Source organism: Artibeus jamaicensis, unplaced genomic scaffold (assembly GCF_021234435.1).
Source record: "Artibeus jamaicensis isolate MK-2021 breed Jamaican fruit bat unplaced genomic scaffold, CSHL_Jam_final contig_477, whole genome shotgun sequence".
Lineage (NCBI taxonomy): Eukaryota > Metazoa > Chordata > Mammalia > Chiroptera > Phyllostomidae > Artibeus > Artibeus jamaicensis.
Window position 1 is genome coordinate 3863623 of NW_026521854.1, and position 105905 is coordinate 3969527.

Genomic DNA, 105905 nt, shown 5'->3' on the forward strand with positions numbered 1-105905 from the left:
ACGGCCTTTGCACAGCCCGTGTGATGGCCGGGACAGGGTTCTGTTCAGGCTGCTCGGAGTCAACCGCATCTGAACCTCAAAGGCTGTGAAAGAACTTGGCCTCTTGTCTAGTTCACCAGCCTATCTGCAAGGAAGCCTCTGCACTGACGTCCCAGCCCCCGCCGGCCACTCTGTCCTTCCTTCTACAGATGAGCAAACAGGCATAGGCGCCAATGGGGTGTCTTTGAGAACCGAGCTGGATGAACCTCTTTTAGTCCTCAGCAAAGTAAGAGCAAGAGGCTGCCCGCTCTTTAGAAAGCAGATTTTGTGATAAAGGATAAATAAGTGATGACCTCAGAGGGAAAACTCAGCCAAGTTCACTGGGCCGCAGAGGCCACACAGACCCGGAGCCTAGAAACTAGGTCTGCATCCAGCCTCTTTCTCTGCGTGGCCACGTCAGATAAAGAGGATAAGAGGGCTGGGTTGCTGGCCAGCGGACACAGCACGGTGGCACTCTGGCCTCCAGACAAAGAGCAGCCTTGTCTTCCCGCCCCCTTGAGCTCTGCCGCGGCGCGCACCTCCTCCTAACTGCTGCAACGTCCCAGAGACTGCCTAATTTACCGTGAAGCTAGTAACTCGCTGCATCAAAATTAAACAGACTTTCTTTCTGAAACCTGGAAGTTATGATTCAAAAACAAGACCTTGCCGTTACTAGAGCAGGCAAGAAAGTGAGGATTGAATGTACACGGAGAGGTAAATGTGAATTTGCACTTGAGTTCTTCATTTCCAGGCATAAAAAAATTATTTTTCATAATGCTGGAAATTAGGGTCCATAATTAACTCAGCATTTGGCATAATTAACTCAGGTTTAGCTGAGGTATAAGGACATTGCTAAGTGAGGAGGCTATTTATTGGGAAAGATGCCAAAATGTGTTCTGGGCTTAAGAGAAATTAGACATCTGGGCTCATTTTCTGGCTTATAAATTGCAATGTGGCCCCTGATGTCATCAGTAAAATGGCCTGACTCAGGCCAAGCAGGCCCTGGGCTCACCCTTTTGCTTTTCCTGCCAAAGCAACAGAATTCCCTCATGGACACATTTTTCCTCCAAGGGCCCTGGGGGCTTTTCCCACCCCCACCCCACGGGCTCAGTGGAGGTTATTTTTCCCTGTGAATCCTCATGCTTTGCCTGCTTTTCAGAGGAATCAGAAGGGTGGCCTGATACTTCCTTTTCTTAGCGATCCCATTCAACGTTCAACTTGTCTCTGGTTTCTTCCACTTCTCCTGAGATGGAAATCATCCATGTCTGTGATCAGGATCACATGCAGAGATATTAAAGTACTGCAATGATTATTTGTATCTTTTGTAAGGATTTCGTCTTCTGGGATGTCTTCCCTTCCTTGTCTTTAAGCCGTGGCCTCTGCCGCAGAAGCCAGCGAATGGAGTGTTAGTGGGCGGGGCGCCAGGAAGGAGGCGGGGCACAGGAGTGGGTTCCCAGAGGGAGAGGCAGTTAGTTACGCCACGGAAGCCACCAACGACACTGGTTTAATCCTCACCTGAGGTGGCTATTATTATTGTTGTTTTTAGAGAGAGGAAGGGGGAGAGAGAGAAACATCGATCGTTTGGTCGTCACCCATAGGCACAGGACGGGGGTCGAACCCGCCAACTTTTGGTGCACAGGATGACGCTCCAACCAACTGAGCCACTCCACTAGGGCCAAGCTGGTTTAAATCTAAAGGGCTGAAGAGGTGAAGGGAAGAGGTCTTTTGCTGAGAGGGTTCTCTTCCTGGAGAGGCGACTTCCTTGGCAACCTCAGAGACCAGACTGGACACTTGTGGGATTATCGAGCGGTAACAGCCACCTGTGAGTGCCTCCACCAGGAAATAAAGGAAATAGAGACACAGGGAGCCAAGTAAGTTACCACCAGCACTGGCTGGTGTGGCTCAGTGGATTGAGTGCGGGCCTGGGAACCAAGCAACCATGGTTTGATTCCCAGTCAGGGCACATGCCTGGGTTGCAGGCCAGTTCTCTCCCTCTCTCCTTCCTATCCCCTCTAAAGATAAGTGAATAAAATCTTAAAAAAAAAAAGAGTGTTTGCTTTTCTTTTTTCTAAAAATAACTTCCAAATTACAGTAAGAAAGTTATAACACATTTCTTGTTCACAGTAAAGACTTAATAAATGATCTCTGCCAAGAAAGAACATCTCCACCATTTTCTTTAACATTACTGAGAAGCAAGAACAAGCAGGTCCTCTCCAAGCACAAGGAAATAATCCAGCATCCAGAAGAGCCTTAGAGAACGTGCACCCGCGCTAATCTCCTGGGCCTGGCCACCTCACCCAGAGGGCAAGGCCGGGCCCTGCTGGGAGAATGCCCGCTACAGGCCCCAGCGCACTGAGGAGGGGAAGCAGGGCTCCTGACAGCATCTCCCCAGGGGCGCTCCCTGACAGACAAAAAATGTCTTCACTGCCGCAGACCGGGGTCTGGAGTAGGCCTCCCCCTCCTCACGTGCACTTCACTTCAACACGCAAAAAGAAAGTGTCACTTGGAGACAGCCCCGGCAAGGGGTCGGGGAATCTGCGAGAGGACTTACGGGAAGCCGGCATGCATGGCCCAGCTTTAGAGCTGCTCAGAGGGACAGTTGGCGTCCATGTCCTCCCTTCTTGATCTCGAGCCGCCCCGACTAGTCATGTGGATGTAGAAGAGAATATGCATAACCCTGTCGCAGACGACGGTGTTCTTTAAAGTCCTGCCCAGGTTGCTCGGGTGTGAGGCCCAGACCCCCTGGGAGGGACTGTGCTCTCCAGTGTCACCTCCGCCTTTGTGACTGCACAGATGAAGGTGGCTGCCCCTGACCCTGTGCACTCTGGGCCAGGCCGGTCAAGCCTCCGAGTAATGCAGGTCCCCTCGGACACGCTCTGTCAGCGGCACAGAGCTCGATGGTTATCACAGTTCCTGCTCCACTCAAGATGAGAGTGACAACCTTGTTTTTCAACTGCAGGGCTCTCTTCCTCCGTCTGCCCTGTCTCGGGCCTTTCCTCCGAGCACTGGCTCACAGTTGCACCAAGGAGGCCCGTGCCGATCAGCCCTCCCGAGCTGCTGCCCGGGTAAAGCTGGACCCTCCCCCGGCTGCTGCTGGGTCCTCGGCTGCCCTCCTCTCCCTCTCAGAGCAGATCTCGGAAAAGGCGTGGGCCAGGGGCTGGGCGAGCTGGTGTCCATGGTCACAATGGCAAGTAATTCAGAAAACGGAGCCTCCCTCTGAACTCTTTTCTGCCTGGGTGGGAGTGGCTGAGTAATGCTTTGAGAAAAGTGGGTTCCGCTGTTACTGTGACAACTATAACAAACATGGGGGGGTTCTAGAATATTTCAGCAGGTCTTTATGGGTTTGGAAATAAGTTTCAATACCAAAACCAGAAAGAAAAATTGAATAATTAACACACACACACACACACACACACACCCTCTACATCTGTCAGTCTAGAGCAGGCTTTTTCTAAAAACCATTTTAAACGACTGGTTACTCAGATGGGTCTTAATTTTCAAGGCCTTTGAGTTTCCTATTTATAGATAAGGTACAGCCAAAAATTCTGGGTATTGTCTACAATATTTCATAAACCAGTAGGCAAAGGAAACGGATTTCAGCCTTACTCATTCTGGGAGGCTGCGACCATGAGCAGCAAGCCTGGCTGTACCTCACGCAGCCATGGCTGTAACACTCGTCTTGGAGCAGCAGCCTCAAACGTGTGCTTTACAACTACACAGAAGAGAATCCAAGGGGCAGCGCCAAAGCTGAAATGCCCCAAAGGTATCCAACTTGAATAAATCCCACCCTTGCTCCTTAATGTCATTAAATAGCAATATTCTGTCGACAACACAGTAAGTTTTTCTTTACCTATTTTGAACTTATCCTGAATTATGAGGAGAAGCTGTGTAGGGACAGAAAAGGCAATGTGCATACAGACAGACAAAAGGACACGGAAATATGTGGACCCCTGGGGAGTCGGTTCTTCGGTCCCCAGGCCAGGAGCCACATCCAGCCCGTCCGAGTACGAGAAGCAGTGTTTACTCCACTGGTTGGTATCTAGTCACAAAAGCCACGGGATGGCCAGCGTCTGCGCCCATCACCGGGGCTACCTGGAGGTTTGAAAGGAAGTGGAGGCCGCTCTTGTTTTAGCGTCCTATTGAGCACACATGTGCACAAACACATACACGGCTTATTGGTGGGTTTTTTTTTTTTGCTCCAAATATTAAGCACACAGATTTTAAAAGGATATATGTTTTGAACTTAGGTAAGTTTTTAAATATTTACTTTAAAAATAGTCATCTGATCAATTTGAGAGTTTGTATGATGTGGATACAGACGAAACTGGGAAAACTTGTCCTTGAGGAGCATCTTTTCTAAGGTGGTATTTCATTCACTTCACAAGCGTTTACAAAGAAGCCCTCCAACGTGTCTAGGGAGCTGAGGTAAGAGGCTGTGTGGATTTTCTCCCCCAGATTAGACAATAACTTAAAGAAAATAAGGTCACAGTGGACCTTAAAGTGAAGGCGAAGAAGAGTCAAGTATTTTTAGCATCTGCAGCACACGCAGGCGAAGAGTTCAGGGAAGAGGCTCTGACGGCTCCAGCACTCAGGGCTCTGTGTTCATTCGTTGGCAGCGACGGAGCTGGAAAGAAATCGTGGTCCTACCGCAAACCCACACGGTCAACCAGCCATCTTGGGAGCTACCATTTAGATTAAAATGTTAAAAAATATATGCTAAAACCCTCCAACAAAATCTAGGGTGAAGAAGTACTGTTTTTCCAATATAGTCTTAACATCCCTGCCTTCTAAACCGTCTCAGAAGCGAGCCTGGGCAGCCGCACTGGCCGACAACACCGCTTTGGGAGCCTTTGCCTGTGCCACTCAACGGGGTTTTCAAGCCCAACTGCCTTCAAGAGCTGTTGCTGCTCTATTCCAAACTCCGACTTTCTTGAACGACTTCCTACCTCTCTGCTGTGGCCAAGGCTTCTTACAGCTCAGACGGTGCCTGGAAGACACGTCCTTCGGTCACGCCTCTGTCCAGGAGGGCACGAATTCCATTTTTAAAGAAGTGGTAATAATCAGTAAAGGCCTTTTCTCCCTCCTTGTATAGGTTTTGTTGGCAACCCAATAAGAGATTTTTCATCTCTGTCCTCAATAGCCTTCTCTTTTCTTTTAAATAATTTTTATGTATTGATTTTAGAGTAAGAGAAAGAAAAGGAACCTCGATTTGTAGTTCCACTGAGTTATGCATTCAGTGATTGCTTCTTGTATGTGCCCTAAGGCTGAACCTGCAAACTTGGTGTATGGGGACGACACTCTTAACCAAGTTACCCGGCCAGGGCCTTCCTATCTTTTTATTTTTAATTTTTAAAAAGAGTTTACTTATTTATTTTCAGAGAAAGGGAGAAAAACATTGATGTGTGAGAGAAACATCAATTGCACACCCCACAACCGGAAACCTGGCCTCAGCTGAGGCATGTGCCCTGACAGGGAATCGAACCAGGGACTTTTCAGTTCACAGGCCAGCGTTCGATCCACTGAGCCACTCCAGCCAGGGCCTTCCTACCTTTTTCAACAGAGTAATTCATGCCACCAGGTTCCAATCCTCAAAATGCTTTGATCTTTATCATAAATAAATTTGGAACTGCTAGTAAAAGATATAGAAAACAGAGGTAGATGATCTAATTCCTCGTTTTTCTAGTGAAACTATGTTTTGGATAAGGCTTTTGTTGTCCTTGAAATTCTCAACATGAAGTACTGGGTTGGCCAAAAAGTTCGTTTAGTTTCCTCAGTACAATGGCTCTAGTACTGCTTAGCTGCCTTTAACTTCATTCAAAACAATTTTGTTAGATTGTATTGTAACGGCTGTCATGTCAGCATGCATTTAAAAAAACTTATTATCAAAATTGGTGAATTTTTTGTGCAGCTGTTTTGGTATTGAAGCTGGAAGAAAATACGCAACATTTTTGGCATATTATGCATGCCTTATAATTCCAAGAAAGATAAAAATGCATAGTACACTTCACAAAAAAATTTGTGAAGTGTACTATGGAGAAGTACACTTCACAAATTCGGAGAAGGTGCCGTGACTGATCAAATGTGTCAAAGTGTATAGTTTTTTGGTACTACTGACATTTTGGCCAAGTCACTCTCTGCTGCGAGGCTGTCCGATGCACTGGAGGATGTTTGGCAGTGCCCCTGGCCTCTACCCACTAAAAGCCAGCAGTGGGAGAGAGCCGACATACTCAAAAAAGCCAAGTCTATAAAGTTATTGGTGAAAATGAAAAATACGTCTTCTATTTATGGGGAAAACTAAACAGACTTTTTGGCCAACCCAATATAACTGTCTGAGACACATGCTTCTGTGCTGGGTGCCTACACCCCGAGGACACTAGGAGGTTCCACCAATGTGCGCTCTGGTGCGGTGTCGCCCAGCTACGCACGCCCACTGCCAGGCTGGCCAATGGGTATCATGACACAGCCCCTGTCACCAGGCAAAATCAAACATGGGAGCCTAGGGACCGCGAGACTTCCCTCACTAGTTGGCTGTGACTTGAAAAACCAAGGGAGGGTTATTCGAACATTATAGCTGAATGTAGGGAACCGCTTTGCATGGTGTGGAAACATAGCTCAGGACTTGCGTGGAAAACCCGTGGGGAGAGAGTGGCATGCAGGGCCACGCCCATGGATAGGTTCTCCCGTGGGGAATCAGACCTGCATTGTACCTAGGCTGTCGTCAGACTTGCTTTTGCCTACACTCCCTCACCCTGGATTGAGACAGCAAGTGCTTACCATAACTTCCTAAAATCTGAGCTAAACCTCCCAAGTATAGAGTGTGACCAGTTCAACCACTTTTCCCCTTGGTCTGCAACATCCTTCTTTTTGAAGGAATTAGCAATGTTCTTTCCTTTGTTATCTGTAAAAGTTAATCCCCTGCAGTGAACCTGTGCACAGTAAATGAGGACTACCCTCCATGTAATGTACCCAGAAAAGCAATAAAACCCTGTCCAGCAGGGACTGGGGGCCTCTGGCCCTTTGGCTGTCTCTCTCTCAGACAGTGGCCATGCTGTTCCTTTTTCTCTACAGGATTTCTGTTGTCCGTGTGTATTTGTTCACGAGCAGCCACAACATACACGGACCCGGCAGGCCAGGACCCACCACATCTGGACACCTGACTTGTATTCTAAAATATGCTGACAGACACTGCCATACAGTTCAACCTCATGAGTGTTGAAAGGTGAAGAAACACCCTGTAACTGACATAGAAGATATGGAATCCTCACTCATCAGTGCCCTTCAGCAAGACTTCCAATTCATAAAGGGATCGTTCTATCCTAGTCTGTCTTCATTACTCCAATTGGTTAAAAAAAAATACTGACACAGGAAAAGGAGGACAGGGAGAAGAGATGCTGTAATGGCTGATGCGATACACAGAAGGCCAAGTACCTCTGTTTAAGGTTTACAGAGGGCACTTAAAAATGTTTCAACATGGAGCTTTCTTTGCAGATGGGGTAAATCACCTGGGGTTCGAAAATGAAAGCAAAAGGATCTGAAAACAGATAAGGAAACTCCCAAGTTCTAAGGGAAGTTTACACCAATTGTGCCCATAGTTAGAGGAACACACTTTAAGTAATTCTAAGAAAACCTCTCATTACATTTTGTCTTACTAGAATGCATTAAAAGGAACTGAGAGTCCAGTAGAAAGTAGGTTATGGAAAACATTCCCTTTGGCACTTAAAAATCACTGGGTTTGGGTTATTCATTTAGAAATTCTACTATAATCAGGTTTTCCATAAGAAGAGAAGTTTAAGCCACTGAAATCTAAGAGATATTATTCAGTGGTATCCTGTAGAAAGGAAAAAAAAATCATCGTATTGGAAAAGTCATTAGTCTGAAATGAAAGAGATTAGCTTCCAGTGACGAGACAAAAGGCTGGCTAGTTCAAGGCAGAAACCCGGGTGGATTTTCCAAGGCCCTTTTATTAGGGGGCAGTCCCCTTTATAGCACAGGACTTCACGTATGGATCAGATAATCAGATCAGTTTCCAAAAACTAAGAAAAAAGGGGAAAACAAAACAGATGCACAGATATATAAAACATAAAGAGTTTACAAAACGGTCGCCTTTCTCACAGAACAAATGCAGACGGTAGTATAAGTGACCTCCAGGTTTATATTGTTTAAGTTGCTTTGTTTTGTTTTCCAACAATAAATAAATAAAATTTGTTCCTATGTCTTTGATCCACCTGTGCCACCGCGGGGCTCCAAGTCATTAGTGGCTTTTCTGCCCCTGTCGCTCCTGTGTGAGGCGTTTGATTGGACCGAGGTCATCGATTTCCCGGGCCCACCAAGGTCCTGGCTATCTCTTCGGGGTGGCATCCGCTCGTTGATTCGGTCCAGGCCTCGGGCTTCTTCAAAACTCCGGATCCTGTGCTGAAGCGAAAACCCTCTGATGGCTACAGAAAAACAGGAAAGGGAGGAGCTCAGTTGGACAGTAGAGTGGCAGGCTCCAGGTTTCTTAGCACACAGCAGCCTCCTTGGGAAAAACACAGAAGGGTGGCTAGGAGCACATGTCTGGTGAGGGCCACAGGCAACGTTTGATTTGAATTAGCTTTGTCTTGAAGCTACTAATTCCTTAAGGCCCCCAGGGCAGCTGAAAGGTGAAAGTCATTTTCAAAGGAGCTGAAACGACTGATCATACAGAAATATGCCCAACAAAAAGGAAACAAGTTCTTATTTAGCCCCAGTTCGTTTGGGAGAGTTTCTTATGGGCCAGAAACGTGCTCAATATGAGAGAAAAAAATCAAACACTAGAACATAGAACAAGTTAAACAGAGTAGTTACTTTAGCACAAACATCACAGTGACCACAAAGAAAGGTAACAAAAGAACTAGTGTTTTTGTTTACAAGGACAGCTTTTTATCTTGCACAACCAGGAGCTGAACGTTAAGTCAAAGCCATTTTTCTTTGATTGAGCTTTTGTATTGTCAAGGAAAAGGCGTTCCTATTTCGCACCACCTTACCAAGCAAAACAATTAAATTTATAACACAATATCAATTCCAATGATTTTGATGCACAGATTCATAGGTTACTGTTACTTAAAATTTGCTTTCACAGAAACACAGTTTAGCTTGACTGTGTTATGGCGACAGAAATGAATCAAACTAAATTCCGGTCTACTTTTGCCTCTGCTCTCGATATTCTTTAGCATCATTAGATAAAGAGGCTGACCTGTTTGAACTCTAGTAATCACATGGGTGTCTCATATATGGAAGAGCTATAGGATAAAACTACTTGATCCCTCAGGCCAGTTGCATAAGCTGCGGCCATTGTATCAAAACAGAGCCCAGAAAGGACTTCAGTTGTGGAGGGTCGTTTACATGAATACGACTACAGGATACTTTGTGAGCACGCCTATCTATTCCTTTTGTCACTGTTACAGTTCTGGTGATGCAATAATAAAAGACTTCAAATGCTGACAAAGCTTTTTAAAACCAGCAGACAGACACATGATCACATCTATCACAGGAATACGGCCATACCTTCCTGGGCCTCTACCGCTTCTACTGTGGCTGTAAGAGGCAGGAGCAGTGGCATGCAAAAATGAAGACAGAGAAGAGTGAGTAAACCAACAGCAGTGCGGCCAGCAGCCGTCCTGGGGCCCCCTCCAGCCTACTCCCATCCATAACGAAAGTCGGCAAGTCAGAGAAACGAGAGGACTACTGCGGAAAACTGAATGGGGGTGAGGGGAGGTGCAAGGTGGGGCGAGTCTCTAATAACATTTCAGGTAGCATGAGAACCTTTTAGCTAATAGCTTTATTTCTAAGCCAGCTGGGTCAGTCAAGAGTTATATTGTTTTCCTGATTTTAAATAGGCAGGTGCTAATTAATGTCTTGACATTCACATAGAGTCAAATAATTTCAAATAATTTAACATTCTAGCAGTTCTTGGGTTTGTTGTGATAGCTCGGATGGTACTGAGTTGAGCTGCTGCTGGGTCCTATTCAAAAACACTTATTTGAAACTACTTCTGATTGCTCCCAAGCAACTTAGGTGGGACCCAATTGTTGTTTTATACTACTTAACAGAAAAGAATGACCTTTGAATAACACACTGGCATTCAGAAGGAGAGGAAAATGGGTTTTAACTGAAGGGTTATTTTTTTTGTCCAGGAGTGGAGTACTAAGCTAGCAAACGCATAAAACTGTTCAATTCTGGATACAGATTCACGTACCCTCCTGGACTGGAGACCCAGCGGAGGCTGGCCCTCCAGCAGCACGGCCCTACCCACTGCGGAAGAGCCGGCCAGCCATCAGGAAGGCCGTCCTCCCCTTCAGTGGTAGAGAAGGAAGCAGTCAGCACCAAAGGGTTAAATTTCTAGCATCTTCTTTTAAGACAATAAAAGCCCTACTATATGAAAATGTTATAGGCTATAGTAGCAAGAAAGATCCTAGTAGGAGAACCCTGTCAGTTCCTCCAATACCAACTTTTAAAAAGAAGAAAGAATAATGAACAGTAACAGTTTGCTCTTCCAGGGGAGGAGATGGGGAGAATGGAAAGTCAACTTCCTAACACAATGTGAAAATGGAAAGTTGGAATCAACTTATCAAGGGCTTGCATTTGTCAACCACATGTAGGCATGTGTTAAAGCAATGTCTCACCCTCTCTCCTCCTCAAATAGAACAAATAAAGTTCCACAAGAAAACCACAGTGTCTTCAAACAGTGTATCACTGATGCAACTGTCAGGAAGTAGGAGAACAAAGCATGGCCTGAGATCATATCCAGTGTTGGCCTAATTAGAGTTTTAAAGCGATGTGGCAAAAAGTGGACTAGTGTTACATTGTTTGGGGACTCCTGGAATTGCTCTTGGCACTGGTATTTTTTTTTAAGATACTGGCCTGTACTGGAGGACATTTTAAGAAATGGTCATATAAAACTGAGAAACTGCCCTTTTTTCTTTACTGATATATAATTCATATACCATAAAATTCCCTTGCTGAAGTGTACAGTTCAATGCTCTTAACATATTTAGAGTTGTTTGCTCATCACTACAACCCATGGTTAGGACATTTCCATCCCCCAAAGTAAACCCTTTCCCTCCCATGCCCACCCCCATCCTGGGCACTTCACATGCATGGAATCATATACAATATGTCACGTTAGTGACTTCTTTCATTTAGCACAGTGACTTTCAACCTTTTTCATCTCATGGCACACATGAACTGATTACTAAAATTCTGCAGCACACCAAAAAAATTTTTTTTGCCAATCTGACCAAAAAAATAGGTATAATTTTGATTCATTCACACCAGATGGCTATTGCTGTTCTGGCCACTGTCACATTTTTATTTGACAATCTAAGGGAACAGAGGTCAGCGCCTGACTAAACAGTCGGGTGTGGCAGGGTTTAAAAGTCCTTGTGGCGCACTGGCTGAAAACCGCTGAGTAAGGATAATGCTTTCAAGGTTCATTCGTGCTGAAGCATGTGTCAGCATTTCATTTCTTTCTTCTTTTTAAAAAAAGATTTTATTTATTTACTTTTAGAGAGAGGGGGAGTTCTGAGTTCTCACGCCTGCTCGCCAATACGCGCCACCTGCCCTTTGGGCCGCAGCTCTCCTCGTGGGTGTCACATGGTATCTCGCTGGGGTTTAAATTCGTATTTCCTTAATGCCTAATGGTGGTGAACCATTAGACATTCTTTTCATGTGCTTACTGACCATACATGTATCTTCTTTGGAAAAATATCTATTCCAATTTTTTGCCCATTTTTAATTGAGTTATTTGTCCTTTTATTATTCAGTTTTAAGAGTTCTGTACATTTTCTAGGTAGCAGTCCCTTATCAGATGTATGATTTATAAATCTTTTCAACCATTCTGCAGGTTGCCTTTTCGCTTTCTTCATGGTTCCATTTGTAGCATAAAAGCTTTTAACTCTGACGTAGTCCAACCGATAACTCATCTGTTTTTATTTTATGGTCTATGTGAATCTTGTTGTGGTTTTTTTTGCTCTCCTCTTTATTTTGGCTACTGAACAGCTTAGGATCACATCTGTGGCTGACTATTGACTTTTTTGTTTGTTTGTTTTACTTTGTGCTCCAATTTCCAAGCATTTATTTTACTTCACTGTGCTGTATGTATACTGTGACTTACTCCAATTCCTCTTGGAACAAGGTAGGACATAAATAAATACATGTTATAAAGTCTTATGGGCTATTACTGATTGAAAGCTTTCAAGTAAATTTATATGACAATAAAAGGTCTTATTCACCTAACATTCCAGGGTTTGTCAATGAACCTGTGGAACTGAGACTCTGATGGGAAAATGACAAAATAAACTCAGTTCCTGTCAATCGATGAGACAGAATAAGAACCTTTAAAAAGCTGGCTCTAACTTTAGTGTTGTTCTTCTTACACATTCCTGAACATTTTTATCAGTTTCAGAAGTATTAAATACAATCCTACATTGATTAAAACACTCATATTCACATTAGAAACTAAGAAGAACTGAGGATATTAGGGACTGAAAACAAATGGTAGAGCAAGGATTATAAAACAAATTCCAAATAAACTCTCTGTTATTCATCTCAGATTTGCAGATTTGCTCTTTCAAATTCTACCATAAATTGGTTCAGATTAAAAGAAGTAAGTTGTGGCCAGCAGCATACTTTCAGAAGTTTTCAGGTGAGGGTGTGGTAGGACATTCCGTTTTCTTCACACAAGTTACCCCCAACTGAGTCTGAACCTCCTTGTAAGAGCCGCTTTGCAGGCCATCTTACAGGACTGGTGACCAGCAAAGCAATGGTGGGAAAGACTTTTGCTTACAAAGAACCGCATGTTTTACACGAGAGAAAAAAACCGTCAATCTGAAATAGTTTACTGATCCTGTGTATGAAACTACAGAAATTAAGAAAATTAATTATATACTTTCAAGGAGAAAATGTTTATTCTTCCTTCTAAATAGCTAAGCTCTAATATCCTAGTAGTTAATTTGAAAGAGGAAGAATTCAATCCTGTTATGAGGGGGAAGGGGGCTTGTTCAGTAGCATTGGAACTTCTGCTTCCTGTAAGTGGCAGGATGGATGACTAGGAAAAGAGGAAAACTTCAGCAGAAACAATTCAATACACAAGGGAGTGCAAGAAAGCAATGACGCTCTGGTTTAAGTTGTTAAAGATTCCAGAATTAGTCATCCACTGACATGATCTCGCATGTCTTCTTCTGGCTTGACCAGATCTATGTTTAATCTGACAAACATCAATCTTTTCCCTCCAGCGGTCCATAAAGCCCTCTCCTTAGAAGTCAGTGCAAAAAAAAAAAAAAAAAAGAGTCTGTGCCCACATAATTTTAGAAGGGACACTCTGGTAGAAGAGGTGACTGTAGCGCTGGCGTAGGATATAGCTTGCCGGGAAAGAGACAAACTCCCTCTCTGAGAAACTCTAACCCCAAAAATTAAGGTATAAAACATACATATGTGAAGAATAACACATACCCAAATCCCAAGTGCACAGCTCCATAGGTATGAGTGTGTGTGTGTGTGTGTGTGTTGTATGTGTGTGTACACCTATACCTGCATCACCACCAGCCAGTGACACAAAGCATCCCACTACTCCAGAAGTCCCCCGCGCCCCTTCCAGGCCAATATTCTCCTACCAAAGGAAGCACCATTCTGCCTGGTCTTGAACATCATATACATCAGTCGTCAGTGTTCTTTTGGGTCTAGCTTTTTTAGTTCACCGTAAAGTCTGTGAGATTTAACTATGTTTTGGCATGTACTCATGTTATTTTTTACTGCTAAGTACTGTTCTATCATACACTCATAACACATTGATCTATTCCACTATCTATGGGTGGACTCTTAGCTTGTTTCCCATTTGGGGCTATTACGAATAAAGTTACAGTGGACATACTGATGCACATCCTTTGCTGGACACATGCAGGTGTGGAATTGCTGGGTTATGAGGTAGAGATGTTTTGCTTTACTGCCTAGTAAACAGTTCTCCAATGTAGCTGAACCAATTGACAAGCCCACCAGCAATGTGTCTAGTTCTAGTTGCCCACAAACTCGCCAACACAGTATTGTCAGACATTTTCACTGATACCCTCTTTTGTAAAGTGCCAGTTAAAAATCTTTTGACCATTTAAAAAACACTGGTTGTATTTTTTTTTTACTTCTTCCCTGTACCTTTCCTACACTATTCCTCCCTTCCCCCTCTCCACTTGAAATCCCTCCATGTCCATTTCTGATTCTGTTCCTGTTCTGGCTGTTAGCTTAGTTTTTTTTCTTTTCTTTTAGAGTCATTTGTTGATAGTTGTGAGTTTATTGTCATTTTACTGTTCATAGTTTTTATCTTCTTTTTCTTAGATAAGTGCCTTTAACATTTCATTTAATAAGGGCTTGGTGATGATGAACTCCTTTAACTTGACCTTATCTGGGAAGCACTTTATCTGCCCTTCCATTCTAAATGATAGCTTTGCTGGATAGAGCAATCTTGGATGTAGGTCCTTGCCTTTCACGACTTCAAATACTTCCTCCCAGCCCCTTCTTGCCTGTAAGGTTTCTTTTGAGAAATCAGCTGACAATCTGATGGGAAATCCTTTGTCTCCTTATCTCTTGCTGCTTTTAGGAGTTTATCTTTCATCTTGGGTAACTTAATGCTGATGTGCCTTGGTGTGTTCCTCTTTGGGTCCAACTTCCTTGGGACTCTCTGGGCTTCCTGAACTTTCTGGACGCCTATTTCCCAGATTGGGGAGTTTTCCTTCATTATTTGTTTAAGTAAGTTTTCAATTTCTTGCTGTTCTTCTCCTTCTGGCACCCCTATGATTCAGATACTGGAACGCTTCAGCTTGTCCCAGAGGTTTGTAAGACTCTTCAGTTTTTTGAATTCTCATTTCTTCATTCTGTTCCGGCTGGATGTTTATTTCTTCCTTTTGTTCCAAATCGTTGCTTTGAGCCCTGGTTTCCTTCCTGTCACTGCTGGTTCCCTGAATATTTTGCTTTATTTCACTTCGGGTATTCTTCATTGTTTTTTTTCATTTTTCGACCAAGCTCTATCAGTTCTGTGAGCATTTTGATTACCAGGGCTTTAAATTCTCCATCAGTTAGGTGGCAATATCCTCATCACACAGTTCTCTTTCTGAAGTTTTTTGCATTTTTTTAATTGAGTAGTGCAGTCCTTTGTCTATTATATTCTGAGTACAAGTCCTGTATCAGATGTATGTATTGGAAAAATCTCCCAATTTATGGCTTGCCTTTTCCCTTTCTTTAAAAAAATTTTTTTATTTGCTGATTTTTTTGTTTGTTTGTTTGTTTTTAGCAGGGGGAGAAAAGGAAAAACATAAATTTGTTGTTCTACTTATTTGTGCATTCACTGGTTGCTTCCTTAAAATATTTTATTTTTATTGATTTTTAGAGAGATGGGAAGGGAGAGAGAAAGAGGGAGAGAAACATCACTTGGTTTCCTCTCACACGCCCTCGACCCGGGACCTGGCCTGCAACCCAGGCACGTGCCCCAACCCTTCAGTTTGCAGGACGCAGCCCCACCCACGAAGCCACCCACACCGGGCAGGGCCATGGGCTGCTTCTTGTATGTGCCCTGACCAGAGACCGAACTCGTGTGTCGGAGTTCGGATACTCGTGTGTTGGTGTATCAGAACAATGCTCTAACCAACTAAGCAACCTGGCCAGGGCCTGCCTTTTGCCTTTCTTAATTGTGTATTTTTGTGAATAGAAGTTCTTAATTTTAACAAAATTAAATTTCTTTCTTTTAAGGTTAGTACTTTCTATGCTCTATTTAAGGCTCTTGACCCCAGCACATACTCTCCATACTTCCTTTTAGGAGTCTTACTGTTTTATCTTTTACATTTAAGTTATAATTTATTTTGAATTCATTTTCGTAGATGGAGAGAAGGGTCAAGATTCATTTCCCACCCAGATAAATATCCAATTGCTTCAGTAACATTTATTGAAAGAAGTGCCAGTTTTTAAATTTTTTATTTTAGTTTTTAATTAAAATATAGTTGACATATAGCCCTAGCTGGTGTGGCTCAGTGGGTTGGGCAGCAGCCTGCAAAAATGGAAGGTTGTGGGTTCGATTCCCAGTCAGGGCACATGCCTGGGTTGTGGGCCAGGTCCCCATTTGGGGGCGTGTGAGAGGCACTGATCGATGAGTAAACATCAATGTCTCTCTTCCCCTCATTCTCCCTCCTTTCCCTTCTCTCTAAAAAATAAATAAAATTTAAAAAAGTATAGTTGACATACAATATTATATTAGTTTCAGGTGTACAACATAGTGATTTTTAAAAATATTTTATTTATTTTTAGAGAGAGGGGAAGGGAGGAAGAAAGAGAGGAAGAGAAACATCAATGTGTGGTTACCTCTCGCACGACCCCTACCGGGGACCTGGCCTGCAACCCAGGCATGTGCCCTGACTGGGAATCAAACCAGCAACCCTTTGGTTCAGAGGCTGGCACTCAATCCACAGAGCCAAACCAGCCAGAGCAGCGATTTTATATTTATATACCTTATACTGTGGTCACCACAGTAAGTCTAGCAACCATCTGTCACCATTCAAAGTTATTGTGATATTACTATGTTCTCAATGTTGCACCATGACTTATTTATAGCCCCATGACTTATTCATTTCATAATTAGAGGTCTGTACCTCATTTTCCCATCCCTCTTATCCCTGCCTCCCGATAACCATGTTTGTTCTCTGTATCTATGGGTCTGTTTGTTCATTTGTTATTTTTTCATATTTTACACATAAGTGAAATTACATGGTGTTTGTCTTTCTCTGACTTACTTCACTTGGCATAATACCCTCTGGGGTCACCCATGTTACAAACGGCATGATTTCATGCATTTTCACTGAGGAGCCCTAGCTTTCATTTCACGTGGACTGCTGGATAATGAGCACACCTTCCTTCCAAGGCACAGTCCTCATACGCACCTGTCTCAATAGTCTGCTTCCCTCCTGAGAGGACACCCAGCGGGAGTGTGCCTGTAGGAGTCAGGCCCTTGAGGGTCAGCACACTCTCACTTTCCTCCCTGCAAAGGAAGATCAAAGGCCTGGGTTAATGCCTGGGAGTCTACCACTCAGCAGTTCAAAGGCACTTGAAGGAAGGCAAGATGCAAAGAGATGGAGGACTGCTTTCCCTTCTCCCTACCCCTTCCCTCACCCAAAGAATGGATGTTTTCTCTCAGTGCTCCAATTTTAAAGAATCTGACAGGTCTTCCTTTTCAATTGATGACACTTAAGAACTAGGTGCTATTCTAATGATTCCCACATATGATCTCATTTAATCCTCTTACTATCCCTGTAGAGCCAGTCTTTTATCGATCTTTTACAACAAGAAAAAGGAGGCAGAAGATCAGACAGCTGAGAAGAGAATGTGTTCACAGGCAGTCTGGCTCCTGAATCCACACCAAACCCACTACCTTTGAGTGGGTACCAAGTGAACACTTGCCAGAACACTTCTAGTCATCCTATCGTGCAGTCTGATTCTAATCCACAGTCAGCCTACAGTTCTAATACAAAATTCCAATTCTAAAAAAAAAAAAGTTAGGAAATCAAATTCTACTCTCACAATGCTTTTACGCACAGGGCAATGACAGAGCCTTACCGAAGAACTGAGAAGACCCGGGCCATCTTCCCAATGGCTCTGATTTTGTTCTTGATGATCTCCTTCCGCACTGTAGTGCCTGCTTTGAGAATACAAAAAATAAGTGAGTTAAAGGAATGCGTTAAGGTGATTTTTAAAAGTGCAGGATGCAGTATCTTTCTAAGTTAAAGAAACTGTTATCTTAAAAAAAGAAAGAATCAAGACCTAAGTTTGTTTAAACAAACAAAAATCTCAGGAAGTTCTAAGGAGCAAGAAAAAAAATAACCCAGAAAAGAAAAAGATGAAGTAACAGGTGGAGGGGCCACACGGGCACCGCTCTGAGAGGCAGGAACTGATCTGCGGCTCCGAACCGTGGGACACAGAGAAGAGTGCAATACACACACGTAAACAAAGACAGCTGCTGCCAAGGCCAAGATCTCTGAGAATGCTGTGGGCCACCTTAGGATGCAGGGTTTGGCCTGCAAATGGCAAGTAATGATTTGAGCAGTCATCTTCTGCATGTGAACACAATACACAGCTAGCTCCCCAGAACTCAGTGAGGGCTACTTTCATTCTATAACCCTCACCTACAAACTGGGAGTTACTTCCTACCACAGACAACTATGCAGTACAAATTATGATGACAGGTTAAAGCTGTTTTTTTGTTTTGTTTTGTCTTGTTTATAAAGCAACATCACAAAAGTTAATGCAAAACTGTATGGCCTTTTGTCCTCTAGAGTCAAGGAACAGCTCACACACGAGAAGCCCAAGTCCAGCATGCACCAGAGAACCACATTCAAAAGTCAGATAAAGAAACATGGCCCCTCCCCCCACCCCCCAGCTCTCAGTATCCCGCAGGACCGTACAGCAGGCCCAGAGAAAACACATACATCAAAACAGAAAAGGAGGCCTGTTTGAAAATGATTCAGCTACAACTAAAAAAGTCTAACTAACAGACTGCAGTGGGACAGACAGCAAATATTAAGCTCTTAGGACATTTTAGTCGGATACCTTTCTGATAGCTTGAAATGTAGTGATCTTCAGGGAGAAGAGACACCAAGAAACAAGAAGGTGAAGACAGAAATACGAGAAGAGCGATTTAAGTTTACATGGAAGAGAGAAAAAAAATCAAAGTGAAATGCAATGAGAGGAGCGGGCTGTCATCTTTATCAGCTCAGACGAGACATCGTTGGGACATGACAGATGTTAGACTACAGATTTCTTGTCAGTCATTTTCCCACTTCTTAAAACTTCCTAGTTTTACATCAGTTCACTCTATTATTAACCGACATGTTCCATCCCCACAGATCATGAAAATAAAATGAGACCAAAAAAAGATATTATTTGTGGAACAAATGACACTGATAAGGAGCAAAAACGAAGGACAGAACGAACAGTTTACAAATCTCTTAATAAAAGCGTTATGTTTTTACTTAACGGATTTAATATCTTCCCATATCTTTCTAGGGATATTGCAGTCATTCCCTTTTTAAGTTTTATATTTGCTTCAGAATCTCAGATTCGTTCAAGTTGCTTTCTGCTGTTTTTATTGTGGTCTCTCAGAGACTTTCTTGAGCTGTCCGGCGACCATTAACCGTTTGCTCATGATTGAGAGCGAGGAACTAGAAAGCTTCCAGAGCTGGCGGGTGGACTGTGTGGACTTGGAGCTTGACCTACGATCAGAGCAGGCCTGTTTTAGGGAAGCCTCTCTGTCAGTATCAAGTAGACGTGCCGTATTAAGTAGGTTTTGGCAGGGTTCTGATGTCCTCGATTATGTCCCCAGTCTGTAAATTCTTTGGTTTACCTTTTAGAGATCAGTCTCCAGCCTTGGAGAGAGCAGCTAGGACTTTATGGGCCTTTCCAAAAACTCTCATCCGGTCTCCTTATTTGAGCTCAGGGTCCAGCTCCCTCCTCCCTGCCATCCCACAGTCCCCAGTTCTCGCAACTGGTGCTACCAATCCCTTTGCTTTTTGAGGATTCTGTGCAGAACCCAGCACTTCCCAGTAGTAAGATGAACTTTAGTTTTCTTGAATCAGCTAAGTCCGTTAATACAGTATGAATTCATTTGTTTTCCAGCTACCAAAAACTCCTACAAAAATCTCTGCATATTGGTAGGTTTAAAACTTTGCAAAGCTTTTTTTTTTTATTGTGAAGTACGATAAACATACAGAAAAGCACACAAAACAAACACGTAACCTAGTGATTTCTTAAAAAGCAAATGGCCAGCTCATCACCACTCAGGTCAATAAACAGAAACCTGCCAGCACCCCAGATGCCCCCCAACCCCAAGCCCTTCCTAATAATTACTATCTCCCTCTACTCAAAGAAAAGTATTCTCTTGAATTTTATTGACATCACTTTCCTGCTGTTCTTTACAGTTAGACCATGTAAGTGTGCATCCATAAGCACTCCAGTTTTCATCATTTTTGCACTTTGTATAATTGGAACAATCAGATACATGCATCTGCATCTAGCTTCTTTTGTTCAACCTTGTGAGCTTCATCCATGCGTCCCCTGTTGCTGTGGCTCCCGGTCATTATTATATGAAATCCCACTATGTGAATGTGCCACAACGTACTTCTCCTTTTCATGGTCAGTGATCCTTTGGGCTACTTCTAATTTTTGGCTAATTAGGCTGCTTGTGAATATTGCTGTGCATTTCTCTTCACTGCACATATTTCTGTTAGGTATACTCCTAGAATTAAAATGCTCGGTTACAGGGCACATATACGTTCAACTCTGGCTAACAGTTTGACATCATTTACTAAAGTGGACACAGCGACTTACACCTGTGTGTGTGACATTCCTGCAGTTTCACGTTCTGGCCGACACCTGGCGTGACTCATCTTTAATTTTAGACAATGTGGTGAGTGTCTAAAATCATCCATTGTTTTAATTTGCATTTTCATAATTACCAATGTGGTTGAATATCTCTTCATATTTTTGCTGGCCATCTGAATATCCTCTTTTGTGAAGTGCTTATTCACATCTCATCTGACTGATCTCTATGTAGTTCACTATATATTCTGGCAAGTGAGACCTTTGCCAGTTGTGTGGAAATATCCTCTCCCATTCTTAATAAAGTGTTTTGATAAACACAAGTCCTTACTTTTAACATTGTCCAAGTTACTCAGTCTCCTGTATGGTTAGTACTTTTTGCATCCTGTTTAAGAAATTTTCTTCTACTGCAAGGTCATGAAGATATTCTATATTTATTATAAATACTAGAAGCTTTATTGCTTTGTCTCTCATGTTTGAATGTATTAATCCATCTGGGATTTATTTCTGTGCTGGGAATATGATGTTAGGGGTTAGGTTTAATTTTTACTCAAATAAATAGCCCCAAATCATCCACAAAAAATACCATCCTCTTCCTGTGATGTACAGGGCCACCTCCAATGTACATCGTGTCCACATATGTGTGGATCTACGGTACATCTGGGTTGTCTGTTCCACTTGGTGCTTGTCTGTCCCTGCAGTAGTCATTCAATTACTCCAGCTCTGGAGTAAACCTTGATATCTTACAGAACAAGACCTCCTACCTTATTCTTCTTCAAGACTATTTCCATATGAACTTTAGAATTTAACCTTAGTATTCCCATATAAATTTTAGGATCAAATTGTTAATATTTGACTATGATTCCATATCAATTTGGGCATAATTTATATCTTTACAATACTGAATATTCCAATAATCCATGAATACAGTATTTCTCTCCATTTATTTAGATTGCTTTCAATTTCTCTAACAATATTTTATAGTTTGTTGCTTAGAGGTATATCACGCATCATTTGTTAGAGTTATTAAAAATGGCATCTTTTAAAATTTCATTTTGCTTGTTGCTGGTAAATAGAAATATGAATGATTTTTACGTACTGACTTTATATCCAGCAGCTTTACTACCTGCAGTTATTGATTCTAATAATTAATCCATAGACTCTTTTAAATTTCCCTCTATATAATCACATATAAAAAAATAAGTTTTGTTTCTTTCCAATCTTTATATCTTATATTTCTTTTTCTTACCTTATTATATTGGATACAACTTCTAATATGATATAGTATAGAGGTATTGGTAGCTAGCATCCTGGTCCGTCAGATTAAAGACTTCCTCTCTAAACCTAGTTTGAGCAATTGTAAATGAGAGATAAGCCTTGTTTAATGTTGCTTCTACATCTACTGAGAAAATATGCCTTTTCTTCCTTTTTCTGTAAATGCAAGGAATTATTCTGGTTGATTTTTTAAATAGTTTTAATTTTTAGAATAGTTTTAGTTGTATGTAAAAGACAGTATAGGGGGTTCCCTTATACCCATAACCCAGCTCCATTATTAACTATTTTCAATATGTATATTCCAGTATATACCGATTGAATTTTTAAAAATATTTTATTTATTTATTTATTTTTAGAGAGAAGGGAAGGAGAAAGAGAGGGAGGGAAACATCATTGTGTTGTTGCCCCCATGAAATCCCTACTGGCGACCTGGCCCACAACCCAGGCATGTGACTCGTGACTGGGAATCCAACCAGCAACCCTTTGGTTCGCAGGCCGGCACTCAATCCACTGAGCCATTACCAGCCAGGGCCTGATTAAACCTTGAGTGTTAAATCTTCTGAGATTTCTAGAATACATCAACTTGGTTGGGTGGCATAAACCTTTTATGTATATTGTTAGTTTCAATTTGCTGAGGTTTTGTTTAGGATGATTATATCTATGTTAATGTTCCTGTCACATTTCAGTATCATAGTCACACCAGCCTCATTAAATGAGCATACCTCTTTTATTCTTGGGATGATTTGTGTTGTCTCTTTCTTAAATATTTGACAAATGTGCTGAAGTTTTCTCCACCTGGCATTTTATTTGCAGGAAAATTTAAAATTACAGACCTTATTTCTTGGCAGGCATGTGATTATTAATATTTCCTATATTGTATTAGGCTGGATAAGTTAATTATTCTAGGAATCTATCCATTTCATATCAATTTAAAAATTTGCAGGTACATACTTATTCTTGTTATCTTCTTTTCTATAATTCCTGTTGATTGATTTTTAGAGCGAGAGAGAAACAAACACCATTTGTTGCTCCACCTATCCATGTATTCGCTGGTTGATTCTTGTACAAGGGCAGACCCCCCAAAATGGAATTGTATTCTGGAGGGCAGGCCCCTTGTAGTACAGGTTACCCTGCTAGGTGAGTGTTCTAGGAAGCCATCTGTAGCAGTGTACCAGCTGGCGTTGTTGTGAGAGGCTGTGTTCAGCTTCAGTGAAATTTTTTTGTTGTTTTTGAAGGCTCTTTCAGTGGGTTTGCCCATTTCATGCTGGGTGGTTTACAAGGGCATCTGCCCACATTGTGCTGAGTACTCAGCAGTTTTTGATTAAAAGCAACATGACCCCCCTGCCACACCCTCCCTATTCTCCTGAACTTGCCCCAAGCAACTTTTTTTGTTTCCCTGGATGAAAAAAGTCCTCAAAGGGGAATGTTTTGTCAATGTGGAAGAGGTAAAACAAAAAACAGCAGAAGCACTAAAAGATATAAAAAACAAGTTCAAAAACTGTTTTGAACAGTGGAAAAAACATCTTGATAGGTGTGTTGCATCAAATGGGGAGTACTTCGAAGGTGACTAAAGTTTGAACATGTAAGAATAAATGCATACTTTTTCAATAAATTCTGGTTTTTTGGGGTTCCCCCTGGTGTGTGCCCTGATGATGGATTGAACCCACAATGTTGGCATATTAGGATGATGCTCCAACCAACTGAGCTACCCGGCCAGGGCTGTTCTTGTTATTGTCTTAATGTCTGTAGGATCAGAACTGACATTGATTATTTTTGTCTTACCTTTTCCACTTGATAAGTCTTACCAGGAATTTATCAATTTTATTAGTCTCTTGAAAATAGCACATTTTGTTGCACTTCTGGGTTGTATTTTGTTTTCTATTTTGTTAATACTGCTCTGAACTTTTTATTTCATTCCACTTACTTTCTTTAGATTTAATGCTATCCTTCCTTTTGTTAACTTCTTGAGATGAACGCTAATTTTCCACCTTTCTTTTGCATTTATGGCTATAAAATTCCCGTTAATCATGGCTTTAGATGCATCCCTCAAGTTCTCTTCTAAAGTTAAAATCACTTTTTTATTAAGCACTGATTTTATAAAATGTGGTATAAAGGTGAACTACATTACACTTAATTTGTTCATATAAATTGCTTCCCGAATCCCTTGCAGTTAAGATGTGTATAAGATCTTCATGTATAATTGACAGTCAGGTCAAGTTCATTAATTGTGCTGTGTTAATTTCTATAACCATCCTGATTTTGTTTGTCTGCTTATTCACTAATTACTGAGACATACTTGTTAAAATTTCCCACTATCATTTGGATGATATTTCTAATTGCACTTCTTTTAATGTTTCCTTTATCTATTACAAAGCCATGCTATTAATTTCATACAAACCTAAATTGTTACATCTCCTTTTTGTTTTAGAGTCTACTTCATGTAATACTAATCTATCTATAACAGTCTTCCTTTGGTTAGTGTTTGATTATGTATTTACTCTCCTTTTACTTGCAAAAGTATCCTTACGCTTTAGACCTGTCTCTTATAAAACACCATAAGGTTTTCTTTTAAGTCCTGCTTGATAATATTTTATCTGCTTACATTTAATAAAATTATTGATATATCTATCATAATTTATTCTATCTGTCCTACTGCTATATGTACCTTCCTTCCTCTCTTGCCTCCTTCTGGGTTACTTTCCATCATTCTATTTTTCTATAACTTAGACATTCTATACTAAAAAACCCAAACAAATGTCTTTTCTTATAGGTTGCTCTAGAGTTTGGAATATGCATCTCTCATTTATCAACGTGCACACACACTTTTCCCTTCTTCCCAGATAATACATATATTTCACTCACAAACTGTAACTGTATTTATCCCACTGCCAATTATTATTGCCACTTATTTTAATTGTCTTTTAACCCAGTAAAACATTATTATTGTTGTTTAATAAAGTCTACATTCAGTTGACTTACCCACATATTTTCTACTATTTTTCTTTATTCCAGAAACTCAAAGCTTCCATCTTGTATTTTCCTTCGGCTCAAATGATATTCCTTAGAATCGCATTTAGTGTGGGTCTCCTGGTAATTATCAATAGTAAATACTTTAATGGTAGGATATCTGGAAATGCTTATTCCCTCTTCATTCTTGAAGGGTATTTCTGCCAGCTAGAGAATCCTAAATTACCAGTTATTGTCTGTTAGTGCTTTGAATATGTTCTGTTAGTGCTTTGAATATGTTATTACATTGTTTCCTGCTTCTATTGTTTCCATTAAGAATCTCCTGTCAGTTTAATTGTTGTCTTTGGAAAGTAATTTTCATCTGGCTGCCTAAAGAGTCTTTCTTTTTTTTTTCTTTTTTTTAAGATTTTATTTATTTTTCTTTAGAGGGGAGAGAGGGAGAGAAATATCAATGTATAGTTGCCTCTCGTGCGTCCCCTGCTGGGAACTGGCCTGCAACCCAGGTATGTGCCCTGACTGGGAATCGAACCGCGATCCTCTGGTTCACAGGCCCGCGCTCAATCCACTGAGCTACACCAGCCAGGGCTAAAGAGTCTTTCTGTTTTTCATCTGAAGCACTTGCCTATGATGTGCTTCCTAGGTGTTGTGTTCTTTGTGTCCACTTTGCTTTGGTTTACAGGGCTTCTTAATCTGTGGTTTAATGTCCTCACAGTTTTAGGACTTTCTTGTTCATTCTCTCTTCACCTACTGCCTCTGCTGGCTGCTGTCTTTCTGTCCTGCGGCCCCAAACGCACAGGTGAGAGGCCCCTTCACCGTATCACCTGTCTCTTGTGCTGTTCTTGGTACTTTTTCTCTTTGTCATTTATTCTAGATTGTGTCCTCTGATTTAGTTGATTTGTTTTCTGTTTAGTTTTACTAAATATGCTGTTAATTAATCTGTTCAGCTTTTTAATGTTATTTTGCTTTTCATTCCTAGAATTTTCTTTTGATTTTTTATCAACTCTGTTACATCCCCTTTTATAATTTATAGTTCTCTGCTAAAATTTTCAGTGTAGTCTTTCACGTTCTTGAACACAGTAAGCAATTTTTTCTTTTAGCACAGTTATTTTAAAGATTTCATTTATTTATTTTTAGAGAGAGGGGGAGGGAGGGAGAGAAACATCAATGGGTGGATGCTTTTTACGTGGCTCCCACTGGGGACCTGGCTGGCAACCCAGGCACGTGCCCTGACTGGAAATCAAACCAGGGACCTTTTGGTTCACAGGCTGGCACTCAATCCACTGAGCCACGCCAGCCAGGATTTAGCACAGTTGCTTTAAAGTTTGGTCTGATAAGGCTGATGATATCTGGAAAATCTGTAATCTGTTTTTGTTTTTTCCTTTTTCTGCTGGTCATTCACGTCATCATGCCTCCTTGTATGCCTAGTTATTTTTGGTGTGAGCCACATATTACATAGAAAAGTCTCTGTAGTAATTAAGGTCCTACATGATATTATCTTAGTTTAGAGGGGTTTGCTTCTCCAGGTTCCTACTACCACCTTATTTAAATTTCAGGGATTGAAGTGACTTGAAGGTTCATCTCCAGCTAACCCTTATTACTCTTATAGAGCTGTAGCCTTTGTGGGCCTCAAACCAGTGAGTAGAAGCTTACTGGCACTCACGGTACCCTGGGAAGCCATGAACCCCAGCTTTTTAAGTTTCATCAAGAGATCTGCTCCACCTCTGAGTCCCCTCTTGAAATTCATGCATGTCTTCAGGAAAGAAATGATCTCAAATGTTGGCTGTACCTCTCTGGACTTACGTCTTTTTCCAGATCTCAACCTGGTAATTCTTTATTACTTTGTTAGCTTTCTGAATACCTTTAAAGCAAGTTTGAAAACTATTTTGTCTAGCTTTTATAGTTGTCTTAAGAGGGTTGATTTAAACCATCTAGTCTGGCATTATAAAGTAGAAATCTTTAGTTTATACCACTTCAATAAAACTAAAATTGTACTGTGGTTTTAGTGTGGCATCAGGAAGAAATGAAATTAGAAGTATGTTCAATTAACCTTCTTAACCTAAAAAGTTATTATTCATTTCCTCTCAAAAACAAACTTTTGAACCATATATGTCATCTTATATCCATATACTTTATAAAAAATGGAAATGAGAGGATTCTGTCAATTTACTTTTGCATTTAATAGAGTATCTAATAGATTTTCCATATCATCCCCCAATAGAGCTCTACATTTTTTTTAGTAGTTGCACTTTATATCATTCAATCTAACAACAAATATTTACCTACTATGCTCACTGGTGAGCAAAAACCATTTTGTTCCAGCACTCAGGGAGTTTACAGTTAAGTGGGGGTAGAATATGTTAATACTATAATAATCTAAATAGAGGCAAAGTTTCAACTCTATCAAGTGGTAAGGAGAAGAGGAGAAGTTCGCATCATTGATAGGAGAGGTTTTGGATCTAGTGAAAATTAGGTTAAGTTGAACAGGAGCCAACCAGGAGAGAAAGGTAGAAAGGAGACTTGCATAAATATATTTCATGGAGAGTATCTATCCTATGGAGAGATTGTAATTGATTTACCCTTCCCTCCACTGAGGGACGTGTAGAATGTTTTGACTATTTTGCTACTACAGGTGATACTTCAACAAATATTTCTGTATATAATTTTTGGCATAATTTTATAAGCATATCTTCATGATAATCAAAAATCCTTTTTTGATACATATAATAGAGTTCACAATAAACTTATTTCCACTTTGATCTGAATGTAAATTTTATTAAATCTATTTCTTACCTATTTCACCTTCCACGAACTTAAATTTTTTATTTTGTTTTAAGTTTCTCCTGGCTGCACTTTTTGCTCAAGAACTATGTCCCTTGTGGTGCTCATCTATCTCATGAGTAGAGGTGCTCACGGGCCCTGCGCCCCTGCTCTGCACCTCCGACGTGGAATCTGAAGTGGAGGTACGCGCAGGACTCTCCTCTGCCTTCTCTGGGCAGGGTAGGCATTCTCCAGTGTGTAGACGGTTTATCCCAACAGCTGAGTGAACACCTTAGCCCAGAGCTTGGAGAGGACGAGACAGCTAGAGGTTTGTGCTTAAGTGCCATCATCTTTCCTGAGTCTTCTGCATTCTCTGGTAAGTTAGGGCCTACCTTTAAAATCAAACCTCCCACAACACGCTAGGGAAAAAATAGTTGGCTACACATGCAAGAAAATGTTACTGTATTAAGATCCCTCAAAGGGCAACAAGAAGAAAAACAGACAAACAAGTATGCACATAACCCAGTAGAAAAATGGGCAAAAGGTATGAACTGACATTCACAGAAGAGAAATAAACATGGTCAAGAAACACAAGAAAAAAATGTTCATGAATCATCATAAAAATACAAGTTAAAATTAAAAACACACAGACTACAAAATTATAATAAACAGCATGGGAAAAGCACTGTGAACTATGCATCACACACACAATGTAAACTGGTACAACCCTTCTAGAGGTTATGGGTATCAAAAGTTTAAGCACTAATTGACGCAGGTGTTTAATTTAGAAATTTACTCTGTGGCAGTAATCAAAACAGTGTTATTGCTCGTTTCCTAGAATTGCTCTCTTTCCTTTCATATCACAGGTCAATATCTGACATATCTACTATCTGTTCTCCCCACTAGAACATCAGCTTATTGAGAGCAAGGATCAAGCATATGACAAAGGTTGGTTGTTGACAGAATGTGCAAAGATTTATCTGTACGACCTCAAAACTGTGAGCTTAAAACAAAAAGTTGGAAAAAGATCCAATATCCAGAGGCAGGGGGTTGATTAATTGACATGGACAAGTACATAATCATTAAAACTTAGTACACACACAAAAAAGTCATGATAAACGTACACACATAAATGTCATGATACTACTGCATATTTGCTAAAAAGAAAGCAGAGAGCACAAAAATATATGCAAAGATAAAAGCTAACGTAGCATATATACCAAGATGTTATCAGTGGATCTCTGAGATGATAAAATTATGGGTGCCTTTATTTTCTTATTTGTGACTTCCTGTATTTTTCCATTAAACACAATTCTTTTTTTAATAAGAAAAAATTATTCAAAACAAATTCAAACAAAACCAAGACTTCCTCATTTGTAGTTCAAATGCGGGAAAGGCAAGTTTACCTTCAATTTCATCATCAGAAATCAACTCGTCATCAGAGCATATGTTCAGAATGTTGACCAGCATCTCTGTGACTGTAAGATAAAACAAAGTAGCCCCAAATTCACACGATTAATTAATGTACTTTCTCTGAAATGATGTGGATATCTAAATAAACATACTTGTTACACAAATATATTTAAAATGATTCAGAGTACACACACACACGCACACACACGCACACACACACACACATACACACCTTCTAGTTTATATAAAATTTGGGGAGGTTACTTACTCCAGAAACAGCCTGGAATCTTTGAAGATTCCATTGCATAATTACTTGAGTCATTGGACTACTATCCAGAGCCTTTTCTTCACTAATATGCACCTTACTAATGGCTTCCTCCCATTTTGCAAAGAGGTTAAGCCACGAGGCCTATGTCCAGGAGGCTTATTTTATATTTGTACAGGTGCACAAATAAAATTCTAAGGACAACATTTCCTGTTTAAATCTCTCTGTCACTGAAGAAGTCACTGAAGGAACAGCATAGTGACATGTCACTTTAACATCTTCATCAAAGCAGGACAGCTACTCTAAGTTGATATTTAGAACAAGAAAAGCATAATGAACTAAACTTATCATTGAAAAGCTAATTAGTGCCATTTAAAAATCCTCATTAAAAAGGAAAACTAGAAAACACTTCTGACAACTCTGAAAAACATTTTTGAACCACTGAAGGACTCATGCAAATATAAACGTGTGCTCTGGCCACTGGTTAAGACAACTGACGGTCTGTATGCTTTAGCTCTCTTACCTTTTTCTCCAACGAAGGGCAAAGACCACGTGAAAACGTCCATAAAGTTTGGAAGCCAGTAGGGGTGTGGAGAACAGTTAAACTGCCTGATATTCATGACATTGTTTTCATATTTTAACACAGCAGCTAAAAAGGTAAAAAGCAAGAGACTCTGGCACAGAGGAACAAGACATGGCAACTGGAGTGTTTTGCACAGTATGCACTGGCCACACAGAGCTCAGGGACTCCCTTTCCATTGGTAAGTTCAGGACTCAGCATTTAAGGGTGGATGGGAGATCTCAAAGCATTTTACAATTATATACATTTCATTCTTTTAAGAATTATCCCAAGGAACAAAGTTACCTGAAGAGCAAAGGTAACTGCGCTCTGTGACTTCACAGAGTCACTGCACAGTAACTACCAAGGGAAACCTCACATTCTACCTGAGGAAAACCGGTCATAATTTCCCTTTATATGCTAAATAGTTAAAATTGCAGCTCTCCTTTGAGGGCAAACATTTCTCACTCAATGGACACAGTCTGTTTTGCTAGTCATTAGTCAGAGCCAAAGATTTTATAAACTCTTTGGGAGTTATTGACAGATAGTAAATTTAGAGTAATTTATAAAGTTCAAAAGTAGATTAAATAATCTCTACATACAATATAGTAGATATAAAAAAATGTTCATCTCTCCCATACACAGTCAGTATATTGCTAAATTCTATGTTTAATATTAACCAGTTCATAAATTTATACATATATTTTGGTACCAAACTTATTTTTTTATATTTAAAAAGTTTTATTGCTCAATTCCTTTCTCTTCACCATCAGCAATGCAATGTTGTTTGTATTATTCTCTCAATTATTCTCCCTGTGATCATACACAGACCGGGGTACAACAGCTCTCTAGACATGACAGATGGAGGTCATCTCCTGATTACTCTTTCTCTGCTTATCACAGAACAGCCAAGTGCTCTCACGTTTAAGTTACTGAATGTCTAAAATGTACACCATAGATTATAAAGAAAAATACATGAAAACAGAATGTCTAGCTCTTACAAATCTAACACTGACTACAATGTACATGTTCCATTATTTTCGTGGACTGTGTATTTTGTTTAGGTTACATGAATATATAACCATTCAAGAGTTTCCTCGGTCTAGGGAAAAGGGGTGGCAGGTGGGTCTCAACAGTGGGCAATTGAAATTAGACCTTAAAAACTGCTCTGGGGTGTGTTTCTAGTAGACACAAAAAACAGAAATAGAAATCTTGAAAAATCATGACTTAAGGGTCTTTCACATAATCAGTGGAACTAAGAAATACCTCTTGGTACCAATAAGTCTACAGGTTGTTCAAGAAAGGGCTCTTGCAGCCAAAGAAAGAGGAGTTGTCTCTTTCAAGAAAAAAGGTGTGTATATGGGGAATAACTACGTACTACCAGAGATTATTTCAGGGGCCATATTTTCTGCCTCTTCCTACAAAAATGCTTAAGAAACTTCCAAGAGGAAGAAGATTGTTTCAAGATAAAGTTACCAATCATGTCAAAGCCAACAGAAAACTCAGGGGGAAAGGACTGTGACCACAAAGCTCACTGCAGGGATCATCGAGAACAAAACCACGTGCATGAAGGACACGTGGACAGAGCCACAGGGGGGTAGGATCACAGGTGGGAAGTTGGGATGGCTGGGGTTGGTGGGAGTGTTAGGGGGGAAATGGAGACAACTGTATTTCAACAACAATTTTTAAAATGTGAAAAATAAATAAATAAATAAACAAGAACTAAATCAGACTAGAATGGGGCAAAAAGTGACTTGGCAGTCAGACAAGGAGCTGCTGACTCAGGCAACATGGTTCATCTTAGCACGTGATGATCCACCGGGCAGTCAACACGGTTGATTGTAAGTTTAAAAAGGGAGTGAGATGGGTGAGTATTCACAGACATGAAGACGGGAACCACTAATGGTCCCTGAGGAAGTTTAGCAACGTTAGCAGGGCACACCATTCAGACGGGAGGAGACAAGAACAAAACCAAGCCACTAATATAACTGGGCATATTAGGGGGAAAAAATTCCAAGAAAAAATGGAATTAGGGAGAGCCAGAGCACTGTAGGACAGCTAAGACTCAGAAAAGGATGACAAGACGTAAAAAGAAAACATAAAGCTGGGAGAAAACTTAAGTCAAAAACAAAGCTTTTTAAAAATGAACAGCAAGTCACCGAAGGGTGTGCTGAGATGAGAGAGCCACGCTTTAAAGGTGCTGTGCCAAACCACAGCTCGTGTCTACATCGAGTGAACAGCGGGACATCGTGCACCTCTTCTACACTTCCTTCCCCAACTGCGTGTACAAGGTATGACTATAAAGTAACGAGACTTAAGAAACCACCAACTACAAACACACAGACCTTATATATCAGATGAGCATGGTCCTTTGATATAATTGCACCAGGCACAGTAACAATAAAATGTTACCATATTATAACAATTTACAATTTGATGATTTTAATTTCACTTGTATTATTCCAACCTATCTTCAACCCCATATAACAGGCATTTTAAAGATGAACTGAGGCTCAGGGAAATGCTGTTAAACGTGGAATGAACTTAAATGCAAAGGGAAGTAGCTCGTTAACTGAATCTCAGTGAAGCAGGACTGCACCAGGACTTCCAACTGCTAGTTCAGTGCCCTCTTCCACACACCTTGCTGCCTTACCGTGTATTTAACCCAAAGATGCTGCCATTACTCAAAATGTTTTTGGAACTCCTCTTTTGGAATTGCCTCCAGAGCTATTTTCTAAGCAACACAAGGAAAACCAGTCTCATTACCTTATGATCATACCTTGTGTCTGACCCCAAATGATATCAGCTAGCTTGATCACTCACCTTATTTATCAGTCTTCACTCCGAATGACTTTTGGCTGTTCCAAAAATCAAATCCACCCTCAAAGGACGAAGATTTCCCATCTTTGTGGATACTATCAAAAGACTGTGTCGCAGACTCTGAAGGCAATGCCAAAAGAGGAGTTCCACAAACGTTCTGAACAACGGCAGCATTGTTGGAATAAGCATGTAGCCTCCCAAGGTTAACTACTTAAAGGGACAATACTCACTTGGGTATGTATGTTCTGGCATGTTTGTTTAAAAGTTCTATTATTTTATAGTCATACTTTATAAACACAAAATAGTTGCAGAGGCATGAACTTTTCAGGTGAACCACTGTCCTGAAACAAAACTGAGGAACTATGACTCATAAAAGTTAAATTAAAAAAAAAAGATTTCAATTACAGGATAAAATTTTACAAGACGAATTTTGCCCTGAAGGCATCTGTATATCCAGCCTTCTTTTTCTCTATGGAAAAGTGAAGCTTAGGGAGATTATGTGATCTACCTGAAGTCACGCTATTAGTTTCTGGAAGGGCTTGGACTAAAATTAAGATTTTTTTCCCCACTTTTTGTATATTACTCATTTTACCTATACCATTCTTCAGCAAGAGCAAAGATAACTTACTAATTCACAAATATTAAAACACCAAATAGTAATATTTTATTGAGGTACTGTTATAAAATAAACTCACTTAAACCAATAATTTATGCTGATGGTTCTTACTTCAACCTTGAATAATTTATTCTTCTTATATTTTCATTCAGTAGTACAACTCAGACCTAGTAGGGTCACTACTGATCTGTACCAAGAGCCCTCTCAGGATATGAAAACCAAGCAGTAGTCTAAACTCTGAGTTTCCTGGCCTTTATCTCAATTAAAACTTCTTTTTCCCTTGTTCAAAGTTTATATATATATATATACATATATATATATATATATTTAAAATATCCATACACATACATATAGTTAAACGAGAGTTTACATTTACTCACAAATTCAAACTCAAATATCGCTGGACTCCTTTACCTTTATTGTTATAGACATCTAGGTAATTGGGGGCAGAGAAAATTGTAATGAGTGATGGGAAGCCTGTGGTCTGGCTCTTCCTGTACATCCGATACCTGGAAGAGAGGTAATAGCCCATCTGTCTTGATATCAAAGGCAAACCTTGGTAGTGATATTTAGTACCGTTTTAATATAACTTACCCGGCATCTTGGGCTTCATGGGCTCTGATTATTGATAACAAATTATTATTCTGCAAAAATTCACAAACTGCGGGGTAACTGCAAAAGATAATTAGAAAACATAAATCCAGAATGAAAACTGATATCTTTTTAAAGATCTTATTTATTTATTTTTAGAGAGAGGAAAAGGAAGAAAGCGAGAGAGAGAGAAAGAAACATCAATGTATAGTTGCCTCTCATGTGCCCCCTACTGGGGAACCTGGCCCACAACCCAGGCATGTGCCCTGACTGGGAATCGATCCAATGGCCCTTTGGTCCACAGGCCAGCCCTCAATCCACTGAGCCCCACCAGCCAGGGCAAAAACAACTGATTTTTAATAGGAGAAAGGGAATAACTTAGAATGGCATGAGTTGACTTTGTTTTGAAATCATAGCTTTTCTATACCTCTGAACTTTTTTTATCAATAGCTTAGCAATCATCATTTGTTTTTCCATTTCACTAACATCCCTCATTCTAGGTCACATATGCAGATACTAGACAATCCTAGGACAGAAACGGGGCTTCTTCCTTTTAATTTTTTTTGTTCTAATCCGTAACAATAATAGCATAACATCAAAAACTGTTCTTGCTATCTTGTGTCCTGATATTTGAAAAAAAGTAGCATGGCGATTTGTGTGTGTGTATTTATAGGTGCTAGAAACTGAACACGCAGTTTTCAAACTGTCAAACTGTTAGAAAAATTTAAGAACCCACTTAAAGCCTCATAGATATATCAACACCAACATAATATTATGCATTAATATTTTAGGCATAAGTGTAAGTATTACACCAACCTTACTCTAATGAAAGGTATGATACTGGCATCTACTCTTAACATATTCTTTAGTACTATTATCTTTCTGAATAACAAATACCTGATAAGAGGAACTACAGAATACAAATTATCCTGGAATTATCCAACTGTTAATTACTTAGTTTATGTTTAAATCTTTGTTTCTTATTGTGCTCATTAGAAAACACTAGCTTTTAAAAGAGGCTACATGAATGGTCACACGGTATGAAATGGAAAGACACAAAACAGGGTACAGTGAAACGCTTCTCTACTTCCTACTTCTATCCTTCCACTACCCTGGAGGCGGCCAATGCCCCCATTCCCTGGAGTCCACTTTCTGAGACACTATATTCACCTTTAAGCAGTTACCCACACACACGCATGCCCACCCCGACTTTCAGAAATATTATCAGATGGAACACATAGCTCTGCACTCTATCTTTTTTTCAGTTTACATTAGTGAATATTCCATACCAACATACAAAGGGTTTATTTTCTTTTTTCATTTTTAAAAAACAGCCTCACTGCATTTTCTGGTACATTCCATTGTTTGGATACACCATAATTCATTTAATGGTCTTCTACTGAACATTTAGGTAGTTTTAAATCTTTTATCATAAATAACGGAGCAACAAATAACCTTGTAACAGACATTTCACACGTGCAAGCCCAGCGATGCCACCTGCGCGCAGCAGCTCTGCTCTGTGAAGTGGCTGCAGACACCGAGTCAGTGAGCACTGATATACCGCACGGCTCCCAGGGGAGACACAGGGTCAGGGTCCCAGGAGCCTCTCTTGGTCACAACATCTTCATCAACCGATCAATAAATAGCTTTGTTCTATGTGTGTCTGAGTAAAGACACCTTGTTTAATTTGTACTGTTAATACATAATACGTCGTGTTGATTCATGAACATGGAACTCATGGCCAACAGCACCACAGCTCATGCCCGGACCAAGCTTATAGAACACACAGGTATTTTCTATACAAGGCACATCAGAGCCTTCTTGCGCTTGGGAACACAAGACAGCACCTCAGTACTATGCTTGCGGCTGTTTTAAACGGCAAAATAACCAACAAAAAAACGTGGAAAATGTTACACTACACAGGCCTCAGAAAGAAGACCTGCTTACAGCTACGAGGGCTGAAGCAGGAGGCAGAGCGACTCCTGTCCCACCTCTACTGGGAACACACGGGACTGACACAGCTTTGGTCCCTCTGTGCACACCCACGTCTGTGAGTAGCTGTGAAAGTGCTGCGAGCCCTGATTTGGGGTGACAAATAAATCTTAGCAAGCAGGAAAACATGCAAGTTAGAATTTGTGAATAATGAAGATCAAGCACATAGCCACAGGATTATGATTTAGAACTAGAACTTCTGGATCAAAGGCCATGGGCGTCTATAACAGAGAGATATCGCCAAGTGGACCTCCACAGAAGTTGTACCAATTTTTATTGTGCTGAAAATAAAGAAGTATTTTAAGCAGTGTAAAGCAAAGTCAAATTTTGACGATTTTATCACATTAGTCACTGCTAAAGCTGGCAGGAAAAAATAAAAAATAGTTGCTAAAGAACATTAAAACTATGGTAAAAATGAGGCTTCTTACTGTTTGTGTGTGGATTTCATTTAGTGAATGGATTACCCTAGGCAATTAACAGGTTTTTAGAGAACTAAGTTCATGTATTATTTGTCATAATAAAATATTAGGGTTAAAAAATTTAGACTTCAAACCTCCTTATATGCCCCTGCTTTTGAGTGGCCGAGCACACTGAACGCTTACATATGAGATTTAAGACAACAGCCAACTTCCAGGAAATGTCCTGAGTTCACAACGTACTGTTCTTTTTATATCTCTGCCTATACCAGTAGTTCCAAAGGCTGGAGAGCTTTCAAAAAACAATGACCGGATTGCCCCGTGTCAGATGTACTGAGTCAGAATGTCTCAGGGAAGAGCCAAGAAATCTTTTCTAAAAAAAAGTCTCTAGGTGATGTTTGGGAACAAAAAATCTAGATCATTTTGAGTCAGACGACACACTTGAAGCACTGCAAAATGTCCTGCTCAGTCATGTTCAGTATATATATTTATTAGAGCAAAACCCCTAATAAATATAAAAACAAAAGAAACAAACAAGAGTTTTCTGCCTTCTATTAAACATTAAGGGGTGGAGGGGTCAAACAAAAAAGAGAAAGAATTCATGGGTGTGGATAAGAGTGTGGTGACTGTGGAGGGAGAGGAGTGGGTAGGGCTGGAAAAGGTTACAAGGGGGATAAATGGTAAGAGAAAAAATCAATAAAAAACTATTAAAAAGGTAAAAAATTAAAAAGAAATCCATTTTGATGCTGTATCAAAATACAAACTACTTTAATTTGATTAAACATATTGCCATATCCTTTCCCAAATTTATAACTCTTCCTTTAAGAAAGATTTTATTTATTTATTTTTATTGGGAGGGGAAGGGGGAGAGAGAGGGAGAGACACATGGATATGAGAGAAACACTGATCAGTTGCCTCTTGTGCTTACTCTGACTGGGAACCGAACCCACAACCCAGGCATGTGCCCTCACTGGGAATCGAACTGGGCCCAACTTTGTAACTCCGAGGATCTGCTTACCTGTAAAAATAAGAGCACCCTCGGACGGTGTTGTGGGTATAGTGCTCCATGGTCTTTTCATTGCCATAGTCCTCTGAGGGGTCAGACCAAAGCAGGTCACATACTGGCCCGAAGGCTGGAGGTTCCTTAAACCTGTCTAACTAGAAGACAAGCAAAAGCCAAAAGAAGAAAAATCACGAAAGCAAAAGAGCTTCTGAAAACTGGTATGGGCTAAAAAACCCTCCTACCCACAAGAACGTATCAGGAGAGAAGGCTACAAGCCCCTAAAGGATTTTCCTGCAAGAAAATGAACATTTAACAAATTTAGATACATAATTTTTAGCCTTTTTTATAATACAGGGTGGGACATAAGTAGGCTTGTAGTTCATAGGGAAAAATAATACAACAATTAATAAGAAAACAAGAATAAACTTTTATGTACTCATCTGTAAACCTACTTTTTCCCTATGAATGCTTTTCTCTATCCTGCATTTTTTTGAAAAAGTAAACATCCTTGTTATCTAACCATTCTATAGAAAAGGACCCATTACATCCTAATCTTACAGCGGTATATACAGTCATTTAATTCAAAAGGGAAATCAACCATTATACAGACACACTATTATTCAGGAAAACTGGGAGGCACCCATCTCAGCTGCCTGGGTGGGGACCGCTCCCCTGAGAGCAGGAAGGGTTTCACATGAGCTCCGTCAGTTCCCCTCATTCCAATGCAGATCTCTTTATCTTAGAGTGCTGGTCTTATTTTGTAAAGGGCTTTCATCCTTCCATGCAGTGGAGGCATTTCAATCTAAGTTATTAATTTACGCTATGGTTAAAGCATAAAAACAAAACAAAACAAAAAACACTCAAAACAAGCAACAAGAATAGCTGAGTGCCAAGGACCATAGTTCTACTAAGTGGACTCAATTGACATAATCCATTCAGAATTGTAAAATTCAAGACTTAATGCATAAAAGAAACGCTGGCTGTTTAAAAGATAAAGTAGCCATAAAGGCTGTGCACACAGACACACCTCTTACCCTGAGGAGAGTAACCAGGTTTATAAACAGAAAAATCTTTAATGTTAGTCCCTATAGGAGAGGCGAGATCTACCAAGGCAGACGAGTGACGATGGTAATGCGGAACACGGAAAGTGCAGAAAGACAGGTCGTCACTTCTCAGTCATGAAGACACGGAACCCTGGAACTACTAATCACCACTCAGGAAGTGTAGCAGTTAAACTGTACCATCGCAAATGTCAAAGTCAACGGATTCCAGAGCTGGAAGAGTCTTCAGACCGTTCTGACTTCCTCATTGCAGAGAAGCAGCTATGACTCTGAGGTTAAGTGGTTTGGTCGAGCTTACACAATTAATGGCAAGACAGGGATTAGATCCCTTCCTTAGGCACTACTACAAAGTTTCAAGTTTGAGGAATATACTAAAAAATGATATGTTTCTAGTTGATACAAGCACAGATTTCATGAGAAATTACAGAAAACTTCTGGAACATATATAGCACACGTGGTGAACACAAGTCCTGTGGGCCGAATACGGGCCTCCACCTTGTTTTATCAGGCCCAGCACCTTGTTTCTGCCCAGTGGCAGTGCACCGAGCTCCCTGCCCCTAGTTAAGGAGTAGTTACACTCACACGGTCCTAAAAGTACATTCAGCCCTTTGGAGGCAACCGTGAGGCTGATGTGGCTCCAGTGAAAATGAGTTTGACATCCCTGAATATAGCAAATTATTAACAGGAGTTATCTTCAAATACTGAAATCAAAGGCTATTTCCATTTTCTTCTGATTGTGTTTAAATTTTTTCAGCAGTAAAGACATATTAGTTGACTGAAATAAAAAGCAAGAATATATATATATATATATATATATATACATACATACATACACCCGCCATGAAAACAATGAAGGATCACTTACTTTCCTAATGTCATCTAAACAAGTAATTTCAGGTGACATCCCTCCATGCACACACAGAAACTGCTGATTTAATAGGGCAGCTAGAGGAAGACAGTCAAATGTGTCCATACATGCATCATACACCTGTTCTGAATATTTGATCCGACCTGTCAAAAAAGGAAAAACAGGAAGAAAAGCTAAAATTGATCAGAAACGAAAAAGGACACAGGCCAGGTGATTATGAAGTTACTTCGGTGTCATTTACCTCAGGCAAATTTGAAAACACAGTCACCTTTGTAAAGACATTTTTGAAAAGTTGTGGGCAAAGAATAAACAAAATCCCTCTCATACTCTGAAGACAAGAGTGACCTTGGACTAACTTTCTAGCTCTGGTGTCCTGGAAACCTGATAAGGTGAATGTCAGCTGTGTTATTAGGCAATGCTGCTTATGATAAAAGTTACGCAATCGGCTGGCAGGAAGCTATAGCTTTGGACTTCTCTGAGTGCCCTGACTCATAAGGTATGTCCCTTGTGGGGCTCTGGAAGCTATGCCAGAAGTTTTACAAGAGATGTTGTTGCCTGCAGTGCACGGGGCTTCCAGGCCAGGGTGGCTCCCCAGTGCGCCCAGTGTGGACATGTTTCCTTGTCCCTAAACTGTGACTTGGAGGGGATGAGGCAAAGGGCGGTGAAGGCCACAGTCTTCCGGACTGCTTGTGCGCTCCTGTGGGGACAACGCCACTGAAAAGGGATGCCTGGTGCTGCCCTGCCTGGACAGTCTCCTCCAAAGTAGATGGAGGTCAGGTGTGGCCCATGGTGGTCTTACAAATCTGATATTTTGGGGGGTCTAAAAAGACCTCCCGGGAGTGCTGAAGATAACATGAATGGAAACTGGAGTTTTCAAAGTCATTGATAAAATAATCAATGACCTTTTTGTTCATGACTTTTAAGGTGTTTAAGAAAATTATGCTGTCGGTCTATTTTATACAAAAACATTTATCTTAATGAACTGTATTTTGATGTGCCTGTCATGTTGGGGCTACAGAACAAGGAAATGCACCACCAGGCAGAGGTGGGGTCACCACAGTTATAAAGAACAGCTCAAGAAATAATAGGGAAATGGGAAAATGGCTCTAGTTTAAAGAGAAGGAATGTTTTCTTCTTCCTTGGCCTTGGATTTCAAAAAGCCAAGCTGTGACTGGAGGTGCATGTTGGTGGAGACGGCCAGAGCTGCGCACATGGGCAGCCCAGGCAGCTGTGGGCGCCTGTCCTCCCCCACGGCCCTGTGAAGACGAGGCAGGGCCCACGGGGTCTGGACAAGAGCTATGGCTAGTGAGTCAGGTTCCCCAGTTGGTGATTCCTTGTGTTTATTTTCTTCTTTAGTCTCCAAACTTTTAGAAAAGAAATGTTTGAGTAATCACAGCCTGGCGCTGGCAAGGCTTTGGGGAATCAAGTGAAAGGTAATGGGTCCAATTTGGGCCAGAGTGTAGTACATCAGGAATGATGGGAGAGAAACCCTTGAAAGGAATGGGTAAGCCACTGGGCCACACTGAGGTGATAAGGCTTTCCATCCTGAATGAGAATATTCTCCTCACTGTATATTATGGGGTAACTAGGGTTTGAGGCCATTAAGGGGGTCTGTGAGTTCCTTGAGCAGCTTCCATAGCATCCTGTATTACCACGACAATAGTTAGTTTTTCTGACCCATCTCACAATACACGCTGTCTGGATTAGGACATCCAACTTAACACAAGCCACGCCGTATGCATCTCTGTATCTCCTTGCAATTACATCTTGACATTCTGCTTTGCATTTGAACACTATAAATTTTGGTTATTTCAGAAGTATACCCAGAATTGGCCGTAAAGTCTGTTGGAGGAAAAAAAATCAGACAAACAAAAACCCCATTTATTTGTGGCCAGTGATTGACTTTCTCCTGTAAATCCTTGTAGCCAGAGTTTTCTGTTCCCAACATCAATAAGCAACTTCTTTGTAAGAGTCTAAAATTACATACAGGCAGGGGTTTAAATTATTTACTAATTCATGTTCCACAATACCACGTTTACATCAATAAAATGCCTTTCAACTCTAAGGATGACTGAAAAAAAAAATCCTTGGTCTACTTTCAGAAGAAGGCCAAATTTGGACAGTGATGTCAGGTAATACATTTTGTATAAGAAGGAAGTAACAAAGCAAATTAAGCAACAAGAAGTTCATGTTACATTGACACATGACCAGGATAAATGATAAAGTGTTACCTTTTTTATATTCTTTAAGTACATGAATATGTATATACATACCAACATTTTTATTTTCTGACAGGTTAAGTTGAAGATGGTATCTATATTCTTCTTGGACTTAATTTAATTGTATTTTCTAGATGGACACATAATCTTTACATAGTACCGTTTATTATTACATTACAAGCATTACTGAAACCCATTGAAGTCTCACAGTGGGCTGTGCCACCAGCGAGCTAAGTGCTCAGCACTGCGCTGTGGCTGAGAGAAGGGAGTCTGGAAGCTGAGTGCTGGGATTTGAGCTGTGGCTCTGCACACTGACAAGCTATGGTGCTTCGGACAAATTACTTAAGTCTCTGTGCCTTGACTTCCTCAAGTATAAAATGGGTGTAATTATAATACCTATCTACATTATAAGGTTGCTATGAGGATTGAAGGAAATCATAGATGTAAAACACCTTGAAAAATGTTGGCCCCACAGTCAGTACTACGTAAGTTAACCAATACAATTTCCTTACTTAATCCTCATGAAGCCTTGTGAAGTAAGTACAATTACTATGTTCATTAAAGAGCCGAGGAAGTTGGGCTTACTTGCCCAAAGTTGCAAGCTACTAAGTGGCAGAACTGGAACATGAACCTATTCATGCTCTTAAAACCATGCAATGCTCTCCCCAGTCATTATTTTTAAATTAAATATTCAATGGGAGAATCTAAATGGTTAAACATATATTACTCCCAAAGGTTAAACGAGCTGACTCAAGCACTTCATTTTCATGACAGATGTTGAGATCTATGCCATAAAGCAATTATTTCTATAATGAGAAAAAAAATGTGATCATAGGATCACAGTAATATACGCTATAACTAGTATCAGTAACAACATTAACAAAACAAAATTTTCAACAACACTCTTTGAATGTAATTTTGAAGGTCAGCACTATTTGCAAGAAATCACAACCCATTCTAGCCACTGGTTATATGTTTTGATTTTACTTGTCTTTACTAATTAAATGTAATACATTTACATGGTTCGGAATTTAAAAGCTACAAGAGGAAATACAGTACTTCCTACACCCTCCCCTGCAGGGAACTTGATTTAACTAGTTTCCTGGTGTCTTTACCAAAGCTAGTCTACGCACAGACATGCTGATATGTACACATGTTCTCTTCTTACAACATCCTTTTGTTTTTTACATAAATGGCCACATATACACACTGTTTTGCACTTGCTTTCTTTCTTTTAAATTATACTGTTACACTTGTACCAATTTTCCCCCCTTTGCTCCCCCACTCCTTCAGCACCCCCACTCCTTCAGGCAATCCTCACCCCTTTGTTCATGTGCATGGGTTATGCATACGTTAAGTTCTTTGGCTTCCCCCTTTCCTGTACTGTACTTTACATCCCCATGGCTATTCTGTGACTACCAATCTGTACTTCTTAATCCCCTCACCTCTTCACCCATTCCCCACACCCTACTCCCATATGGCAACCATCAAAATGCTCTCAGTATCCATGATTCTGTCTCTCTTCTTGTTCACTTAGTTTGTTGTTTAGATTCAATTGTTAATAAATATTTATTGCCATTTTATTGTTCACAGTTTCAATCTTCTTTTTCTTAAATAAGTCCCTTTAACGTTTCATATAATAATGGTTTGGTGATGATGGAACTCCTTTAGTTTTTTCTTGTCTGGGAAGCTCTTTATCTGTCCTTTAATTCTAATGATTGGTTGGCTGGGTAGAGCAATCTTGGCTGTAGGTCCCTTCTTTTCATAACTTTGAGTACTTCTTGCTAATCTCTTCTTGCCTGCAAAGTTTCTTTTGAGAAATCAGCCAACAGTCTTATGGGAATTCTCCTGCAGGTAACTAACTGCTTTTCTCTTGCTGCTTTTAAGATTCTCTTTATCTTTACCCTTTGGCATTATGATTATAATGTGTTTGGAGTGGGCCTTTTTGCATCCATCTTGTTTGGGACTCTCTGCTCTCTGGTCTAGCATGTCTATTTCTTTCACCGAATTAAGGAAGTTTTCTTTCATGATTTTTTCAAATAGATCTCCAATTTCTTGTTCTTTCTCTTCTGCCAGCAACCCTATGATGCAAATATTGATATGCTTGAATTTGTCTCAGAGGCTCCTTACACTATCCTTGCTTTTTAAAATTTTTTTCTTCTTGATGTTCTGATTGGCTGTTTTTTGTTTCCTTATGTTCCATATCGTTTTGTTTCTCAGCTTTATCCATTCTACTGTGGATTCCCTGTAAATTATCGTTTATTCCCATTAGTATAGCCTTCATTTCTGTCTGGGTCTTTTTTATGCTGTTGGATACTAAGTTCCTTAAGCATCCTGAAAACCAGTGTTTTGAACTCTGCATCTGACAGATTGCTTATCTCCATTTTGCCTAGCTGTTTTTCTGGAGTTTTTACTTGTTCTTTCATTTGGGCCATGTTTCTTTGTCTTCTCATTTTGGAGCCTGTCTGTGTTTGTTTCTAGGTATTTGGTAGAGCTACTTTGACTCCCTGTCTTGGTAGCATGGCCTAATGTAGGTATCCTGTAGGGTCCACTGGCAGAGCCTCTCCTATCACCCAAGCTAGGTACTCAAGGTACACTCTCCATGGAGGCTGAGTACACCCTGCTCTTGTAATTGAGACTTGATTGTTGTTGGTAGGTCAATGGAAGAGATTTACCCAGGTCAGTCAGCTGCGAGGACTGACTATGAGCACTGACTACCAACCTCTGCCCTCTGTGGAGGATCAGCCGTGCAGCAGCAGGGTAGTGGTGCTCTGACGTGGTCTGTAGGTGTCCACTGGGTGTGTAGATTCTGGGGTTACCCAGCGGGGGCAGACCGAAGTCAGCCCTTACCTGTGTTCTGCTCAGGGCCAACCTGCATGAGCTACAAAGCAATCTGAGATGGCTTTGTGCTGGGCTTGGAGATTCCCAGGTGAAGCCAAGCTGTAAATCTAGGCTGGCTGCTGCTAGGGCTGGGCCTGAGGCCACTTAGCCAGAGGTCTGAGTACTGGGGTCTCGATGAGGCTGGCTGTTGCCTGAGAGGATTTAGGAAAATGTGAAACCTGAGCAGAGACCAGTCATTCATATGGAAAAGCCACTGTTGCCAGCTTGGGTAGGCTGTAAATTGGGTGGGGTGGAGACCCAGGGATTCACCAGGGCCAAGCAAACCATGGGAGCCAGGTTGATGGAGTCTCAGATATGGCACCCACCAGCCAGTTCTGTGGCTCTGTCGCTCTGTGGAGAGAGGGCTCAGAAAAGGAACAATGGCCTCTGCTCACCTTTCTCTCTGAAAGAAAGCTGTCCCTCAGCTCTCACCCTGATGTGAGGCACCTCAGTTTCCCCCCATATGCCACTGTTGACTTTCAAGCTGCTGTCCTAGTGCTGGAACTCAGAGGGAGTGAGTCTGAGTAAGTCTCTGTGTGGGCCCTTTAAGAGGAACTGCTTGGGAATCCAGTCCTTTCACTGACTCAAACACCACTGGTTTTTACAGTCAGAAGTTATGGGGGCTGGTATCTCTAGTACCAGAACCCTGGGCTAGGGCACCTGTTGTAGGGCTGGGACCCTTCACTCCCAAGATATTCCTCCTGAATTTTTATCTTCCACACATGAATGTGGGACCAGCCTGCTCTGCATCTCTGCTTCTCCACATCTCCTGCCAGTCTGGATGGATGTGGTTTCTTTAGTTCTGTAGTTGTCAGATTTCCATTCAATTCAATTTCTGACAGTTCTAAGTGATGGCGTTCTGTAGTTCAGTTGTAATTTTTTGATGTGTTTGTGCAAGGATGTAAGCCATGTTTCCCTACATCTCCATCTTGACCAGAAAAGTCCCTGCACTTGCTTCTTGTACTTTGTATGAAGAGCTTTGTAATTTTTTAAAGACTTTATTTATTTATCTTTAGAGGGGAAGGGAAGGGAAAGAAATATCAATGTATGGTTGCTTCTCATGTGTCCCCTACTGGGAACTGGCCTGCAACCCAGGCATGTACTCTGACTGGGAATTGAACCGCGATCCTCTGGTTCACAGGCCCATGCTCAATCCACTGAGCTACACCAGCCAGGGCCTATAATTATTTTTTAATGTCTACATAGTATTTCACTTTACAAGTATACCATAGCTTAACCACACCAATCTTGTGCTACTATAAATAATGCTATAATGAATAATAACAAGTTATTTCTTTTTGAAAATCAACCTAACACAACAATACTATCTCATTACCAAAATCACAGGAGTTTCTGGAACCTATCAGTAAGCTGGTTAACTACACATCAAAAATAGCACATATGAACAAAAAATTAATTTACATTAGAAATTTGGACCCAGGACTAAGGGATGGAATCAGAAAAGCATGAGGTTGCTTGCTTTCCAAGTAAAGAAATGAGCCCTGGCTGGTGCAGCTCAGTGGATTGAGTGGGGGGCCTGCGAACTAAGGGATTGCAGTTAGATTCCCAGTCGGGGCACATGCCTGGGTTGCAGGCCAGTTCCCAGCAGGGGACTCATGAGAGGCAACCATACACTGATATTTCTTTCCCTCTCTCCTTCCCTTCCCCTCTAAAAATAAATAAATGAAATCTTTAAAAAAATAAAAATAAAATAAAGAAATGTTTTTGCAAAGATATAAATACAGGATGGGGTAAAGTAGGTTTACAGTTTTTCATGTGGAAAATAATACAATACTGAATAAAATATAACAATAAACTGTACTTCACACACTCACAACTGTAAACCTACTTTTGCCACACCTTGCTTGTATGCTAAAAAGTTAACTGTTATACATTTCTCTGCTACTCAAATTATCTCTGGATTTGAAAGCATTGCAAAAAAATATGGAGTAATTTAAGAATTGATATAAAAAAGAAAAGCCTCCATCCGCCCCCTCTAGAAATATTAACAGGATTGCAGCTGCACAATTGGAACTAAGCACCACTGATTAGTAATTAGAAGGGGCTGCTTGTGAAAGCCAGTGACAGCTCTTTAAGAGAGATCCACTTGTCAGTAAAAGCACCCATGGGAAACAGCACAAATGCTCTTTCTTTATACAGAAATAAATTTTGAAATTGTACTTGAATTTGTGTGCTTGTTCCAAGACACATTTACATTTAAGATGCAGTATTAGAATAAAACAGATAGAGTATCTTGGTAGATAAGAGAGAAAGAAAGAAACCTGGTTTAAATTAAAGCATATAAGAAGTAAATAAAAACCTGAGATAAGAAATTCAATGCAAAATGAGACACTTAAAATGCTTCCTGAACTTATTGTTTGATTTTCTAAAAGTAGTCTGGATCACTTATACTAGTAAAAAAAAAAAAAAAAGAATTCTGAGAGAATAGAGGAATAATTAGATAAAATGTTACCTAAAAAAACCCTGAATTTTAATTCAGAACAGAAGCATCCACAGACAGCTTTCTTCATTACTTCTCTATTGCTAAATACTGACCACTCCAGGGCCTTTGTTAACTGCTTGGTAATGTATTATTGAATTTTTCCAGGTAAAAGAATAGAGGTGTAATGAGGAACACTCCAATATTTGACTTTGTAAAAGAGTGCAAAATACTCCAGTTTTTAAACTATGTGGTGAAGTGGTCCTCAACTGACAAACAGCAGACAGCCTTCCAAGCCTCTTCTTAACCAGCGGCATGTGGCAGAATTACCTGGGGTGCTTTAAAAAGTCTTTTAAATGCTTGGGCCCCAATTGGGGGTAATTTTAAAGTTACCAGTTTAAAAAAATTACTGTAACAGTAGTACACAGTGGTGATGAAAGATAATTTAAGCAGTACCAAGTCTTCCTGACCCAACTGCCCACAGATAATCAATAGGACCAATTTCTGCAGATGATATATTTAATTTACAAAGGAGGCCACGCTACACGTGTTCTGCAAATGGTTTCTGTCATGTAGCAATGTATCTGAACATCTCTCCATATCAGTACATCTAGATCCATCTTGATTTTTCAACGGCTACCTAGCATTCCATTTTTTAGATGTACAAGGTCTGTCCAGAAGGTATCTAGCCATGTATAATGACACATTTACTGAAGAAGATACAAGATGCAAGAAACATTGTACATAGGACAATGATGCCTCAGTCCCCTTCAGAGTAGACACCTCGGGACCTCACACAGTTCTCCCAGTCACCTTCAGCTGTCCCATCGTATTTTCCTGAATCTCACTGATGGTCTGAAATCTCTTCCCTTTCAATGATGATTTCAGTTTTGGAAAAAGCCAGAAGTCACAGGGCACCAAATCTGGGTTGTAGCAGGGCTGAGTCACCTGGGTGATTTGATGTTATGCCAAAAATTTCTGCACAAGATGTGATGCATGAGTAGATGCGTTGTTGTGATAAAGCTGCCAATACGAGTTGCCCATAGCTGCGGCCTTCTGAAGCCTCCAGATAGTTTCCGCAGAGGAATGTTCAAGCTTAACACAAAATCTGATACACATTCCTTGCTCTACTCACTCAGTCATTTTGAATTCAAGAGTCACACAATACACTGGCTCACTCAATGGCATCTACAGTCCCCACTGACTAGTACAGTGAAGTCATTGTTCACACATGCATATTCAAGCCCACTCTCCTTGGCTGCCAGGTTACACCAATGTCACATAAAGTGTTCTCATTATATTAATAATGGCTGGACTTTCTCTGTACAGACCTCATATTATCACTTATTTAAGCAGTCCCTTATGGACATTCATTATTATTTCATTATTCTTTTTTTTTTTGCTATCACAATTAATACTACAATGAACATCCATATTTATCCATATCTTATTAATTTTTTATGAGTAGATAGTGTGGTAAGCATAATTCTAAAATGACCTGCAATAACCTATGCCTTTGTATAACCTGTGCCCCTCTGAGTGAGTGGGCCCTGTGAACATGCTGAGACTCCCGTTACATTTCATTATGGTGAAAGAGAGATTTTCCTGGGTGGGCCTGCCCCAAGCAGGCCAGAATTGAAAAGCAGAGGGTTCTCTCCAGCTGCTAAGCACAGAAGAGGAAGGCAGAGAGAGGCATCTGGGCAGGCTGGAAGAAAGCAGACACCCGTGTTGTGACCTAACTATCCGTGGAGCCACAGCACATGGAACTGCAAGCAGGAAGAGGGGGAAAGGGACCTTAATCCTACAGTCACAAGGGTTGTGACTAGTGAGCTTGGGGAAAAACCACCCAAGCTGCAGATGAAAACTGCAGCCCTGGCGACATCCTGACTTTGGCTCAGTGAGACCCTGAGTAGAGCATTCGGCCTTACTGTGCCTGGACCCCTGCCCTACAGTAACTGTGAGGGAATGTGCATTGTTTTAAGCATCCAAATTTGTGGTAATATGTTATGCAGCATTAAAACAAGATAAATTTCTAGAAGTGAAACTGCTGGGTCAAAATGTTTACAGATGTTCCAAAACTGTTCTTTAAATTCTTTACATCAATTTAAACACTCACTGCAGTAGATCTAATTTTTTTAAACTCCCTGGTTATTATCCGCTGATTCACAGTGTTTTTCCAGTCAGTCCCAAGGGATGGAATGCTCTGTATCTTGCCCATCTGTAGCTGACTTTTCTGTCAGAGGAATTTTTTTTAGTGTTCACACTCTAGTATTTCTTACAAGAAGAACCACCTTTCCTCTTAGGCTCTGCCAGGAGGAAGAACTGTCACCCAACTCTCAACTCCAATACAAAAAGCTGTGGGCAACAAGAGCTAATGACTATAACCCACCCATGAGCAAAGGGATTGGGGGGGGGGAGCTGAATAAACTCTGAGTGTTTAAAAACAAATTTAAAAGTTTTTTTCAATGTTGAATATTCTTCTGGGAATAAAGCTTTAAATATTTTATAACACATTCCTCCAAGATAGTAATCTGAAGAAAAATATGAACAGGATACAAAGTGAAACCTATAATCACAATATCAATTGCACTAACATCAAAGTATTTTTATATGTTCAGTATTATTTAGGGGAAGAGGTAGATTTTAGAGCCAGACAGGACCCAAGAGAAGTTTACCTTCCTTGGTTTTACAGAGAATATGCTACTATAACATTTTAGAAATCAATAAAGGTAGAAGTTTTTTGTTTTTTTTTAACTTCAGTATTTTCATTTCACTCTATAAACTGATACATAATTTGGGGGGCTATTTAAAGTATTTATTAATACTTTTAATTTTTTAAGTAATTAATTAATTAATTTTTAGAGACAGGGAAAGGGAGGGAGAAAGAGAGGGAGAGAAATATCCACGTGTGGTTCCCTCTCATGTGCCCCCTACTGGGGACATGGCCTGCAACCCAGGCATGTGCCCTGCCTGGGAATTGAACCTGAGACCCTGTCATCCACAGCCCGCACTCAATCTACTGAACCACACCAGCCAGGGCGTATTTATTAATACTTTAAAATGTTCATACCCTCACACCTAGCAATTCTCTTCGAGAGTCTGTCCTAAAGATACAAATCATAGATGATTATTCATTCCACAAATTAATTCAACCAATACTGGTTAAGCATCTCCTGTGAGTTATTAGTTATGGTTCTGAGAAAGCAACAGTGAGCAAAGCATGTCCCTGCCATCATGGAGCTTAAATTCTGGTGGAGACAAAGACAATCAATAAGTAAATATATTTAAAAATATATAATTTTTAAAAATCCTCACCTGAGGATATTTTCACTGATTTCAGAGAGAAAGAGATAGAGGAAGACAGAGAGGAACATCAATGTGAGAGAGAATCATTGGTCAGTTGCCTCTTGTACACATCCAGACTTGTACTTGAACCCACAACCTAGGTAAGTTGCCCTGACCAGGAATCAAGCCTGCAACCTTTTGGGGCACAGGATGACTCCAACCCACTGAGCCAGACTGGCCAGGGCTTATATAAAATATATAAAAATTTCAGGTGTTGATAGATACTATGAGAAAAAAAGCAGGGTATAAGAGTAAAATGATGAGATTTTAATTTAGAAAAAGCAATGAGGGGAGAAAATCTCTGAAGAGATGTCACGAATGAAGGAAGGATATGGGTCTTACAAGCAGACAGGTATCAGGGGAAATAAGAAACTAGGAGTGCAAATGCCCTGGGGCAGGTTCTCCCAACATCCCCAATACAGCCACCTCTATTAGTGAACAGCAATTCTGAGTACCTAGATTCTGGTCAAAGAAATTGGTAAAGTTTTTAAAATTTTTTTAATCACTTAGTAAAGTTTTGATTTTTGAAAAAAATTCTACCTTTAATAATAAAGTCTTTGCACTGGCCAAGTGGCTTGGTTGGAGCATTGTCCCATAAACCAAAAAGGTTTTGGGTTTGATTCCTAGTCAAGGCACAAACCTAGGTTGCCAGTTTCATCCTTGGTTGGGGTGTGAATGGGAGGCAACCGATTCACGTTTCTCTCTCCCTCTTCTCCCTCTAAAATCAATAAACATATCCTCAGGTGAGGACTAAAATAATAATAATAATAATAATAATAATAAACATTTTTTACTATTATAGTATTATCTATAGTCAGAAACTACCTAAGTGTCCTACAGTTGTTACTAAATTGGCTACATACATGGTAATTCATTCATAAAATGAAATGGTTTTAAAACATTAAAACAACATTTTAAAATCACATTAAAATATTTAATGATATGGGAAAATGCTATTATATAAAGTGAAAAGAGAAAATTATTAAACAGTCCATATGAGTCAAATTTTATTTAAAAAATATACACACATATATAAATATTTCAACTATTTCATGATAGGTTTTTATATATACAAAACAGAACAGGTGTGCACCTAAAAACTGTAATTTTGTTAACCAGTCAATTTAAAAAAGAAGATTACTTCCCAAATATTGAGATAGTAGTGAATATCTTTCACTGGCATGATTATGGACAATTTTTATCTGTTTTGGACTTTTCTGTGCTTTCCAAATGTATTAAATGTAATACTTATAAAAACAGGAAGAAACCCATAAGTTATTTTCACATTAAATGTGTTAAAGGGTGGAATTTTAGTTCTTACCAGAAAAAAGAAAGGGAAGCATGTGAGCTCCATTAGTTTCTCTTTTCTTTATGTTTGATTCACTTTGGAACTGGTTACAGGGTACCTGGAAAAGTTCTACAGAAGCAATTATACTTACATTCCTGTTTGAAGGTGAAATATTCTGTAAGATGCCTGCATTCATGATTTCCCCGAAGCAGAAACAATGTTTTGGGATGATTAATCTTTAAACTCCATAAAAACAGTACACACTACAAGACAAATACAAGCATACAATTTTTATTTGTGACCATGATAATACACAAAGATAACTTATAAATTCAAATGACTTGTAATGACACCCATTACTATCCCCAAGTTGAAACATGAAACCCTTAGCTTTTGAACGTGGTGTGCCACGGTCCTAGAACGACAGAGCCCAGACTGCAGTCTTCGTAGGAATCTCTCCTTAACTTCTGCTCCCGTGCTCTGTACAGACATCTAGAACTCTGTGACAAAGCCACCCACACATCTATGATATATACCTTAGTCCTAAAACCTTTCTTTTAACTAATGAAGAAATACTACAGACATTTCTGCTAAAATCAGGAACAAGGCAAAGATATCCACTACCTCTGCTATTAGTCAACACTGTTTAGCTTACAAAATTAGGTAAAAGCAATCAATTACAGGGTTAACAATGGGTAAAGAAAAAAAACTATCTGCAGATAATATGATAGCATACCTAAAAAAGCCAGAAAATCAATGATTTAAAACTCGAATAATAAAAAAAATTCAGTAACATGGCAGGATCTAAAATTAACATACAAAATCAATAGTCTTCATATACACAAACAATAAATAGAACACAGTGGTAGAGAAAACTCCATTTATAATAGCAGTAAAGAAAATTAAACACATAGAAATAAATGTATGTACAAATCTTATACCGAGACATACTTAAAATACTCCCAACAGATGCAAAGTAAATATAAACAAATAGAGGTGTGGGAGGGGTGGGGAGTAAATACAGACAACTGTAACTGAACAACAATAAAACAATTTAAATTTTAAAAAATATTTTAAATAAAAAAACAAATAGAAAAACATCCCCTATTCTTAGATAGGATGATTCAACTTTAAATATTCATAATTTAATTTATAATATCTTTGCAATTCCAATAAAAATACCAACAAGCTATTCTATGGAGTTGATAGTAAAATTTACATTAAAAAAAAAAAACATGCAAGAGCAGTCAGGAAACAGCCAGAAAAACAGTGAAAAAGAGAAATCATGAGGGGGTAGCCCTACCAGATGTCAAAACATACTATAAAGTTTCTACAATTAAAGCAGTGGTACTGGTACATAGTCCCAGAATTTAGCATTGTTTCTCAACACAGATACTACTAACTTCTTGAAAAGCACAATTTTTAAATAGTGCAGGATGTTTTGTATACCTGGACCCTGCTCATTAAATGCCAGTGGAATCTCTCAATTATTGTGACAAAATATTAATTCGTATGTCATTGTATATAATTGTGAGTGCATCTGCAGTATAATTTCTCAAAAAATGAAAAATTTTAATCAAAATACCTGTATATTTTATTTGAGACAGATATTACAAAATTAACATTATAAAACTTAAATATAGACAGACATATAAATACACTCACAGCCCTGGCCAGATGGCTCATTGGGCCGGAGTGCCACCCCATATACCACACGGCTGCAGGCTCAACTCCCAATCAGGGCACACACACAGACTGCAGGGCAAGGTACAGGGGGCAACCGATCATGTTTCTCTCTTTCCCCCTCCCTTCCTCTCTCTCTAAAATCAATAAACACATCTTCAGGGGAGGAGTAAAAAAAATAAAAAAATAAATATACTTGGATGGCTTTTTTCTTTTTTTTTTGGTTGACTGTCTTTTTAACATAACTTGCATAAAATATTCCAAGGAAAAATTACATTAAAACCATACAGAAACTTAGAAAACACTTTCTCTTTTCTATATTAACCTTTCCCAACCAAGAACATTATATATCTTTTGATTTATTTGGGTCTTTATTTCGACTCCTAAAAAGACCAACTCACCTTTTTGAAGCAATGATATATACAAAAACGTAATCCATATCCACACTACATTGTAATTTGGTTGATATACTTCTTGGTCTCTAATCTCAAGTTTTATTTCCTTAACATATACATCAAGATGCAATTGCCCAATTTTCTTGCATAATTCAATGACAAAGTCATGATTATCAGGAGCTCTGTTCAGATACTCACTTCCTTACCCCACGTGAACAGAATTTTTACTGCACTCAAGAATCACTTCTATATGTCAACAATTGTTCCAACAGTTGGTCATCTGATAACATTTACATCACTTGGATATCTGATACCATTTTCTCTTTGGTGGCCTGTGTGTATTTGGTATGTTCTATGCTGATAATGCTCCTTTTAATGCTTTCTCTTATTGTAAAATCAAGTAAAGGAAACCAAAGTTTAGCTTCCCCTGCCACAGAGGAAGTACTTTCTAATTGGTACAAATGTAGAAGGAACATCAAAAGGCTCAGGAAAAGTGAAACTTTACTATTGTGCTTTCTCAGTGACATTCGAGTGAGTCCCTGGTATACTAATCAAAGTCCACATTGCTTCAGGGAAGACCAATGCTTGTTCTGGGCATGAAAAAAATCATCACACTTTGATTCTCTCATAAAGGCTCAAGGAAAGAAACACTAGTAACTATGGGAAGAGAAAATAAAGTGAACTAAGCTTCTCTGAGAACAATTTGGCAATATGTATCAAAAGTCTTAAAAATACACTCTTTTACCTGGTTATTTCTCATACAAGGATCTGATTTAAGGAAATACCAGAAATGCCATCGAAGATGTATTAAAAAGACGTTAACTGCAGCACTATGTAGAACAGAAATATTTAGAAAACAACTTTGTACCACATATGATACAAGTCATACAATAACCCATTAACTGTTGCTTAATCCATAAAGACTTTTAAATATCTCATGAAACACAAAGTCTGGAGGTGGGAGGTCCAGGTTTAGTCAACATCACCACCAAGAGGCCATGTTCTCTCTACCTCTTTGACCTGTGAGTCACAGCAGGTCTCCTTTCACCTTTAGCTAATAAATAGACCTCCTCACAGTCACAAAACAGCTGCTAGAGTACACATTTCAAATGGCATAATGAAATGGGGCATCCAAAAGCTGACAAGAGTCTTTTCATCTGGAAATAAAATGTTTCAAAACACACACACATGTGGTTTACCCACCCAAACAACAAAACAAAGCAACCACCCAGCAGAGTTTCCTTTATATATTAGTGGGCAAAACAGCATCCCATGTTTAGCCTTGCACCAGCCCACTGGTGAAAGGGAATGGTCTGTCATGACTAGACCAGACCAACATGAATTCAATCGCTGGGGCTGGAACAAGAGCCTTCTTGCCCTGAAATCAGAGGTTCTCCCGGAACTTCCCATTCCACTTATCTGAACAAAACAGGGAGTTTGACAGTAAGGAAGAAGAAAATGGTAGGCAATAAGGAGGACCTGCTACAAACCTAGTGATCCAACAAAAGAGGAATGATGAAACTGAGTGTCTCCCGTGGGTCAGGCACTGTTCAAGGTCCTAATGCGAGGAGTACTGCTGCTACTTAACACCTACTGCTGTATTACACTGAAAGGTCTATTTACCAGCGTATCTTTTCTATTAGAGTTTCAGCTCCTACAGCTAGTATGGCCCTTATTACTTTATCCTCGGAGCCTGCCATAAGGCTGGCACTCAAGAAACATTCACTGATGAGTAAGGAAAAAATAGGTAACAAAATATTCTGAATATGCTATATGTGTATAAAAATCATCGTGGATTTTTGTGTATGCTTTATTGAATATATTGATGCACTGAAACTTTTTCAAGTATGTGAGTTAAATATCAGAAGATAATTTGGCACAATGTTTTTTTTTTTTTAATTTTTGTTTATTTATCTTTAGAGGGGAAGGAGTGGAGAGAGGGAGAGAAACGTCAATGTATGGTTGCCTTTCGTGCGTCCTCTGCTGGGAATTGGCCTGCAGGGAACCGGCCTGCAACCCAGGCATGTGCCCTGACTGGGAATCGAACCGCGATTGTCTGGTTCGCAGGCCCGTGCTCAATCCACTGAGCTACACCAGCCAGGGCGGCACAATGTTTATCTTTTTAAAAAGTTTCATTAAATGACTAATTAAAACTTCACTAAGTTCTGTATTCTTCTGTTCAAGCTCTAAAACCTCCTCATGCTGGCAAACATACAAAGAAGTAAGCATTCAATGTGTCTTTCAAACATCCATACTCTGACTCACTGTCTGTTGAAACATGAATAGAAATTAGGAATTCAAAAGCTTTTCAATAACAGAGTTTACAAGTATGATCTCTACCCTTCTCAGGAACCTATTTAGAGACTAGGTATTTACTGAGCAGTAGGGAAATCGTGCCTATTTTCTTAGTCTATAACATTAACTTTTGCCCTCAAATATGACACCGAATGAATCTGAGTCACTGACAGATAACATCGAACTTTTCTGATTCATGAATTTAGACTGCCTATCTAAGCCCTGGCAGGTGTAGCTCAGTGGATTGAGCGTGGGCCTGCGAACCACACGATCGAGGTTCGATTCCCAGTCAGGGTACATGCCTGGGTTGCAGGCCAGTTCCCAGCGGGGGACTCACGAGAGGCAACCATACATTGATATTTCTCTCCCTCTCTCCATCCCTTCCTCTCTAAAGATAAATAAAATCTTAAAAAAAAAATAAATAGACTGCCTATCTAACTGAAGACTAAGACCTCTTTCTCTCGTCATTTATTTTTCCAGCAGTTTTAGAACAAGTGCTGTTTCTCTGGTTGAGCCCCAGGTGGGACAACTGAGTTGTGTCCAGAGTGACACTGCACGGACAACAAACCTGTAGCCACCAGGAACACAGTGCAGTGAGACTCAGCCCGAGGGGGAGGCAGAACTGAAGACGACAAGAACAGTGACAAGCACTTCACGCTTATTTCAGGCACATCATAAATTCTGTCACCCACACTACTTCAAAGTTACTTCTTTTATTTGCCAAGAATGTCCAGCTGAATCAGTAGACATCAAATATAAATGTGTTGTGGTTCTATTGTACTCAAGCCCTCCCATTAAGTTCTAAAATAGTTTTAACTTTTCTACAAAAAATCTTGTAGTTTGTTTTGATTGTAACCTTTTTCTTATTTAATTTTCAAAATACATAAAAGGAAACTGTGAGGTTTCACATTAACTTCTTTAATCATTTTTTCCTTCGATGAACATTTATTAAGTGCTTAACTATATGTAACAGCATCAGAAATTATTCTTATAATAAGCTAAGTGCCTCCTTATTTAGCATGGGCAGACAGTCTAAAAGTTCATCGTAGCCTAGCAGCTTATGAATCTGGTCTTATAATTAAGGTCAGCTAATCCAAGCCCCCCTGAAGGTGAATAGCAATTTATGTCATTTATATACAGACTGAACATTATCTTCAAAGATGAAAGGTAGGAAACATTTAACTTATTGGCACAGCTGGGTTAATATAGCCTTCTATTTGTCAGACTTTCTACTGGCTAAAAAAAGGGAAAAGAATGCTTATACCAAATAAAACATCTTGCTATCACTTTATTGACAGTAACAAAGTTTATAAATTCCGTCAATGTTCTCATTTTAGTTTTCTTCTACTAAAGAGTGTCCAGTTTAATTTTTACCTCTATACTGAAATAGCCTCTGTCCACATAGTCACCCAGAAAGAGGTAGCGTGTGTTACTAGGTGATCCTCCAACTTCAAACAACTTCATCAGGTCAAAGAATTGTCCATGGATGTCACCACACACTAGGAGAAAAAAGGCACAGGGTGAGGTAAAAAAGTATGTCCTAGGAGGACTTCTGCCAAGATGGAGGCATAGGTGGAAGCACTGCACCTTCTCGCACAACTAAGTCTAAAAACAACAAAGTTTTAGCAACAAAAACACAGCCAAACCACAGAAAATTGAACTACACGGAAGTCTGACAACAACAAACCCTTCAGCCAAACTGGTAAGAGGGGCAGAGCCAGCAGCAGAGTGGGGTTGGGCAGGAAAGATCCACCGGACCCACCTGGGCGCACAACCCAGGCATGCCGGCAGCCATGGGCAGATCCCAGGTGTGGAGAAGTGAGTGGACCCACTGAGGGCTCAAGGTGTTGGACCCACTGAGAGCTGATCGCGGTCACACATTAGCACACAGATAAACCGGTGAAGGAGCAAGCAGTGAGACGGACCGCACAGGCCCCAGCAGCAGGAAGCAGCAGAGGTAACCGCCATTGTCCCTCTCTGACCCCGCGCCCACATACAGTGGTCACAAACCAGTGACCTGGGTGGCCCTGCCCTGGTGAACAACTAAGGCTCTGCTCCTCACATGCAACAGGCACGAACAGATCAAAACATGGCTCAAGAACAACTGAGAGCCCCAGAGCCGATAAATCTAAGCGATCAAGAAAGTGCCAAACTTTCAGATGCACAGTTCAAAACACTGGTGATCAGGATGCTCACAGAACTGGTTGATTTTAGTCACAAATTAGAGAGGAACATATGAAGGCTAAACTAATTGAAATAAATGCAAAAACACAGGAAACCAATAGTAATGGAAAGGAAACTGGGACTCAAATCAATGGAGTGGACCAGAAGGAGGAAAAAAATGACCAAACAGAAAAGGATGAAGAAACAAGAATTCAAAAAAATGAGGAGAGGCTTAGGAACCTTCAGGACACCTTTAAACGTTCCAACATCTGAATTATAGGGGTTCCATAAGGGGAAGAAAAACAGCCACGAGTGGAACACTTATTTGAACAAATAAGAAAGGAAAACTTTCCCAATTTGGCAAAGGAAATAGACTTCCAGGAAATCCAGGAAACTCAGAGAGTACCAAAGAAGTTGGACCCAAGAAGGAACACACCAAGGCACATCATCATTACATTAGCCAAGATTAAAATGAAGGAGAGAATCCTAGAAGCAGCAAGAGATAAGGAGACAGTCACCTACCAAGGAGTTCCCATCAGACTGTCAGCTGATTTCTCAAAAGAGACCTTACAGGCAAGAAGGGGCTGGAAAGAAGTATTCCAAGTCATGAAATCCAAAGACCTACATCCAAGATTGCTCTATCCAGCAAAGCTTTCATTTAGAATCGAAGGGCAGATAAAGTGCTTCTCAGATAAGGTCAAGTTCAAGAAGTTCATTATCACCAAGCCCTTATTATATGAAATGTTAAAGGGACTTATCTAAGAAAAAGAAGATAAAAATATCAACAGTGAAAGGACAGCAAACTCACAGTTATTAAGAACCACACCTAAAACAAAAGCAAACTAAGAGGACAGCTAGATCAGGAGCAGAACCATAGAAATGAAGATCACATGGAGGGTTAGCAACAGGGGAGTGGGAGGAGGAGAAGGGGGGAGAAGGTACAGAAAATAAGTAGCATAGACAGTAGATAGAAAATAGATGGGGGGGCAAGAATAGCATGGGAAATATAGAATCTAAAGAACTTGAGACACGTGGTCATAAACTAAAGGGGGGAATGGTTGGGGAGGGGTGTGCAGGGTGGAGGGGAATGAAGGGGGGAAACAGAACAACTGTAATGGCATAATTAATAAAAATTTTTAAAATTTTTTAAAAAGTATGTCCTAGGAAAGAAAGGGCATCACATGAGTAAAGAGATCACAGTCTAACTTTGCGATCATGTTACTTTTTGACTGGGCTGCTCTGGGACTGCTGTCAGTCTATCAGCACGAACAGTCCTTCTGGAAATAACAGACACTTGGCACCGTATTTCTTCAGTGAACAAAAAAACACACTAAAAAATTCTCAGGCTGTGTGATCATGCCTAGAGAAATGACCACACATTTTAGTTGGTCATTAGCTCCAGTCGAAGCACCACAACACAAACACTTGTCCTACCCGTGATGGGAGCGTCTAGCTCTATCATCGTCTTCTCTTGTCTCAGGATGGCAGCCCCATCATTGATTATCTTTAGGGCTACTTCCTCTTCCAGTCGCCCTTCCTTCACCAAGTGGTTTTTCAGGACATCGATCTTAGGTTTCCCATTCTCAAATACCTCCTTCAGAGTAAGCCGTTGGGTTGGAGGGAAGGGGACAGCTAGAGAAAGAGAAAAACATAATTAAAAATACTTAAACGTACAGAGAACAACCATGAATGCATTTCGTTAATGTAACAAATTAAACCTAATATACCACCATGATTTCACACCCATACCACCAGACCTACATGGGAAAAATTCCAAAGTACTGTATATTATGAATGATTGGTTCTAATTTCTTTAAAGGTCACAGTTAAAGTCAGTCATTTAAAAGATATGTATATTTAGGTGTGTGTAAAGTATAATATTTTTCATATAAACATTAAAGACTTGCAGTTGATTCTACAAATAAGTGAAAAGGGACTAGATGATAGGAAGATTTTGTATCCCTGGAAAAGATGTTACAAATAAAACCTTGGTTACATAAAGGAAAAGAAATCACAGCACTAAAGGAGCATTTATTTCTTCTAAAGAACTGACCTAGGAAAACAGAAGTTTGTTCCAAAAGTTTGACTCCAGTCCCTTATCAGGAGAATCACAGTTGGAGGCTTTATTCTTAAAGAGAGTTACTTAAAATGTTACCAATAACAAGGCCACTAGAAGAAACATCCCTGAGAATCACTTGCTGTAACGACAGAGCATGTTCTTGAGAAGAATAGACATGGGAGGGCTCCTTGTGTTTTCTAATCTGGAAATGCAAACAACTACCTGCAGTGTATGCTAGATATAAAGTGTATATAAAACATCATGGTGAATTAGGAGCTTTAACAAAAAGTCTCTGACATTTTTTAAATTGGCTATCATCTTCGACTTACCTATGCTGTGATGCAGTCTATTTTACATTCCCTGTGATCTAATAGCCTCAAGTCTATAAACCACACATTTAAAAGGAAGGGGCTCATTTAAACTTGTGATTTGTTTTGTGTCTGGCGGTTCCACTTCTAACTTCATGGAAACATTATTAAGAACCAACTTGAGGGCTAGGTGAAAAAGGCATGGGGATTAAGAAGTACAAACGGGTAGTCACGGAACAGCCATGGGGATGCAGAGTGCAGCACAGGGACCATGTTCAGTAACATTGTAATAACTATGAATGGTGCCAGGGGGGTAGTAGAATTAATTATCAGGGGAATCACTCCATAAATTATTATAACTGTTTGACTACTATGCTGTATACCTAAAACTAATATAAATTAATACTAAATATCAACTATAATTGAAAAACATTTCTTTTAATTTAAACATCCTAAAAAAGAACCAAGATGAAATCTGCAGGCACTTAAAAATTTTTAGACTTGATCTAGCCATACCATTTTGTATTATTTACAAGTAAAGAAAGTTCTACAATAGGCTTCATCATATTCTTAGCTACCACTTGACTCATTTTGACGATTCAAAGCTCACTGAAAAAAATGATAGTAGCTACTGAACCAGGAAACGACGACGCTGAGACAGGAGATCATGTACAGCCCAGTCTACCCAGGACAGTCCCAGATTCCGACTGCTCTCCTGGCATGATTGTTAACGGTTCTCCCGTTCCCTCTCAAACTATTCCAGTTTGAAGGGTAAATAATTCTTTGTTATTTAGATGGATTATCAATATACTATTTTAATAGAACAATCTACTTCTGAAAACAAAAATAGACCCTGGATGGGTAGCTCAATTGGCTAAAGCGTTGTCCTGACACGCCAAGGTTGTGGGTTTGATCCCCAGTCAGGCACATATAAGAATCAACCAATGATTGTATAAGTTAGTGGAACAACAAAGCAACGTTTCCCTCCCTTTCTAAAATCAATCCATCAAATTAACTAATTAAAGTAAAACAAAAATAAAATATTATGATGAATCTTTTATTCATCTGGTTGAGTCTCCAAGATGGGGTGAAAGGTTAGTCCTGAATAGGTCTCCTTAAATTTTTACTAAAATTTAATGGTACTATAGTTGTGTTTAACAACAACAAAATATTTTATAGTTTAGAGATTCTTACTGAAATATTTTCAGATGGAATTATATGCTAGTTGATAAAATTTTATTAAGATAATGGGGGAATAGAATGAACAGTGTTACAGATGGCTGATGTTCACTTGGAAGGCACTAATACTTTTCTCTCTACCACTGTAATATATTTGAAATCTTTATAACAAAAAAAGTAGAAAGAATTACCAAAAAAAGAGTATAAGCTTTAGAGATATTTTCTTTGGACTCCACTTAATCGAATTCCTTGTAGATGACTTTAGAGAACCACCAGTACCCTGAAATCTTGAGCCAAAGAATAGAAAAATGGAAGATTTCACATACAATCATTCTCCTTTTTATACTTAATTTACCTCTTTAAACTCTTATTCTCCACCCTTTCCCAGTTTTGAAATAACCCCACAGAAAGTCTGCTTCTTTTTAATGTCCCACTTTGTAAATCAAAGAAATCGGTCAACAAACTAAAAACAACATGAAATAAGACAAAATCAAATATGTTGGAATCATCAAAAAAAGAGACAGTACTGGACAGTACTGGACACAGGAGATCCACAGATATTATTTAACTTCTACCAGCTGTATTGCTACCAATAAAACAATTTTCCTCCAGTTGTAATCAGAAGTTCAAAAACAGAAAACATAGTTTCCTTTATATCATGAAAGTTATGTAAGTACAGGTGACAACCACCTAAGGAGCTCCTGAGAGAGGAATCCAGAGATGTTTTTCTTTCTCTCAAACCCTTCACTTGTAATTTATTTAACACAAAACAAGTAAACAAGCCACTTAGTTAAATGAAAGCAAAAGCAAGGCTGAATTGAATCAAGGGGGATTATGCCCGGCTAAGAGAACTGGGACAGAGCTGAGCCAGGAACACGGCCAGGAATTTGGATTGGCTTGGGACATATTAACAGAAAGCTTCAGAGGAGTCCTAGATTTCTAGGTTAGGGTGAATAGAATCAGTATCTGTGAAATCAGAAAATATGAATCTTCAAGTTTAAAGGAGTGGGTCCTACCTCACCTCAAGTTACTCCTGGCTAAGTATAGAAGCCCTGAATTCTATCTCCCTTCTTTTAATAGATAGTTCTATCAAGAGTTGAGGTTGGTTCATAGAAGAGTGGCAACAGCCACCACAGTCCTGAGGAGACTAAAGGAAATCCAGCTAAGTTTAATCACAAAAGGAAACAGCAGAACTTTTCCGAATGAATCTTTAAATTTCCATTTTAAAAAATATGCCCCAGATACAGAGTAACCACCTGTCTATGTATGCCTATTGTGATATGCCAAGTTTATTTTGTCCTGATATAATTAGTAGTAGTGCCCCCCTCACTCTCAAGTAGCCTGTTTTGAATGACCTATCTCGTAAAGTAGAACCAACAAATTTTGATGTTTAGGCCTCAGATGTCTGAATAAGAACCTCTGAGGAGCCTGCATTTGCATCTTAACAGGTGCCCTAAGCAATTCTTGTACAATTAAAATGGTGTTAGAGTAAAGCAGGATAATGGTTAAAGGAAATTCTAAGTAAAGACACAACTAATCTCAGATATCAGCACCTCTTTTTACCACTCATCACATAGTCACAGTTGCCCAGTCTTCATGTCCTTTGTCAGAGTACCTACTGTGGCCATGTGCATACATGGAGTTTGGAATTTCTGAGGGGAGAAAAATAAGACTATAGAGTAGTGCCTTGTAAACGATCTATGGGAACTCCCCACCCACAATCTGTTAAAACCAATACTTTGTAAAAAGTAATAAAAATAAATTAGTAGAAAAATGATCACATGCATAAATTATTTGTCAATGTCAAATTGCTATAAAAGCTTTTAAATGCTCAATTTCCATATTATTGCACTTAGTAACAATTAGTGGATGGACCTGACACAGAGACCACACTTTTAGTAACACTGGTGTTGATAAACACGGATTTGGGGGAACAAGCAAAGGACTACAGTCAAAACTTGGATACTCTGGAAGTTTGGAGGTGTTAGTAAATCTAATGGACACAAAAGATGATGTTTGACTGACTCCACTACTCACCTCACAATGAATGATAACCTTGTGCTAAGAACCCAAATTCCTGACAAGTTCATTTCCAACTATCTTTAATGGCACACAGAATGACACTGATAACAAATACAACCTAAACACTTTAACTCTGCAGGCAGATAAACAAGCTGAAGTTTTAGCCTCTAACATCTTATGAACTATAACACAGAGGTTGTTACTTGCAGCCTTTCTTCTGTGGCTGTACGTTGCCTCTTTATTCCATTTATAACGTTGTCATTTCCTTTGGATAGATTCCCAGAAGTGGAATTGCTGAATCATAAGGCAGTTCCATTTTTAATTTTTTGAGGTATCTCCATACTGCTTTCTACAGTGGCTGCACCAGCCTGCATTCCACCAACAGTGCACAAAGGTTCCCTTTCTCCACATCCTCACCAGCACTTGTTGTTTGTTGGTTTATTGATGACAGCCATTCTGACAGGTGTGAGGTGATAGCTCACTGTGATTTTAATTTGCATTTCTCTAATGATTACTGCCTCTGAGCACCTTTTCATATGCCTGCTGACCATCTGTATGTCCTCTTTGGAGAAGTGTCTATTTGGGTACTGTGCTCATTTTTAAATTGGATTGTTTGTTTTTATGGAGTTGAGTTTTGTAAGTTCTTTATAAATTTTGGATACTAACCAAGGACATGCATCTTAAGAGAAAGCCACGAGGAACTTGTATCCTCTTTACATCAGAGCCTCACAAGCCACACAACACTATTCCCACCACACTTAACTGGTTGGAGCACTCACAGCCTGCCAAGTGCAAGGGGAGAGGGAGTAGACTCCACCTACTGAAGCAACAACATTCTGTGAAAGCATGTGAGACTTGAAATATTGCTGTGGCCATTTCTTGAAAACAGAATCTGTTAATACTTTCTATATTTAGAAGAAGATAAAGCCAAGTCATCAATGCCTCGAATAATACCTTTAAATCAGAGCCCATTTTAAGTGGGCCATTCTGTATTTTCCAAGCTATTACCAAATAAGAATATTAACCACTACAGGAAAACATTAGATTATTCTCAAATGCTTCAAAATAATTGAGGATGCCACACTGAAATTGTGTACACTAAATATTTTCTGACTTGCCAGCTGTCAAAACAAAATAAGAACTCATGATTTTTCCTATTAAATAAACAAAAGGGATAAAAATGCAAAAAATGAACTACTGATGTAAAGCATGTATTTTAGAAACACTTGACCCAAAATAAAATGTAGTTTCCATTGGAAAGTGACCAGTAACTCCTGATTACACTAGCTCTTAACTTCTAAAATACATACGAAAATAACAAAATAAAAGTTCTCACTATAAAAACTATAAATGATTGACAAGAATTCATCAAGTCTCTTCAAGAATTCATTCAAGTAATTTTTAAAAAGATGTTATGTTTTTATTTTTAGAGAAAGGGGAAAGGAGGGAGAAAGAGACAGAGAGAAACATCAGTGTTTGGTTGCCTCTCACGTGGCCCCACCCAGGCCTGTGCCTTGACTGGGAATTGAACTGGTGACCCTGTGGTTCGCAGCCTTCATTCAATCCACTGAGCTACACCAGCCAGGACTCATTCAAGTAATTTTATTGAAAGCTGCTACTATGTGCTAGGCACTGGTCTATGTGCTAGTAATAGAGTTTTGATCAAGATAAATATCTTAAGGCTTAAATCATAAAATATTTCCTTCTAAATACCATAATTTAGTCACTTATAATTCATTTAACCAATATCCAATTTTTGGAAATCTCAGTTATTGTTACATAGTTTGCCATTACAATATCTGTAACAGACTTTATTTTCCAAAAATGGCTACAAAAATATGTTCCACTCTGTGTACGCATCTGCAATGTGACACTGCTTCTCCTCTATCAAGAAGTGGAGTCTAATTCCTCTCCCCTAGAATCCAAGCTAGCCTTAGTGACTTGCTGTTAACCAATACATTTCAGCAGAAGTGACTGACTCTCAGCTTCCACCCTGGCCTCCCGGAATGCTTGCCCTCTGCAATGGCAGGTGCTCCCATTGATAATCCCAGTAGAGCCAAGCTTTGGATGACCTCAGCCCACGGACATTCACTTTATTCAAGTTCAAGTTAACACTACAAATATTGGGTTGGCTAAAAAGTCCATATGGCTTTTTCAGTAAATTAAAAGACACATTTTTCATTTTCACCAATCACTTTATTGACTTGGATATTTTAAGTATGTCGGCTACCTCCTACATGATATAATGTTGATTTTTCTCAACTAATGTCTCAATTGATCACTACGGACTTCAACTGGCCTACCTGACCGTGCAGCATTGTCCAGTGAGAAATCTTCAGCACACAACTTCACAAACCACTTGGACACATTCAATCAGTCACAGCAAGTCACTTCATTACTTCTCCATACACTGCACAAACTTCCTTTTGCCTTTCAGTTGTGTTTTTACCTTTATTGAAGTAATAAAGCATAATATGTTGAAAATGTTGCATATTTTCTTCCATCTTTAATACTAAAATGCCTACACAATTTTGATAAGTCTTTTTTAATGTACACTGACATGACAGCTGTCACAATACAATCTAACAAAATTGTTCTGAATGAAGTTAAAGAGAACTCAAGCACTATTAGAGTACATCTTACAGAAAAACCAAATGAACTTTCTGGCCAACCCAATATTTATGAGCACTTACTATGTGGCAAACACTAAATAGGTTCTTGGGATCATCAGTTTAAAAAAAAATTCTGCATAGGAAGGGAAAAAGAATGCTATCCCAAAGATGCAATGAAAGAGCGAAGCACTAATAATGAAAGATTTGAAAGACATTTTTATAAAGCTAACAAAAATAAAAAACTAGAACATGGCCTCTATGTAATAGCAACATAAGGCACTGATGAGATGAAAGGATGGACAGTTCAGAAAGGGAGGAACTGCTGGGAGAGAGCAAAGAGCAGAAATCAAACTGCTAAAAATAGAATATGTAACATAGAAGACAAACTGGAGAAGTACTTTCAGAATGCCAAGGAAAAGGACACATACAAAAATAACGAGAGATGACATACAGAGAATAGAGGATGGAGCCAAAATAAGAGTTAATGATATTCCGGAGGAAATAAACTAGAACCAAGGTGACAGAAAGTACTCAAAATAAATCGAGTAACTTTTCTGAGCTAGAAAGGTTTGTTTAAACTAATTAAATTGGATTTCTGTGTTTCAAGAAAAACTAATCGAGAGTCACATTCTTAAAAATATTTTGAATTACAAGGATAAAGAAAAAACTTAATTCACACTGGTCTTACAGGTTTTTTCTGAAATAGTACCCTTTTAACATCACTGTTATAACATGTATAGAACTCTACGGAGAAAAGGTTGTGACCTGTAAATTTTGTGCCCAGCCCATAAAATACACCATGGGTGAAGGTTATAGAAAAATATCCACAGAATCAAAGGGACTACCTCAACACTTCAGTTAATGTTCTATTTCTTTACTTGGATGCTGGTTATATAAGTGTGTTCCCTTTGTGAAAAATTCATCAAGCTGTGTATTAAGAATTTGTGCACTTTTGTATATTTAACAGAATAGGAAAGAGAGAGAGAAAGAAAGAAATAAAGGAGAGAAAGAGAAAGGAAGGAAGGAAGGGAGCGAGGGAGGGAGGAGAAAGTACTCCCTTGTCTGTCTAAATTGATTGACTCTCTAAGGGCTCCTGACAGCTGAATGTTTAAGGTATCTTATATATTACTATTATATTTAATGGACCATTATGATACCAGAGTGAGAAACCTCAGTCTACCAATGTTTCGACAGAGAGCTACTACTGCACTGAGCTCCAATGTCCGTCTGCGTCTTCAGCTGAGACGGTCTGGCACGATAGTTAGTATAAGGCCAGAAAAGGTGAGAGGAGGCACACGGCACCCTGTTTTACTTTTTAAGTTCCTCTAAAACCGCTTTTCAAAGCATTTTCTTCTGAGCTGCTGTTCCCCATAGGGAGGCCAGAGCCATAGGTGTCTTGTCTCAAGAACAAGAGGTATTAAGAAGAGCCAAGGGAACCACTGACTCCCTTGGTCCACTTAGGGAGTGACAGACAATGGAGTTCTTTCTTTTTTTACTATTCCATTAAATATTGATTATAAACCTTCATATACATGTACAAATACATATATGCACACATACATACATGTGTAAAAATTTAAAAATAAAAGGCACATTTATAATCTAAAACACTCATATAGAATCAGTGAAGTCATTTTCAAAGGTTAGGATACAAAAAAACTACTAGGTGACAAATAATATGTCAAATAACTTATTTTATATCTACAAGTGTTTCAGTGTTAACTCCACTTAAAAATAGGTCCATACAGCATGTTCTAAACTATAACTAAGCAATGTGTTAGAAAAGGAAGTAAGGAAATATACCTAAGTATTAGTTCCAGGTAACGGAATTGCAAATTATTTTATTCTTTCTATTTTTCTATTTTTTAACTTTCTCCAATGACCCTATATTATTTTTATAATAGAAAAAATATGTTAAGAAGTCAGTACAATTATTTTATCTACTACATAATAATAATAATATTTCTTTTAAGCAAACAATAAAAATTGAGAGAAAATGATAAAAGCATAAACAAGTATATTTGGACTATCGATGTTCCATTTTTTTCAAATTTTATAAACTTCATTAATTAAAAGAAAAATAACAAATGCCAAGGGTAAAAAGAAGGCAATTACACTGGCAATAACTTTCCATATGTTAATCAGTTTTATAAATAAATAAAACTTTTCTCAGATCAGCAGAGCTGACTCTTAATAATATTAAAAATTTCAACCTCGCATTTAAGTTACACCTATAAACAACCAGGAGTTACTAAGACAACACAGAGGAAACTCTGTGGCTTATGATTCAAAACATGAAAGATACATATGGTAGACAGGAAGAAGACACTCCCTGGCCCATTCTACACACACACCTCTCAGTTAGTCCATCAAACAATAATATGGGTACTGCTGTGACACAAGTCTGCAAACATAATTAAGCTCCCCAATCAGTTAACCTTAAAATAGGGAGATTATCCAGGTGGGTCTGACAGGAGACCTTTAAATCTAGATCTAGAGATCAGATTTGTAGGATTTCAGAGATTTGAAATATGAGAGGGATTCAAAGTGCAAGTTCTCCATGATTGACTTGAAGACAGAAGGCACCACAAAGCAAGGGATGCAGGCAGCCTCTAGGAGCTGGGAGTGGTCCCTGGTTGATGGCCAGCAAAAAAAGGTAGGGACTTCAATCCTACCACCCCAAAGAACTGCCAACAACCTTTAAGAACAGATTCTTCCCCCAGATCTTCCACGTGAAGAAGTGCCCAGTGGGCACTTTGATTTCTGTCTTTGAAGCCTTGAGCAGAGAAGCCCATGCTGGAACTATACTCTGACTCACAGAACTATGTGCTAAAAAATGGAATTTATAAAAAATATTTTAATCCTGGCATATGAGGATGATGCTCTAAGCAACTGAGCTACCCGGCCAGGGGAAAAAATGGTATTGTTTTAAGATAATGCTTGTAGTAATTTGTTGCACAGCAACAGAAAACTAATACAGATTTTTATAGTCAAAGTTTTTGACTATAAAAATTCTAGTAGACAGTTTTATTATTCCTAAGGTTTTTCAACAATTACAAATACACTTTTATATACACAAGAAACTAACACCAGCTACCTCTTATAATTGAAACAAAAGTGATAACCTTTGTATTTATTTTATTTAAATTTTTTATTGATTATGCTGTTACAGTTGTTCTATTCCCCCTTTCATTCCCCTCCACCCTACCCCCCATCCCCACCATTACCCCCCCTTTAGTTTATGATCATGTGTCTCAAGTCCTTTAGATTCTATATTTCCCATGCTATTCTTGCCCCCCCATCTATTTTCTATCTACTGTCTATGCTACTTATTTTCTGTACCTTCTCCCCCCTTCTCCTCCTCCCACTCCCCTGTTGCTAACCCTCCATGAGATCTTCATTTCTGTTTCCACTCCTGATCTAGCTGTCCTTTTAGTTTGCTTTTGTTTTAGGTGTGGTTGTTAATAATTGTGAGTTTGCTGTCCTTTCACTGTTCATGTTTCTTTAACTTCTTTTTCTTAGATAAGTCCCTTTAACATTTCATATAATAAGGGCTTGGTGATGATGAACTCCTTGAATTTGATCTTATCTGAGAAGCACCTTATCTGTCCTTCCATTCTAAATGAAAGTTTTGCTGGATAGAGCAATCTTGGTTGTAGGTCTTTGGATTTCATGACTTGGAATACTTCTTTCCAGCCCCTTCTTGCCTGTAAGGTCTCTTTTGAGAAATCAGCTGACAGTCTGATGGGGACTCCTTTGTAGGTGACTGTCCCCTTAGCTCTTGCTGCTTCTAGGATTCTCTCCTTCATTTTAATTTTGGCTAATGTAATTATGATGTGCCTTGGTGTGTTCCTTCTTGGGTCCCACTTCTTTGGGACTCTCTGAGCTTCCTGGATTTCCTGGAAGTCTATTTCCTTTGCCAGATTGGGGGAATTCTCCTTTATTATTTGTTCAAATAAGTTTTCCACTGGTGGCTGTGCCTTTCCCCCTTCTGGTACCCCTATAATTCGGATGTTGGAGCGTTTAAAGATGTCCTGGAGGTTCCTAAGACTCTCCTCATTTCTTTGAATTCTTGCTTCTTGACTCTTTTCTGTTTGGCCATTATTTGCTTTCTTCTGGTCCACTCCATTGATTTGAGTCCGTTTCCTTTTCATTGCTATTGGTGCCCTGTGCAATTCCATTCATTTCAATTAGTTTCGCCTTCATATATTTGTCTAATTTGTGGCTATAATCAACCAGTTCTGTGAGGATCCTGATGACCAGTGTTTTAAACTGTGCGTCTGAGAGTTTTGCTATTTCTTCATCGCTTAGATCTATGGGCTCTGGGGCTTTGAGATCTTCTTGCGACATTTTTGGTCTGTTCGCGCTCTTTAAGTGTGAGAAGCGGCGCCTTGGACTCCCAGGTCGCTGGGTTGTGATGCTGTATGTGGGGGCGTGGTCAGAGGGGAAAATGGCAACCCCCTCTGCTGTTTCACACAGCTGGGTGAGGATCAGCGCATTAGGTGGTTCACCTGGACCGGGCCACTCAGAGTCGCTGGGTTATGACGCTGTATGTGGAGGTGGGGTCAGAGCAGGGAAATGGCGGTGCCCTCCACTGCCGCTTGCCGCGGGGACCCGCCGGGCCCCGGTCCAACCGCCCACTCCCTCGCCTGTCCGCCTGCGCACAAATACGCGACCACAGTCAACACGCAGCACCGCTCCCCGCTGTCTCCCCCGCGGTCGCTCGCCTGGTCGCTCACTAGGTCCAACCCTGCGCCTGGATTCCGCGCGCCTGAGTCCGTCTGACCGAGTTTTCCTGTGCAACCCCGCTTCACCAGCCGCTGGTTTTGCCCCTTACCGGTCAGGCCGAAGAATTTGTTGTTAACGGACTTCCGAAAAGTTCAATTTTCTGTGTTCTGGCTGTGTTTTCTGTTGCTAATATTTAGTTGTCTCTAAACTTGGTTGTGTGAGAAGGCACGGCACATCCACCTATGCCTCCATCTTGGCGGAAGTCCTCAACCTTTGTATTTTTATAATGCAAAAATACATTTTAAGAAGTCAGTGTAACTATTTCATGTACTACATAATCACAATAATATTTCTTTTAAGTGAAAAATAAAAATTGGAAGAAACTGACAAAAGCATAAGCAGGAGTATTTGGACTATAGATGGTTTTGTTTTTTTCTTTCTACTTTGTCCTACATTCTAGTTTTTCAAGTTTTATAAACTTTATTAAAAGAAAAGTAACAGATGCTGCTTTATGACTCATGAAACAGAAAAACTAAACCAAACTGAGCCACAACATGCAGCACAGACTAAAATTCCTTCTACCACCAGATCCTTCAGATCCTTCTGTTCACTGACAAACTAATTTAAAATAACTGCACAGATACTAGATCTAATCTAACACTAAAACCTCAAGTTCTAGCAACTCATCTAAGTTTACAAATTCTAAGTAATCCTCGCCCAGATTATAAACTTCCCCGAAAAATTTAACAGTCCCTAATCTACCACAGTATCCAATGAGTAGCCTTTCTGAACTGCCCCCATTTTGAGAAGATCCTTAGTGACTTTGGTTCTCCCTGCTTGTTGTAGCAAGTTAAATAAACCTAACTTTTTTTTAAACTACAAACAAACTCTTAATGGGCTTTGGTACACAGTTTTTTAACAATTGGCACTTCCACTGAGACCCAGCTGGCCTCCTTGTTTCGGGGGGAGACCCAGGACTTTGTAAGTGTGCACATACTAGATTTCCGCCTACTCAAGGCCACGCTGCCTGACAGTGAGGTATCTGAGCTTCAGTAGTTTCATTGGGTGCTTCAGGGTCAAGGTGATATTTGGATTCTCTGACTTTAAATCTTACCTGATTATAATGCTTGTGAGTGAAATTTGGCTTCTACCTAATTAACAGCACTCCCATCATCTGCCTGCCTGTTCAGTACCTTGAGCACCACTCACCTATAAGACAAAGTCCATAGGCCGAGGACACACACATGGGCCTAATAATGACGTCTCTTCCAGCCAGCCCTAAAGGCTGACAAGTTTGGAAGGCCTCATAAGACCAGTATCTTTAGACAAACTTTGCATTGGGTCACTTTTCTAAAACTTCCTAAGAACTTTCCTTAGACCTTAGAATCCTGAGAAGTGTTTTGCTTCACTCTGCTCGGACCTGAGGTTCTGATGGGCCTCCAACGGATGACAGCTTATCTTTGGTGTCACTGCCTCTCTTACGGAGACAAGGGACTGCAAAAGCAACATCCTTACCAATCGCTGCAGGTCACATGGAGTTTTCTCAGCCTGAATGTGTCTCCTCTGCTTCATTAACATTTTCAAATTATAAATATAACTCAACAAACAGCATAATTTTACAAACAAACTTAATTACAAGTGATCACTTGGGGAAGTTTTAACAGGAACAAGATTGTTTATTTGAGAGGCACCTTAAAACAAAAAAGGAAACAAAATTCTGAACATCAATCATCTGCATTCTTTAATATGAGGAGGGTTCCGTATGCAGCTCGAATTCTAAAACTGCCTCCCTGAAAGAAGTCCCAAATGCCAGGATGCAAAGAGCCGTTTATCAAACTCAGGCTCGTGCACACCTCCCCGATCTCGGTCATCCAGCCCCTGTGTTGATGTGCCTAGAGGTGCAAAACCTGGAAAAGGCTAATTGGCATCACCCTGAAGAGAATTTAGAGATTAAGTAATTCTTAAGAAACAATGAAAAACCCTTATAATTTGTATCTTTCTGGAAGATTCCTCAGGTGGCAGGATTTTTCTAACATGTAGAATTTCCCTCTCATTCAACCTTTAACTTCAACAATGCCCTTCAGTTATACTGACTTTGAAGGATTTACATTCCTTCAAATGTACAGGAAGACAGGGGGAATAAAGATAATAATTTTGTTCCAAAATAAGAAATGTCTGTGTTAATATGTTGTTAGTTGATGCTACGGTGGTAATCATTTTGCAATATATGTATATCAAATCAACATATTATCACCTTAAACTTACATAACATTATATGTCAATTATATCTCAATAAAGCTGAGGTAGGGGAAAGAAATTTCTGCTTGTGCCAAGATATGAAAGAATACAGTGAAAGACAAATGCAATAGTTTACCATGAGGGTAGAAGGTTTGGGAATAACTACACTTCATTTGTCTGGGTTTGTAATGCTACAAAAACAATTTCAAGGGAGATATAAAATACATAAAATTTTTGACAAAACTGATCAAATGTGAGAGGTTTATCATAATAAAGACCTTTATAGATCCTTTAAATGTAAATTCTTCCATAGATAATAAACAAATAGAGTAAAACCAGAATTTTATTTTCTGTTAAAAGAGCAAAGTTATTCTGTGCTTACATAAGACATTTCCTAAATCAAGGGTGTCAAAGTCATTTTCACTGGGGGCCACATCAGCCCCACGGTCGACTTCAAAGGGACAAATGTAATTTTAGGACTGTATAAATGTAACTACTCCTTCACAAGGGGCAAGGAGCTCAGCGCTGCCACCGGGTAGAAACAAGGTGCCAGGCTGGATTAAACAAGGTGGAGGGCCTCGTGTGTTTGCCACCTGTGTCCTAAATCATCAAAATGTTCTGTTAACTCTGTGCTTTTTGACATACTCAAAAATCTCTCTTTAAGTTCCTTACTTTTGGAAAGAAGTTAACATTCCTAATAATCACTGCCATTTATCACCGTGTTTTTAAAGACACTGATACTGCCTATAACTATTTCTTACCCTTGGATGGTCGTGGTATATCACTGGGCAGTTCTCTTGAGTTTGTCCTTCTCCAAATTCAGAATGATAAAACTGTTAAGATATTTCTTACATCTATAATATCTTTGGACTTATACTAAAAGACCATTAAGTAACACAAAGATTTGGTCCTTTATCTTATTAAGAATATTTTTAAAGGATTATAGAAATTATTAGTTTTGTTTAACATTCTCCAGCTTTTAATTAACTCAAAAATATTGTGAGAACTCTTTGCTTTATTAAAACTGAGTTAAAAGAAAACCACTTGATACATAAAATGGGAAGTTCTGCCTTCCTAAAGTTAATCATGTATAAGTAAAATGTGTTAAAAGTAAATACGCTTCAGTGTTTGTCTATCTTTTAGGTTAAAAGAAACAACATACATTCATGTATAAAGATGACACATTAGCTGTCTACAACAAGAGTCTATCTCTATGCTTAAATAAGCTTGTGTTGGTGAAATTCACAGAATAAGTCAAAGGACAAGATTTGTCAACGGTCCTCTCTGTTCATAACATGTTCTTACTTTCAAGATGATCAGTGACTAACTCCTTGTAAAACTCAATATGGACTTTAAGATAGGTTCCACTCTCTCCCGTTCTGATAATGATGATTAGTAAGACAAATTAACTAAAGCTTACAGAACACCACGTACAAATAGTTTGTTTTTTCCTGCATCCACCTAAAATTCCCAGCTATCATCTAAAGATCAGAAACTGAATACTGTGGAGATATCATGAACTTCTATAAAGGTACGTACCTTGCCTTCATAAGTATTGATGCCACAAAGAATTAATTATGTATATTGCTGGCATCACTGCTATGGACAGACCTTGTGGCTGAGCCAGGATTTCCAGACTATTTTGGTCTAGGGGCAGAAGAGAATGTGAACAGACTGTTTACATCCAAGACTGTCAGAACACTTCCTCCCAGATGTCAGGAGCCACTGACTACCACACACGTTGCATGATTTTGCCCTTTATTCTCTTGGCTGTTTTCTTCTATCAGCTGGTTCAAGACTCTAGACTATAAATAAACACCCCGTCCTTTACTCTTACTACTACCAAGATCTTTATCCCTGACAATCGGCGAATACAGGACTAATTTTTTAGACACTGGCAAAGGTAAATAATCCATATTAAAGGGGAAAAATTACTTGGATACCAAAGGAAAATCCAAATAAATATGGGATGTATGAGACATTATTTCAAACTTTAATAATAATCCTTGCTTGAGGTTTTGTCTATTGCAGATGCCATGTATGTGTGGCCACCGGGGCCTTAAATGCAATGGTCAGCCATTATCATGCCAGATGATTCAATAAATGATAATCTAAGAAAAAGAACAAAATGGACTGGTGCTTATGGAAGCCCAAATTACTACCACCAAAAGCTTGATAAACTTTCACCACCTATCCAATCATGGTTCAGGTCTTGATGGATCACTTCCCCTAAATGGTAACTCCTCCTGCTTAGTTAACAAATTGTCAGAAGCAGACACTGAGAACTGAAACAGAAACCACGAACAGCCCGCCAATGCTCAGAAAAACACTGACTTGTAAAACAGATAAACTGAACCGAACCAAACTACAATGTGCGTCACAGAGCACTTAAGCTCACACTGTTTTCAGTGTCAGCACGTTACGCTACAACACAGTAAGCACACTGAACTGACAGTAACTCCTCAGGGACTCCTGTGGCCTCCAGATAAAACAACTGACTGCTCCAGTAACTCCCCTAAATGGCATATTCTAGCCAATCCCTGCCCAGACTCCTAACCTCCACCCTGAAGTCACTCTATGACTAACCTCAGCTCCGAAAACACTTCCCTTTCCTAACTCCCTCCTTCTTCTTTTTTTTTTATTAATAGTCTCATTTTATTTTATTTTTTGGTATTTTATTTAATCCATGGTATTTTCCCACTACCCTTTAGTCACCTTATATCCCTTTCCCCTTAGCAATCACCACACTGTTGCCCATATCCATGAGTCCTTTTTAGATGCTAATTTAAAGGTCATTCAACTGATCCAAAATTGTGTAATTATTAAAAACTGCTGGTAGGCAGGTAAACACTTTCCATGTTTTCCGTCACCACGACTGGCCAACAGGAGTGCCTACCAAGCAGCAAAATAATCACAAAAATCATTCTAACTCCCTCCTTCTGAGAGGCCTCACAGCGACTCTGCTGTGTTATTCCTTGCTGCAGCAATCTAAATAAATTTAACTTATTTTTGACTATAGATATGTTCTTGGTAGTCTTGGTGGTGGGCTTAACATCCCCAAGGCAGGAAACTGGTGGCCCAGAATTAGGAATAGAAAGAAGACTTTTTGTTACATACCTTTACAACTTTCACGTCATGTTATTGTATTACTTATTCAAAAATACCAATTAGAATTTAGGAATGTATACAACTCTATCATAAATGATTCAATCCAGCTTCAATTCACCCAGGAACCAGGGTACTGCTGGGTATCAGCAGACAGGAAAATTCACCACCTGATTCTACAAGGCTAGAAAGACTACAGACATTAGTAAGAGCATCAATACATACTCAACAGATCTTTGTGTCAAAATTCAAAATCTCTTCTTGTGTGGTAACTAATGTGAACCAGTTTTTACTATACAACGTGTTCATTAAAATCGAATTTAAAGACCCTTTCACCTGTCATTAAACAACCTCATAAGTAGAGCTTACAATGTTCTGTGAATAATGTAAAGGTTTAAGGCTATTTTAAAACTTTAAAAAAATTCTCAAACAGAATTTACAAAAACAGAAGAGCATAATGAACATCAGTGTTGTATTAACTTTCTGCTAATCCTCAAACTGCTCTTTATTTAAAGGTTTCTCTAAATCAAAGATATCCAATGCAAAAGAATTTTTAAAAAACTAAGCAACACAAAAAACCAAAACAAATCTCTTAGACAACCAAAGACAACCACTGTTAAAATTTTGGTGTATATTTTAATATTTTTAATATTTAAATGTTTTTGATAATGTTATATTATACAATCTTACAATCTATCTTTTGAATTTTAGATTAAACACTAAAATTTTATCACACAAACAAATATTCTACAATATAATTTTCAGTGTCTACATTATAGAGATAATATAATTCCCCTAACTAATCATCTATTATTAAACCCTGAAGTTATTCTTTTTTACTTTTTTTGTGATTATGAATGGGGCAACAAATATCTTTGTTCATACTTCTGTGAGCTCATGTTCATTGGCCGTCTGAATTTATCATTTACAAATTAACTATAAACATCATATCGTTTGTTCATTTTTCTTTTTGCCTATATGAGCAGTTCTTAACTATATAAAAGATGACTAGAAGTACACCCACACACTAAAGAGCAAAACTTTTTTTTCCTAAAGCACACTTTTAAAAGGAAGTATTTCACTTCCAGGCAATATTTCAAAGTCAATTTTATCCTTCTTAAGCAAACTACTAATCCCTCATTCATAAGGAATCTCCACTTACTTTCTTCTTTCAGGCTTACAATTCAATTTTGCAGTAGCCTATCACCTGCTATCTCATTTCAGCCAAAATAAGTCATTTGCACTAAATTCTGGGTTAATTTTAAAGTATAGCTTCCAACACTTCTTTTAAAATAAGTTTTATTGATCCCTGGCCAGGGGGCTCAGTTGGTTGGAGCATCATCCTGTGCATCAAAAGCTTGCAGGTTTGATTCCCACTCATGACACATACCTAGGTTGTGGGTTCAATCCCCAGTCAGGGTGCATAGAGAAGACAACTGATTGATTTTTCTCTCTCTCTCTCTCAGTCTCCCTCTCTCTAAAATTAATAAACATATCCTCAAGTGAGGATTAAAAAATAATAATAAGCTTTACTGAGGATTTTTTTAGGTACAGTAAATCACATCCACTGAAGTGTACAGTCTGGTGAGTTTTAACACGTGTATGTATCTGTCAAAGCACAACCACGTCCGGCTGCAGCACATCCCCACCACCCCTGAAAGAGCCTCTGCTGCCAGCACCAGGCAACCACTCATCTGCTTTCCACTTCCTGTCACTACAGAAAACGCGCACTTTGTAGTTTTATATAAATGGAGCCGTCCAGTCTATAGTCTTCTGTGTCTGGGTTTTCTCACTAAGCATAATGATTCTGAGTCATTCGTGCTGCTGCATATATCATTAGCTTTTTTTTTATTGCTGAGTAATACTCCATTGTGAGAATATGCATATACCATATCATGGTTACCTGTTTACCTGTTGGATATTCCTGGTTTGGGCTATTATGACTAAAGCTGATACAAACATTTGTGTAGAAACCTTGTTTTCATCTCTCGGGTAAATACCGAGGGCTGGAATGCCACGGTATTGCTGGAGGCATATAATTAACATATTAAGAAACCACCAAGTAACTTTCCCATGTGGTTATAATACAACTTCACATTCCCACCAGCAGTGTGAGTTCCAGTCACTTCACATCCTTGTCAAAACTTGGTAACTGTCTTTTTAATTTCAGCCAATCTAATGATTATGTAGTGGCATTTCACTGTGGCTTTAATTCCCATTTCCCCAGTTGGTAATGATGTTGAATATATTCTTATAGGCTATTGGCCATTTGTTTATCTTCATTTGCGACTTGTCTGTTCAAATCTTTGGCCTATTTTTTAATTCTGCTGATTGTCTTATTAGTGAATTGTAAGTTCTTTTTATATGGTCTTAATATAAATCCTCTGTAAAACATACATGATGTGAATGTTTTCTCCCAGTCTGTGGCTTTTCTTTTTACTTTTTAACAAAACATATTCAGAAGAACAAGATTTTAATTTTGATGAAATGCAATTATCAGTTTTTAGGGTGCATGCTTTTTGTGACCCAAGAAAACTAACCCAAGGTCACAAAAATTTCTCCTGTTTTCTTTTAGAAGTTTATAAAAATAGTAACTGTTGCAGCTTTTACATTTAGGTCTATGGTCCATTATTAATTGACTTTTGTGTAGGATGAGTGCATATTTCTTTTTTTTTTTCATATGGATATCCAGTTATTCCAACACCATTTGTTGTAAAGTTTTTCTTTCCACCGCTGAATTGCTTTGTCAAAAATCAATTGACCATTTAGGCATGTGTCTGTTTTTGTACTCTTTTATTTTATTGATCTATATGTCTATCCTTGTATCAGTACCACTATCTTGATTACTGCACTTTATAGTAAGTCTTGAAATCAGGTAGTGTAAAGGACTTCAACTTTGTATTTCCTTTTTAAAACTGGTTTGCTTATTCTCGACCTTTTTCATCTTTATGTAAATTTTAGAATCAGCTTACCGATTTCTACTTTAAAATCGTATGCATATTTTTAAAAGATTTTATTTATTTATTTTTAGGCCCTGGCTGGTGTAGCTCAGTGGATTGAGTGCGGGCCTGCAAACCAGAGTATTGTGGTTCGATTCCCAGTCAGGGCACATGCCTGGGTTGCAGGCCAGTTCCCAGCAGGGGACACAAGAGAGGCAACCAGACATTGATATTTCTCTCCCTCTCTCCTTCCCTTCCCTTCTGAAGATAAATAAATAAAATCTAAAGATTATTTATTCATTTATTGCTTATTTATTTTTAGGGAAAGGGGAAAGAAGAGAGGGATGTGTGGTTGCCTCTCACACCCCTCCTACTGGGTATCTAGCCCACAACCCAGGAACATGCCCTGACTGGGAATCAAACCAGCGACCCTTTGCTTCGAAGTCTGGCACTCAATCCTCTGTGCCACACCACCCAGGGCCTTATTCATATTTTGACTGAGATTACATTGTATCTACACATCTACCTGGGGAACTGACATTCCAACAACACTGTTGTCTGATCCATGATCATAATAGACCTCTCCTTATATTTAGCTCTTACACTTCTCTCAGCAATGTCCTGTGGTTTTCAGTGAGGAGATTTTACAACTGTTTGTCAGATTTATTACTAAAGTATTTACAGTTTTTGGTAATAATGTAAGTGAATTTTTTTTTAAATTTCATTTCCCACTTGTTTGCTGATAGTACATAAAAACACAATAGATTTTTGTACATTCACTTTGTATCCTCAGATCTTGCTAAATTCAATTACTAATGATTATTGTGTAGATTGCTTAGGATTTTCTATGTAAACAATCTTATAATTTGTAAATAAAGACAGTTTTACTTCTCCCTTTCCAATCTATATGCCTTTTAGTTCTTGTTCTTGCCTTATTTCAATGGCTAGGATTACAATGCTGAACACAAGTGGTAAGAAAAAGCATCCTTGCCTTTTTCCTAATCTTAGGGGGAAAGCAGTCAATATTTTACCATTAAGTATGACATTGACTGTAGGCTTTTCATAGTTGATCATCCATTGAGGAAATTCTCCCTCTTCCTGGTTTTCTGAGAGATCTGTTTGCTTAAATCATAAATGGGAAATTGAATTTTTGTGACATATTTTTTCTAAATTTACTGAAGTAATCATATGAATTTTCTCTTTTATTAGTGTGGTGGATTATACTGATTAATTTTCAAATGGTAAACCAACCTCGCATCCTGGCAGGGTTCTAATAACAATACATTTTCTTAATACATATATCAAAGTAGTACACACGTGTTAGAATGAAAATAATCTCTGAGAAGCCACTAACATTTAAGTCTAAATGAGAACTCTATCTGTATAACACATGACAGATACCATTCATATGTAAGATATACTCTCATGGAAACAAAGGATTCTCCACAATTCTAGATAATACTAGCTGTAACTGTCTCTTACACATACACACACACACACACACATACACACACACACACAAAACATATAACAAAGTGAGTGACAGTGAAGTGATTATTAGGTCATCTAGAATTCACTCTAATTCTCACAGACGCATGCTAAAATCGTCCAAAAACTTCAGGACTTAAAATATCATTTATAATAAATACTTCACAGCTGGACTACATAAGGGAAAATAATAAGAAACTTGTAGCTCTATCTTTAAAGAAACTAGAAGTTTCAAAAAAAACCCAGTAAATCGATAAATTTACATTTCTTGTGTTAACTTCGATAGGTCAAACATACAATGTTATACGCTAAGACTGTACTGTTCTTCATAATAATGAAGCATTTTACTCTTTTAATATTTAAAAATATTATTTTGTAATTTTGGTGCCAAGAGTAGAGTGCTGCTATAACAAATGGTGAACGGAAGTAGCAAGAAAGGCTATTCTACTTATTGTTGCTGACCTCCTTAATTTGATTTAAAAGTAGCAAACTAAAGAAATTCACTGACCACATTTAGAACTACCTTTCTTACAGCAGCCAGGTGGCTCAGTTGGTTGAAGTATCCTCCTGTATACCAACAGACTGCAAGTTCGATTCCCAGTCAGGGCACATCCCTAGGTTGCCACTTGCATCCCAGGTCATGGCACATGTGAGAGGCAACTGACTGATGTTTCTCTCTCTCTCTCAAATCAATAAACACATCCTTGGCTGAGGAATAAAAAGAAAGGCCTACCTTTCGCTTTTCCTAATAATGAGATCTAGGAAAGGCTGTGTACACAATCATCAACTTCTCCTGTTTTTGAAACTCAGATATTTCAGCTTCATCTCCAACACCACCAATTGGGGAGCTTTATAATTCAAATCTAATTATCCAGTATTATCCCTTTAAAGGCGATGGACTGTATGTTACTAACTGAAAACCAAAATACTGACTAACAGAACAGATCCAAGTTTCCACAGCTAGCCTTCCTAGAATCCTGGATAATGGTGATGTTTGTTAAAATCTGAAGTTCTGCCCTGGCTGCTGTGGCTCAGTGGACTGAGTGTAGGCCTGTGAACCCAAGGGTCACCAGTTTGGTTCCCGGTCAGGGCACAAGCTTGGGTTGTGGGCCAGGTCCCCAGTGGGGGGTGCATGAGAGGCAACCACACATTGATGTTTCTCTCCTTTCTCCTTCCCTTCCCCTCTCTCTAAAAGTAAATAAAATCTTTTTTAAAAAAAACCCTGAAGTTCTGAAGTCTATAGGAGACAAAAACCTGTTATGGTTCTTTCAAGTAAATTTCAAATATACTCAGTAAATAACTATGTTCTAAGTTAAATAATTCAATATTTATACGGTACCTACTACAAGTTTACACTGTATAGGTAACATGTAGATGAGACAATTTTAACACATGGATTCTACCTTAAAAAACTAAGTTGTATTTAAGTAGACAAAATAATTCATGCAAAACAAACATGTACACATAAAAATAGTTAAGAAATACACTGAATGGTTCACACTGTAAGTGCAAAGGATCATAGAGGAGATATCAGTAATGGGACAGAAATCAAGAAAGGGCATCAAAGAGCTCAGATTTAACCTGGTTCTCCTCGAAGTTTCAAAGCCACTTCCATATTTTTAGGTATTTGTTACAACAGCTCTCCACTCTTGGAACCAAAATAAAATAAATAGAAGGTATACTAAAAGGGAGAAAAGAGGAAATTCCAGACACATGTAATATACTGTATGGATGGATATTTTTAATGAAATAATTCAAAAATAACTTTACATAAAATGCAACAGGAAATAATACAAATACTACAATCACCCATGTACCTACCATGTAGATTTAAAATACTAAATTTGGGCTCTGGCTGGTGTAGCTCAGTGGATTAAGCACAGGTCTGCAAACCAGAGAATCGCAGTTCGATTCCCAGTCAGGGCACATGCCTGGGTTGCAGGCTGGTTCCCTGCAGGCCAGTTCCCAGCAGGGGATGCATGAAAGGCAACCATACATTGATGTTTCTCTCCTTCTCTCCTTCCCTTTCTCTCTCAAAGATAAATAAATAAAATCTTTAAAAAATAATAATAATAAAATAAAATACTAAATTTGCCATAAAAATTTTTTAAAGATTTTATTTATTTTTAGAGAGAGAAGAAGGAGAGAGAAAGAGAGGGAGAGAAACATCAATCAGGTGCCTCGTGCATGTGCTCCGAGCAGGACCAAACCCGCAACCCAGGCATGTGCCCTGATCTGCGATCAGCAATTGACCAGCAACCTTTCACTTTGTGGGACGACATCCGACCAATCGACCAATCGAGCCACACCGGTTAGGGCTGTTTCAAAATAATTTTAAGAACTAAAATGTTACCAATATAGCTGAAGACAGACTCCATCCTATTCTATTTTCCCCAGAAGTAATTAGTACCTTTAAGTAATCGTGTATCCTTCCCACATATATACTATATATATAATATATATATTATATATATAAAATTTTGTTACAAATATATCCTTATATGATATAGTATATTTTTACACAAATGGTATCACACTGTGTATCCTTTTGCAACTTGCATTTTTTAAAATTCTCACCCAAGGACTGGCCTAATGATTTTTAGAGAGAGGGGTAGGTAGGGAGAGAGAGAGAGTTAGAAAAATGTTGATCAGTTGCCTCTCCTTAGATGGCCAGACTGGGGACCCAAACCTGCAACCTAGGCATGTTCCCTGACTGGGAATCAAACCCATGACCTTTCAGTTTGCGGAATGATGCCGCAACCAACTGAACCACACCAGCCAGGGCTGTAATCTGCATTTTCACATTTAACATTGCTTTCCATATTTACCTGGAATGAGGCCACAGTACTCATTTTTCCTTCATGTTTTTTAAAGCTCCACAAGTGATTGTGTTTGGTGACCAGAGCTGAGAATCATCATCTATGCCTTTATATATTCATCTAATAAAGCTTTCAATGCTCCCAAATTGCTAACACATTTTAACTGAGCTTTTCACTAGTAGTCAGTTGCTGTTAATTACCTGCATTAAAATAAAAATTATGGGGAGAAATAGACAGAAAACTGTACTTGAAAAATAACTAAATAAAATAAAGACAAACATAAAATAAAATAAAAATTATGTTACAATGCTTGCAACTCAGAAGCAAAAACCCTAATCAAACCAGGTTTGCACATGATTCAAAACAATAACCAAATTATAAAATTTGTGGGGGGAGCCGATGGGTGTGGCTACAAAGGGGTAGTAACATGACTGGTGGTGGTACAGTTGATTCTCTTGATTGTAGTGGCAGCCACACAAGACTATACATGTGAAATTGCAGAGCTACACACACACACACACTCACTCACACTCAACTGTGTGGAGCTGGTAAAACTTGAATAAGCTATATGGATTGTGCCAATGTCAATATCTTGGTTTTGGAATGCATACCGATGGTGTGGGTACTGACACTGTGTAAAACAGAGACCTGGGGGAGGGTGTATAGGATCTGCCTGAACATTTCTTTACAATATCCTGCGAATCTATGATTATCAAAATTAAAGTTAAGTTTTTTAAACTAAGTTTCTAAAGCACACTGAAGAAGTTCTGCGGCCTTTTCACATCAAATTCAATTCAGTATACTGCTACAAAATGCATCTGCTACCTAAATGATAACTACGTATTTTCAGAAAAACATACCTAGCATCTGATGCTGATCTGCATTAAAAGGAAGGCCATGCTGGTGATGACCACATTAATCGTGCAATAAGTACTAAAATAAACCTTAAAATTACTGGCCTATGAACTACGGTATTAGATTATTGTACAGTCTTACCCTCATGGGACACTAGGATTTACTTAAATAGCTATCCCTGTTCACTGCAAACAACTCTGCTTTTATTCCTATTTTAAACCAGCAAGCCTGCCCTACTTTTGCAGATTTATTTCCTAATCCACTCACCTGCTTTCCCAATTATAAACCGGTTGAACACCATTGAAGAGGTTGTGCTATATATTATTACTGAAAGTCATGTGTACCTTTCATACCCTTTCGCAACCTAACAGAACAAGTAATTTTATCTCAATGATTTGACACAGCTCTTCGAGATCGTTCCTTCTGCTCTCTGACAGTCACAGAATTCACATTTCAACGTATTAGAAACTGGCCCTCCTACAACCGATTAAGTGATAATCTGACAGAATCAATAACTTTATAGTGACATCATATTTTCAGTAAAACAGTGCAAAAATAACTAACTTGCATTTATAGACAAACCCGCCTTTATTATTCTGGCCATTCACTGAAACCATCCTCTCTTATTTTGAAACCTCCACAAAACTTTAGGTAACAAGTTCCTATTAGAATAAAATGTTCCCAGGCATACACACACACAAAGAAAAAAACCCACAAATTAAGTCTTAACCTTTTTAGGCCACTAATCTACAGTCAAAGCTTAAACTTGAAAGGATTATCAATTTAGAGAGTGAGGGAGCCAACATTTCACACCAGAGATAGTCTACAGTTTAGTCATCTGCTCTTCCTAGTGGTATGAGTCACAGGAGCTCCACCGTTCTCAATTTCTGTGACATTTTTATATGCTATACTGAGTACTTTTCAAGACAGTATTTAAGCTCCTAAGTATAACCAGAAACATGTTGCCTGTAGTAGGCACTCAATATTTTTTATGAATACATTATTTCCAAAATCCTATCTATACTACAGAAAAGGAAATTGTCACCAGTTTTCTTATTAAGCATCTTAAGTTTAAAACCTTTCAAAAGCTAAGAAGACTAAAGTTGGAAAATATAAAAGGCAGCACATTCTTAAACCTTCATTTCACACATGCCACTTACAGTCAAACAGATCTGCAGTCAAATCTCACCAAGAGTGAAGATTAATAAAAAATAGCTAACATTTATTACACATCCTGTATGGGCACTATGCTAAGCACTTTATATGTAATATGAAATGTAATCTTTAAACATTTTTAAAATTTTGGCAAATTTATTTAATTTTTAAGATTTTATTTATTTATTTTTAGAGAGATGGGCAGGGAAAGAGAAAGAGGGGGAGAGAAATATCAATGTGTGGTTGCCTCTCACACACCCCTCAGTAGGGACCTGGCCTGCAACCCAGACATGTGCCCTGATTGGGAATGGAACTGGCGATGCTCTGGTTCACAGGCCCACACTCAATCCACTGAGCTACACCAGCCAGGGTGCAATCTTTAAATTTTGAGGTAGGTACTGTTATCTCCCATTTAAACATGAAGCAAGGAAAATAAATAACTAAAGTCACAGCTAGTAATTAGTAAAGCTTGTGCTCTTTCCTACACTGCCTTCCATAAAATAAACGTCTAATGCTTTCACTTACATATTTACTAAGCACCTATATGCTCGGCACTGAATTGAACATTAAGAACACACAGCTCTGCCTGGTTAGATGGCTCAGTTGGTTGGAGCATAATCCCACCCACCAAGGAGATGTAGGTTCAATTCCAGGCCAGGGGACTTATGTGAGAGAACCAATCAATGTTTTTCACATTGATGTTTCCCTCTCTATACACACACACATACACACATACTTCATCTCTCTAAAATCTATTAAAAAAACATATCCTCAGGAGATTATTTTTTAAAAAAAGGGAAGAACACACAGTTCCTGTCCTTGAAGAGAATAGTTTAGTGCGACTAGACATAAAAATATTTAACACTTAAATATCTTGTGCCTGCCATGCTGCTTTGTGGAGTTTATTTAATCCTTACAACTACACTGTAAATTAGGTTGTATTATCCCTCTTCCCCAGTAAGGAAACTGAGGTTTAAAAAAAGGTTAAGTGATTTGTCCGAGGGTCATGCAGCTACTAAAAAGGCAGAATTGGAATCAAAGTTAGATATATGTCTAACTTTGAAGACCATGTTCTAAAGCCACTATTCCATATAGCCTCCTAGTCAAAGAGAAAACGCTTCTCAGACTAAATCTTGAAAGATAAAGATATAGCCCTGGCTGGTGTGGCTCAGTGGTTGAGCGCCAGCCTGTGACTCAAAGGGTCACCAGTTTGATCGCCAGTCAGAACACACGCCTGGGTTGCAGGCCAGGTTGAGCAAGAGGCAACCACACATTGATGTTTCTCTCTCTCTCTCTCCCCCTTTCCCCTTCATAAAATCTTAAGAAGAAAGATAAAGACATAGGAGCTAGTCCAGCTGGGAGAGAAGATTCTACACAGAAGTAATGTGTACAGCTATTCATATACATAAAACAAGAAGGCACTGCAGGGAAATATATGTAATAGTAAAGCAGGTTTGGGAATGGGGGTATGAAAATGAGGGAGAGAAAGTAATACAGCAGCTCCCCTTCATCATCTATGCTTTCACTTTTATAGGTTTCAGTTACCTGTGGTCAACCATGGTCCAAAAATACTAAATGAAAAATTCTGGACAAGAACAATCCCTAAGTTTTAAATTGTGCGCCATTCTGAGTAGCATGATGAAAGCTCGAGTTGTCCCGTGCAGTCCCGTAGGGATGTGCATCGGCCTTTGCCCAGCACCGCCACAGAGGAGATGCTCACATCCATTAGTCACCTAGCAGCCATCCTGGTCATGAGATCCACTGTGGTCAACTAACCCTTATTTACTTAATAATGACCCCAAAGTACAAGAGTGCTGATGCTGACAATTCAGACAATGCCAAAGACAAGCCAATAGGTCTCCCTATAAGTGAAAAGGTGAAATTCTCCGCCTAATAAAAAAATCGTATGCTGAGGTTGCTAAGATCTACAGTAAGAACAAATCTTCTACCCACAAAATTGTGAAGGAAAAAGTTCATGCTAGTTTTGCTGTAGCAGCTCAAATTTCAAAATCATGGGTGCAATACATGGTAAGGGCTTAGCTAAGATGAAAAAGGAATTAAAAGTGTAGTGGAAGAATTGAACAGAAGATGTGTTCCAAATGACAGCACTGTGCTGCACAAAAAGCATGATGGCTAGACAGATTTCACCAAGGGATGCCCTGAAACAAGTGACACCAAGTCTCACTGCAAGTAAGCGACAGTTACACAGACTCAGTACTGGGTTTGGACTGGAAAATGTAAAAGTCACTGGCAAGGGAAAGAGAGACCACATTCACTTTTATTATAGTATATTATTATAATTGTTATTTTATTTTTTTTTTATTTTATTAATTTTTAGCAGGAGGGGAAGGGAGAAAGAGAGAGACTGCCTCTCACACATGCCCCAACTGGAGACGGCCCACAACCCAGGCATGTGCTCTCACCAGGAATCGCACTGGCAAGCTTTCACTTTGCAGAAGAACAAGCCATGCTGTCCAGGGCTCTATTTTATTATTAATTATTGTTAATCTCTTAACTGTGCCTAATTTATAAATTAGACTTTATCACAGGTACGTACAAATAGTTAAAAACATAGTACATACAGGGCTTGGTACTATCCATGGTTTCAGGCATCTACTGGAGAGCTTGGGACATACCCCCTGTGGATAGCGGGAATACTGTACAAGCTTAGAGGTTTGGCACAAAGGACACTACGCATCCACAAAGTCAGTCTATCCTATAGGCAGGGAATGTTCATAAAGCATTTCAAGCACAAGAATGATCCTTTCCATTGCCTGCAGATCACCATGGCAGTGTGGAGACTAAACATACCTAGCAAGACGCTACTGCAGTAGTGTAAGTGAGAAGTGAGACAAGGAGATGAAGCAGAAGGTTATGTAGAAAACAAAAGTCCACAGAACTGAGTCTGGGAGCTGGATGTGAAGTGAAAGGGATAGGAACAAGTCTGGCCTGACTCCCGGGCTTGTCATCTGAGCCAGTGACCAAATGGGTAAGTGGTGTGATTAACAGGGATGGGAAATACAGAAAATCCTTTCTATCTCCTCTTCTTATTAGTGCTTTTTAATATTTATTTTATCCCTCTACCACCTTTTTTACTTCAATCTCTCCAATAAAAGAAAAAGTGTCTTACTTTCCACAGTATCTATTTGTGTAACATTTGAATTTTCTATCATTTTGGATTACGTCTATAAGCTGATTAAGCTTTAGTTGTTTGTTTGTTTGTTGTTGTTTTGACACACAGCCATCCAAATAATCTTGCTGTCCCTTTAATGGAATCACAGCCAACTGCTCTAGCAGTTTTCAGCTATCCTCTTTTTCCTCCTTTTCCTCATTTCACCTCTTTCCACTCCTGACGCCTCTGCTTTACCCATCTTCTCTACCCCACCATGGGGGGTTAGGCAAGTGTGCTTTGCCTCTCCATCCTTACCTCTGCCTGTTTTTCCAAGCCCCACCATGGAGCTCAAACAATCTTTTCTTCTGCCAGACAAGGTGCTTCCACTTTACCTCAGCTATAATGTGTTTTAATACTTTAAAACTCAGTCTTCTTTTCGGCTTTCCCTCACTACAACAGTACTGAACCCTCAAATACGACGGTGGCCTTTTCCCAAGCCTAGCAGCTGTTTTGAGGCATTTCTTACTTGTACTCACTCCCCAACTTTATAGTTTGAAAAACTGAAATCCTACAGAAAAGTGAAAGGACAGTAAAATGAACACCAATTTTCTCTTTATATATTCACCGTGGTGAATTCTGCCACTTCTACTTTCTCTCTTGACAAATACATAATCTTTTTTCTGAACCATTTGAGAGCAGATTGCAGACATGACATTTCAACCTAAATACTTGATCAGATATTGCCTAAGAAAAAGGACATTCCCATTTATAACCACAATACCTCATCAATACACCCAAGACTTTCACACTGATAAATCTAATACATATTCCATATTCAAAGTTTCCCAGTGGTCCCCAAATGTCCTCGATCGCTTTTTGTTTTCCCAATTAAGTTGTGGCACTATACTTGACTGTCATTTCTCTTTCATCTTCTTTCATCTAGAACAGTCTCCCACCTTTTTTTGTCATCATTTTGACATTTTTGAAGAGTTCAGGCCAGTTGTCTTGTGGAAAGTCTCACAAACTGGATTTGTCTGAAATTGGATTTGCTTGATTGTTTACTATAACTACATTCAGGTTAAGCACGTTTAGCAAGGATTACATAGGTAATTCTTGAATGAAGTATTAGATGATCTCCCAGTGTTCAGTCTAGTGGGCTAATGTTGTCCAGACTCCACACAAAATCATCATGAACTGTCAGCATTCAACAATGTGACAATGATCGTCAGAGACACACTGCCATGGCCAGCTGACACAGCACACCTCTCTGTCACCCACTCGAGAGATCCCAATTACCACGTTATACCTTCCTCTAATAATATAGACTCAAGAAACTAAAGGGTTTTACAATAAAAAATCCAGTTTGCCAAAAAATAAATTTGAATATAGGGAACTAAAAGTTCTTCTGCATATATCTGAATAATTAGGTAGATTATAAAGATAACTAAGTCAGATATCACTTTCATTGGGTTGAGATTTCTAGACCTTACTTTTGCAATTTAAATTGCAGCTAAAATTTAACATGAAAACTTTAAAGGAGTGTTATATTCTATTAACAACTTCACCAAAAAATGATAATTATTAAAAAGATACCCCATTAACCCTGGCTGGTGTGGCTCAGTGGATTGAGCACAGGCTGCAAACCAAAGGGTCACCAGTTCGATTCCCAGTCAGGGCACATGCCTGGGTTGCAGGCCAGGTCCCCAGTAGGGGGCATGTGAAAGGCAACCACATGTTGATGTTTCTCTCTTTCTCCCTCCCTTCCCCTGTCTCTAAAAATAAATAAATAAAATCTTTAAAAAAAGATACCCCATTATTTCCATTAGTCCTTTAGCTCTTTAGCAGCAAAGCCCCCAAACGACCATAAATAACAGAATTAGTGAAGTCTCTCACAGACACATCTAAAAATTGGCTTCACCCTAAAATGTCACTTTAATGGAAAGATATTCTACATCTATTACTAATAAAACTTAGGAAAAGGGTTTTAATTAATTCTTTATGTTCACTTTAAGAAATGAGTCCTTAGAATTCTTCTCTCAAATGATCTAGTTTTTTAACTTTATAGTGAAATGTGATAAATAATGTTACTTTATGGAAGAAAGCTTTATTACCAAATGCCTGATATAAATAAGTCTTCAATCAGAACCATTAGCATACAAGCAGGAAAGAACATCTTATTCCTATCCAAAAAAATAACTGTTTAAGTTAAAACGTCCTTTCTAAGGTTTAAAACTTCCACTTAGAGGTATAAATCTCAAATAGCACTGATTTCTCATGTTCAAACAGCTTGGCAGCTTGTTAATGACAATAGTAAACTGAGTACAACTTAAAAAAAATACTGTTGACAAATTCAGCAGACACGCCCTGCATGACCTGTTTACACTGAGCATTTATACCTGAAAATGTTTCTTCTGGGTTGGTATTGTATCAAATGAATGAAAATATAAAGAGCCAACATACAAACATAAATACTTGCAGACCATTTTCACACTAAACTATTATGAAAGAATTTAGGTAAAATTATAATATTTATGTTAAATATTGAAACTATTTGCTTAATAATAGCTCTAATAAATGTGATACACTTTCCTTTGAATTTAAAATATACCAGCACATGGAAGTATGTGTTTGTTAATAAAGTGTTAAATGCATTGTTTCTGGAGGGAACAAATATGAAACCTTTGTTTTCTTCCCTTTCTGCCTTTCCAATTGTATAATTCACAGGGTTAAGCTTATAATTAAAAGAAAAAATGTTTAAACCTTGGTAAATACATTCTCATAACATGGAAGAGAGGGTGAGGGGAATAGAGCTGGGGAAAAGAGGTATAGATATCAGAGGCTGAAATGAGGTTCAAGGTATACTTGCGATAATAGCAACTTCTGTCCATATTAATCCTCCTACAATCTTCTAGGAAAGCCTCAGCCCCACCATCCCCAGGGACAGGATGCAGCCTGGCACTGGGAGCCTCCGAGGTGCGCTACATTTGACAGCACATCCTGTGAATACACACTCTCTTTCAATTTCAAGAATGAGAGCACTGCATCAGCACCTCACTGAAAAGAAGTCTGACTCTTCTGTCAAACCCTATTTGAACACCAAATAACAAACCCAGACAATGGGTTCCCCACACCGGTCACCTAGTAATTCCTAGTGACACTTCTGTGTTGCTTCTGAAAAGATTCAGCCCAAAGGAATAAACTGTTTATTTAAAAAAACTACTGTCAGAGAAAATAAAGTCCTTCAAAAGGAAAATAAACTTGGAAACCAGAAAATAAGAAAGATCAAGCTAAAAGATTTTCACAGTTAATTATTAGGTTTCTAGTTTTCTACTCCAGATGCCAGTAGTGACGCCTCAGTGCACATGGACTGTTCCAGAGGCTCACAGAAATGCTACTTTTAAAACAAGGAATAAACGAGCACCTACCTATTGGCATACACTGCAGATGGTTTTCTACAAACATTTTGTGAATGAGTGAAATCATAAGAACTGTTATATCTTTAAACATAAAATATGCATCTTCAACTGCTAGGGAAGAAATCAGATGCCAGGGAGGTACCAGACAGAACTGTATGGACCGACTCGGTGGGATTCCACCAGATCTTCGTTATAGTGAAGAGAAGGTATCTCCCGAGTTGGGAACAGTTTTCTAACTTACGTTACAATTTCACATATGTTCTACTTATAGTATTTTTCAAATGCTAGTAATTTCTCTACTAACCACTTGTATAGTAAGTGATCTATCATCAAACTATCATGTTTCATAATACTACCTTGTCTAAAGCTTTTTACATCTGTTGCTATTTACATGGCTGAGGTGCCTGATAAAGAAAATATTATTAACCCTATTTTGCAGATGAGATTATTGAAGCAAAAGAAAGTTTAAGTAAAAAGACAAGGTTTTTTTCATTTTTATTTTTAAGAGTTTTTGAATTTTTTTAAAAGATTTTATTTATTTATCTTTAGAGGGGAAGGGAAGCAGAGGAGAGACATATCAATGTATGGTTGCCTCTCGTGGGTCCCCTGATGGGAACTGGCCTGCAACCCAGGTTATGTACCCTGACTGGGAATCGAACCTCAATCTTTTGGTTCCCAGGCCCACACTCAATCCACTGAGCTACAGCAACCAGGGCAAGGCAAGTTTTTTGTTTTTTTTTTAAGGCAGTCACAAGTAAGCTCCAGAGCAGCAGTGAAACTGAGTTTTTCTGACCACTGGTCCTTCATTCTAGGAAAGTTGCTGTTTAAAGCACACAATACAAATCACTCCCCACCCACTCACTCTTTCCTAAGAGTTGCTCAAACAAAATAATTAAGTAGACCTTAAAGTTAACAGGAAATGACAGAACCCAACAACTGGCCTGTGGTGTCACCTCAGACAAAGATCTCCAGCTGTGAAAAAGTGCAGACTACTCTTGCCAGACAAGATAACATCAGATCAGGGTTTAGTGCCCTGTGTAATACAATGGGTTCTTACTTTCTTAGAGCAAACTTCAAGTATTTCAAACTCTGGAAAATCCATAAAAAAGGCAACATAAATCACCAAGAAGCCAAAACTGCTGTGGTCAAGTTCTTATGCTAAAGCTTTTATAAACACGTTAAAGCCACACATTCCAAGGGCCCATTTATGTTTCATTTATTTAAAAGTACTCTTTTAGCCCTGGCTGGTGCAGATTGGTGGATTGACTGACAGACTCCAAATGGAAAAGTCCCTGGTTTGATTACCAGTCAGCGCATGAGCCTGGGTTATCAACCAGGTCCCCCTAGTTGGGGGCGTGCAAGAGGCAACAGATCTCATTTGTCTCACACACTGGTGTTTCTCTCCCTTTCTTCCTCTCCTCCCTTCTCTCTAAAAGTAAAGACAATCTTTAAGCACAAGCAGAGTGAAGGCAGGAGTCACATTTCTAAAAATAAAAATAAATAAAAGTAATCTTATAAAGTATACAACATGTAGTAATTTATCTTCACCAAAAAACAAATTTGAATCATACAGACTATGAAGGCATTCATTTAACTGTGAGCAAGCTGAGCAACAAGCCAGCAACTGCACTTTAACAGCATTTCCTTTCACTTTACCTCTATACTTAAGGGTCTGAAAGTTCATTTCAAAATCTCCTTCATGCCTCGTGACATGTTATGATGGAAATTCCATGCTACTATGGCCATCAGAATTGGAGATTCACGAAGGTTTGAGGTCTGCCACTAAGCTTCACTCACATCCCATTTATTCTGACTTGATACAGTTCTGATTTATCTAGTTTCCTGCTCACTTCAGTTTAGAAGTGGCAGATTAGAAGAGCATATCTGGACAGAAAACAGGACTGGAGGAGATAAATTGAAAACAGACAACTGCATTGAACTGGTGTGGGCCTGAGGAGTCTCTTCACTGCGGGAGGAAACTGTCAGCCCCCTTGGAGAGCAGGATGCCGGTCACGGCACAGTAACAGCTCAGGTGGAGATTAATGCTTATAATGATGACCTTGACTTATCAAAAAAGGTTATGCATAGTATAGTCTGATGTTAAGAGACAGCTATATACTCTTTATGAGTTACATATTATAAGAAACTGACATCAAAATGGCCAAAGTAATTTAGCAGCTAAAGGGGCTGTCAGTTACAGGAACAATTCACTTAAGATCCGGAACGATGCCAGACAAATGCTGAGTACATAATCTCAAAAATGCCATTATGTTTACTAAATATTATAGTGTAGAAAATCAACATTTAGGATCAATACTTAAAATGCTGACTTTTTAGGGGGGAATGTAAGTTACAGGTTAAAATTACATACTGTAGACAAGCAATATTTATGACTCAATGTGTTTAGAGGAAAAAATACCTACTTCAATGCTAAAATTCTCCCCCTTCGTTTACCATTCCATAGGTTTTTCCACTTTAAAAATGTTGTATTGTCTCTAATCTTAGATTACTTTCTCTTCCTACTTATAAAAATGAAAAGATGAAAGCATTTTAACAGTTTTCCCCCACTTCCTTCGTCCAGCAGCCACTAACCCAGCTGGTCCAGGTAACGACCAGCTTACGAAGAGCGTTTTCAAATGGATCGTTCCAACTCAGAGGAGCTGCGCTGTGTAGGGGCTGAACGAAAGCAGCACGTCAGTTAGTGGGTATGCTAAACCGGCCTTTTTAGTTTCAGGGCAGAAACGTACCAGGTACAACCCTGCTAGTATCAGAAGGCGAGCTGCCGTTTAAGTCGCACATCTGAATCGGAAAACATCCTTCTCCGAGTCTCTATGGTCAAAAGCGAAATTAAACACCAACATCGCGCCGGGAGATGTCAGTCCCTTTCAAACACCATGCAATGGGTTTATTTGTATTCATTTCACCATCTCATTTTTTTAAATAACAGCAGTGACTTGTGACGATCTGGAGAAAGTGGGCCACGAGGTACGAGGTGTACATCCTGGGGCGCGGGAGGGGCTGGCCGGATCCTAAGAAGTGGAGCGGCAGAAGGCTCCGACTAGGAAGACTCCCTCCCCACGCCCCCTAGCCGGCTTCCCCGGGGCAAGAAGCTAAAAAGGAGGTATGGTTTCTTTGTAAAAAGATGGGATCAGGCCCTTTGGGGATGATGGAGGAGAAATCCCCACCCCACCTCTCAGTCCAGCTGGCCGCGCGTCTAAGTGCCGCAGAAAACGCCCGAGGCCCCGGTGGGGCAGCATCGTGGGAATCCCGCCCTCTCGCTCCCACGCCCCCGGCCGCATCCTCCTCCCCGACCGGCGCAGCTCGGGTCCCCGGCCGCCCTGCCGCGCCCGCTCCCCCCTGGCCGGAACCGCCGCCCGGCCGAAGGCCCTTTCCCCACTGAGCGATGAGGAAGGGCCTGCCCGATCGGCACCTTTGACGACGCGCTCGGTGGTGGAGAGGTGTAGGTTCCTCCCGGACATGGTCCTCTCGGCCTCCTACCGGCTCCCAGAGACCGTCAGCGTGCGCCTCCGCCAGCGTCCCCGGCGGTCTCCGCTCCGCGTCCCCGTAAGCCCGCCACGCCCAGGCCCAAGCTCGGCAACCCGGCCTCGAACCGCGCGCACCGCACGCCGACCCACCGGCCGCTCCTTCCTGAGGAGCGGAGTCGCGAGCAGAAGTAAGAAGGAGGCTCAGGAAGGCGGCCCAGGCGGCCGCGGCTGCTCGCGGCCTGGCCCGCGTGCGCGCGCGCGCGCTCCCGCACCGCTCACTCCCAACTTCCCGGCGGCCCGCGCGCCGCCGCCGCTCCGTGGCCCCTTGCGCAGCCCCGCGGTCGCTGGCGTCTGTGCTGCTGGGGATCCCAGGCCCTCGGCTGTCTCGACCCCGCGCTGTACCCCTGCCCTAGGCCGGTGCTGCCGCGCCTTGCGCACGCGCGCTCCCTTCCTCTGTTGCTCCGACAGCTCGTTTTCTCTCCCTCTCCGCCGGCGCTCCCTGAGGCCGAGGCCTTGGCTGCGGGCGGCTGCCCGGGCTTGTGGCACCTAACCCCAGCCCCGAGGTCCTGCACCGCAAGTCCCAGCCGAGCAGCGGCCATCTTGTGGCCTGGCTGGGGCGAACGGGGCCACGAGCCTCCTGTCACCCTGGAGTCGCCTTGCCCAGAGCCCGTGTTCTCCCACTCTGTCCCCACTGCAGGCCTCCGCCCACTCCTCTGGGTCTTCTGTCCGCTGTCTGGAGGAGTCATTATGGACGCCACCCCGCTCCTTCCCACAGCTCATCCTGCCCCGTCCAGCAACCCATTTAAGCCTCTAATATAAACCTGCTGAGAGCAGTCAGTCTGGTAGGAAGGACCGCTGCCTTCATCCCGGTTCCAGTGCAGTTGGGGGTGGGTGGAGGCTGAGTTTCCCAGTGGGCTGTGTAAGACCCTCGCCGTGGCCCTGCGGCCTCTATGGGAGCCCATGGTCAGTGTCTCCTCCGGGAAAGGACGGACCCCTCTCAAGTCCTGGGTGTCACCTCATCTGCAAGCAACTTGCTCTTCCCCTTGTTCGCAGTGTCCCCCCGCTCTCGAGTCGACTGTGGAACCCGAGGGGCAAGTCCCTCCTGAAAGTCTTAATCGGGCTTATCTCGAGGTTCAAGACTGACCTTTTCTTTCCTTAAATTGTAAGCCTAGAACAGAAAGTGTTTTAACTGCTACTGTCCTCCCTCACCGACTATAGTGCCTAACAAAGTCGAATTGTTTTGATTTTAGCATTAATAATGAAATACTGAAACAGAGATTCAGGGAAATATATGCAAATTATGGGCAAAGCAGACTTTAACAGTTCCTGTGGTGGCCAATAAGAAATAGTATGTGGGTATGGACTTTTAGATTAAATAAAAATGTAAATATAAGTCTTCAGTACCTTAAGTGCACTAGTCACATTTCACATGGTCCAGAATTATGTGTGGCCAGGGGACAGGGTAAAATAGGACGTTTCTGTCATAGAAAAATCTTTTGGACAGCTCCTAGTTAAAAGATTATGGGGGTTAAGCTGGAATCTGCATTCATGTAGATTTATGTACTGGGGCCATATATACTGGAATCAGAATTCTGCCTCGGAGTTTAAACCCAGGCCCTTCATAGTAACTCTAGCAAGGCAGGGCCACATTAGGAGCTGAATAGAATTTGGTTCTGCTTTATTGGGTCTTGACTTCAGATATCCTGAGGAAGTTCTTCATTTAAGAAGTAACCAGAGCTCCACACCTCTATCAAACAGCAGATCTCTAAAGATCAAAATAAATTGTCTCCTGCAGCATAGATGCTAAAATTCATCTGAAAGAACATAAACGGGATAGCTAAAAACAAAAAGTTTTTAAAAACATTGCAAACCCATGTGAGAAGATGGATTCAATAACAGTAGTGGAAAAATCAACCAACTATTTGTATTTCAAGTTGGAGCCACTGCATAACATCAAAATAAGGGAACCTGGTTTACAAGTTACAGGAAATAAATAAATAGTTAATAGACGCCAATAGACTCTGACACCCCCTCCTGCCATGTGCACATTTACCAAACCAGAACCGACTAATGAACTGCGGTAAGGACTTTCTAAGCTCAAACTAATGAAAGAAATTACAAAAGAATGTTATATTTAACTACTTGAAAAAGATAAGCACAATTAAAAGGCACAAAACTGGGAAAATATTTGCATCTCATGTATTAGGGTAAAGACCTTCACTATTCAATGAAAATGCTCTGAAATATAAGTAGGGACAAGGCCACAAACAAAGAATTCATAAAAGAATAAAGACAAGACACTAAACATTTTTAAGATGTTCAGCTTCATAAGTAATCCAAAATGTAAATTTGAAAAAGGCGCTATTTTTCAAATAGCAAATTGGAAAACATTTTTTTTAAAGATTTTTATTTATTTATCTTTAGAGGGGAAGGGAAGGCGAGAGGGAGAGAAACATCAATGTATGGTTGCCTTTCATGCGTCCGCTGCTGGGAACTGGCCTGCAACCCAGGCATGTGCCCTGACTGGGAATCGAACCGCGAATGTCTGGTTTGCAGGCCCGCGCTCAATCCACTGAGCTACACCAGCCAGGGCTTTTTTTTTTTTTTTTTTAAGATTTTTATTTATTTATTTTTAGACAGGGGGAAGGGAGGGAGATAGGAAGAGAAACATCAATGTGTGGTTGCCTCTCAAGCAACTCCCCACTGGGGACCTGGCCTGGGCAGGCATGTGACCTGACTGGGAATCGAACCAGCGACCCTTTGGTTCACAGGCCCTTGCTCAATCCACTGAGCTACACCAGCCAGGGTGGAGAACATTTTTAAAAGTAATGCTGTTGGCCCCGGGTGGTGTAGCTCAGTGGATTGAGCACGGGCCTGCAAACCAAACAACCATGGTTCAATCGCCAGTCGGGACACATGCCTGGGTTGCAGGCCAGTTCCCAGCAGGGGATGCACGAGAGGCAACCATACATTGATATTTCTCTCCCTCTCTCCTTCCCTTCCCCTCTAAAGATAAATGAATAAAATCTTTTAAAAAGTAACACTGTCAGTAGAATTGTAAACTAGCTAACTTTTCTGGAAACTGATTTGGCAGTATCAATCAAAAAATATATATCTCTGATGAAAAGATTCTCAACATCATTAGTCATCAGAAAAATGCAGAATAAACCATACTGAGTTACCACTGCACAAGCCTAGTGGAAGAGCTAAAATTAAAGACTCAGTACCACATGTTGGCCAGGAGGGACTCTCCTGGAACTCTCTTGCGTGGCTTATGAGTAAAATGCTACAACTACTTTGGGAAAATGTTTGAAAGGGTTTTTTTAACTTATTGATTTTAGAGAGAGGAGGAGGGGAGAGAGAGAGAGAAACATCAATTTATTGTTCCACTTATTTATGCATTCATTGGTTGCTTCTTGTATGTGCTGTGACTACAGATCAAACCTGCAACCGTGGTGTATCAGGATGCCGTTCTAACCAACTGCGCCACCTGGCTAGGGCTGGAAGTTTCTTATAAAGTTCAATAGATACCTACTCTCTGACCAGGTAATTCTACTCTTAGGTACTTTACTCAACAACAGTCATTATATAATGGAATACTGCTCAGCTAATAAAAGAGAAATAACTACTGATACATGTAACAATATGGATGACTCTCAAAAACATTATGGTGGACAAAAACACAAGACACAAAATAGTACATACTACAGCTGACCATTGAACAACACAGAGAAAAAGGCACTGACTTCATGCAGGCGAAAATTCTTGTATAACTTTTGGCTCCCCAAACTTAACTACTCTGTTGACTGGAAGGCTTACCGACCACATAAACAGCCGATTAACACATATTTTGTATGTTTTATTTATTATATATAGATTGTATTTCTACACTAATATAAGCCAGAGAAAAGAAATGTTATTAAAATCTTAAGAGAAAATACATTTAGAATATTCTTAAAAAACAAATCTGTTTATGAGTGGACCCGTGCAGTTCAAACCTGTGTTGTGCAAGAGTATATGATTTCACCTGCATAGGAAAATGATTAAATAAAGTATGATATTGGAAGGAACATTATACCCTATAGAAAAATCACCGTATTTTAGATTAGAATATTTTATATGAGAAAAGCCTCGGGGGGTAATAAAAAGTGAAAAAGCTAGAACATAGTCGTGTACAGTAGGGAGCCCATTTTGTTAGCGAACAAGCAAACATACACGTTAAAAGACTAGTAGGGAACATGAGTATGCTCACTCACTCAGTAAAGAGTAACCGGGTGCCGTGCCAATGGCGCCAGGCACTGTGGTGGGCGGGAGGCACAGTGATGAGCTGAAACCTTGGTGGGCCAGACCTTCCCATTCTGGAGACCTTCCGACTGAGTTATCTGCTCACGCTGAAACACCTAGAGCTACTCAGTAAAAATATGAAAAGAAGAAACTCTAATTAAGCTCCTTACCCAAACAATTTTTTAAATGAATAGGACTTCGCTTTATTGGTAATGGGGATGTTTTTGGTTGCCCTATTAGCAGTGTCCAGCAACAACTGGGGAGTCCTGCCTCACTCAGCTGTACCACTCACCACCACCTGGCCAGGGATGGTCATATTGTCATCTAATTGGCGAATCCGATTCTCTCTCTTTTACTTTCTGCAGTTGTCAGAATTGACTACATATTTGAAATTACCTAGATTCTCATTTAACTGGCATTTCTACTGATTTCTTCAAATCTAGGTTTCCATCTAACAGGACTTGGGAGACTTGGTATATTTCCTTAGGAAACTCCCTAAGCACTTCAGAAACCTTAATTAATGACCAGCTCTTCTGAGATAATTATGAATGCTTTTAATTTAATAAAAGCACAGGGAATAGTAGTTTCTACTAGGCTTCAGTTTCTATTTGATGAAGCCATTAAATACTGAACTTCTGTGTTAAATGCAGCAGACAAGTAAACTTTATACTATTTTCTAAACTAGAGTAAAATAAGCATTTTTAAAATAGCCACACAGAACATAAGGTATTTTATAGTACCTAATCTCTAATTGTATATGAAAAGCACTATGTAAAATCATTTTTATTAGTAACATATATTATATGGGCATCGTTTACTATATTTTACTCACATTTCCCTGTAAGCGCCTTTAATTTTTATTAAATTACTTGGCACGGGCCCCACACCCCAGCCAACACACACACAGTATCTTTTTTCCCCCCGCAAAGTGAGAGACTTTAATGGAAAGAAGGAAGAGGGAGGAGATGGTTGTAGCCACAGCAACCCCATTCTTTCCAGAAGAAGACAAAGGTGTCAATGGAAGGGCCTCACCTGACTCACACCACCTCAATTCACTGTTCCAGTGGCTGGTATGATGAACTGGAAGGTTACGGTGCATAGGGCAGGTGGAGGGTGAAGGGTAGGGGTGAGGGGCCAAGAGAAATATGCTGTTTAAGGATGTTTAGATGGCAGTATAAAGCATGCAGCCCCAATTTTTAGGATCTGGGAACCTCGCTGTACCGCCACAATCTTAGGGTCTAAAATAATGAGCAAATCCGGATTTTGAAATATATATTTGTTCTAATTGCAAAAACATGGCCAAAAGCTCTATTCTACCAATAAGAGCCAGATATCACATTAATAACCTGTTTAGACATTTGTAAGGAAGAAACATTAATAAAGATCTGCTGACTGATAGATATATATTATAGGTTGATATTCAGGCCATTTGGGGAGTAGTGTGTAAGCCTCTTAACTGTGTGCTATCCCTTCCTTGGTCCTACTACTACAACCCACTACTACAAGAACTGTGACAAAGACTGGGGAGCCCTAAAGCTGCCACCCACCCCCATTATTGCTTTTGTTTGCAGCATTACAAAGCAGGAGAAAGTGGTGGTACTCATTACTGGTTACACAATACAGCACAGTCTAGGAGAATAAAATTTAATACCTCGTTCATACCTAGGCTCCAGCATTCCACAGGTATGGTGCTCCAGGTAAAGGGCACTAGACCTCAGCAAGTTTCTTGGACCAAAAATGTACTGGAGGAGGCGCCTTTCCTTACATCATTTATCCTGTCAACTTGCGTCCCCTACAGGCCACTTTTCATACAACAGATCTTTCTAAACTTCAAACGTAAATCCGATCTGTCATTCTTTAGCTGAAAACCCTAAAATGTCTTCTCCTTTTCTGAAAGTGGGCTGACTACTGTCTACTTTGAACTCAGCTCGAACCTCTTCCCCGATACCCGGTACAGTTCAGACGTAGCGGCCTTGTTTATACCATGAAGGCTATAATTTATACAAACTGGCCTCAAACAGAGCAAGCTCATCTTTGTGTATTTGCTGTCCCTTTTGCTTGGGGCATATTATCCTCCTAGATCTTCACAAAGCTGCCTCAGCTTCTCCTGAGAGAGGCCTTCTTTGACCTTGGCAGAGGCTGCAGCTGTGGGACAAGTCACACCCCCCACGGCTCTCTACCTCACTGGCCTGAGCTAACTCCTCCATAGCACTTGTTGCTTCTTGTCTGCCTTAAAGGGAGCCCTTTGTCTGTCTCATTCTTGTCACTGTCGCGCTGTACTGGTCTCCAAATTGGGACTCGATCATTTGTTCAATCAGTAAGTATCATCCTACTCTTGCGTGGAGCAGAGGTTCTTAACTGGAGCTGCAAGGGTTTCAGATCATTTCCCCCTACCCTGCTCCCAGCTGTAAATGAAATGAAGGGTTTGAGGATATTTATAAGTGCTTTGAGGGGGAGGGGTTAAAAATGTGTGGGAAAGCATATATTTTCCAGATTCTCAAAGGAACGGAGTCCAAACAACAAAATGTTCATTACCACTGGTACAGAGTTTTAATTTATAAAGCACCTGCTCACACAGGGAGTTCTTATTACGCCTGTGGAGATAGGTGGTGTGGGAGTGGTCGTTTCTACCTCCAATAAAGACACTGAGGCACAGAGAGGTTAAACCTGTTGTGTGACCTACCACGGCTGGTCGGTGGCGGAGTGGACACAAACCCATTCCTTTGGACTCAAGACCCTGGGCTAGTAAGTTTGCATTTATTCTTGTTTAACTTTGTTTGCAAAGGCATCTAACTTAAACATTTTTCTAAGAACTTTCTTTTTAAAAAAATAATTGATTTGAGAAGGGGGTGGCAAAGAAACATTGATCTGTTGTTCCACTTATTTATGGAATCATTGGTTGATTCGTGTATGGACCCTGGCTGGGGATTGAACCCTGAACCTGGTGCATCAGGACGATGTTCTAATCAGCTGAGCCACTTGGCCAGGGCCTCTAACCACTTTTTTATTTAAACTTGTTTATAAGGCCGCCTTAACATTTCCAATGAAAAAAAAAATATTGCTATCAGCTAGATGAAGGCAGCTTTCAAGCAAAATTTTAATGTATGAACCAAGGAATGCAAAATAGTTTTCTAAAAGCCTAAGTAGAGAATAACTAGAAAAATAGATTTGCACAAATAAATATAACACACCCTACAACCAAACAAAAACAATGTTGAGAGCTCTAATGTTGAGATTTTATCTATGCTTTTAGTTGGGATACATGATTGAACCATCTATACTGAAAAAGCAATTTAACTCTTAACAAATCAGTTCTATAACAGAAAAATCGGAACGTATCTCTCTCCTGCTCATATGATTTTCAAAAGCAGGGGGCAGAGAGAACTGCATTACTTGGAGAATTACTGCAAAATGTCTAAAGTGTGTGAATTTGGCAGCATGCTTACTGTCAAAAGCCTTGTCTATCGGATACGACTAGACAGGGCTTCCGATGAGCTTTGTTAACCCCTGGAATCCTAGGGAAAATGCCCCTTAAAAGGCTCTCCCATGCAGGGAGGATGCAGGAGATCAAAGAGACTTTTCCCCTTCTTTACCAGCATCTATAATTAAGGACCTGATCCTTTATCTTACAGGGGAAATGTCTTCTTTATCAAATTAGTTGTTTTTCTTCCTTTACGCCCCACAAGGTTAACATCATGTTTTGTAAAAAAAAAAAAAAATTATTTAACTCAGATGTTATTCTTAAATTCTGATGCATTTAAAAGTAGCTGAGCAGCATGCTGGCCCTGCACTCAGCTTCCAGCTACCTAGAGTCCACTCTCTGCGGCATAGGCACTGCATGCACCAGGTGGCAGTGTGGAGCCCCAGCTTGAAGCATAGCAAGGGTGGTGGGTGGCAAACGGAAGGACAACCCTAGAGAGAGAAGACGCTGGCAGTTGTGGGAGGAAGAGGGATGAATTCACCAGTTCACAGATGCGTCTGCAGCTAGCGGCAGCCTCATTGAGGTAATAGACAGCAACAACCAATGTATCCAGGTTTTCTCCAATGAGGGCCAGTTCATGTCCTGCTTTGGGATCCAAGGGCACTCACGTGGGCAGCACAGCACTTCACAGGTATGGCAGTGGACACCAATGGAGACACTGTCGTGACAGAAAATGTCAACCTTTTGGTCAGCATCCTTTTCCCAGAGGACAAGTTCAAGACCAAGATTATGGCAGGTGGCCTCATGGGCCCTAAGGGAGTGGCCCTAGACCTAAATGGGCATATTACTGTGGTTGACAAGGCAATATGTCTTCACCTTCCAGCCAATGACAAGCTGGTTGGCCACACTGGGGGATGTGGGGCCACGGATGGCTGGACCCCAATCTGTTGTTGTGAACAAAAATGAGATAGTAGTGACAGATTTCCATACCCACTCGTTGAAGGCATACAGTGCCAGCAGACTTCCCTTCATGTTTGGCTTCCATGGCGAGGGCGATGGGCAGTTCACCTCCCTCATGGGTGTAGTTGTGGCCTCCAGTGGGAACATCCTGTAGCTTACCTGGGCAACAGCTGCATCCAGGTACCCAACAGCTCTGGTTCCTTCCTGTCCTATATCAACACAACTGTAGAGCAGTGTAGGGCCCACAGGGACTGGAACTGACCTCAGATGGCCATGTGATGGTGGCCAGTGCTGGGAACCACTACTGTAAGACCTCTGCTACAGGGATGGACGCAGGGGTGATTGGACAGGAGGGTCTGGGCAGGTGGGCCAGACCTGGCCTCACTAAATGTGGGCTGTGGATGTTGGTGCACCAGGTGCCTTCATGTTCTGCCTCTCCCAACCCCAGGGTTGTACCTGCTTTGATTCTTGCTTCGGTGGCTGGGTGAGCCTGGACTGTAGTTCCAAGGGCGTGTGCAGAGCTACCCCATTACACACCTCCTGTCTCCTCAGCCTGCTCCCATACCCCAGACTGGAGCCAGAGAAGCCTCTTACTCCCGGGCAGAAGCCCCCCTGGTTGTCTCCCTACCACCCATATACACTAAGAGAGACCATTAATACTCCACCTGACATGTTAAATAAATGTGTTCTCCCAGAAACAAAAGTACCGAATACAGAATGATACATAGTTTACGAGCACATTTACATTTAGAATTATTTCATCAAAAGATTTGTGGGGGCCTCCACTAGGAACTTCCTGGTGGCTTTCTATTACATGTGTACTTATTTTAGCAAAAAACTGTGAATTATTGCCTAAGTTTATTCTTGGGCAACCTTCATGTTCCAAAGATCTATAAGCAAACCACGGCTGGGGGTAGGGGGCGGAACCCAGAGCCTGGTGGAAGAACCACTTCTTGGCTTATGATTGCCAGAGTGAGGACACTTTGGGTTATTCCTTAACTATGATTGATGCTACGGCCTCAGACTCCCACCCACGGCCAGGGTCAAAGATTGCTGTCATACAGGAAGGGCAGTGCCTGTCAACTCCCTTCAACATAAACCTGGAATAGACATCTGGCGAGAAGGGGTTGTGACATTGGAAGGAAACATGGATTTTGAATGGCAGCTCTAAGTATATTTAGCTAAAGTCTGATAAGGACCTGTGGATCTTTTCCAACCACCAATTTGTGGTACTTGAAATGGAATACAATTCATTTTATTCTAGAAGGATGAAAGGGAGTTACTTCTCCTGGGATTGAAACCGATCCTTCTTCAGAAGTCTAGGTATATTATACCAGATCATTGAAAGTACAAAAATCTTTAACATAGACAAGCATGTTGTTTTCACACAACTCAAAAGCCCTTGTCCACATTTGGTGTCTTTATTATTTCTTGAAGTAGAGTTTGTGCAAATCAGATCTCAGCATCACTGCACGGTTCAGAAGGGTGAGCGGAAGTAACATGATCGGTCATTCCCCTTGCACCAAAAATGTCCTAAATGGCTTAGCTGGTTAAGAGTATTACAAAGACATGCTAAGATCAAAGTTTTAATCCTCTTAATGACCTGTTTACTTCCCTGAACTCTGTTCTATACAGGCCAGTTGCCTCTCTCCAAGTTAAATAAAGAATGACCAGGTAACAGGACCTAAGCAAAACCAACACCAAAGACAGGAGAACACAACAGGAACTACTGCAGTGGACGAGGAGCATGTTCACAAATGCAGACTTACAGGCACTTCGTCTGGTCTTTTCATTCATTCTTTCTGGGTGGCAGGTGCTGAAATCACAGCAGGAAACCAGTTGCAGTTTCAGCTGGGAGGAACTCGGTGTGCAAAGGCAACAGCAATCACAACTGAACTCCAGTAACAGGTGTGGGCAGGGAGGCACCAAAGGATGGAGTGAATGCCATTTTGAACAGCAGATGGCTGTTTATAGAGTAGTTAGTTAATGTGATCTAAAAAGCCCACTATGAGCCACTCAACCCATTACTCATG

General features: G+C 39.8%; 1 protein-coding gene across 5 annotated transcripts; it reads right to left on the reverse strand.

Moving 5' to 3' along the window:
- Window positions 1–7940: 7940 nt before the first annotated feature.
- PPP3CC (protein phosphatase 3 catalytic subunit gamma) lies at window positions 7941–95450 on the reverse strand. 5 transcript variants are annotated; one of them, XM_037152631.2, is made up of 15 exons: window positions 95153–95450; window positions 59122–59319; window positions 56899–57023; window positions 51303–51414; window positions 38977–39122; window positions 37066–37205; window positions 33643–33720; window positions 33463–33557; window positions 29577–29702; window positions 28782–28853; window positions 18610–18636; window positions 17620–17701; window positions 16947–17044; window positions 9541–9570; window positions 7941–8453 (listed from the first exon to the last, which is right to left on the reverse strand). In XM_037152631.2, exons 1-15 carry the CDS (start codon window positions 95199–95201, stop codon window positions 8227–8229), a joined length of 1605 nt encoding a protein of 534 aa, XP_037008526.2. In that variant the 5' UTR covers window positions 95202–95450; the 3' UTR covers window positions 7941–8226. The 5 variants fall into 5 exon arrangements, with proteins under 5 accessions (XP_037008526.2, XP_053524046.1, XP_053524045.1 ...); XM_053668071.1 differs by lacking the exon at window positions 18610–18636 and having other exon boundaries at window positions 17620–17698; XM_053668070.1 differs by lacking the exon at window positions 18610–18636.
- Between the last annotated feature and the right edge of the window lie 10455 nt (window positions 95451–105905).

Excerpts from the sequence above, each read along its gene's own strand:
- PPP3CC (XM_037152631.2), bottom strand. The coding sequence starts at position 95,201 with ATGTCCGGGAGGAACCTACACCTCTCCACCACCGAGCGCGTCGTCAAA. Across the intron at positions 18,637-28,781 it reads TTCTGATGATGAAATTGAAG|ATCACTACATTTCAAGCTAT; the intron begins GTAAACTTGCCT and ends TTCTCCCTGAAG. Across the intron at positions 9,571-16,946 it reads GAAGCAGACTATTGAGACAG|CCACAGTAGAAGCGGTAGAG; the intron begins GTGCGTATGAGG and ends TGCCTCTTACAG.